The sequence below is a fragment of the Paroedura picta genome, chromosome 4 (genome assembly GCF_049243985.1).
Source record: "Paroedura picta isolate Pp20150507F chromosome 4, Ppicta_v3.0, whole genome shotgun sequence".
In the NCBI taxonomy this organism is placed as follows: domain Eukaryota; kingdom Metazoa; phylum Chordata; class Lepidosauria; order Squamata; family Gekkonidae; genus Paroedura; species Paroedura picta.
In genome coordinates, this window is record NC_135372.1 from 91329160 (window position 1) to 91473338 (window position 144179).

Consider the following 144179-nt stretch of genomic DNA (forward strand, 5'->3'; position numbering starts at 1 on the left):
TCTCCTGAGTACAGCTCATACTCAGCAGCAAATTGCTAAAAATTATAGCTTTTAGTTCCAACTAGCGTATTTACATAGAGCGTGCCAAACCATTAAATGCCAACCTCTAAGTCTCAATAGGTGGAGAAAAATTCTGTATTTGTACAGACTTCCTGAGTTTAAAAGGCTTTCAGGGTTACTGTGGGTGATCCCCTGCTGTCTGAGTTTTTGTATAACAAGTATTTCCTAGTTATAGTTGTACTGTTGTTTCCCAAGCAGCTGCTTTCGGGATTTTTGTCTGTCGGTCTGCCTGTCTGCCTTGGTTCAACTGTACCTCCCCTCACTCTCCTTATGCTGTGGGAATTGGACCAGAGAAAGTAGCAGCATTCGTATAGCTTCATAGCAAAGAAGCCCATCACGGAAAACCTGACACCTGTGCACATGGTACTTGTGGATGTTGCTATGTGAGAAGTTTCCTCCTTGCTCCCAGAGTAACATCTCTTCCAATTGTGTGACTCTTCCTTAAATACATAAAGCTGCCCTGTACCGACTTATTTCATTCATGGTTTAATGTGACAGCTCAAACTCAGATTCCAGTCTCAGCGGTGGGTCTCAGTCGCAGATGTGCAATCAGCAATAAAGTGTGCTGCTGAGCCTGTGCCAGAGTCCGCCCTCTGCACAAGCAACTGGAGTGGGGGGTCAACGCAATGGCACCCGATCAAGAAGCAGAGGCCCAGAAACCGTCGTCACGCCACACAGGCTGTTGGAACGCGGCGGGCGCAGCTGCCGCGGACACAAGAGGCGAGCCCCACAGTCCCCGGGCGCCGGGCGGCAGGAGATGCCTGCACCTGCGCCAGCAGTCGCGCACCTGCGGAGCGATGCGCTCCCCGAGCGGCCCATAAGCTCGGCCCTTGCAGCAGATGGCTTGGGCGAACCACCGTTTCCACGGGACAGCGCGGCGAGCAGGCTTCGAGGCGGCCGCGGCAGCTTTCCCGCGGCTCCTGCCCGTGCGCTTCCCAGCCGAACGCGGAGGCTCGATCGGAGCGGGGATTAAGCGCCAGCCCTCCGCGGAGCCTCGACGCCAGTAGGCGGGAAGGGCTCCGCCAGACGGCTCGCCTCCGGCACGGCTCCCGCCCAGCTCCCCGCTCCCTGCCCTGGCGCTCGGGAGGGGGCGACGCGTGCCGTCCGGGGTGCGCTTGAACCGAGCGGGCGAAGCCGGGCGCCCCCTGCCTGCCTGCTTCCAGAAGCGTCCGATCCCCTCGCCCTCCTCGCTGGCCGCGCTCTCGGGGGCGGGCGGGCGGGCGACGGCGGAGGCGGGGACGGCGCGGACTGAGTGGCGGGGGGCGGCTTGGCGGAGCCCTCGCCTCAGAGCGGCGGGAGCGGCGGGTGGAGCTGGTCGTCGGGCCCGTCCGGCTGTCCACCTGGGGGCTCCGCTGGTCGGCCGGGGAGACAGGCTCCCGTCGGCTTCCCCGCCGCCTTAATGGACGAGCACCTGAGCCTGCTGCGCTCCCCGGCCGCCCCGTCCTCCTGCAGGCCCCCGCGGGGCGGCAGCAGCGGCGGCGGCGGCGGCATCGGCATCCTGGGCAGCAGCCACCACAACCTGGGCTACAGCGAGCCGCTCTTCCCCGAGGGCGCGCTGGCTGGCCCTGCGGAAGGGCAGGAGGACGGCGAGGACGGGGAGCTGGAGGGGGGCATGACCGTGGTGGGAGGAGAAGACCCGCTGCTGGAAGAGTCCCAGCATCCCCACGCCCTGCTGGGAGGGGAGCGCTATGACCACCCCATGGCGCACACCTTGCCTCCCCCCACGCATCACCAGGTGGGCAGCGGTGGCGACGGAGAGCACGAGTGTTGCGAGCGAGTGGTGATCAACATCTCAGGGCTGCGCTTTGAGACCCAACTCAAGACACTCGCCCAGTTCCCTGAGACACTGCTGGGGGACCCCCGCAAGAGGATGCGATACTTTGACCCCCTTCGAAACGAATATTTCTTTGACCGCAATCGCCCCAGCTTTGATGCCATCCTCTACTACTACCAGTCTGGAGGCCGTATCCGGCGCCCTGTCAACGTACCCATTGACATCTTCTCGGAAGAGATTCGGTTCTATCAACTGGGAGAAGAAGCGATGGAAAAATTCCGAGAGGACGAAGGTTTCATCCGTGAGGAGCAGAGACCTCTACCTGAAAAGGAGTTCCAGCGCCAGGTGTGGCTCCTCTTTGAGTACCCAGAGAGTTCAGGACCAGCCCGGGGCATCGCCATTGTATCTGTTCTTGTTATCCTCATCTCCATTGTCATTTTCTGCCTTGAAACCTTGCCAGAGTTCAGAGATGACCGTGACTATGAACCTACCGTTGGGACATTTGGGACTGGTGGTGGTCCTTTTGTGGCTGATATCTTCACTAATTCTTCTTCCTCAACAGCCTCCATTGTGTCATCTTTCACTGACCCCTTTTTTGTGGTTGAGACTTTGTGTATTATCTGGTTCTCTTTTGAGTTGCTTGTCCGCTTCTTTGCCTGTCCCAGTAAGCCCACTTTCTCTAAGAACATTATGAACATAATTGACATTGTGGCTATTATACCTTATTTCATCACCCTGGGCACTGAGCTGGCGGAGAGGCAGGGGAACGGCCAACAGGCGATGTCCCTGGCCATTCTCAGAGTTATTCGACTTGTCAGAGTCTTCCGTATATTCAAGCTCTCTCGGCACTCCAAGGGATTACAGATCTTGGGGCAAACTCTCAAGGCCAGCATGAGGGAGCTGGGCTTGCTTATTTTCTTCCTCTTCATTGGAGTTATCCTGTTTTCGAGTGCGGTCTACTTTGCAGAAGCTGATGATCCCACCTCAAGTTTCAGCAGTATTCCTGATGCCTTTTGGTGGGCTGTAGTGACTATGACAACAGTGGGTTATGGGGACATGCACCCAGTCACTATTGGAGGCAAAATTGTTGGGTCTCTCTGTGCCATAGCTGGGGTGCTGACCATTGCGTTGCCAGTGCCCGTGATAGTATCCAACTTCAACTACTTTTACCACCGGGAAACAGAAGGGGAAGAACAAGCCCAATACATGCATGTAGGAAGCTGCCAGCACCTCTCCTCCACTGAGGAACTGAGGAAAGCTCGGAGCAATTCCACACTCAGCAAGTCAGAGTACATGGTGATAGAAGAGGGCGGCATCAGTAACAGTGCATTCAAACAGGCTGCTTTTAAAACAGGCAATTGTACAGCCCCAAACAATCCCAACTCTATGAATATTAAGAAGATTTTCACAGATGTTTAAAGACAGCCTTCACGGATACCTTAAACTATTACAGGAGGTCTGTATAATCAGTATTGTGAGGAACATGCACCATTGTTGATCTTTGTGCTCCTGTTTATTACATGTACTTTTCTGATCCTTCTTTCTGAAGAGCAAATGTGAAGATTTTTAAAAGGGGGGGGGGACCAAGCACAGTTTAAGAAGGATACAAAGAAGAACGGGCTGCTCCATCCCGAAACAGGCTTTTGTTCTGTGCTATGTTTGATGCAGGGCTTTTGGATTTTCTTGGGAAACATGCTTCTTGTCTGATTTTGCAGAGAGCAACTATGTTGCTGATTTTAAGTCTCCTTACATATATGCACTTACAAGTATGAAGTGAAAGGAAAAGTGAATGTAGCCATGTTACAAACAGCAAAATTATAGTCATTTAATTTCACAAAGCATCTCTACCACTACATTGCAAAATGATGTCTGGTACTAGAACATCTGCTTATGTCATCTAGGGGTACAGTCTTGATGACTTTATGGCAGGTTAGAGCCTGTGTGGAATTCGAATCTGTCCTAGATAAAGGAGTAGTCCTTTTGATATAATGAGAGAGAATTCTTCATTATGACTCAAGATTTCTTCAGTTCTCAGACCCATAGAATTGTTTACTTGAATCTGAAATCCTAGCTGCATGATGTAGTGGAATATATTTCTTATATTGCAAGGCTGAACTACTGACACACACAATAATGTCCCAAATACTTGTTGTTCTGCATATCTGGAATGCTGAGGCTTCTAATGAATCAGTGATGGGCTTTTTGCAGTGACTGAAGCCGTAATCAAAATCCATCAAAACCTTAGAAACAAAGGGGATATTGCCATCCATTTTGAATGCATTTAAGATAAGCGGCTGCATCTATCCCAAGAAGATTAAAGTGGCAAACACGCCTTGCAGCGGAAGTTACTAATTTGGACCTAGTGATGCAGTTTCCATAGCAACTTTGGTTTCCTGGGAAACTCCCAAAGGTTGTCATGGCATCCATCCCTTCTCTCCCCCATCCTTTGCTGTTGCTATAGTAACCATTCCAGATGGTTCCAACTTCTGTGATTCCACAGAAAAGCCGCTGCTCTGATAAAGCACACACATAGAATTAATCCCTGAGAGATTTAGGTGTGGAAACTAGGCATTATTCTTTATGCACTATTTTTAAGATATGCAAAATTCTCAGAGTTCTGGTGCCTACTGAATCAGGAAGAAAAGAGAGAACGTGGAACAGTTTCATTTGTTCTTCACATTGTGATAGTATCAAAATACCTACTCCATAAATGAAACAAGCTTCCAAGTCTCTTTTGCAGACAGTTTGACGCCCGATAGTTGAACGTGGAGAATTTTTTGTAAATGCTACCTACACAACTGTGCAGAAGACTGAAAAAAGACGAGCCCATGTCTGCTTCTTTCAGAATAAATGATTCATTAATTCATAGAGCATGACCCAGTTTTACCCAAAATATCCCTCCTGAAACAAATGGCACTCCCACTTCAAAATGCATATGGCAATGAAGAGCAAGACCAAGCATTTCTTACAAAATGATGCAAATTGGGGAAATAAGTACAGATGGACCATAAACAGTAAGAGTGAGAAATACTTCTGGAAAATGTATATCCATTTTCTCCAATCTCCCCATCCGGGGCTGTGGAATATCAGACAAACACAGGTGAGCTATTTCGTGCTGCAACAACAGTCAATCTTCTTAAATATTAAGATATCTTAATATTGTCAATAAGAAAGATTAATCATAATGTTGAAAGCAATTCCATTTTTGAGACATACTCTAAATTCATTTTAATTTCATATTTTAAAATCACTTGCTCTAGAAATAATTCTGTTTACTTCCATTTTAGATTGCAGTAGAACAAACTTTCCCCAAGCAATACTATTCTGTACAAGTGACTCTTCAAATACCTGTTTTTAGGATTACTGTATTTTGGGGAGGTAAATAACAGGGTGTGTGTATTAATGACAATCAGAATTATTTGCAATGTTTTTTACTAGTACTTTTGCTAAAATCCTTTTTTGTATGTAAATGAATATTAGATCTTATAACCTGTGGTGATGCAAGTTAGTGAATCTTGTCAACAGAGAGGCCCTAATTCAGCAAGGTATTTACCCTCCTCCTTAAATACACTTGAAGCACATCTGTCAGTATGGACAAAGAGACCCTGGAGGTTCAGTATTTTGATGGGTGGTTGTACTTCTGGTTTAAACAAAACAGTACTGATTGAGTGAGGAAAAGTTTCACTTGCTACTTCTGTATATTTCTTCTACCAAGAGTCAGAGCTTTCAGAGAAATCATAATTTTAACTCAAGGGACATAAAATAATATATGATCTGAGATTTTTCTAGATACAATTAAATATGCATATCTTTTTAAAGTATCAGTCAATAAATTCAGTACACAAATTATTTGGCCATTCCTTAGCTATTTTTGGTATTCTATGCAGCTGAAACTGAAACTTGTAATTTCCACCAGCAGGCTAATTAGCTAATAACTGTGTTTTTGGCATGGGTCATAGTAACTAGAACTGTGTTCTACAACTGCATCTTGTTATAAGAGCCTATGGATAAGAAGAGGGGAGAACCTTATAGGAATTCTATTTTCTTGCTTTAGTAGTCTATTAATATCATTAAAAAAATACATAGCATATTACTGCCTGGGATCCCAATCCATTTTAAGGGTGTGAGACTTTTGCAAGCTTGAATGTAAGGTTTTCTCTATAAGGAGTGGGACCAAGATACTTTGTGAGTGATTTGTTTCTAAAGAATGACTTCCCAGCGTTGGAGTATGATGTGTATTTAGGGAAGGTACAGATGGTCACTGTGTTTCATTTTCAGCTATAGTCCTTCCTCCCCCAACAGAAAATGATGTCATAGATTTTCAAAATAAGCATGATGGTGCTACTTAAATAGGTCCGTTCTCTTTTGTAACTTGTATACAAAATATGAAGGCAAAGACTTTCAAACTAATTGCTCTGTTACTGTTTTGTTTATGCTTATTATCAAATGTATACTCTGCAGACATTGCCCAAAAACTGTTACAGTAAATGACAAGTAGTAAATGGGGAACCATTCATTGAACATTTAAAATAATATATATCCTGATCAGAAGCCCAAAGGGTTTCTGCCAAATCTTCTTCCAGTTCAACACAGAGTAATCTAATCCCTGAGGGCCCAACTGAATATTATGGTGTCCATGAGTCAGAACCATGGACACTGATGCCATTTTAGAACTGAACTGAGCATTTAAGAATTTTGTAAGAGCCTGATCAGGCCCATATTGGGGTAGGACCAGTTGATCTTGTTTCCTGTCCACCCCCGTACACCAAAGAAGCAACCAGTATCCTTGGAGTTACCACCATTGCAAGAACATAGCAGAGGAAAAGTGGGTCAGAATCCTTTGCTGACTGAGGGATCAGTTTTATCCATGATGATGGTTTAATATTTTGTCTCCAAAGAGATGGTATGACCACTGAACAAAACGGAGAACTCAAGACAACTGTTCCCACCTTCTCTCTCTGTACTCTGGCAGCCATAGAGGAAGGCAGTCTTCTGCTGTAGCCTATTGGTGTACAATACAAGGGAGATAGAAAACGAAAATATACATTGAGCAGAATCTCCATGGCTGGATTTTCTGGTTTTATTTGTTAACTGAAATGGAGCTATAGCGGGGCTGCCAGTTTCTTTGGAGGGGTGATGTTTTATTGGTGGGGGGAGGGAGGGGGAAGCACAGGAGATGAATTATGACACCCAGAGGGCCACTCACAGTGGATGTGATAATTCATTTTCCATGCTTTTATTTCTGATAAAACCTCACCCCCCCAGCGGTTCCATTCATAACAATACTATTTATCTTTTGGAACAAGTAGCACTTTAGTGGCAGTTCTGATCAGAGGAATAGCACAGAGTGAGTGCATTACACAAATGTATCCCACCTCTGTTCCAAAGAAATTGGCAGTCTTTCCATGTAATATGTAGTTTACCTGCAAGACATATATCATCACATACATCACATATATCAAGTCATATGGCATGGAGCTCCTTCAATCTGGCCATGTTGAGAGAACTAGGAGCAGACAACTGGGAACTCAACAATGTGAGTTTTACATAAGGTGAGCACTTGCTTAAACTATAGAAATTTCCAAGGAGAATAAAATAAACAAAAGGTTGTTGAATGATGCTTGTTTTCTTACAGCATTACAGCATTAACAGTTATCCTGCCTCAGGAATCCAGACATAAGCACCTATCAGGGAATTCTGTCCCACACCTGCAACTGGGATGACAAGGACAAAACACCCGACATATAGGTAAGCAATGGTGTTGGGAGTGGGGCTCACCAGGGAAGAGAAAACTATGTCTTAAAGCAGTGGTTCCCAAATCTTTTTATGCCATGGTCCCCTTTGTTCCATAAACACAACTTCAGTGTTTCTTGCTCTACCCTATAAAAGCATTATTGAGAATAATAGTTTGCATGACCCACTAAGGAAGATAAGGATAATAAAATTCCAGACAGTAACAATGAATTGCACATTTATTCAAAATCTAATTAATATTTTTAAATTTAATGTATTCTACAAAATTGATGAACTTGATCCAGTCATTCCAGCTTTCCAAAGTCTGATAGTCATTTAGCAAGGATCTTAGACACCAAATTTAGTAACTGCTTCACTGTTCAGTAAATTCTTAATGTGATGGATAGACTTGATGTAGTGATACCAGATCCCAATGTCTGCTTTGAAGTCACTTAGCAGGAGGCTTAAATCGTCACATTTAATAATCTGGAGTTGTTGTTGTTTTGCTTGGAGAGAAGCTGAATGACTACACTTAAACTATATTTCTCCAAGACAATGGAAATGCAAACAAGAACTTCTTAACTGCTGTCCATGGTGCTGGACAGCCACCAGAAATTTCAGAAAAACATGGAAAATGGCAAAGAGATGAAAGCATGCATGGTAATGACATTTTATCAAAATGCAGTATACTGGTCTGACTGGTGTGATGCCTGTACATCTTCCCAACTGCCATGGAAGAAATTGAAAGGGTATGTAGAACATTAAACAGTCACAGCCACAGTGCACTTCCTCCTTTCTATAATAGGAAACTGTGTACTACCAGTTTGGGGTAGTGGTTTGGTGTAGCCAGTTTGGTGTAGTGGTTAGGAGTGCGGACTTCTAATCTGGCATGCCAGGTTCGATTCTGCACTCCTCTACATGCAACCAGCTGGGTGACCTTGGGCTCGCCACAGCACTGATAAAATTGTTCTGACCGAGCAGTGATATCAGGGCTCTCTCAGCCTCACCCACCCCACAGGGTGTTTGTTGTGGGGAGAGGAATGGGAAGGTGACTGTAAGCCACTTTGAGCCTCCTTCGGGTAGGGAAAAGCGGCATATAAGAACCAACTCTTCTTCTTCTTCTACCTTAAAACCCACCTCATATGCCATAGGTGATTGTGTCCTAAAAACAAGGGACACCAGATAAGTATGCACTGTCTCAAAAGGAACACTAGGTAAACACCTCTCCCAGTCCAAATTGGTGCCTAAGATGTATGAGTAAAGGCAATGCAGAGTACAGCCATCCTTTAGAAAAAGAAGAGTTGGTTTTTATATGCCACTTTTCTCTACCAGGAATCTCAAAGTGGCTTGCAATAACCTTCTCTTTCCTCTCCCCACAACAGACACCCTATGAGGTAGGTGAGGCTGAGAGAGCCCTAATATTACAGCTCAGTCAGAACAACTCTATCAGGGTTGTGGCACCCCAAGGTCATCCAGTTGGCTGCATGTGGAGGAGGAATCAAACCCAGCTCACCAGAGCAGAAGCCACCACTCTTAACCACTACACCATGTTGACTCTTGACAAACTAGACAAACTACTCTACCTATTGTTCCTTCTCACTGAACAGTTATGCAGCATTCTTCTTTGCTGAATAGGAGCATGTGGAGCAGAAACAAACAGAAACTATAGAAAATGTTCCTGGAAGGTTCCTTCATGGGATGGGTGAGCATTTTCACAAATGTCCTGACACGTCTTTCCCAGTAGGAGTAGCTCCAGCTGTAGACAGAGGGATTGCCAGTGGGAGGACAGGGAGTTAGGCTGAAAAGTACGGATGGAAGAGCTCTAGTCACTCAGCAATCTCTTATGAACACCTGGGCATCATACCTGTCAGTTCCAGCAGCTGCTCATTATTCATTACCACCCTTTCTCTTGTCTTTTCACAGGCATCCAGGGAGCCATTAAGTGCTCACAGATGCAAAGATGTTCTTCACCCCCAGTGCCCTGCAGAGCATGAACTGTGCCTCTAGTGGGTTATGCTTCCAGGGCTCTTGTGCCTTTCCAGAGTGTATGGCAAACAGTAACGTAATGGATGCAGCTCTGTTCAGCATGGAGATTCAATGAATGGGAAAGCTGGGTTTGTTATTCTTCTGTCCAAATGCACAAGATATATGACTTGCCAAAAAGGTTTCGTTGTGATGCTATCAGACCTCCTATTGAATAAAAGGTGTGACTGTTCCAGCTGTACCTTTGTTCTCATGGTGTTGGCACATAGGGAACCGTCATCTCTCCACTCCTTATTCCCCTCAGCTGTCTCCATAATAGTGTACACACAGTGGAAAAATGCAGCACTTCACAGAATCCCATTGAGGGTCTGTATCTTGTCTGTGGTATTGCCACTGGCATATGAAGAAGAGCTCAGCAGCAAAATGACCTCTTGAGTCCCCATGGGTTTTTTTGTTGTTGTGATAAACCAGTCAGTTGGGCTGCATGACATTCAAAATGTGAACAGGGGAAGGTCCATCGATTACAAAGGGCATTGGGACAATAACCTGTAGATACCAACACTTGTCCAAATTAATGTGGGCATGCGTGTATTTCTTGATAGGGTGAGAGGATTTGGTAAAATGAAAAGAATCCTAGAGCATGAACTATCCATATGTGTGAGTTGTAGTCAGGAACTAAATCTGGGACCTTTAAGTATACAAATCCTGATGTGTAGTGTATGAGGGCTGTGAATGTTCTAGGTTAGGTGACGTAGGGTCATTCAGCTTCACCCCATGTTGGCTGAGGCCTTCTATGCATAGGTAATGTGAGACTGTGAGCAGTGAATAGCACTCTGATTGTTAGGGATAACATAATTTCCAGAGATGTGGTGGGCATGTCTGCTGGTGTTCTTTCACTAAGGGTTTTGTTCTGCAGCTGTTTTCAGGGTGTTGATTTTGCTATTGGTTGAGCATAGAATTCCGACTGTATTATGCTTGCATTGTGCTGGTTTCTTTTTCCAGGCATGGAGCCAGTAAAATAAGCTCTCAACTGGATTTATTTTAAAAAGTACACCAATAAGAGAATAAGGAGATAGCTTTGTAGAAGTTTTTTATTCAAGGACAGATAATTTTTTAAAATTACTATTTCTTCCTGTTTGGATTCAGAGCAGGCTAGCCTAGCAGTGGAGTTAACTTTATAGACGAGTAGAATCACTTCCCAGTTACCTGTAAGGTATGTAGTATGTTTGTTTTCCTCCAAGAGGATACCAGAGATTATATATGCCAGAAATGTAAGTTGCTGCTGCTGCAGAAGGAGCTGACTGGTAGAGGAATCTATTGCCATCTTCCAACAAATTAGGAATGGGAAGATTTCCTCGATAAGACAAAGAGATGGAAAGGCTGGCCAGAAGGATAATAAATGTCAGACATCCCAGGGGGAGCCTTATTTGTGCTGCCATCATGCTAGGAGGTATGGAGCTAGCTAGCAGTCTCTATCACTTGAGCTGAACAGTCAGTTACAGAGTTTAAGAGAAGATTCAGTTGCAGTAGATTTGGCAGAAGGGGATGATCATGGGTCTGAATAAGGGAGTGAGGAGATGGAATTGAGAGGTACAACTCTTAGCAGAGTGAGAAAATGAAAGTGTTGGTTGTCAGTGATTCCCTACTTAGGGTGTGGGAATGTTATGTTTCAGAGCTAGACCCCTTGACTCAGCAGCTGTGTTGCTTGTCTGGGGCAAAGATTAAGGCATTATGGATAAGACAATAAAGTGCATTAATCCCACAGATTATTACCAATTTGTTATGATTCATTCTGATGAGCGGGTTAAAATGGATTATGAGGTTCTGAGTAGACCGTTAAATGATATGGGAGTTCAGGTGTTTTTTTCCCTTAATCCTCCAAGTTAAAGGAAGTGGAAGGAGAAGAAGATTTTGGAAGTAAATTGATGGTTGAGATGATGGGAGTTGTTTGGTTTTGGGAACATGGATTAGAATTCCTTGAGTATGGTTTGCTTGAAAGTGATTGGCTCAAATTTATAAAGATGCGGAAGATTACATCTGGTCAGAGTCTGGCTATATTAATCTGGAAGACTTCAAACTGATATTGAAGGAAAATGGGGGGGGGGGTTGTGGATTTAGATAAGATCATACGGGCACATTTGGGAAGCAGACAGATAATCCAAAATGATGAGATATTAAGTATGTGTTGCCTGGGGGTGAGAAGTGGGTGGTGTTGGTATACTAATGCAAAGTATGGGAAATAAACAGGAAAAGTTTGAATTTATAATCCAGACAAAGGGATATGATTTAAAAGGCATTACAGAGACTTGGTGGGATGATTCTCATTATCATAGTGTGGCAATGGAGGGATATGAGTTGTTTAAAAAGAACTGCAAGAGTCAAGGAGAAGGAGGTGTGGATTTGTACATTTAAAAAGTGTATGAGTGTCAGGAAATATTGGATGATGAATGTGATGTCCTATGGGAAGCATCTGAGTAGAATAAAAAATTAACAGGTCAGTGATATTGCAGCTGTGGTTTGTTTATACTCTCCTTTTGAGACCACTGACTAATGTGTCCAAAAAACAGGATCTAGTGACTATGGGTGATTTTAATTTCCCTGATGTGGCTTGGTGAGATTTAATCTACTGAGTGCCCAGATCATGTCCTTTATTGATTTATTTGCAAGATAACTTCCTCTTTCTACATGGTAGAATAGGTGAATAAGGAGTCAGCTTTTTAGATTGTAATAGGGAAGAGCTGGTAGATGAGGTGAGAGTGGTGGGCATGTTACAGGAAAGTGATCATATTAGAATTCTTTTTTATGGGAATCCACACATGTTGGATTTTAGAAGGGCTGATTTTTATAAATTTAGAAAAATTATGGGAATGATTTCATGGAAAAGAATGTTGGAGGGAAAGAGGCAAGTGAAGAGTGGGTTCTTTGTAAATATGCATTGTTGTGGGCTCAAGTTATTGTTGTTCTAACAAGACATAAACGTAGCAGGAGATTAAAGAATTCAGTGTAGATGAACACAGAGCTCTATGATGAACTGAAGAAAAGAGAAGTTTGGGAAGTGGAAGGAAGGACAACAAGTAATAATATCTACAAGTTGTTAAACACTGTATGGTGGTTGTTAGGGAGGGTAAAGTTCAAAAGGAGCTAAGACTGGTCAGGGGAAGTAAAATAATAAGTAGGATTTCTTTTAGTTATGTGAAAAGTAAACACAGGGACCATTTCCGCATGGAGGGGTAAAACACACATGGCCTCCTGTTTGCAAATGTGGAATGGTAAACCTCGTGTTTGCAGCCCTCCATATGGGAGACCTCTCCTGCACTTTCCCTCTGCCCCGTCATGGCTTTTGGCCTCCTGAAAAGGAAATCAAAACCAACTCCCCCCCCCAAGCTCCTTCGCTTGTCAATCACAGCAAGCTATCAATCATAGCACAGCAGGACTGAAACTTTCTTCCCCCCCAGCCCCCCATTTTTTTAAAGGCACTTCTATGTTGCTATGTGGTAATGCCACAACACATATGCATTATTAATAAAAAAGAAACACTTCTGCATTGCTATGGTGATTCGTGGGGTTTTGGACTCCATGTATGTCTGGGTGGATTTGTGAAATGTTGGAAATGGTAGCTGAAGCTCAAAGAGTGCTTGTGCGTGAACGGTAGGCTTTAAAACAAGGAGCATGCACACCTGGATGATTGGGAGAAGGCTGCCTCTTTCCCAGCCTATTCCTCACCTCCATAAAACAGAAACAGGACTGTGTTTTGCCTGCTTGAGTTGTGAGAAGGCTGGACATGGTAGCTGGAGCTCAAAGAGTGCTTGTGTGTGAACGGTAGGCTTTAAAACAAGCAGTATGCGCACCTAGATGATTGTGGGTATGCTGTGGATATTGCATGTTTGGATTTTAGTCAGGCATTTTATTAGGTTCTCATGATGTTTTGATCAGCAAGTTGGAGGAATGTGGATTAGATTTTAGGATGGCTAGGTAAATAATGAGTTAATTGAATAATTGGTCCCAAATAGTATGATTGGAGAGTAGTATCTAGTGGAGGGCCACAGGGCTCTATTTTGGGCCCAGCGCTTTTTCACATTTTTATCAAATTAGACTATTATGGAGCTACTCGTTAAATTTGCAAATGACACCAAAATTAATTGTGAATACTCCAGATGATAGAGATAAAATACAATCTGACATTAGGGAAATGGGCGTATGTGAACAAGATGCAGATAGGGGACATTCTTCTGGGTATTAGTGTGTGTGGATGTGATCTTGGGGTTTTTGTAGAATGCAAATAGAGTATGAATAGTCAGTGTGATATGGCAGCAAAGAAGGCAAATTCAATCTTAGGTCATATCAACAGATAGTGTCTAGGACATAAGATGTGATAATACCATTGTATACTGCACTGGTCAGATTCTATTTGGAGTCCTGTGTGCAGTTCTGGAGGCCTTTTTGCATAAAGGACATAGAAACTGGAGAGCGAATACAGAATAGAGTATTGAAGATTATTATGGGTTTGGAGACTATGCCTTATGAAGAGAGGGTGTGAGAGTTGGCAGTGTACAGTCTGGCAAAGAGTAGGCTAAGGGGTGATATTCTTGCTCTTTTAAAGTATTTGAAAGACTGTCATTTAGAACAGGGTTGGATACTATTTCAATTGGTAGTGGAAGACAGGACTCATAATAATTGTTTTAAATTATGGGTGGTGTGATAACGGTGGGGTATTAGGAAAAAACTTTTAAACAATAAGGGAAGTTCAGTAGTAGAACTGGTTGCCCAGGGATGTTATGGTTCTCCCTCCATGGAGGTGTTTAAATGGAGATTGGATGATTATTTGTAAGGGGTACTTTAGGTCATCCTTCATTGTGCAATGGGTTGGATTGGATAGTCTTTAGGTCTCTTCCAACTTTTAAATTCTATGGTTAATTCTATGAACTTTGAAGGTACTATGGCTTGTACTGCTGTGGTTGGCCATTTTGTGCCTCAGGAAGGAGGGCGCTTGTTAGTCCACTGCCTAAGGAGAGTAGAAAAACCGGGGCTGAGAGCATCCCCAAGCTTTGAATCTGCTTCTTTAGGCTAGAGATATGCTCATGCCAGAGGGTGTCACCCCAAGGGTTAGACATGGTGCTTGCACAGGGGATACCTTTACCTTTACCTTATCCTCACCCCAGTCTACAGCTGAATTTAATATTTAATCCTAAATCAACTGGCTACTCACCATCAACATCTCTTTCATATTTGGAATTAAAATGAGAATGCTATCAACCAGCTGGGTGACCTTGGGCTCGCCACAGCACTGATAAAATTGTTCTTCTTCTTGCACATAATGTTATTGAGATATGCATTTTAAAAGAAAGCAGAACTCAGGGGCAACAAAACTGGGATGTCAAGGAATTGCAGAAAAGAAAGGTCACTTTGAAATATTAGTACCTAGTGGTGCACATGTCTCTGGGTTGTACCACTTAAGATTGCAAGTGGGGTCTTATATGACTAAATGTTCTACAGGAAAAATATCTTCCACATATAGAACTGGAATGTCAGGGAGGAGTGTTCTACCCTGACTTGCTAGTCCTCTATGTATGGATATTTGTTTTGTGTATAGGAGCATTCAGTCATTTGTGCCACCACCTGCATTCCAGTGTGGTACATCCTAGACCCAGATTCATCTTAAAACTGCCCATGGCGCCGCGGGCGGCGCCATGGACTAAATAAAGCGCTAAGCAGTGGTGGGGAGGAGTTAGGGCAGTGGTGGGGAGGAGTTAGGGTGGGGAGGAGTTATGGCCGCCATTGCCTCCACTTCGATGCGGGGAGAGGAGCAGGGCCGCCGCGTCTTCGACGCGGCGGCCCTGCTCCTTTCCACCCACAGACCGGCCCAACTCTGACTTCTCCCGGCTGCTGGAGCGGCCGCGCCGCATCGCAGACGCGGCGAGGCCGCTCCAGCGGCTGGGAGAAACCTGCTAACTCCCTACCTTTGGCCGACCCTCGCCGCGCACTTCACCACCCCCACCTCCACAGACTTCCTTTGGACGGCGGCCTCACGCAGTGAGAGGCGCTTTGCGCCTCCCGCCACGTCAGTCCGCCACCAAGGGAGCCCCCGGTAGTCACGTGGAGCGCGGCTGCCGGGGGCTCCCTCTCCGGCGGCCTGATGTGGCGAGAGGCGCAAAGCGATATGCCTGCTAGCGCCCATTTCATTTTAAGGTGAAATGGGCTTTAAATCTAGTCATCTTAATAAAGCTTAACTTTAAGCATAAATTTAGGCCATTTATTGCACTCTGTATTCTGCAGTATATATTCATTAAGTTTTATTTCTGTTGTTTGGAGGTTTCTACCATTGATGTAGACGGGTGGCAAAAATGTTAGAGAGTTAATGTTCAAAGAACATGTTTCACTTATTTCTATGTAGGGGAGGGGAACCTGTGTGTTGAGCTTTAATAATGTATCTGGAATGACAGCTACTGCTTAAAATATTTAATTTATTTATTAATGTCCTGTAGACTTGGAATCAGTAATGTTAGATTCCCCCCTCCCCAAAGATATGTAGAAGCTGATTCCCAACTTTATACTGATTCAGATAAAATTTCTGGAAATATGGATTTATCTGCTAGAAAGAGGGATTCTTCAGCTGGAGGGAAATGACCTAGGAAGAACTGTGCTTATGGGATTTCCTTCTATCACTACATTATATTATCCAATTTGGCTTCTGTAGACTTTTTATCTAGTGCATCATCTAAATTAATCCCCATTAATATAATGACTACCATGTTTTCCCTCTGTTCTCAGCCTTTTAAGAGACCTGTGTTTCCTGTTTGGTGTTAGAGAGTAATTTGATAAACGGCTGGTTTTTATATTTTCAAGAGAACATTTTCATTTTTCCTTCTTTCTCAAAGAGCAGAGATGACATCTGAAACAGACAGTTTATTCAGTCTTTTGACCAATATAGAAATATCAATAGGACCATACAGAGTATTGGATGATTGAATTTAAAACACAGTAGCAGTTAAAATCAAATATGATAAGATATTTATGCCAACATTTAAAATGCTTCCCTTAAACACTTATAGCAGCTCACAATGTAGTGAAAATATCTTGAACTCTGCTATCCCTCAACTCTTAATTCTGATAGAGATGAACAATAATTTGGCTACCAATTTGAGAAAATATTTGGCTCTGTATCCCTTAGCAATAGTTTTACTATTTTACCACTGTTATCCCCGTCTCATGCCTTTTTCTGTATTTATTGGATTTGTTTATTTTTTATTCATTTTATTTTTCAATTTTTATGCCGCCGCTCTCCAAAGGTCTCGTGGTGGTTCACAAGATAATAAAATACAGTAATTTCCATAAAAACCCATAAAACGCCCCTTATCACAATTAAACAGATGATGATCACTTCCTAAAGAAAAGAGATCACCATCTGTGATCACCATCCCTCCTCGTTCAGCCTGAGGGCCAAGTTCTCTTCCAATGGGAATGGGGAACCAGATCTAATCCTGTATTACATTATATCAGGGCATCCTCTGATGGTAACACCGAGGGCCTTTTCGCACAGGGATCTTTGTTGCAAATTGTTTGCGGAATGAAAAATCGCCATTTAAAATAGTGGAATTCGTCATTATGCATACCTGCCTTTGTAGTGGAATCAGTTGCGTTTTTTAGCGTTTCCCACAGGCTTCCGGTCTCGGCAGAAATCGCTAGAAAGGAAGCGCTATTGCCAAGCTCGTCCCGCCCCTGGCCGTCAAGCAGCCAATGGGCAGCCGTTAGCATGCTCCCAAACAGCCCCTTTCCCTTTAAGAAAGGTTTAAAAAAAAAAAAAAACAACCCATAGCAACGAATCTAGGTAGATTCGTTGCTACGGAGAGACCCATCCAGCTGCCTAATGTGAGCTGTCGTTTGATTGTATGATCGTTTGCACGCTGCCTCGAGTGATAAAAAAAAAATCCCCCCCCCCCTCTCACGGGCCCGATTTTCGGCTGAATTTATTTGTAAAAAATAAAGGGACTTTATTTCAGCAAACGGGCTTTTCAGTGGTTTGTGCTTAGTGACTAAAGGTGAAGGACTGAAGCCAGGGAAGCCTCTAAACAGAAAGAGGCTCGCCGGTGCGTTTATCCCCGCTCGCTCGGAGAAAAAAAAATGGCGATCGCTTCGCCGGAAGTTTGGAGGAGAGAGCCAGGGGGAGGGACTTTGAAGAACCAGCAACAATGGTAACGCACAGGTCTTTAGCGCTACTGTTGCAGATTGGTTGCAGGAGTGTATCGCTATCCGGAGGGTGAATCCACTTTTCTGGATTCCCCTGAAAGCGCCACAACGAAGCGCTTTTTGCTGATTGGTTTCAGGATTGTTGCAGATTGTCTACGACGTCGTGGGTTATGGCAAATTAGTAGCGTTTCCAAATAGCAACCATTGTGCTACTTTGAAGCCATGCGAAATGGCCCTGAGACTCCACCCTAGTCTCAACCCTATTCCTGTCAGAAGAGCTCTGTCTTGCAGGCCCTGTGGAAAGCTGATAATTCCAGCAAAGCCCTCAGCTCTTCTGGGAGCTCGTTCTGTCAGGTTGGGGCCAGGACCAAAAAGGCCCTGGCCCTGGTTGAGGCCAGGCAGATGTCCCAGGGGCTCAGGAGAACCAATAGGTTCATACCCACAGAGTGAAGAGCCATGCGGGGGGCATAAGCAACTAAGTGGTCCCATAGATAAGTGGGACCCAGGCCACATATAGCCTTAATGGTCAGTATCAATACCTTGAACTTGACTTGGAAGCAGAATGGTAACCAGTGCAGTTGTCTGAGCACTGGCTAAATATGGGCCCTGCATGGTGTTCTAGTGAGGACCCTTGCAGCTGCATTTTGTACCAGCTGCGGTTTCCAGGTCAAAGCCAAGGGCAGGCCCGCATAGAGTGAGTTACAGTAGTCTAATATGGAAGTGACTGTTGCATGGATCACTGTGACCAAGTGGTCAGAGGACAGGCAGGGCACTAGTAGCCGCGCTTGGCACAGATGGAAAAACGCAGTTCTTTCCATGGAAAGGCCCATTATGCACGGCCGCCGAAATGGCGATTTCGGATCACATAGAAAACATAGAGGGGGAAGACGCGAAGCACACCGGTTATGCACGGGAGGGGGCGTGACGGCGGCAAAACCCAGAGTAACTGATTATGCACGCTGCAATCCCGGCGCCGCTTCTGGTTGCGCCCCGGTCACCTGGAAGTTGCGCTTTCTTCCGCGTTTCACTGACGTGGCTTTTTCGGCGGCATGCACTGCTGCAGCCGGTTGCAGCTGGCTCCGTGCGTTATCGGTGATTTTAGTCGCCACCATTCCACCCCGAATCTGCGTTATTCCCCCCGTGCATAATAGAATCATAGAATCATAGAATCATAGAGTTGGAAGGGGCCATACAGGCCATCTAGTCCAACCCCCTGCTCAACGCAGGATTAGCCCTAAGCATCCTAAAGCATCCAAGAAAAGTGTGTATCCAACCTTTGCTTGAAGACTTCCAGTGAGGGGGCACTCACCACCTCCTTAGGCAGCCTATTCCACTGCTGAACGACTCTGACTGAGAAAAACTTTTTCCTGATATCTAGCCTATATCGTTGTACTTGAAGTTTAAACCCATTACTGCGTGTCCTTTCCTTTGCAGCCAGCAGAAACAGCATCCTGCCCTCCTCCAAGTGACAACCTTTCAAATACTTAAAGAGGGCTATCATGTCCCCTCTCAACCTCCTTTTCTCCAGGCTGAACATTCCCAAGTCCCTCAACCTATCTTCATAGGGCTTGGTCCCTTGGCCCCAGATCATCTTCGTCGCTCTCCTCTGTACCCTTTCAATTTTATCGATGTCCTTCTTGAAGTGAGGCCTCCAGAACTGCACACAGTACTCCAGGTGTGGTCTGACCAGTGCCGTATACAATGGGACTATGACATCTTGTGATTTTGATGTGATGCCTCTGTTGATACAGCCCAAAATGGCATTTGCCTTTTTTACCGCTGCATCACACTGCCTGCTCATGTTTAGTTTACAATCCACAAGTACCCCAAGGTCTTGTTCACACACAGTGCTACCTAGAAGCGTATCCCCCATCCAGTAGGCATGCTTTGCATTTTTCTGACCCAGATGCAGAACTTTACACTTATCTTTATTAAATTGCATCTTGTTCTCATTTGCCCATTTTTCCATTGTGTTCAGATCTCGTTGAACTCTGTCTCTATCTTCCGGAGTATTTGCCAGTCCTCCCAATTTGGTGTCATCTGCAAACTTGATGAGTAGTCCCTCCACCCCCTCATCTAGATCATTAATAAATATGTTAAAAAGTACCGGGCCGAGCACCGAACCCTGAGGTACCCCGCTACTCACCTCTCTCCAGTCTGATGAAACACCAATGGGTCAAATAGAGGCATCAATAATGGGTCAAAGAGAGGCATCAAAGAGCATTCCCAAATTCCTGATGACTGGTGCAGAAGTTAACTGTATGCCATCCAGGCAGGGAAGTCATTAGATTACCCTCAATGCTATATCTCACTTGCAGCCTAGTATTTTTATGTAACACAATTATCAGATTTAGCAATATTTTGTCAATGGTTGTGTTGGCCAATTTAGTCCATAAGTGATTTCTTGATATCGTATCAAAGGCTGCTTTTAAGTTGAGAAAAGCTAAATACAAAGAGCCTTTGGCCATAGAAACATACTTGTAGATCAAAATAAGGAAATTATCCATAGGTGATCTTCCTGGTCCGAACCCAGATTATTCACCCTCTAAGAGATTTTCCTGGTCTAACCAGTTACAGAGTTTGAGATATAAATGTTAAAATATAGTTTGGAGATTACATTCAGCAGATTTATTGGCCTATAATTTGATGGATCAGTTCTGAGACCTTTCTTTAAAACAGTCATAATTATAGCAAGGCCCCAATTATAGCAAGGCCCAAGACCAAATTAATATCATTTGGTCAATATAGGTAAAAAGTGATGCTCTGTTTAGCACCATTTTATCTATTATGACTGACATTCTAAAGATAATGCAGGCAAAAGGCCATAAGAAGATTATTTGATTTAAAAAAATATATGATGAAGGGTTCTGGAAAGCTTAAAAGATTTCACACTCCTTTTTTGTTTTTGAATTATGCTATGTGGCACTGGAAGCTGCTGCAAGACCAGGGATTTAGCAAAAGGGGACTAGGTTTACTATTGTATGAATTGGCAAAAGCTTACACAAACAGAATTTGGGAGGGGACAGTACTTCAGCTGAATTTCTTTTCTTGCTTCATTCCTCTGTGCCACTTGACATAGTGTTTCTGTATAGGTTCTCAGTCTTTTATATCTTACATCCCATCAATCACTCTCTATCAAAGAATCTGTGTCTCACCATGATAGGACTGCACTTTTTAAAGGTTTACAAATACTGTACAAGCAGCTGAAAGACTGGAAACCAAGTGTCTTGGAGTATTTGTGGAAAAAACTGGAATAAAAGCCTCTCAACATCAAGATTTAAGTCACTTTGAGTAGCTTAAGAAACTCTCATTAGTCTGAAACATAAGAAATAAAGACTATGCCCATATTAATTTTACATCACACATTTCAACCCATGAGTTCACCTGACCTTTCCCCTCTATGTTAAATAAAATATTTTGTCATTTTTGAATTTCAAAATGCCTTGAGCATTATTTAAGTTGTTTAAATTTAAAGGGAACTCCTGATTCTTCCCTCAGGTTCCTGAGTTAAGCCAACAACCAAAATATTGTACTTTGGCAGGATGGGATGGCTAGAATTCTTCAGCAAAGAAGAAAACACATTACTAGGATGGCTCAGTCAGTAATGGGAAGAATAAATGGAGGGAAGATCTTGCCTCTGAGGGAGGGAAGTGGACAAGGTCATCATAAGGGCATTCATGTTTATGGATATTCTGCTAATAGTGATAGCATATCAGGAAGTTACAAATGGGTAATCCATGGCAGGTAGGATTGGCAGGAGATGGCACATCACTCTTGCAGGTGAACATGTAAGTTAAGGGAAGGTAAATTCTTAGGGCCATTTCGCACGGCTTCAAAATAGCACAATGGTTGCTAATTGGAAACGCTACTAATTTGCCATAACCCACGACGTCGTAGACAATCTGCAACAATCCTGAAACCGACCCGCAAAAAGCGCTTCGTTGTGGCGCTTTCAGGGGAATCCAGAAAAGTGGATTCATCCTCCGGATAGCGATACACTCCTGCAACCAATCTGCAACAGTAGCGCTAAAGACCTGTGCGTTACCATTGTTGCTGGTTCTTCAAAGTCCCTCCCCCTGGCTCTCTCCTCCAAACTTCCGGCGAAGCGATCGCCATTTTTTTTTCTCCGAGCGAGCGGGGATAAACGCACCAGCGAGCCTCTTTCTGTTTAGAGGCTTCCCTGGCTTCAGTCCTTCACCTTTAGTCACTAAGCACAAACCACATAAAAGCCCGTTTGCTGAAATAAAGTCCCTTTATTTTTTACACATAAATTCAGCCGAAAATCGGGCCCGTGAGAGGGGGGGGGATTTTTTTTTTATCACTCGAGGCAGCGTGCAAACGATCATACAATCAAACGACAGCTCACATTAGGCAGCTGGATGGGTCTCTCCGTAGCAACGAATCTACCTAGATTCGTTGCTATGGGTCGGGTTTTTTTTTTTTAAAAACCTTTCTTAAAGGGAAAGGGGCTGTTTGGGAGCATGCTAACGGCTGCCCATTGGCTGCTTGATGGCCAGGGGTAGGACGAGCTTGGCAATAGCGCTTCCTTTCTAGCGATTTCTGCCGAGACCGGAAGCCTGTGGGAAACGCTAAAAAACGCAACTGATTCCACTACAAAGGCAGGTATGCATAACGACTAATTCCACTATTTTAAATGGCGATTTTTCATTCCGCAAACAATTTGCAACAAAGATCCTCGTGCGAAAAGGCCCTTAGTAATTGTTATGAAAACTTTTCATTCCACCTAGACTGCCTTTGCATCCCACTTGGTACACCTGCCATAGTTTGAGAACCACTTTTGAATGGATTTGCCTGTAATAAAAAATGGATTTGCCTGTAATACATTTTTATCCCACCTTTCCTCTGAGGAAAGTATTTGAAATACTGTCATTTAGAACATAAACCAATTCTGATATAAAGAGCAACATCTTGTAAAGCTGTATTCTCTAACTAGTTTAGGTCATATGATCTTAGGGCAAGTTCTTAATCTGGCAGTTCCCTAACATGGTCAGGATATATGTTATACATTCTGTCTCTATACTGATCACATAGGGGAAATGACCAGGGAATGACCACCATTATTCTCTGGGATTTCTTTACAATGAACAAGTTGAACCAAGTCGAGAATTGTCTTATAAATGCTCAGTACATTTTGCAGTTACATCTTGAACACCTTGTGATCAGTGATATGAAAGCAGCAGAAAGAGCGAACAGAGAACAATTGCTGTCTGTAGGTGTACATTGCTGTCTAAGCTCAGAAAAAGTTCCTAAGCCAAAAAGTGAGGCATACTGTGGTACAGAAATCTGACTGCATCTAAGGAGAACTGAAGCAGTACTGGAACATTTACTCACTTGACAGCATTCCCCAAAATAGAATGTTGAGAATGGGATGTTAACTGACTGAGAACTATACAACTAGGTTTGGTTCATTGACCAGGGGACAAACAACCATAGGCCATCTGGCATCTTGCCCTTCCTTCCTGAAAGATGCATTAATAATTCTGGACAGCTTGTGCTGAAGCTTTTGCTAGCCAGGATGGGCATAGTACCTGCCTCCGTATGCTCTTAAACTTCTTCCACATCAGTGTGTGTGTGTGTGTCGGACCAACTGATAGTAATTCAGATCCCAAGGACTAAAGTGAGTTCCAGATACTGCAAACTTTTAAAATAGCGTAACATCAGCTGAGTGGCATAACACTACATATAATTGAGGGTCAGGCGCAGGCTACCAGTGAGAGTAGGGATGCTTTGGAGGGACTAGCAAGAGCAAGAGGGAGGGAGGCAGGGCATGAGTGTGTGTGTGAGAGAGTGTAAGTGCTTTATATCTAACTCCATGGACTGGCCCAAACTGGCAAAAAACAAATAGTCCTGCAGGCTTGGGAGACCTGCCTTAGTTTGCAGAAAAACCTGGGCCCAGCTCCACCGCTTCCCCTTCCCCTCCCTCCCTCCCTCCCTCCCTGGCTAGCTGGCTCAGGCGAGGTCTGCATGCACCTGCCAGAGGGGGCAAGGTCTGGGCACTGAGTGGCACCAGGAAGAGGAAGGAGGGAGGGAGGCTGCGCTCTCTGGGCTCTCCTGGTATCGGCTGTATGCTTGTCCATCTCTTCATTGCTCCAGGATGTTAGCCATTTTAAAAAAGACGTTCCCATCCCCAGGAGAGGGGGACGGGAGTGAGGGTGGGACAAGGCAGGCACCGTTCATTCATTTTAGCCTCCACCTCTACCCTCCTTTGCTGGCCTGGTGGTCACTTTCCATTAGGTAGCGCTACATAGGTTGGTGAATCCACTTTTTAGGATTCACCAACTAGCGCTTCAAAATGGAGGATGTAGCTGGCTGGTTACTGCCCAGACACTGCATGTTGGCAACATCATATGGAGGGGCAGGTATATAGCGACTACATTAGGTAAGTATTTCACTATTTTTAAAGGGTGTGGAAATCCCCTTACAGTTTGATCGTCATTTTACAGAATATTTTGAAGAGCAGTTTTTTGAAGAACAGGTGTAACATCTGTCATAAGGGAGGGATGTCTCAGTCTTCAGATGGAAGAAGCCTAAAGTTGCCAGGTAGTTCAGCTCCCAAAAGATGGATGGCAGATACAGAGGCATTTTCTATGCCAGGGAGCAAATCTATTAATTTTATTATTTATTACCTGCCATCCCTAGACTAGCTAGCTTCTGCTGGGTTACGATAAAAATCGCCAAAGTAAAACATAAAAACTCCAACCCCTCAAATTAATAACAATGGCAGCCATCCAGTCCCCAAGCCCCCCCCCCCGCAAACTCAACAAGCCCCTGCCATATCCTGTGACTTGAGCAGGGGGATTAAGCAAGGAGATATAATATTACAGCTATTGTGAGGAAAGCCCAAAGATCTTAGTCACTTTGGCCTTAACCAAAGACCTGGAGGAAAAGCTCTGTTTTGCGGGCTCTGCAGAACTGAGAGCCATTCCGCACAGCGCTAATGTTGCTGAAGTGTTACCATTGTGTAATGCTATTTATTTTACGTTACACATGACATCGTACGCAATCTGCAACACTCCTGCAACACTTCCACAAAAATCGCTTTGTTGTAGCACTTTTCCACAAAAGTGGATTCCCCCTATAAAAAACGCTAGACTCTTGAGAACAACCTGCAACACATCCGAAAAAGACATGTGCATTCTCAATGTAGCAGTAGCAAGCACGTCCCTCCCTAAGCTCTTGCACCCGAGCTTCCGGCATCGCGATCGCCATTTCCCCCCCCCCCTTAAACCGACAAAAGCAATGAATAAGTGATACTTCTTTGGCTGAAATCCCTCCACAAGCAATTGTCTGTAAAGTTTCCAAGCACAATACAGCCCCCTGTTCGATACTGCCTGTAATTTTCACCACAAATTGCAGGGGGGGGGGATTTTTAAAAAAACTTTAAGAGCATGCAAACGATTAAGTGCCAGCTCCCACGCCAGCGAAAAAGGACTTTCTGATACATCGAATGAACGAATATGCATTGCTACAGGTGTTTTCGGTTTTTTAAAAAACAGTTTTTAAAGGGAAGCACAAACATAACAGTTAATTGGCGGTTCTATTTGATTGACGGCCAGGGGCGAGAGGAAGCATGGAAAAATATCTCCTCCTTTGTTGCAATTTTGACAAGACCGGAAACTTGTGCGTTACGAGAACAGCGCTAGTGTGAGAGCCTTTTTTTCTATAGAAATGGCTGTGTGCGTTAACGAGATCTGCCGCTTTTGATTGCAGCGCTTTTCAATAGCGCACAGATTTAGCAACATTGCCTGTTGTGCGGAATGGCCCCGAGAAAACTCCTGCAGGGCCCTAAGCTCTTCTGAGGGCTCATTCCACCAGATTTGGGCCAGGACCAAAAACGTCCTGGCCCTGGTCAAGGCCAGACATACCTCTCTTGAGCTGGGAACCACCAATCGAGATGTTACAGTCTCCAAGGGAATCAGCATCCTTGTGACGGGTTTCCCTACTCCTCCAGATGTCACTTAGAATGACTTCATGCATCATTTACTATTATCATATCATGACCTTCCCAACCCCTAATGCATATCAACAGTACTTGTTGGAGGCAATCCTGAGCCACACCTGAGGTGTTGGTCCCAATTCACATAGAGAGTTGTTCTGAGCAATACTCCAGGAGGAAGGAAATTTGCCATTTAGTGAGGATAAGCATTTATTTGAAAGTGGGGCAGGGTGGAATTGGCCCACTACTTCTCCCCTCATAATCACTCACTGTAGGAATGCCTTGTCCTCTTCAAAAAGAGTTGTCAGGCTATAGTTACATGGGCTGCTTGTGTAAATGTGTTCCTGAGCTACAAATTAGCAGGTTTCTGGTTAGAATATTGGCTGTGCTATGAATTCCTAAGGCAAGCCTCTCTTTCGTCTAGGCACCCCATTAGCATTATGAAGATAATAATAGTAACCCTGTCTTACAGTATTATTGTAATTATGACTACAAGCAGATAATTCATGCAAAGTGCTTTGAGCTCTTGGGACTGCTGTATAAATGCACTTTTGGTTGCTGTTACTACTATTACTGTCATTCCCCTACAGAATTCTTGAATCCATTTGGTTGCAAAAGTCAGACTAACCATTTAAAAATATATGTGCATTATGTTTCTCACCTCCAAACAGTGTGAACTAAGTAAACTTTTTTTTTTTTAATGAGCACTTTGTGGGAAATAAAATGAGAGTTAGGTGTTCCTATTTTAAAAATATCATCTTACAAAAGAGACATATATACCAGTTTCTCATGGTAAAGCATTGAGACTACAGAAGAAATGTATAGGCCTTGTTTGGAAATGAATTGCTTGCCAGGTGGAAGCAACTGCCAGGATATAGTCTGGGCAGTGTAGTGTTGAAAACACATGCCAGTGAGAAGTAGACTGAAGCAAGTGGGACTTGGACCAGATATACACAAGGATCAGAATGATCTGTGTGGGTAGAATGAACCACTTCAGCCTCCTACATGGAATACCTTTTCATGTTTCTTTGTGCAGAAAACTCCCTGCAGCTCTAAAGTAATACAATAAAGGGTGGGCCAGTACCTTTTTGTCAGATGTCCATATATATATGGAGGAACATTAAAAATGTGACCTACACCATTGCAGCCCACTCTACCAACTCAGGATTCTGTAGGGTTGTCAGCCCTGACTGGCATCCAGTAGAAGGCCATGGAGAGTGGGGATTCATCTTTTTGGTGTTGTGCTAGAACCATGATATCACTGCCAGTGTGACCTGGCAGTAACATCATCATTCTGCCATTCACTCCAAACTATTGTTTGACCTGTTTGCTCTGGATGTGATGTTATAGCATCAACATTATGCTGATTCTTCCCTATCATCCCCCCCCCCACCTGTGTGAGTGGTGGCAAGTGGGAAGGGCTGAAGCAAGAGACCTGAACTGTTTCTGCTTTTAAGACATACCTTGTTTTAACCTCACTTTGGATTCCCTTTGGATGCTGTGAGTCGAGACTAGGGTTTCTGCAATAGGGCTTTCCTCCTCTCATTACCCAGGCTGAAATTCAAAACCAAAAAGGGAACTATAACCCAAGTTAGGAACCCAAAGGTTGAGCTACTAAAATAATTTTAAAATATGAATATTTATTACATAAAAATATAAATTCACCTTAGAAGTGATTCAGTTACAAAAAACCCTGAAGAAAGTCAAAACATAGGTGCATTGGATGTTATTAAAGTTGCTAACATCCCAGTAGCAGATGAAGATCTCCTGAAATTACAGCATAGATAGTTTTTTAAAAACAAGTTATTGTATGTTTTAAAAGTCAAAGTTTTGTCTTGAGCCCATAGTAATGATGAAAAATTCCAGTTTCTTAAAAAATTTCCCCACTTTCCAGGAACAAAAAGTGGGTGCCATGGAGAAAACTACTCAGAAGAGCCACAGGTGGCACGTCAAAGAACCAAATGTGACTGCTGAGCCTCAGGAAGTATCACTGCTTTATGCTTTCTTCTTAGCTGTGCATGCCCATTATGGTCAGGCAGTTGTTTTAGCTCTTGACTACAATGCCTGTTCATTTGGCTCCAGTTCAGATTCCATACTGGATCACTCCGTACTACTAAGGAGTGATTGACAAGGACTGCAAACAAGTAGGAACAATGTTAATGTAGGTTTTGTTGATCTCTATTAAGTCTGCATATTGATGGTAGTTTTCCATATTCCCAGTTGGATGCCACTAAAGCAGAGCTGCAGAAAGTAGGACAAAATAACTACTTTTTGGTGAGCTCAAAACATGCTTCTTTGTGGGCAGGCTGCACAGAATGGTTACAATTCAAGCAGACCTCAGGGCAGGGTGAACACTGAAAGTAAATCAGTATTATTTCTGAGGGGGTTTCAGCTGTAATAGAATCTGGACATTTAATGAACAGCATCAGGGATACTGAGGTTCATTCCACACAACTTAAATGTAGCCGAAGTCTTACCTTTTGTAAATGCCATTAATTTAACGTTCCGCATGACATCGTAAACAAACCGCAAAACTCCTGCCAAACACCAGCAAAAATCGGAATTTTATAGCACTTAGGGGGATATCCCCCTGGAAAAAACGCTACACTTCTGAGCACAAGCCGCAACACATCAGCGAAAGACATTTGCGTTCTCAAAATATCGGTAGAAAGAATGTCCCTCCCTAGCTCTCACCCCCGAGCTTCTGGAGACTCGATTGCCATCCCCCCCCAAAAAACTGGTGAAAGCAATGAATAAGCAAGGCTTCTCCTGCTGAAGTCCCTCCACAAGCAACTCAGAAGTGCTTAACAGTAAAACAAAGCTCCCTTCTGCAATTGTCTTTAAAGTTCCCGAGCACAATACAGCCCTCTGTTTGACACTGCCCGTAATTTCGGCCAGAAATTGCACCCATGGGGGGGGGGTTTACTTGAAGAGCATGTAAACGATTAAGCGCCAGCTCCTATGCCAGTGAAAAAGGTCTTGAGACATTGAATGAACAAATGCTCATTGCTATTGGTGTTTCGGGTTTTTAAAAAACAATTTTTAAAGGGAAAGGGGCTTTTCGGGAGCACGAACACAACAGTTCATTGGCTGTTCTGTTTGATTGACAGCCAGGGACGGGAAGAAGTGCAGAAAAATATCACCTCCTTTTTTGCGATTCCGGCGAGACCGGAAACCTGTGGAGAATGAATAGACCGCTACTGGGACTTCAATATTCCACTAGAATTGAAGGTATGCGGAATGACGAAATTCCACTATTAAATATAGTGTAAAGTACACACTGCAGACATTTAGCAACACTGGTCATTGTGCAGAATGGCCCTGAAGGTAAAATGGTGCTGATAGTTAACTAGCTCTTGTTCCTTAGCAAGACCCACAAGTTTGCTACTCCTTTTTATTAGCCAAATACACACAGTCCTTCAATGTTTGGTTCTCAGCAAGCGTCACAGAAAAACATGTCCACTATTCATGCATGGACATCCCTCCATGCCAGCTTGGTTTAGTGGTTAGGAGTGCGGACTTCTAATCTGGTGAGCCAGGTTTGAATCTGCTCTCCTCCACATGCAACCAGCTGGGTGACCTTGGGCTAGCCACAGCGCTGAGAAAACTGCTCTGACCGAGCAGTGATATCAGGGCTCTCTCAGCCTCACCTCCCTCACAGGGTGTCTGTTGTGGGGAGAGGAAAGGGAAGGCGATTGTAAGCCGCTTTGAGCCTCCTTTGGGTAGAAAAATGCGGCATATAAGAACTAACTCTTCTTCTTCTTCTTCTTCTTCTTCTTCTTCATCTCTGGTCCTCATAGTTTCATCTTTCTAAAAATGAATTTATACATCCTTAACAAAATGTACAGACTGAATTGTGAAATGCTTTTGCTTTTGGCTCATCATATGGATTCCATAGGATTAGATTTCTGGATTTATCATATGGCAGAGTTACACACAGGAAGCATGCAATAATATATATAACCAAGGTGATACAGTGAGTAAGCAATCTGACTGGGCAATCCTCCTAAATACTATTAGCTGTCTTACATAATTTCCATGGCGTCAAATCTTGTAGAACTCTTATTGGTGTTTATGAGGTTATGGATATTGGATGGAACTGATTGCATTCATGTTCGCAATCGTTCATTCCCTGGAATGAAATTCTATGATCGCAGGATTTGTGCATATTTTATCACTGGCTGTTGGGATCTTGGACTGGATAGGTATGACAGGTATGCTTCTGTTATAGTGGAACCACAGGTTCTCCATTGCTGTAGCCTTTAATCGCTGCATTTTCCCTTGTCTGCCAAAAGGATGGCGCTCCTGAGCCCTTGTGACACTAAACCTCAACTGCTGTGTGGAAGGGCCTCGGGTGTTCTCTCAAGGTTTCCTTTATCAAGTGCACAGTGGGAACATGGGGGTGATGTGGTTGGAGTGGCCATAGTTCCTTTTCTGCTCATGTACTTTGCAAAAGGAACACAGTTTCAGGGGGGACTGGGGGCCACCTATGTGAGGCTCCCAGGTGAGTATTTGTTACAGGATTCTTCCCACTTGTCCCACAATTCTCATTGCAAGCAGGTTTGCCTATGCACACCTTTCTGGACAGCAGCAGGCTGACATTAAGGGGTAATGACTGCATCACTGTGTATCCATTGGCTGCTACCCTGGTCATGGGGGCAGTGTCAGGCACATCATCCTGGAACACCAGTGCAGTTGCTGTGCCTTCTGTACCTTCTGTACCTTGCCATGAGCATTTTGTTGTGCATTTCTCTCTCTTCATTGTTGAGTGAGCATAAGATACTGACAATCAGCATTGGAAACTAAACAAATCTGAAAACTACCTTGGAGCCTGTTTGGGGGCCTGGAAATATTTTAAATGAATAAAAGAAATGCAAGGAAAGTGGCATAAAAAGGAATTTGGTATGTATTCTGAGCGTGAAAATAGCTTCCATAGATTCTCTGCTGAGCTATTTTGTTTATGTAAGGTGTGTTCCATCACTGTAATGCTTCTCCACCAATAACAGATTATTTGTGTCAATGTAGTGCACTGCCTTGTGGTGAGTAGTGTGGGAGGATACAACCCAATGCTTCATTCATTTGTTTGTTTGTTCGTTTATTCATTCAATGTATATACCACTCCTGACTATGAAGTCTCAGGCCGTTATATACATTGGATTATTTCTACTCCATCCATTTCCCAAGGAGTTCATGGCAACCAACTCTGTTCTCCCCATTTATAGATCTGAGCCCAATAGCATTTTAGAGACCAATGAGATTTTCAGGGGATGAGTTTTTTTAGGGTCAAAGATATCCTACAAAGCTCACCCCCCCCCCCCCCAATCTTGCTGGTCTCTGAAGTGTTCCTGGACTCAAGTCTAACTCTCTTACTGCAGAGCAGCATAGCTACCCTCTGAAACTTCTCCTCATTTATGTACACTGCATCCCTATGAAGTAGGTTAGGTTGAGGGAGAGTGTCTAGTCCAAGGTCACCCTGTAAATTTAATGCCTGTGGGGATTAGATCTCCTCATTCCAAAGTTTGGATTCAAACTTTGTTTTCTGTGTACTTCGACCAGCAAAGGAGGAGGTATCATTGTTGCCTATTGCTCTTTTCTGTTGCAGGTTTACACACAGGGCTGGAGTCAGCACACTCTGAGGTGGGGGGTAACTTCCAAGGCCCAGGGCTTCTGGTGAGGCTTGCTGCTGCTGACCCTTCCATCCCCACACCTCCATCATTATCTACCCTTCCCTCAACCATTTGTGAGTCTTCATGGAAGGTTCATCACTGGAAAAGAACACAGACAGGTGTGGCGGTGAACAGGTAGATAAGTAAAAATGGAGTCACAAATGAGTGACCTGGTAATAGGCCCAGTGCTCTCCTGGGATCCCTATGGATGGGCCCCCCCAAAAATGGAAATGGCCCTACTTTGCAATCACACCCGGAGTTTTCTGTGGAGGCTTTCTGACTTGTGGGTGTAGAGTTTTCTGAGAATGGCAAAGTCAACTACAGCAGGAACAAAGAAAGGTTCAAGTAATATAGCACAGTAAAGTCTAACAAGATTTCCAGGGTATAAGCTTTCAAGAGTCAAAACTGCCTTTGTTAGATATAGAAGGGAGTGTTGATGCTCAAAATCGTATACTTGGGAAACCTTGTTAGTGTCTAAAATGCTACTGGATTTGAATCTTGTTCTTTTACTGCAGACAAATAGACACTCTGTGAGGTAGGTGAGGCTGAGAGAGCCCTGATATTATTGCTCGGTCAGAACAGTTTTATCAGTGATCTGGCAAGCCCAAGGTCACCCAGCTGGCTGCATGTGCAGGAGCAGGGGAATCAAACCCGGCTCGCCAGATTAGGAGTCCACACTTCTAGCCACTACACCAAACATATACCCAGATTATCTCGCTGGTCTTTTAAGGTGCTACTTGCAAATCTAAATACTGTATTACTTGACTGAATACACTCTTTTGAATTCACATCCTATGAGTTAATGGAACACAGTGATCTCATTGTCAGTGACAAATATTTGTTTCACAGAACTGTAAGCCTTGATGGGTTTTCATCTCTAGAAGAACTTTTGGTTGACTTTTTTGGAATTGTGGACAGGTCGGTAATTAATCTATATTAGCCCAAACAAAAAATATGACTGTAAATTAACATATAGCATGATGAAAATGGTCATCAGATTCCAGATATAAATAGGAAGAAAACAGCAATTTGGATTCATTTGTAGTCACTTGAGATTGAATTGCATGGGAAACATTTTGTGTACAATACAGATGTCTACATGAATAGAATAAAGAACAAATATATAATCAATTGCTGACAGCAGTTAGCTGAGACTTTGCCCTTAGGCCCCCTGCCTCTCCTCTCAAGCATGGAAGCATGACATCGTATCTGAGGAACTGTGGGTGCACATGAAAGCTCATAACTTGCATAAAACTTTTGGGTCTTAAAGGTGCCACTGGACTCTGAATTTGTTCAGCTTCCCACTCAAATCTATTCTGAGTTGTTAGGCAGTTTTAAGTCCCAAAGTATCTGAATGGATTTGAAGGAGAAAGCATCACAAATTTTCTCTGTCTCAGACATGTCTGCACCCCCTCACCTCCTTCCCAGAGACTGTCAGTCTAACACTTCTCATCATCCTCAGGCATTTGGTAAAAATAGGCTACATTGATGGATGAGCAGGTGCTAGCAGTGTACTGTGCTAAGGAAGTAAATAGTATTTTATTCTCATCTCTATGTGCTCTTCTAAGTATAGTAGCAAACCTTTCAACATTAGGATCCCTTTCTGTTATGACTTTACAGGAATTGTAGCAGGTGTGGTCTGGGCTGGTGGATGGCAAGTTTGGAAAACCACACTAGCTGAAATAATCAGCTATTATTTGTGCACGTTGAAAATGCAGTCCATAAAGAAAAACATCTCTCTCCTCCTTATTGGACCGATGTTTTGTTTGTCATCTAACATTTATGCCTTGGCTTCATTCTTACAAGGCCCCGGGTTCATGTTACTTTATTTACCCAGCAAAAGAGAGCAGAGTTGTGTTGCATGAGAAGCCCAGGAATAAGATGCTGATTACTTCTGGTAGTTGAACTCCAGAGCAATTTGTTGATGTGACTGACACAGTTGCTGTGGATTTATGCTTATGCTGTGGTTGTAATTGGTATGGGGGGAGGGCAGGAAGAGGGCAACTAGAAATAAGTAGCAAACTATAAACATTTCTGAAAAACCAAATGTTCCTTGGATGGTTGTATGCATTGTACGTTTGACCATTATTTCCATTTGCCAGGGAATTAACATTAAAAGACAGTGTTATGACCCCAAAGTGAGGATTTCATCCTAAATCACTAGGTTAATTTCATCTCAAGTGATTAGGTTAAATTTAGTGGCTTTCAAACAAATGAGGTAGCCCTTCTGCTATAGATGTTGAAGCTAGGAGAGTACAAATGGCTAAACGTGAGGTTCACTCGAGACAACAGAAGAAGGAAAGGAGATAAAGGAGGCATGCCTTAGCAAACATTTGTTTGGCAGTTATGTTCTCTCTTTAAACTTTAAACGACCATTCTGGGCATGCCCTATACCTGGAAGCTGAATTATGATAAAAATGTGGCATTTGTTCCTATATACTTCTTCGTGTGCTAAGAATAAATATGCTTAGTATGGATTAAGCACAAACTGAAGAAATAATACTAGTGAGAAGGCAGTGGTTGAAATCATATGCATGGCCACTGCCAGAAACATCTTAATTGCAGAGAGGGCACTTCTGAGCTGTGGGTAAGAAAAGAAATGGTTTTCCACATTATTGTGCAACAGTCACATGGAATTTATTCATGCCTGCATTAGCTGCTTATAGGACAGTTCACTACTGGCTTGGAATGTTCCATGTTGCAGGGCAGAATGAGATACTGAGAAACTCATCTAGTCACAGTTATGGAATTCCTTAGAATTTCATAGGGGCTTTGAGTGGTGAACATGTGAATAAGACCAATGAAGGACGAATAACTATTTTGAAGTCAACACTATTGAGAATTAATACTTTACAGTGTGGGCATAAATTGTCTCTGTAGGCAAGTCAACTATAATTATGTAGAATGCTTTGTTTAGATATCCAAATTTCATTTTTCATTTTAGGACATGAAGATGCAGATGTTCCAGAATGCAATCGCTAGCTACAGGACTTGATTAGCCTCTTAAATATTGTAAAAGGAACATGAAATCAGGAAGTAACTAATTATACTAAAGCATCATGCACTGAACTGAAGGACGGACTGCCCTCTTGTGTCTCAGTAGTTTACTTGTAGCAGTATCAGCAGTTCTTGCTCTCTGTATTATCTGACAAGTGCATTATGTAGAAATGAAGTCCCTTGCATTGTAAGATAAAACCAAATGCAATAGTGTGAGAAAGATCAATGCAAGGGGAAAGGATGGATGTCATTTGGATGTTATTTCTGCCTTTATTAAATCTCTCATACAAACATCAGTAACAAGAAAAGAGACATAAATGAGCTGCTAATAAACATTCCAAATGTGTCAATTGTAAAATATTCATCTGTTTAGTTTTGTACAATTTTATTTTTTGCATTGTAATGAGAAATGAATCATCATCCTGTATTTTTAATGACTTTTTTCCTGTCAAGTGTTATTTATAAACTGATACCATTGTTACAAAAAGGCTTTCTTACTTATATGAGCCCTTTTATATGAGGAGTAATACTGACTTCAGTGATTCTTAAAAGGACTTTGAACAGCAAGCTAAAAAGTTGTGCCTTGTTTTGAACCACCTGTTTAAATGAGGAGACTGAAATACATTAGGTATTTTTGTTTAATAGCTTGATCTATCCAAGAATTACTGTTTCTTTAAACTACACATTTATTATGTATTGTTATTATTTATTTGATTTTTATACCATATATCATGGTAGGGCCAGCTTATATAGTGAGTTGTATTCCATTAATGGGAGGGAAGGCAGCATAGTAGAGCCTGATCACATCAGATCTCAGAAGCTAAGCAGGGGCAGGACTTGGAAGAGAGCCCACCAAGGAAGATTCTGTAGAGCAGTGGTTTCAAACTTTTTGGGGCTGCTGCCCAAACTTTTTTGGGGCTGCCATGACATATCCTGAGTGCCCCCCTCCCACCCAACATATGAACACACATGTCTTTCCTGGTGTTAAGTCTATTGCAAATTCAAAACACACTATATTGCCTACACTTCTGTTTGGGTTGTTGTAAAGCAGCCATATTTTAGTCTGGAAAAAAATACATCTTTGTAAAAGTTATTTGTAAAAGCCACTTTGAGTCTTAACTGGGGGAAAAGGCGGATGTGGAAAGAGAGAGACACAAGCAATAGGAAAATCCTATGTCTAGGAGCAAGCAGGAGAAGGCTTTCCAGCCTCCCAAAGATGGAGACTTTTGGGGAAGGGTTGCCAACCCTGGGTTAAGAAATTCTTGGAGATCTGAGGTGGATCCTGGGAAGGACAGAGTCTGAGGGAGGGAAGGAGCTCAGTTGGAATATGATCCCACCCAGCCAACCTTCTGAAACTGTAATTTTCTTCAGGAAGCTAAGCAGGGTTGGCCTAGATCAGCATTGAAATGGGGTATCACCAAGGAAGTACAGGGCCACTAATACCCAGAGGCAGGCAATGGGAAGCCATCTTGGAATGTTTCTCACTAGGAAAATGAAGCTACAGCAGGAAGAGTCAGACTGCTGCCCCCTACTGTCCCAAGATCCCTCACCGACTCCCCACTATCCCAAAATCCTCATCATCCCTTGGATCCTTCCACTGCCCACTTTGGGAACACCTACTGTAGGACTGTTTACGTACTGGAGATTTCATGCCAGGCTGCAGGCTGGAGTTTTAGTCATGGTAGTTTGCCCCACCGTTTCCTGCACCCACATGGGAGAGCATTTTGCCCGGTGCACCTCATCCACCCCCGATTTGTGCTCCTTCATGGGAGCTGGGGCAGCGAAGTTCCCAATGCGTAAACGGTCTAGCAGAAGGCAATAGTAAGCCACCTCTACATTCTTACTTGCCTTGAACACCTGTTGCTGGGGTTTCCATGAGTTGGCTGTGATTTGATGGTGCTTTACACACACACATTTAATGGCCTACTACAATATTCCCATATAATATGGTATTAAAAGAGAGCATTGTTAGACCTCTTATCATCCACAAACTTACAGACAACTAATAGGTCTCAAAAAAGACTTGGAGGATCTCAATAGTTGCAGTAATGATGGTGAACTCCACAGGCCATTTCTGAAGCTAATAAACCCATAAGGACATAGGAAGCTGCACTCTGCTGCAGTGGAAGCTCCCTTGAAATAAGCAGAAGTTGGTGTGTTGTGGTGGAGACGAGAAAAACAATGGCTTAGTCAGATTCCTCTGCAAATATTCAAACGGGGTAACAGACTAATTCTACATCATGTAGAATCTGTTACACTCACGGTTACATTGATAACCAAGAATAATATATTTTGAACAATGGAATAAGGGAAGTATGTATTTTACATCCAGGGCAATGGTCTTGTTCTCACTGTTCAGGAGAGGCTGTAGTGGTGAGGCTTAGAACATGTCCTTTGTTCCAGCTGTCTTCTTTATCTCTGGGCCTTTTGAGGTAAAGTTTTGTCCATGCAAGGTTGTGGTCTGCATTCCTTAGCAGAAGCCTCATCTAATGCTAGTGGCGCTATATTCTTATATAAGGAGAGGGTACATGGAAGCCATCTGAGGGCAGGGAGAGGGCAGCCATTGTTCTTTTTTTAACATTTAGGGAGAAAATATGAACTTTAGTGCTTCACAGTAGGGAGACACAGTCAGGGGGCCAGCCCAATGCATTAGGGGAAGAGAGGCTTGTACTACCAGTCACGGTGTTGTCACCGCATCATCCTAAGGAAAATTACATCAGTTCAGAGCATCATGGTGCAGAGCACACTTTTTAAAAATTTATTTAGGAAATTTATATGTCCTATCTCCATAAATCTGCTCAAGGTAACTTGCAGCTAAGATAATGTACAGCTATTAAAAGGCTACCATAAAAAGACAATTTTTTTGAATTCGCATTTTTGTATTGACAAGGGAATGATAAAAATGCCACAGTATAATTAGTAATAGGTTCAATATCTCCGAAGCAAACTCCTCATTTCCCCAGTCCAGTCACCTTTAGTGAAATATGACCAAAAAAAGAATGGAGATGACAATCTTGTGGAACAGGAAAATCCAGCTCCAGATCAGCATTTAGGGCATATGTCCAGAAATTATTGTCAAAGGGAATCAAAGTTCCCTGATCTAAGGAACAATTTGTTCTTTTAACAGACAAACATAAAAGGTCCATTCTAGTGTTCTGCTGCTGGCAAAGAATGATTTTGAAAACTGCAGCAAATTTGTTTTGCTGTTTTATCAAGCCAAAGATCAGCAGCTTTTGAAAATGCCCAAATTACTAGGATACAACTTCAAATAAGGAATTAAATCCAAGCTCTAATTTTAAAGAGGAGACCAATTACTATCTCCAAAATAAGGTTCTGGGGCAGGGCATTTCTAACATATGTGATTAAGGGGCCATAAAGGGATTCCTCCAGGATCTGCCCTATTGTAGCTCTGTTTGTATGAGGATTGCACTTCTTGAGAGATCCATAGTGCAGTTTGATTGCTGGGAATCATGTGACTTCTGAAGAGTGGGTGTTCTAGCTGGAAAAGGTTCACTTGGACCCCCACAACAGATGGGTAACAAATACTCATTCCATGTGTAAACACAGCAGCAAAAGGCCATTAATGAAAAGCAGATGGCTTTGGTGTCAGGGTCAAAAAATCTCCCCCTCATATAGCAGGTTCTACTTTAGATAGCCTCAAGTAAAATGTTTAGCCCTGAATTTGCTTGTCAAAGTTCAAGTCCAGTGTCTTGAAATGGATCCTCAAAACTCAGCTTTTCCCAGCTTTGTAACTACTGGTGAAACCTGCTTAGGGATAAAGCTTCAAATGCTGTACATTTGTTTTCCGATCACTTAATTCCTAAGAGTGACATAGGAAGATATAGGGCACCAGCCATAACATACACATGTCACATCTCTGAAGCTACATACCTTGCCTGAAGTATGAACATGGCCACAGATTGGAAATCATTGTTAAATTCTTACAATGTACTACATATATATCCCAGAAAACAGTAAGACCATAAACAACAATACAGTACATAAAGTGAGATAAGTGAATAGGAATATGACATGATATATGAGACTCCTTTCTAACATTATTAAACTCTTTTATCACAAGGCAATTCACACAGCTTCCTATAATCAATTTCAAGAAAATCCATGTAATTCTAATATAATTCAAAATTTCCTCTTTAGCAGTTTTATCTGGTTTGATACTATTCTAGAACAAAACAAAATCACCTTTTTAAACATAGCTACATGTATTCTAGCAGCTCTGACCGTAAACCATTTTAATAGAAATTCATAGATGTGTCAGTTTAATCAAAGTACATTTGATGTCTCTCAAAGTTTTTGCGTACATACCCCAAAAATGAATAAATTTGGAACACTTTGATTTTACTTAATAAATAAATTATGTGCTAAATAAATGATGTACTATTTATCAGCAGCTTGTCTCTGCATGGCTAATATCTGCATGGCTAATATTCTAGAACTCACAGTAAAACCCTTACAATTTATTGCCAAAATAGTTCTCTGATAAAACACTGTTTTAAATCAATAAAATAATAAACAGTATAGTGTTCATTGTAATAAATCAGCAAAGAACTTTTTAAAAGGTAGCTTGGCAAAAAGAAAATGACCTGCGCACTTCAGCACTCAAGCCTTTTAGGGGTGTGTGCTACAGCTCTGAGGCTACAAGCAATATAGATGAATGGACATCTTAAGTCTGATATAGGGTTGCCAGCCTCCAGGTGGGGCCTGCTGAACTCCTAGAACTTTCAACGGATCTCCAGTTTACATTGATCAGTTCTCCTGGAGAAAATTGCTGCTTTGGAAGGTGGACTCCATAGGCACTATATGCTACTGAGTTCCACCCCAAATCTCCAGGAACTTCTGAAATTAAGGTGACCAGATTTTAACATTGGTAAAGCGGGACACCATTGACCAGGGAGGGGTTCTTGATTAAAAATTTGGTCTATATGGAGCAACAAAATTTTTCATAGAATGCATAAATAGTATTGTAATATATATATATTTAATTTCAACATAAGTAAAATTTACCAGGTGCCCCCAGATGCCCCTCCAAAAGTGGGACAATCTGGTCACCTTATCTGAAATCCAAGTTGGCACCCCCTAGCACAAATAGATTATATTTGAAAATGAATTTGATTGACATTTATGGTGTATATTTTAAAGGTTTAGGGCTAGTGTGTTTAGTACCATGGAATGCAATTTTAAAAAGCTAGTACTTTAGTTTAATTCCAATGAATTAGCAATGCATCATCTTAAATCCAAATGTTCTGTCTTATGTGGTCTTTCAATAGCTTCCTAAAGGGACAATCCACTGGGAAGTTGTCTTGTGCAATCCCATGGAAAGGAATGGGAGCAATTTCAGTGGGGCCTGTGTAGGAGAACTGCCCATAGGCCTATGCCACAAGCCAGGATGAGGATTTTCCCCATTAATTAATTAATTGGCTTCTATACAACCACTCCCAAAGGCTTGTGGCAGTTTACAACAGAATATAACCCCATAAAACAATGCTAAAATCCCCAATGTTTGCATTTTGGTAGTTTGCTTTGCTCTTCTCTCCTCCTGAATTCTAATTGTTGGGGCCTTCCTCCCCCAGCTTCACATTCGAAAAACTATTTTGCTACTCAGTGGTGCTCAGGACTGACAGGTGGCAGAATGAGAGTGGCCCTTGCTCCTGAGGGTGCAAGAGCAGGAAAAGGCACGAGGGAGACAGATTGCCTCTTGTACGCCCATATTCTCTTTGGTGGTGTAGCTGTTAGAGTGTAACCTGCAGGACCCCAGTTTACATTTCTGCTCTGCCATGGAAGTTTGCTGGGAGACTTTAGACCAGTGGTCCCCAACCCCCGGTCTGGGGACCGGTACCGGTCCATGGATCAGTTAGTACTGGGCCATGGCTCCTCCTCGTCCTCCTCCCCAACTCCTGCCTCAGGGGCTGCCCTGCCACTCTACTGCCAGCTTACCTTTGGTGCTCTCCAGCGGCCACCATGGCTGGGGATCCCCCTTGGCATGGCACTGCACAGCTGCTGCTGGCAGCACCCCCCAGTGGGTGGTGGGAAGTCAGGTGCGCCAGCGGGAAAGCAAGTGGAGCAGGGGCTCAAGCATCGTCAACGTCTCTCGGCAAAAGACTACCCCACCGAGGCCTCAGTAAAATTGTCAAGTGTTGACCGGTCCCCAGTGATAAAAAGGTTGGGGACCGCTGCTTTAGACCATTTACACTTTTTCAGCCTAGCTAATCTCACAGGGTTGTTGTGAGAATAATATGGAGAATGAGAGAGGGATGTAAGCTGCCAAAGGTCCTCACTGCAGAGAAAGGCAGGGTATAAAAGAAACAAATACACACACACACAAACGTTTCTAACATTAATCCTGGAGATGCGGCTTGTGTAGTTTGTGGCAGTTTTGACAGTCCCCCCCAGCTAATATCGCACCCCAGTGTTGATGTAACTGTGTATAACACCGAGATTCTTTTACACTGTCATTTACTAATAAACGCATATGATCCTACTTATTGATAAAGCACAGCACATGAATGATTTTGATGAAATCAGAGACTTGATTACACCACTAGTTTTTTGAACTCAGCATGCCCGTTGGTAAAGCAGAGGCAAGGAAAAGACATTAATTAATTAAAGGCAGGAAGTCATGTGAAAAATTACAAGTGGTCACAGCACAGTACAAAATTCTGAAATTTAAAGAATGGAGAATTCCTTAATGCAAAGTTCCCCCGAAGAAACAAAAGCCAAGTAATTTTGAACTCCAAAATCTGGGGAGCATTTTGAATACAGAGAATTGTATTTTTGCTATTGTTTTCATGTAACGTTAGCCATGGTCGGTCTTTATGTAAGCATGATAAACCACTTGTGCAATTTTATCACCTATCTTCATATTTTATAAAATAAAATGTGAATGGATTTACCAAAATTATTCTTCAAGACTCTGACAATTTCTTTCTTCTGGAATTTCCAAGTTTCTATTGATAATTCTGCTGTTGTCCCCCCCCTCACATTGCACCCCAAATTTAGAGAGCACTAACATTCAGAGAGCACAGTTGACATCACCCTGCCAACTAAAGTGAGTCTAGTCAAGGCTATGGTATTCCCAGTTGCAATGTATGGCTGTGAAAGTTGGACCATAAGGAAGGCTGAGCACCAAAGAATTGAGGCTTTTGAACTCTGGTGCTGGAGAAGACTCTTGCGAGTCCCTTGGACAGCAAGGCGAACAAACTGGTCAGTCCTAGAGGAGATCAGCCCTAATTGGTCCTTAGAAGGCCAGATCCTGAAGATGAAACTCAGATACTTTGGCCATCTCATGAGAAGGAAGGACTCCTTGGAGAAGAGCCTAATGCTGGGAGCAATTGAGGGCAAAAGAAGAAGGGGATGACAGAGAATGAGGTGGCTGGATGGAGTCACTGAAGCAGTAGGTGCAAACTTAAATGGACTCCGGGGAATGGTAGAGGACAGGAAGGCCTGGGGGATCATTGTCTATGGGGTTATGATGGGTTGGACATGACTTCGCACCTAACAACAACAAAGCATTCAGAGAGAAAAGGCTACTCAGGACATTTTTGTCAATTCCTTGGCTGTATCAGCTTCATGTAGATAGGATTAAGCTGAATTTGATACAAAGTCATCCTGACCCTGCATTTTTTTGTGTGACCCTGAAGAGCTCAAAGCCCTTGACAGAATTTGCTCCAGTGCTCCAATGGCTTGCTTCCTCTTCCCTTCCCAGTTATCACTTAGGACTGTAGCTTGCTGCCCTTCAGGCAGGAACTTAGGGGTGGAGGAGGAGGAGGTGGAGGCAAAGTGGTGGCAATCTCTCTGATTGCCCAGGAGCTGTTAGGGCAAGCACTTGGCAATCCTTAAACCCCAGGACAGCAAATACTTCTTATTTGCAGAATAAAATTGTTTTTCTAATGATGGGAATCCTTCTTCCAGTCCTTATTTGCAAAAGAAAAAGTGAGCCACCAGGATTTTAAAAAATTGTTTTCTGGCCACAGCAAGCAGTGACAACTTAATGTGTCATCTTTTTCTCTATGGGGCACAAGGAAAAAGGCTAATCTGTCTTCTCCAGCATCATGCCCTCACTCTGTTTTTAGCCCGTTTTTAAATGCAGAAGATTCTAATCATATCAAAGTCTGGGACAGAAATCCTTACTAGGGTTCAAGAATGCCAGCTTGAGAGTCTGTGAGCTAGATTCCTGCGGTTTACATTAGAATGTCTCATTCTTTTCCATTCCACATTGGGCCATCCTGCCAAAACTAATCCCTGTTGGACAAAGGCCAAGTTGGCTTCAGCCAGATCACCTGTTTGTCATGGAGGTTCAGAGCCATTAACAACAGTTTGGGGTGGGAAGGAGGGGCTTTCATTTTAATAATATTCTGATTGGTAACGTCAGAGATGGGGTTTCACATGGGATTGGCTACAACAGCTTCTCATGCTTGGCTAGCTGAGATCAGATTCCATTGACTGAAAATATCTGGACATTTGGGATTCAGTCTTCTGCAGAGGGTTGGAAAGGGGTTAAAATGGCTGCATCTTGTTAGTGCAAGGAACTCTCCATATACACTTGAAGAATCTACTACAGCCTAGGTAAAATGTAACTAAGTTAGAAAGGCTTTATTGTTTTTGTTCATAAGTCTCTGTGCTGTAACTTTGGGTGCCTTTTCCTTGTATTTTGTCTTCTTGCTCCTTTTTGAATGCAACCACCCTTTCTCCCTTCTCTCTCTCTTTCATAATAAACTTTTAATTAAGCTTTGTTTAGTACAATTCATTTCTTTGGGATATTTCTCTTAATCTCTTCTAATGTAGCTTTCTCCATAACATGCTGGTTTCCTATATGCAAGGAGTTGAATATTGAGACTCCAGCCTATAGACTGAAATGTACAACCTGAAATCAGGTTGACTTTCTCATCTGCTGTTGATGAGATCTAAAAACTATAATTTGTAGATTACTGTCCAGTTATCTAGCATAATTCTTCCAAGTGGAATTCTTTGTAGTTTGAGGTCTTCTATGCACAGCAGTAAAAGCAAATGAATTGTATCCAGAATATGAGGTCTATTGCTGTGAACTCCAAAAGAATTATGCTTTCATAGATGTGTAGCTACTGATTTACACTGGCACAAATAAGATCAGGATCGGAATCATCTGGCTCTTAATTTGATGTAATTGACAGTCTCATTCTCAAATACCTATTCAAGTATGGGTGCCAAAACATTTGTTTATATTGCTTCCCTGCTGCTTAATGGGCTTATAAAGTTGGACCCCGGAGACTCAAATGAACTTACTAAAAGCTTTTGACAAATGAGAAATTAGCCTAAACCCACGCATATAGCAATTTCCAATTACTATAATATTGGATTAAAAATAGAAACCTGATCTTGCATCTTGGATACTCCTGCTGGTGATCTGTATGCATGGAAATGATCCTACTTCAGTGAACCTGGAGGCATTAATAAAGAAATGCAGACTAAATGCATGCGTTTGAATAATATGTTGGTGATAGTGGAATTTTCGAAAATCTATTGGGGATAATAATGTGAGCCCATTTATATGATTGCTGTAAGGATTGTGTTCAATCCAATTTCTATTCACAGAAGGCAGTTCTATCAACAACCAGAACTTTTTTTTACCTTTCTCTCCTTCTGTCATCTGCTGAGTTCGCAGAAATGGATTCTTTTCCTACTGGAGCAGGTTAGAAGGACATCAGGGGGGGTGCAGTGAGAGCTAAAAATATTTTTGTTCTGATGGAGGTTCTTTCCATTACCCAAGAATTTAGTCTGGATCCAACACAAATGCTTTGAACACTCGACAGTGTTGTTTGGATGCAAAGTATGATTAAATGAAATATTACTAATATTTGTTCATTCTAAAGAACTACATGAGTACTAAGAGGCAATCTTAAACTATAGAATGATTTTCTGTTGTTCTTGTACCCATAATACTGGTATTTATTTTCAGCAATGTTGTATATAATATCAGTTACTGGATGGAAATATATGTGACCAACAGAATGACCCTTTAGTCTCATTTGTTTGCAGTACCAGGTCCTTAAGTGGAAAAGCTTCTATCTATTATCTGTATGTAATTGAAGGGCAAAGTAACAGAAATAACTGTCTTTCTCAGGTTTCAGCCTGTCTGTCAGATTATTCAGCTGAAAATGAAAAGGTTGTGCTCCAAGACCAAAACTTAATCACATTATTACTTATCTTGTGACACAGAATTAAATACTTCTAGTATCATGAAATGAAATGGATATTAAAAATCAATAAAGTTTAGGTCATGATTCAGTCACGCTGTGATCCTGTTTTAGGTCCTATTCATATCTACTCAAAAGCAATGCCTGATTCATCATTGAAATCTAAAAATTCTGCCCAGATTAACATTTTACCAGTACAACTGATACAGACTAATGTTTTACGGTTGTTTTTATCTAAGTATTTTGATTTTCCAACCTGTCTATGCCATGAACTAAATCAAAATATATCTTCATAATTGTATCATGCTAGACAATGGGCATGAGCCTCTTGTGGCGCAGAGTGGTAAGGCAGCCGTCTGAAAGCTTTGCTCATGAGGCTGGGAGTTCAATCCCAGCAGCCGGCTCAAGGTTGACTCAGCCTTCCATCCTTCCGAGGTCGGTAAAATAAGTACCCAGCTTGTTGGGGGGTAAACGGTAATGACTGGGGAAGGCACTGGCAAACCACCCTGTATTGAGTCTGCCATGAAAACGCTAGAGGGCGTCACCCCAAGGGTCAGACATGACTCGGTGCTTGCACAGGGGATACCTTTACCTTTACCTTTAGACAATGGGCAAAATCTTTCCTCATGCAGGTACAGGTGTGGATGAGTACTACTGTAGTGCATGAGTACTACAGCTATGTAGGAAAAGATGTTCAAACAAACAGATAATATATAATTGTAACAAGATAACTCTACCATTTCTATGAAAGAAGCCAAATTATAAGCGACAGCCAACTGTTTTGTTAAAAAATTTAAATGGGACTAAAGTTTAGTATAACTAGAATAAACAAGATCTTATTATTTGCCTTCAAGAGTGTCATATTAGTATTATAAAAACACGAACAACATATTTAATCTCCATGGACACTTGAAAAGATAAATGACACCTACTAGGATAAATCAATATAAAAAAGGCAGCATGCACAAATGGAAGGAATCATTATGGCACCTATCATGTATCTCTATACATTTGCTGAGAACCTGCATAAGACCACCAAATTTAAGATTAATGATAGCATATTTCTCTTATCAATGTGCGAAATGTAATAATTTTAGGTAAAGGTAAAGGTATCCCCTGTGCAAGCACCGAGTCATGTCTGACCCTTGGGGTGACACCCTCTAGCGTTTTCATGGCAGACTCAATACGGGGTGGTTTGCCAGTGCCTTCCCCAGTCATTACCGTTTACCCCCCAGCAAGCTGGGTACTCATTTTACCGAACTCGGAAGGATGGAAGGCTGAGTCAACCTTGAGCCGGCTGCTGGGATTGAACTCCCAACCTCATAGGCAGACAGATTCAGACAGCATGTCGCTGCCTTACCACTCTGCGCCACAAGAGGCTCTTTTTACTGCCTGTCAAATGTGTCCCATAACATCTACCTTCATGCCAGTCTTCATAGCTCCTTCCTCATGTGTCTTTACAATAATTTTACACATCTAATAAGAGCACTAACATGACTAATAATGGCTAATATTTACATTTGTAATTGACATTTCCCTTCCATATCATTTACCTACCTCTCTTGTGTATTTATAACTCTAATGCTTTTTACACACTCACATACACATACAGGTTCACATAAAAGATATTACCTTGGCATAAGGTTATAGGGCTGCCAGCTCTGGGTTTGGAAATACCTGGAGACTCTGGGGGTGGAGCTGAGAGTGGGTGTGACTTAGGGAGGGAACTTTCTTCTTCTTCTTCTTCCCCCATGCAGGGCTTTTTCTGACCTGGCCCCGAGTTGGTGGAATAAGCTCCCAGGAGAGCTGAAGGCCCTAATAGAACTGTCAGTGTTCTGCAGGGCATGTAAAATGGAGCTCTTCTGTCAGGTTTTTGGTTGAGTCTGGGTTCTTAAGGTCACTGGACCACCTCAGGCTACATTATGTCATCGAGTGAAACCCCTCTGATGGTTTACTGTGGAGAGGGAAGAAGGACTTTCCTATCTTGATGCTTGATTGGGGTTATTAGTTTTAGGGGAGTGGTTTTATGTTACCCTCCTTGAGCTTCAGAATAAGGTGGATTATGAATTGAATAAATATTAATAATGACTCAGTGGAGTATAAAGCTATGGAGTCGATCCTTCATAGCAGCCCTTTTATCCAGTGGAACTGATCTCTTTAGTCTGCAGATGAGCTACAATTCAAGGGGATCTCTAGGTCCCACCTGGAGGCTGGAATCTCTAGAAGGTTGCCACCCTCTAGGCAGCACCTGGAAATCTCCTGCTATTACAATTGATTTCCAGATGACTCTCATCAGCTACCCTGGAGAACATTGCTGAAGGGTGAAGCCTATGGTATTTGCTGACATCCCTCCCCTCCCCTAACCCAGCACTCCCCAGGCTTCACCCACAAAATCTCCATGAAGTTCTCAACCCAGAACTGGCAACTCTGCTTTAGCTATTTTGTGTACAGTAGTCTATGCCAAGTTTTATAAGCTTATACAAGTGACCACTGGTTAAACTCCCTAGGATAAGGTTTCATAGGACAGGAATAGTCTGTGAGTGCTTTAGGGTATTTATTGTGACTAGATGTGGGCTCTAGTTCACAACCTTGTCAAATCTGAGATAAAAATAATCCTGGACTCTACTTCATGTTTTATTTGGATAAAAAATAATTAGAGCAAGCAGTCCAAATAGAAGTGAAAGATAGGTACCTCAGTCTAATCAGAGTCTGGAGACAAGGAAGGGAATGCTTCTGCCATAAAAGGAAGGCATCTATATTATTTCTCAAATTGTCAAAGCTACAGCTAGTAGTGATCAACAGAGATTGCCATAGGCCTGGAGGTCACAAAAGAAATCTGGATGTCATAAAAGCAGATTGTTTTAGTGGGCTTTATATGCTGCCTCGCACTTTGTCCTCTTGACAAATCTATCCATAATGCTGTGAGCTTTACTACATCTCCATTATTAGCTGTCACTTGCATGCAGGAGTAGTGAAGCCATGTCACAGGTTATGTGTTATTACATGCTGGGGGGGGGGGGAGTAATGAACAGATGCAGGGCTGCCATTTTTAGTGCCTGTCAAATGTGTCCCATAACATCTACCTTCATGCCAGTCTTCATAGCTCCTTCCTCATGTGTCTTTACAATAATATTTTGTAAAAGAAATGTGGGACAGGACATTATTGCATTCAATATTTATTAGCCCTGTTCCAGTTCATTCCAAGGACAATGGTTGTTCTAGGTGCCAGAGGACTGCTAAATGTGATAGAAACATGAACCTTTTTTTTCTTTCATCAAATGCTCCCAAGAAAACACACTGGGTAGGGTGAGGATATGTAGTAACCCCATAACCCTGTAATGTATAGTTATCTGGGATTTGAACCCAAGTCTTTTAACTATCAACTAGATTACCACTTTTTCATTCAATCTGTTTCAAAATGTTCCCAATTCCTCCTCCTTTCATAACTCACTTTTTGGGATATAGTAGAACAGTGATCTGGTGATAGATTCAAAACAATCAAATGACTCATTGAACATATAGATTCATCACACTCAAAATGAGCAAAAACAACTCTGTGAATCATCTCAGTATGATCTCGATCACACCTCTGAAACATCCTGGGACTGCTGCAAGTCACACCTGAGAACACAGGTTGAAATTAACATTGCCAATGATCTTTTATATTTGACAATATTTTTATAATTTTTCCAGACCTTTCATTCTATATCCCAAGAAAAATGTTTCACTGTGCTTTCGTGTGGTTATAACATTAATTGATGACATTTTACAATTTCTACCAGTTCTGTAATATACCTTGTGTAACATTACAACATTTCATTACAGTCTGATTAGAACACTAATAGAATATTAGAATAAACAAATAAATAAAACTATTTTCTCTTGAACAACTGCTTAAAAAATATGTTGCCAAGAAAGGAAGCTAACTAAGTAGTCCTTGGTTGGCTAATTGTTGGTTGGCTAATTGTTCATGGGAAAACACAGCCAGTACATTCTTGGAACATCAGAATTATGAATCAAAATATAATGCTGAACCATTTCCTGATGTGTATTCTTGTGTATTCTTGAATCAGCCTCCACTATTGACACTGTGGATTAAAATGGTCTTTGATATCAATGTAACATGTATACTGGACATAATAGTACCAATAGTTCCTGTAAATTCCATAGTATAGGCCTTGTGGTGTTACAATAAACACAAGTGAATCTTGTTGTGTGATTTTTAAAATATAACATTTAACTATTTTTTAAATGTTTTGCATTAGAATTTTAAATTGTAAGGTTTCATAAACAAAGCTCATTAAAAACTTAATATGCGTCTTCATTTATGTTCCACATTTTATCATCAACTTAAGGTTAGAGAGAAAAAAATCAGGATTCTGCTAGATAGTTGAAACATCAAGATTTGTCTTAGCTCCACCAGGTAATACTGGGATCAAAATACCTACAAAACAGACATTCAGTCTTAATATTGCAAACTCCCACTGTTACCAGGGGAGAAGAGAACATTCCCACAATGGACCACATAATCATGTTGCTGACCAGGGAAGCTGCTTCAAGTTGAACACACACATAAGTAAAGGTACTACTGTAGGAATGGCTGCCCTTGTTCTCTTCTGTGGAACTGTTGAGCTGGATCCCCCTCCCATTGGAACTGGTAGGTGCTTTTCACAGGAACTGCCATTCAATATACAACTGGAGCAGTCATAGATGGAAGCTTCCCTGACTTTGGAGAAAGAGCAGGATTATGTTTTCATCGTATATCAGTGAGCAACCCCAGTTTTCAATTATTATCATGCTATAATATCTGGATTTAGTCTTTTGGGTGAGTTGTAAATATGAAATCAAGCAAACTTTAAAAAATACCATTGTACATTTTAGAAGAACATCCTTTTCATATGCCTTTTGAATAGTAATTCCTTTGGTTTGCTAGGTCATGAATATGGCTGAAACAGATTCCCGTGACTCCTCCCTCCAATTCTGCAAAACCTCAAAGCCTGCAATTGAATTGGGGGGGGGGCAGTGTAACTAGTTCCCTTCTTGAATTTTTCTGCTCAGTTTTGCAGTTTTGAGCTGTCTTTTCACCCATAGTAGGGAATATCTTTTCCCTTGTAGAGGAAAAAAACAGCATGCACAGATGGGCTCATGTTACTTGGGCTTGGCTGTAAATCTATCCCATGTATGAAGTAGTTTTTATCAATACTGCTGGGTACTACTAGGGTGACAACCAAACCAAATGCAACAGAGGATATGGCTAGCATCATACCTATGCACTTTTCTTTGAGAACAGGAACATGAAATAATCTGGTTGACTAAGCAGTAACAGATATCCCTGCAGTGTAAATATTATTACCGTTATGTAATACAATGCTATCATGGCACTTGGGAAAGAAAATTATCATGGGAAGTGGTATGCCAGTTTGGTGTAGTGGTTAGGAGTGCGGACTTCTAATCTGGCATGCCAGGTTCGATTCTGTGCTTCCCCACATGCAACCAGCTGGGTGACCTTGGGCTAGCCACAGCACTGATAAAACTGTTCTGACTGGGCAGTGATATCAGGGCTCTCTCAGCCTCACCCACCCCACAGGGTGTCTGTTGCGGGGAGGAGAATGGGAAGGCGACTGTAAGCCACTCTGAGCCTCCTTCGGGTAGGGAAAAGCGGCATATAAGAAGCAACTCTTCTTCTTCTTCTTCTTCTTCTTCTTCTTCTTCTTCTTCTTCTTCTTCTTCTTCTTCTTCTTCTTCTTCTTCTTCTATGCTGTACAAAAAACCGAGAACCAGTAGACTTCTTATTCTGACTTCAGAAGTCAGGATGAATGACTTTAACTTTAAGCAGGACATGTCCCTCAGTAGGATGCTGCACCTTGAATTTGGCCTCTGTGGGTGATACACATTCCTATATAGTGGCTTGGAGCTTTTGTAGAGCCAGTATGGTTATAGTACTAGAGTACTAGATCTTAACCAGTCAACATTGGGTTAAAATCCTTGCTCAACTATGCAGTTCATTCTTTGAGTTAGTCCCTCTCAGCCTAGCCTACCACACAGGATGATTGTGAAAATAATATGAAGACAGAGCCTGCTGATTGTTCTGAGCTCTGTGCAGGAAGGGAAGAATGCAGATGCATTAGACAGATGTTATGCAGTTGTGACATTTTGGTGAAACCTAAAGAAGCCTAGTGAAGTATGGGATAATGGCGAAACAGAAGGGCAATTCCGCACATTGAAAAAAATAGTTACAGCAGCACAATGGTGTAATGCTAAAAAAGAACGCGCCTCCTGCCATTCCTCACCTTCTGGCTCTCTTGCTTCCCTCTGCTGCCTTCTCCTGCTTCTTGGCACTCTGCACACCTGCGTGTAATGGCAGAAGAGAGCTACACTATACACGCTCTTCTCCTCCACCTGTTAGTCACACAAGTCAGCCAATCACCTTTCTCCCTCTTTTAAAGGGGCCACAAGGCAAGCTAAATTTTTAAAAGTCAAACTTCTCTGTTTAGATGCCTATGCATATGATCAAAGATGCGTAATGCTTTTTTTTAATGCCACCCATTTTGTATTCATGAGCTTTGTAGCCGTTACAAATTTATCTTGTTCCTGAATCATGGGGGGGGGGGGGGTTAAAGAGGCATGCTTTGTGAATTAACTGGAGGGGGAATGTTTTTTTTTTCTTTACCTGGATGATTAAGCGCATACTCGTTGCTCCAGACACTTTGCTTAAAAAAAGAAAAGAAACCCTATCTGTGGGAGAAGGGAGAGGGAGGCAGGGGCGGGCATTGGAGGCAGAGATAGTGCTATGTTGGCTCCGCACAAGTTCCTTGGTATACTGTTTGCTCGGTGCTCTCATCCCAATCGTGCTACATGGCTGGGAAATCCACTTTATGCAATTCCCCAGCTAGAACTTTAAAACTGAGGATGTAGCTGCCGGTTTGCTGCTGGGACACATGTTGACAATGTCGTGCAAAACGCCTAAAATATGGCATCTGCAAAAGGTATTTCACTACATTTTTTGGGTGTGGAATTGCCCAGAAGATTTACTCAGGAAGAAGATAGATGCACCACTTAAAAGAGTATGTTCATAAAATCTTCATCTGCCATTTGAGATTGAATCATTCCTATAAATATTATGCCAAACATACCTAGCAGAAAGCCAAAAGCTGGATCAGCTATCACTATTACTTCCTTTTTGTGTTATGTGGACTACACGCCCATTAAAGTATGAGCCTATCCACATTCATATCTATGTGCATTTTTCATTAAAAATCAGAAACATTTAAAAATAAAGCTCCAAACCTTTCCTAGGATTACAGGGATAAGAGATGACATTACAGATGTTAGCTAGCTGGTACCTCCACAGCTGGATCATCTATTTTCAAATGCAGAAGCATTTTGGTCGGTTGAAGTGTTCTCCTTGGAATAGTGGCAGTTCATATGCTTGTATAACAGCAAAACTATCTCCGCCATTCTCAAAATGTTATGTGGTACCCACTGGCTGTTGCTTTAATGACTTGCATGCCATTGAACTCCAGGTGGATGGCCAGGGTAATAGCTAAGACCCAACTGTACCACATACAGAATTATATTATACTAGAAACTAAGCCCACTGTAAAAAAAATACAGCAGGCACTAGCGGGCAGTGGGGGGTGCAGGAGGGCCCCCCTGGGAGGGAGGGTGGGAGGGAAGGAAGGAAGGAAGGAGGGAAGGTAGGCAGGCAGGCAGGCAGGCAGGCAAAGAGAAAGGGAGAGACCCCCCCTGGGCTCCAGCTGTTCGCTGGAGGCCGTGCTGCCTAGGCAGCTGGGAAGGGCTTCTCCCCTGGGCCTCAGCCAATCCCCGGTGGCCAGGCAGCGTGGTCGCCGACTCTTCGAGCTGGCAGCCGAGCTGCCTGGGTGGCTTGGAAGGGCGCTCCCACCGAGTCCTCCCCCCTCACCCAAGGCTGGGGCTTTGGGGGTGGGAAAGCCGTGCCCCCCTCCCTGCCCAGGCTCTCCCCGCCACCTCCCGGGTCAGCTTCCTGGCTTTACGGCCGGGGAAGGAGCTGGGCAGGCATGTCTGCGATACACTGGGCCAGCTCCTTCCCTGGCCAAGAAGGCATCTCCCCACCTCCCCAGGCCAGCTTCCCGGGGGCTGTGGGCCTACTTCACCTCTTGGCGGCCAGCACAGTAATGGTCACCGTGGGGCGAAGGTGGGCCATGTGGGGGTGGGCGGGTTGGGAAGTGCTTTGTGCCTCCCAACTGGTCAGTCCTGGGGCAAGGAGTCAATCAGCAGCCGTGCTGCACGCGGCTGCTGATTGCCCCCCCCATCCCGAACAGTGCCAACCCCTCCAACCCTTATTGTTTTATTTATACCACTCCACGGAGCAGTTACAGATGAGAAAAATCCCTGTTTCTTGAAATTTGCAGTATAAATTTCAATGCTGTATGTGTGTGTGCATGCATATATGGAAGCAGCAATGGGAAAGTTTGGGGCAGAAAGAGGCACAGAATATTCTCCTGCTACTACTTACAGAGCAGCAGTCCTTTCTTTAGCGGATTTTGTTTTGAGAGGATTTCTAAGTGCTTTCCTCCTCCTGTTCACAAAAAGAAACCCAACAACAAAGTCAACTGTGGAGCAAGTTGATATTCTGATTTCCATGTTACAGTCAATGAAATTTAAATGGACTGATAACAGACTTACATGGTCAATAATAAATAACAGAAAGAAATGAAGATATTCATAAATCTAAGAAATGGTACACATTACAGTTCTCTGCACATGATAAAGGAAACAATTAAACAAACCAATTCTCTACTTGCTAATCCCCATCCAATAACAGATCCACCAAGTTCAACTGCACATTCAACATAAATTATCAGTTCTGGAAGGGAAGTATGAATTTAAGATGATTCCCATAAATAGGTTGCAAGTATAGCCTGTGAAGATGCCATTGACAAGAACAGTGGGGAAAACCTTTCAGTAGTTTAGTTTTATCAGCACTGCTGAAGTGGGTTAGGGGGAAGTGACACTGCTATAAATAGATAGTCCACAAAGAAATGTATGAAAACATCTGGGGGAAAGGAAAAAAAGAGACGTTACCATGACAACCAGAACATCTCCCACAGAGAGTGTGAGAGGGGGGAGGGGCAAGGATGAAACTGTAAACAAAACAAGAAAAATGTCAAGGAAAATAAAGCTGAACATGTACACAATGTTTCTCAAAGGTTCCTGTGCAGAACATCTTGTCAGCCGGTCAATAATGGAATCTAAGAAATTTATGACAGATAATAATAGAATGGTAAGCCTGCAGTTTCTCATTGTACCAGGCCCTAACACCTCTGATAAATTGGGCCATGACATCCTGGTATCAAAAGGAGCCGCATGCAAGCTGCAGAGATCTCTTGTCAGATATTAGAAGTTATATCATAACTGTGGAGCAGGACCTTTCTGTAATCCCCAAATCATTAGATGGCGGCAAGCAGTGTGGGAGGGGGTTATTCTTACTCCACAATGGTGATTTGCTACAAGTGCAACAATAAATTATTTATCAAGCTTCTTAACCTCCTTCAAAATTATTATTTTGATCTTGCTTCTTAAACAAGACAAACTTGGGCTTTGGTGGACAATCAGAGGAAGGAAACTGTGGGCCATTCCGCATGACTTAAATGTAGCAGAAGTCTTACCTTTGGTAAACGCTACTAATTCAACATTCTGCATGACGTCGCACACAATCTGCAACACTTCTGCAACACTCCCGCAAAAAGCGCTCTGTTGTAGCGCTTTTCGGGAAATCCAGAAAAGTGGATTCCCCCTGAGGAAACCGCTACAGTTCTGCGCACAAGCTGCAACACATCAATGAAAGGCATGTGTGTTCTCAATGTAGCGGTAGAAAGGAAGTCCCTCCCCTGCTCTCACCACCGAACGTCTGGCGAAGCGATCGCCATTTTTTTCCCTTAGACTGGGAAAGCAACGAACGAGCTAGGCTTCTCAGAGGCTTCTCCGGCTAAAGTCCCTCCACAGAAGTGATTAAAAGTTAAACAAAGCTCCCTACTGCAAGTGTCTTTAAAGTTCCCAAGCACAATACAGTCCCTTGTTCGACACTGCCCATAATTTTGGCTACAAATCTCGCCCATGGGGGGGGGGGGTTTGAGGAGCCTGTAAACAATGAAGCACCAGCTCCTACGCCTGCGGCAAAGGTCTTTCTGATACATGGAAGGAACGAATATGCATTGCTACAGGTGTTTTCAGGTTTTTAAAAAAGAGTTCTTAAAGGGAAACATGAACACAACACTTAATTGGCTGTTAAGGGGTGGGAGAAAGCATGGAAAAATATTGCCTCCCCTACTGCGATTTCGGTGAGACCGGAAACTTGTGCGTTATGAGAACAGTGCTAGTGGGAGAGCCTTTTTTCGCTAGAAACAGCTGTGTGCGTTACCAGGATCTGCCGCTTTTGCCTGCAGCGCTTTTCAATAGTGCACAGATTTAGCCACATTGCACTTTGTGCAGAATGGCCCTGTGAATTGCCAATAGCAAGAAGCCAATCTCAAGATTCTTCCCAGTGCCCTCAAGAACCAGTGTGGAATCACTGCACAGCACACATGGAAAGAAAAAGTCAGAAAAAAGAGAGAAAAATCCATAAAAACCTGCCACATCTAAAAGTTCCATCACCATGCTTGTGTCTATGCATTTGCAGCATCAATTACTCCAGCATGGAGAACCCGTGCCAAGTGGAAGGAACTTCAGATAGTAATTGTGACAACCATGGGATGTAGGAGTGAGGTACATGACAATGACGCATTGGGCAAATTGAACCCTGGATTCTAAATCTGCATCTCCCTGGTTCATATTTTAAGATCACTGATCTAACTTCCATGCCAAAAAGAATTCTCATATTGGTATCAGGTCCTAAACAACTACCCTTGATGTCACATCTTTTCCTGATCTTCCCAATGGATTTTGGTCCAAGTTATGTATTCATTTTGGGGACTAATTGATCCAAAATTTCAAGGGAGCAAATTTGTAAGAAAATTCAGCACCTACTTCACACCTGTGACTTGTCTGACCCAGCTTTAGGCTATCCAGTAAGTTTAACTCAATCTACTTTGCCCGATGAATTCAGTTGCCCTCTGAGATTCTCTTTTAACTTCTAGTGCACAATGTGCATATAGTAAAGGCACTCCTCCTTCCTTTTCCATCTCCATCTCTGCCCCTGCTGCCTAGTCCTGTAAGGTGAATGTCACAGCAGTCATGAGGTTTATCTTCATCTGTGATGGACCCATTTCACTACTGACCAGCAGGCTGAGCCTTACTCCTATAAAAATTCTGTGACAACCGGAAACTCAAACATTAACTGTAATGAGACTAGTATGTCTGTTCTTTGTGTGTGGGGGTAAAATGCACAATGCAGTAGAGCTATATGTTCCTTTTAGGTTGCAGTCAACTGCAATTAGTAAAAACGTTACAAAAGCACAGCCTTATACTATTTAGTTTTCTTCTTCTCCCATAAACAATCATATAAAGCAGCATCCAGAACACTCAACTGATTTTGTCATGTAGGTTTTTATCCAGATAATATGATTAGCAAACAATGTAACACATTGGGAATATTGGGGTGGAATAAATGATCCCATGAGCATACTCTAGAAAATACTACCCATACATTGTTTCACAAAAGAAGACTTTTATACCCCACTTTTCAGTACCCAAAGGAGTATCAAAGCAGCTTACAATCACCTTCCCTTCTTCACCCCAAAACAGACACCCTATGAGGTACGTGGGGCTGAGAGAGATTTAACACAAGAGCTCTGTGATATCAGCTCTATCAGGACTGTGACAAGCCCAAGGTCACCCAGGCAGGTGCATGTGGAGGAGTGGAGAAACAAACTGGCTTGCCAGTTTACAGGCCACTGCACTTCACCACCACACCATGCTGGCTCGATGACATTCTACAGAATTGCTGTGAAGTAACAAATTTTGTAATCGACTTTGAGTCTGAGTAAGAAAGGTAGACTGTAAAGAACTAAGTAAGTAAACGAATATGCATTAAAAGTCAGGGGAATCTAAATAAGAAAAGTCAATTTTATCTCAGGTGAAAATGTGTATCAAAGATTTGGGTCTTTGAAAAAATCTCTGTAGGTTGTGGAACACAGTAACTCCAGCCAGTCAGAACTTGTGTGTGTGTGTGTGATATTTCCATTCAAACACACTATAATTTGGCTCATGGTGATAAATACATCCCACATACAATTTATGTAACTTTGTTTCCTACTGTTGTTATATTAATTTGCCTAATACCATTTGTTACACACTTCTGGCTACTACCGATCTGCTTTATTCTGGGCTCAATCTTCCATCTGATTATTCTAATAAAATGCATAATTTGAATTTAAACAAGAATTTTATTTGACTCTTGCCCTTGAGCTTAGTTCATGGTTTAATTTCATGTGGCTTCTACACTGGCAGGTGTAGAGTTAAAAATTTCCAGCTAAAAATAGATGGGTTTTGCTATTCTTGTCATTTGTTTATATGACTGATGGGAGGAAATGAGAGGAAACTATCACATGAAGCCCATCTGCTATATGCTCAGATGAACAGGAATCCTAGGGCCACATGCACATAAATACAAACACTGAACAGCTACATTCTGTTAAACAAAAAACAGATGGATTTTCACATCATTTCTGATTACTGAATGCCTGGAACTTAACCAAGTTTTCATGCTATCAAGGCTACTGGTATGCTATTACCATGCAGTGGAGCTCAAAGGATGTGCTGACTGAAGTAATCTCAATTTCTACCCTCCCTCCTCAGTACTGCTGCCTCTGCCCCCTGCTGCTGGCAGAATAGGTAACCCTCCTACATCTTTGTTGCCCCTCCTCTCTTTACTTCTTCACAAGGGTTCAGGAAGCCTGATGTTGCAAGATAACAGACAACCAGAAATGGCAGCTAAATGGCTTGCTGTGTCACTTTTTGAAGGATATGGAGGTGGGAGAATTATTATCTGCCTCTCACGAGGACAGGAGAGTAAGTGGCTGAAAAGAGACGGCTGCAGGTCTGCAAAATCTGTTGCAGGTCACTTCATTACAGGGCCAAACCTGTTCCTGTGCTAGGTTCCTAGTTCAGAACAATGGCAGCCATAGAAATGAGCGGCTGGAAGATTTCCAAATAGGTAGCAAATCTTTTGCCCAAATAATTTATCTATCAGAAAGTGCACACCTACAAAACATATATTCCATTCAAGGAAGAGGGCAGTTGTGTGTTTGTGTGAAAAACAAAACTTGCAATTTGAAAAACTGGGAAACAGTCAAAACTGACAAAATACAGTGAAACCAGTGATTGTATCCTCTCTGTTTCTCAGGTGTTAATCTCATTCCCAAAGGGGTAAAATTTAGGATGGGGGAAATGGAAAGAGGGAGTTCTACCCATGTTGTTTTGCCAGTTGAAGATGCATCTCCATACTATAATTAGTGCAAAAAAAAAGAGAAGATAAAAACCTAATTAGATTCTATTTTGTCCATCTTTCCATTTTAAGAGCCTCTTGTGGCGCAGAGTGGTAAGGCAGCCGCCTGAAAGCTTTGCTCATGAGGTTGGGAGTTCAATCCCAGCAGCCGGCTCAAGGTTGACTCAGCCTTCCATCCTTCCGAGGTTGGTAAAATGAGTACCCAGCTTGCTGGGGGGTAAACGGTCATGACTGGGGAAGGCACTGGCAAACCACCCCGTATTGAGTCTGCCATGAAAATGCTAGAGGGCGTCACCCCAAGGGTCAGACATGACTCGGTGCTTGCACAGGGGATACCTTTACCTTTACCTTTACCATTTTAAGGCTAATCACAGCATGTGGGGTATGTTTCCATCACCAGAAATGCTGGGGAAGGGACTATTTATGTGACCTTCCAGGGTTTTCATTGAACTGGAGTTCCACAGGGGGAAATACTCTCCCCCACAGTTTTTAACATCTACATTCGCCCTCTAGCCCAGCTGGTCCGGAGCTATGGCTGGGATGCCATCAGTATGCAGATGACACCCGGCTCTACTTCCTAATGGACGGCCGACTGGACTCTCCCCCCCAGATACATTTGCCAGATGTTTGGAAGCAGTGGCTGGATGGCTCAGGCAGAGTCGCTTGAAACTCAACCCTTCCAAGACGGAGGTCCTGTGGCTAGGAAGAAGAGGACAGGATCAGGAAGTGCACCTCCCATGCCTGGACGGTGTGCAACTAACGCCTGCACCAGTTGCCAGGAATTTGGGGGGTGACATTTGATGCCTCCCTTTCTATGGAGGCTCAGGTTACCAAAGTAGCTTGGACGGCTTTTTTCCATCTTCGCCAGGCCCAGCTGCTAGCACCCTACCCTCAGAACACTTGGCCATAGTGATCCATGCAACGGTCATTTCCAGACTAGACTTCTGTCACTCGCTCTACGCCGGCCTACCCTTGTCTTTGATCCGGAAGTTACAGCTGGTACAAAATGCGGCTGCGAGGGTCCTCACTAGGACATCTTGGAGGGCCCATATTCAGCCGGTGCTTCGTCATCTGCACTGGTTACCAGTCTGTTTCCAGGTTAAGTTCAAGGTATTGGTTTTAACGTTTAAGGCCATATGCAGCCTGGGTCCTGCCTACCTGCAGGACCGCTTGGTTGCTTATGCCCTGTACAGAGCTCTTCACTCTATGGGTATGAATCTACTGGTTTTCCCAGGCCCCCGGGAAATTCGCCTAACCTTGACCCAGGCCAGGGCCTTTTTGGCCCTGCCGCCAACCTGGTGGAATGAGCTCCTGGAAGAGCTGAGGGCCCAGTGGGATTTGTCAGCTTTCTGCAGGGCCTGTAAGACGGAGCTCTTCCGCCAGGCGTATAGTTGAGGCCAGGGCAGAGTCCTGGCACTTTGATCAAGGACCCCCCTCAAAGCTTACTAGGTCTGCTCCCACTCTCACAGAATGACAACTCACCCACTAGGCTGAACAAGATGGGATGGGGCAAGATGTATGACCACTGCGGCCTTTGTTTTTGTTTCTGATAATTTGGGAAGGTTTTATTGGGGTTGTGTGTTTTTATTGTTTTACGATGTAAACCACCGCAAGCCCTCTTGGTCTATAAATCGAAGAATAAAAATAATAATAATGGTGGTGTAGTGGTTAAGAGCACTGGCCTCTAATCTGGAGCTCCCACTCCTCAGCATGCAGCCAGCTGGGTGACCTTGAGCTCATCACAGTTCTCTTAAGGCTGTTTTTTGGTGGTTGTAAGCCACTTTGAGACTCTTTTGGGTTGTGACAAATGGGTTATTAGAAAAAACCTTCTTTTCTCTCTCTCTACTAATTGTGGGAAGGGGTTTGGATTGGAGTCACAGAACTGTAGGAGCAAGGATTTAGCCTTTTCCTCTTGCATCTCAGGGAATCACCCCTCTTTCCACCTAAACTGCTATTAGCCATGGAATGGGGGGAAAGGTATAATATTGGCGCCTGATTTTCTCCCCTTTCAGTGGCTAATAGCAACTGGGGTGGGTGGGTGTTTGTGAATCCTATTGGGCAAATGTCACAGGGGGGAGAAGTGGTGGGGCTTTCAGACTTGGCTCAATCCTAAGTTTCTCCAGAAAATTAGAGCTGCAGAGTAACAGAGCATTTTGAAAGTATGCAGTTTTTAGTTACCTTTCTGGATGAGGCGCAGATCCAGACTCATAGCACTTTGAGGTTTAAAAGAGATAATCTTTACTGGAAAGATTATTTCCAGAAACATATCATATCGATCTGATTCAGTCTCTTTATTGAAGCAGAGTTACAAACACTTAAAATATAGCTACAGAGAAAACACATTGCAAGCCTCTATGGCTAGCTTCAGGCAGGACTGTATTCCACAAGTCGGCAAATGGAGAGGAAGTTGAGCTTAATGTAAGGTGACCAGATTGTCCCACTTTTGGAGGGACATTTGGGGGCACCTGGCAAATTGTACTTATGTTAAAAATATATATTACAATACTATTTTTGCATTCTATGCATTCTATGAAATTTTTGGTTGCTTCATATAGACAAACTTTTTAATCAAGAACCCCCCCCCCCCCCGCCCCGGTCAATGGTGTCCCGCTTTACCAATGTTAAAATCTGGTCACCTTAGCCTCCTTGCTTCTGAACACATACACATATTTTCTTCCGGAAGAAGCAAGAAGTAGGGGGGAGCCTACCCTAAACAAAGGAGTCTCACAGACCATGTGTTGGGTTTTTTCCATTGCAACCTCATCTGTGATCACTTGATGCACTAGTAAGCACACAGGTACAGTTTAGTTGCTTAAACAGCTTAACAACAGGCCTCCAAAGCTGACTTCACCAAATTACTTGTTGATTTTAATCCAACAAGATGATCAAATCTTCCTCCATGTTGTAAGCTCTAATCACAATTGTCAAGGTTCAGGATGCTTGGCTTTGCCCATGCCTACACTCTTCGCATAATGATGGAAATGTATATGCACTTTTTGTAGCATACCTCCTTGGCCTCAAAGAGAATTAACGGAACTCCTAATCTCTCAGAACATAGTCAGGTGCCAGTAGAATACTTATTTTGTAGAGCTTTTTGATTCCAAGACTTCATGAGTGCTTTTACAATATGGAATAAATGCTGAGAGGGTTGACCAAACACTCACCTTTATCAAATAGTGTCATGCATTCTTGTCTCTTACCTTCCAGATTTCATTCAAATGGCTAGTGCCACCACCAAAGGCATCATCTGATACAATGGCTGCTTCCAATGATTCCCATCAAGGCAAACATCGGGAAACAATTATGTCAGACTGGCCAGCCACATGAATTTTGCTGCAGCAGGAGCCAGCTACTTGTGGCCAACTGGTTTTTCTGGCAGGATTCTGCAACTTTATGAAAAATGAAGCAGGTGAAGCTTTTGCCAACAGATGCACAGATACAAATGTCAGCTACTGCACTGCTATTTAAAATGTAGTGGTTAAAGAACCAAAAGCCCTGCCAGACAAAAATGTGGGAACCCCAGAGCAGCAGAAAACAAACACCTTCTGCCACAAGATAACTTATGAGAACCATATGTCTGTCTATGCTACCCAATCTGGCATCTATTGACTCTCTCTGGATTATCTCCTTAAATTATTCTTTAGCTAAGAAATAGCTTATTTTTCTTTTCTCTTGCTCTCTGCCTTTCAAGGAACCCATGTGTTCTTCTTATATATACATACACATGCATTATCAAGCCACAACTATCTTATGGCAATCCCAGCAAGAGCTTTCAAGGTAATTGAGAAGCAGTTGTAGTTCTTTCTCTGCAGAGTCTTCCCATCCATGTAGTGACCCTGTTTTAGCCTTTGAGATCAGACAAGATCAGTCTATACCAAGCCACCTTCCCTCTCAATCCTCTGAGTTCCAAATTACTGTGTTTTTAAAGGATGAATAGCCAGTTCTTGACACATAATTTTTGATGCAAATTAGCTTTGTATCCAGCACAACAACACTTGTGCTGGGAGCTTCTCCAGCATGCCCTGAGATATTTTCTCTCTCCACTCCTTTTGTTTTTCCTAAGGAATTTGAAAGTTACACACAATTTTATAGCAGGTTTGGTCAGTCCTAATAACAATGCACCTGGCTCTGTGGACGTATGTGTAGGGGATACTTCTGACTGGTGGGCAATCTTTAACAACACTTTTCATCATGGAAAGAGGTTAAGCTTGAGCAGTCATCTAGAGATGATGATGTCTGCCAGGGCCTTCAATTGTGCAGCTGGAAGTACTGAGATGCAGAATATGATTAATACCTTTTCCGCACATGTGCAAAATGACTCATCAGCATTCTTAAATCATCAGTGTCTGTAAAACTTTCTGCACAATGTTTGGCTGCTCCAGGGGTAGTTCTGAATTTCCTACTCCAATATTTCACATGTTATGGATCCATTTTTTCTATGATTTTTTCTTTTGAGTATTAACTCATAGTTTTCAAGTATGGAATCTCCCAAAACAATTTTTCTTTTCTGCCACTGTTTTCTGATATCAATTTGGCATGTACAGCCTGACCCTGGCAGCCTATCACCCAAATCTCACAAATGACAGACTGGGTTTTTTTAAAGCATAGTTTTGATTGCATTACAACATGGAATTTTTTAAACTTAATAATATCACCATGTTATAATGCAGGAACAAAATCAGTGAAGTTTAATGTAGCTTTCTTCATGCTATTATTCATCCATGAAGTTCCTTTCCTTTCTTTTGTTGGTAGTTTTTGCTTCCTCATGCTTGTAGTGTTCTCCTCCTCCTTTTCTTCCTTATAGCTCCAAGTGTTTTTTGATGACAGTTCAGTCTTTCAAACATCTGAAAATAATGGAATTATATAATTGATTTGATAATTATGGAAACTCAACATGTACAGTAGTTCCATTTAGCGTGCTTCTTATTGAACAACACTGTTATGAATTTGTGCATCCAATTCAATAATCACAAATAGAATGCTTTTTTCATCATGATTTTGTGGAAATTATCACTGGCCATTTTCTTAGTTGGCAACTAAGGAGGGCACCTTTGAAATGGTGTCAACCAGGCTGTCCCTCACAATACATCTAACTTAAAAAAAACAATGTTATGATGTTATAACATTATTGCACACGTGCACACACACGCAAAATGTGCATGACGACTCAGCCACACAACCCCTTTTAAAGGAAGTGTGGAACACATGGGGACAGTCAGATCCAAATTTTAAAAAAAAACCCTCCCCCAAATAAATGCTGCTATGTGGAAGGGGTGCTGCAAAGTTGGAGCATCAGCTACGGGCGAATTCAACTTGCCAGGAAACAGTAGCAGCACTGAGGTACGGAAAAGGTCTGAGAACCGATTTATATGAACAAGACATTCCAGCAGAGGGCAGCAGTGCACATGAGCCAAGCCACTGCAGAGTCTTTCAAAATTACATGCATTATGTGGATAGGCTTATTATCATTTACTGGTAACAGGTGCATTTTTTTTCCAGTTAGCTGTTTTCCCATCATGATGCATGAAACACTCATGCAAGAAAATAACTCATATGAGGAGGGGAAAGAGGGGGGGAAATATAATCTCTTTTAGACTAAGGTTTAGAGAAGGGATTATTCCTAACAATGCAAAGGTAGGAGTGGAGGTTAAACAGTCTGGAGCACCTTCTGTTTTTCTCCACAATGCACCTGATTCACATAGGCAAACTGCATTGTGAAGGCTGCTTTAAATGCCACTGGGAGAGCAACGGCAGGTAAACATGCATGAAGAAGAAAGCAGCCCTTATGCAGCAGAGTTTGTCAAGTACATTAAGGGCACACTGCTAAGGCCTTTCAGTACACTGCTGAGGACAGTAATTAAGCTGCATGCCACCATCTCATGTAGAGTTGCCAACTCCAGATTGGAAATTCCTGGAGATATGGGAGTGGGGCCTGGGGGGGGGGTGAGGTGGGGTGGGAGGCTGGAACCATGGAGGGGGTATAATGCCACACAGCCCAACCTCCAAATCAGTAAATTGAGAAGAAGTAAATGTTCTCAAGGACCGTTACTGCATGCCACCTGGTGTTTTGGCCTTCTCCTGCACAGGGGAACATTTGGCCCACTGGACCCTGTCCACCCTGGATTTCCGCTCCTGTTTGGCAGCCAGGGCAGTGAGGTTCCACCGTGCTGTGGGACAGCGTGGGCCTTAAATTGTTTTTTTTTTAAAGATCATGCTAATGTGTACCAATTGATCTCTGTGGTATGAAGATCAGTTTCCATTATGGGACATCTCCAGGTTCCACCTGGAAGATGGAAGCCTTAGATACTAGCATAGTGCCCTGCTGATTCAAAGGAACGCCGGGCTGCAGCTGGCAATTTCCAGGAGCAGTTGGGGGCTGGATGAGTACACCACTGTCATGCTGAGGCACCAAATTTACTTCAGGTGACATCTGGAAGTGATATCATGGATTACTCTACGATGGGGGTGCCCAGCATTTTAAAGCATCTGGCCACCTTTGGGATTTTGACACGGGGGGGGGGGGGCACAACAATTAAACGGCTGCTACTGGAGGCAAAGCCGATCAACAAAATGTCAGGAAGTGAGTTTGTGTATTACTCCAATAATTGCCTTTTAATATGAACAGGTTGTTTTGGAATATTTTCTTGCACACACAGAGCTCACCTTCAGCCATGCAGTGAGTATCTTTATGCTGTGGTGGCAGCAGTTGCCAAAGCAGTTTTTCAGAAATACGTACAGCCAGTCAGCTCTTTAAAGGCGGATCAGGATCCCTGCTGAGCAAAATCCCCACCTGGCAGACCCCCGCATTAGGATTTCTAAAAACTGTATGGTGGAAACACAGAAACGGAAGAGACCTCAAGAGTCATCTAGTCCAGCCCCCTGCACCATGCAGGAAATTCATAGCTACCCTTCCCTACACACAGTCTCACAGGGACCCCTGTTTTATGCCCAGAGAAAGGCAAAATACTTTCAGGATTTCTAGGCCAAGCTGGCCTGGAGGAAAATTCCTTCCTGAGCCCAAAGGGGCAATGAGGGCATGTAAGAAGGACCCACAACAGCCAAATACTGGCTCACCGCTTCCTGCCTTCCCTCTCACAAGCTGCCTAAATCCATAGTGAATTGTAGAATCAGTATTGCTGTCAGATGGTCATCCAGCCTCTGTTCAAAATCCTTCAAGGGAGCAATTACCACTTCCCAAGGAAACCCATACTACTGAGGAATGGTTCTGTCAGGAAACTCTTTTTAATGTCTAGCTGAAACTTGTTTGATTTAATTTCACCTTATTTGTTCTGGTCTGACCTGGGGCAGCAGAACACAATTCCACTCCATCTTCTACATCAGGGGTAGTCAACCTGTGGTCCTCCAGATGTGCATGGACTATAATTCCCATGAGCCCCTGCCAGCAAATGCTGACAGCAAATGCTGACAGGAGCTCATGGGAATTGTAGTCCGTGCACATCTGGAGGACCACAGGTTGACTATCCCTGCTCTACACCCTCCACTTCCACTGGACACACTCCAATTTATTGACATTCTTCTTAAACTGTAGTGCTCAAAACTGAGCATATCTCCATTGAAATTTGTTTTGTTCAATTTTAGTCCAGTTTTCCAGCCTGTCAAGATCTTGGTTTTGTCTTTTAGTGTTCTGGATATGCCTCCTAATCTAGTATCCTCCACAGATTTGATGAGCATCCTCTCTTGTCCTTCATCCAAGTCATTTGTAAGGATGTTGAAACAGCACAAGGCCCAGGACAGCTTCCCAAGGCACTTCTCTCAAAAAAGATGAGGAACCATTAACAAGCACTCTTTGAGTGCAATCTGTTGTTGATGGATGCTGCAATTTTGAAATAAGAATGAGTCCAGGTTGAAGATTCTTTCAAGAAGGAAAACCTTAACTTTTAGACGTACAGAACAGATTAACAGGTATAGTGCAGGCCTCTCTCCTGGTCTGCAGCAGCTTCAGCAGCCACCAAAGGAGGGAACAAACAAAACAGAAATTAGAAAAAACTTCTAGCCCCCAATTAGTTACTAGGCAACATCACATCCCCATCTATTTAATAACTATGCAATTAAATTAACCCTTTAAATACCTCTCCTGTAGTATGTAACCTACTGTTATTGCTATCTTAATATAAACCATACAGTTTTTGTAAGTCCTTGAGTGTCCATGGTAGGGATACCAGCCTCCAGATGGGACCTGGGGATCCCCTGGGATTACAGCTCCTCCTCAGTCTACAATGATCAGCCCCCCCAGGGCAGCCACTATGGCGCAGTTCACTAAGGTCCCAGTCATCCCCAGTCTCCATCCCCAAATCTCTAGGTATTTCATAGCCTGGATCTGACAACCCAACTTCCCCATCCCCTGCCGGTATCCAGGGTGTGTGTGTGGGAATCTGCCCACCCTAGTCCATGGAGTAACTTCTGCTTCTCACCTGAAGTGATGTCAATGTGCCAACATGCTTGGTGTGTGTGTGTTTGTGTGTGTGTGTGTGTGCGCGCGCTATGCTGTTTTAAAGCAGTGAGGTCCCATCCTCAAACCAAGTCCTCCATTTTTATTCCAGGCCTGCCTCTGAGCATTATGCCTTTGATTTAAAGATTAGAAGCATTTGTGGGGGTGAATCATCCTTCCTTTTACCTCCCCTTATGTCTGGTTATAGAACTGAAACTCAAAACTTCTTAGAACAGCACTGAGGACCAAAATACATGATACATGTGACACGAGCAGGGAGTGGGACATGGCTGCCTGGTTCAACTTGATGTCATTCACAGATCAGTGTCATTCCTTCTGAATGCATTGTGTTACTTTGGGTGTCTCCAGATGCTGCAAGGGAGCAGGACGTGCTTCAGGCTTCTTTCCGGCATGGTTTTTGCCAGCAGAAGCAGCTATATGTGGCTCTTTGGCCCTTCCCTGGGTACTAGGGCATATGGAGCCTAAGAAAGGGTCAAAGAGGCCCTCCCCAAGGCCATTGGGAGCCACAAGGGGAAGGTGGGAGGGTAGGGATTGGAAGAAGTTCGGTTATTTTCTCATTTACATAGCTTGCACTGTGTGCAGAACTCTTCCCACTTGCTGAACATTACTCATTATTATCATTCTGTCTTGTCTGGCTCTTTCCAGGCAGCATTCCAACAGGGACAGTAGCAAGGATGGACCAAAGCAGTGCTTTGCTGTTTCTGACTCTTTTCTAGCCTGGCTTCTGCACTATTGCAAGCTACTTAACATAGAGGTGATGGGCACCTATTATGGGAAGCTGTCCCTGTGACTGTGTGACCTTTCAATGGTACTTTTAACGTGGCTGGAGCCTCACTTGGTTAAAAAACTAGGCAACTCTATTAACTGGACTTGCTTTCAGAATTCCATTCCTGCTGCTTTCAAATAAATGACCGGAATATCTTTGGTGCATCTCTATTATAGTAAGGTTTGGTGGATGCCTCTATGCCTATTTCCTATTTGTTAGTAAACCCAGCTGTCTTTAGCATGGAACATGCACTGGGAGGAGGTCTGAAGGTTGTTGACTCTTGTAGCAAAAGATTTCTGGAATCCTTTCCTCCCTCCACCCCCATTAGTGCTCTAGTCTTCCCTACAGCAGAACGTGTTTCCTTTATTTGTGGGGGAACATTCACTTGTAATGTTCTGTGGAGTTCAGTGATGTCAGGGGCCTGCATCTCCTGCATCTCCATCACAGCACCATTGCTAACTACTAGGTTTGCCAACCTTCAGGTGGTGGCTGGGATTGCAACTGATCTCCAGGTGACAAAGATCAGTTCTTCTGGAGAAACTGTTTTGGAAGGTGGACTCTATCTTGTCTTTCACAGACTTTACCCCCTCAAATCTCTAGGAATTTCCTAACCCAGAGCTGGCAACCCTAACTTCTGTGTTTGGGGCATTATCAGCATGCTGGTCTGTATTGCAGTTGGGGAATATGCACAGGGTGGCCACAGACTTCAGTGCGGCTGAGTCTTTTCTGCTATTCCCCTTCTTTACTAAGAGCATCGTATACCACTATCTAGATATGCCAGTGCAATTTGTCAGATGAATATTATATCCATCCTGCTAATGTTTTAATATCCCACCGTTATTTCCTCAAGGCCTATTTTTACATTTCATCCCTGTGGTACTCTTTCAGACATATACTGGGGTGGGGTCACCATGGTGAAAGAATTGTGGCAGCTAGGAAATGGAAATGATGATGTAATGTTACACTTGCAGGAACTGCATGCATTTTTGCAGAGGCTACAGTGGGCTGGTAGTGAGGATTAGGATGGTGGTCTCCATTCCTCTCATATTTCTGGGCACAATGGAAGAGAAAAATGACTGTTTGTGTCAGTCTCAGGAACTGAATTTTCCCTTTGCATGCCAGTTGCAAAAGAATTGCCTTTAGCTATTATTATTCATCTACCTCTTCTTAAGAAAATGCTTAGGAGCTCCAAAAATAGCAACTTCAGGTGGCTTCTCACAATGAAGACACCAGGTTAAGGCTGCTTGGAATGACCTGTGCATGGTAGCTCTTCTGTTTGGCAGGCTGTTTTACACATATGAGATTTCTACACAAATGACCCCTTTCCATTGGGATCCTCTTCTAGAGATAAATAGTAGAGACTAATCTGCACATAGTGAGTAGGCACACATGATTTAGCTTCCTGTATGGGACAGCCACCTTGTATCACAAGAGTTGCCCTACTTCTGACAGCCTCTAGTCTACACAGATCTCAATGCACAGCAATAGAAGAAGAAGATCAGTTGTTTCTTATATGCTGTGTTTAAGGATTTCATTGGACAAATGGACAACTAGGGCTGTCAGCTTTGGAAGCACTAGTCATCAGTTGCGAAGGAGTCACAGCCACCCAATAGGTAACTGGTGCCGACAAAGCGCTGTCCATTTGTGTGGTGGTGCCATTGTAATGTTGGAGGAACACATCTATATTCCTGGGTACTAAGTATAGGGCTAGTTTCTTTACTTCATGCCACAGATGGCATCTAAGGGTGCCAAGTACCCTGCTAGGCAAGAGACCATTCGTGTGAGATGGTCTCCCACACAGGTGTAGCCATTTTAACTACAGCAGCAAAACTGCTGATAAATAAGGGAGTCAGTGACTGATGAACCAGCTTACAGCTGTCTATATTGGTTTTCTGTTCCCATTAATCAATCAGTAAATTAATTATTCATTCTGCAGGCCACTTTTTCACCCTAGTAAAAACATGATGTATAATCAGGTAAAACTAACAGCAGCAATCTTCCACCCCAGAGCTAAATGCAGCAGTCAAGCAGAGGCCTCCTTCTCAAAGACTCTTATTAATTTCTTGCAGGAGATGATCGATTTTGCAGCTGGCATGAACTTTTTTTGCTGTTGCTTTCAGTTGAAAGGTCTTCATGGGCTTGTTTCTTGGTTATGTCCCATGGTGTTCCTTCCCATACCCTCTGCTCTTCCTCTTTGATCGCCTTTTATATATCCTTGAATTCTCCTCCCTTAAAACCAGCTCTGTTTTTTCCTCCCTTACTGCTTGTTACTCTCAAAACTTTCTGCATCATGACATTCACAATGCCTCCTCATATTCTGATGTCATAGCCTTTCCCATATATTCTTTTCTTCCAAGGTGATCTGGCCATTTTACTAACATTGTCACAAGTGCTTTCAATATCTGATTTGCTTTGTACTGATTTATCTCTGCTGTGATCCATGCAACGGTTACTTCTAGATTAGACTTCTGTAACTCGCTCTACGCGGGCCTACCCTTGTCTCTAACCCGGAAGTTACAGCTGGTACAGAATGCAGCTGCACGGGTCCTCACTAAATCATCTTGGAGGTCCCATGTTCAGCCTCTGCTGAAGCAGCTGCACTGGTTGCCAGTTTGTTTCCGGATTAGGTTCAAGGTTTTGGTATTAACCTTTAAGGCTATACGCGGCTTGGGTCCTGCATACTTGAGGGACCGCCTATCTCCTTATGCCCCCCGCAGGGTACTTCGCTCTGCGGGTAAGAATTTGCTGATGATCCCAGGACCCCGGGAGGCACGCCTGGCCTCGACAAGGGCCAGGGCCTTTTCGGTCCTGGCCCCTACCTGGTGCAACGAGCTCCCTGAAGAGCTGCGGGCCCTGTCGGAGCTCTCTGAGTTCCGCAGAGCCTGCAAAACGGAGCTCTTCCGCCAGGCATTTGTCTAAGGCCGGGTGATGGCCCGGGGCTAAGATCGGACCCCTCTCCCCGGAGGGGGGAGGCCAGTACTAGACTGACCTGGTTCCCCAGATTGTTCCACCCTACGCCCAATTATCCATCCGTTCCCTTCTGCTCATCCAGTGGGCCTGTACGGGAATAGTTTTTTAATCGCCATCATTGTGACTCAGTCATTATTTTAATGGGGTTTTAATGGGGAATTTTAATGGTTAATATATTGTATTGTATTAAAACATTGTGAACCGCCGCGAGCCGGTTTCCGAGAGCGGCGGTCATACAAATCAAATAAATAAATAAATAAATAAATAAATTCCACATATTTGGACATCTGTACATTGCAGACAATTTGCCATAATTTCAGGTTTAGTATATATTATTTCCTTAATATCAAGGAAAAGAAGGAGACAGCCAGGTAAGCAATCACAGGTGGAGGGGATGCTCCAGAAATGAGTATGCCAGAAGCTAGTATGGTGTAGTGGTTAAAACATCAAATTAAAATCAGGGAGATTAAGAGGGAAATCCTGAGTCTGCCGTGGAAGTTCGCTGGATGGTCTTTGGTCAGTCCTTTTCAGCCTAACCTCTTTCACAGGGCTGTTGTTGGGAAGGGGGGACTCAGAGCATCAGTATCTAAACTAACAAAATTAATGGTACAAGGCTGCAACCAAATATGGTTCAAAATCAGAGCTCCAGAATTTGGCCTGAAGGCTGAACTGTGGAGTGGGCCAGCAGAAATCCAAGAGATGCCAGTCCTCAAGCACTACCGCTTGAGAGCAAGTCACTGCATGAGCAGTCATCAAGTGATGGACGTACACATTTGTGTGTGTATGTATGAATCACCAAGGGCTATGTACCGGAGGCCCACCCAGGATTTACCCTGACTCTAAAGATGTCGTTGAGAAGGAAATTATCTCTAAGGAAAGACAATGATTTCCACAGGAGGAAGGAGGTAAAGCAGCGGCAACAAATGCGAAAAGGAATGTCCCATTTCTTGGGCACTGGTCTCTGGGCCACTGCTTTGGAAGGAAAACAAAAGCTTCCACCTCTTCGCGTTTATCAGTTCCCAGGAATCGCAGTGCTGGTTGCTTTATTCCATTCTGTCTTTATGCACTGTTCCCTTTAAGTCAGCCTCCTCTGTCCGCAGGTAAGGAGGAGCACCACAGTGCAGAAAGCTTGTTATGTATTCGCTGCATGCCTAACTGCAGAACCAATTGTAAGCCAGTGTTTCCCCCCACTAATTGAACAGAGGCTCACCACAAACTGTGAAAATGCTTTGCATTCTGATTGAAAAGGATAATCAACCATGGCCCTTAGCTCAGCGCATACAGTCCTATTATCTGAAACATTCTGTCATGTGTAGCATGCTCCATGCCTGACCCAAGAGGGATTTCATCCAGAGGACACCTTGCATGCCTTTCGCTGGAGTCGCTCGGCCCTACAAGAGTTCCAATAAAGCTTCACTAACTGAACCTGTTTGCCTGAGAGGGCGAGTGATTTTTCTTCCGCTGATTCCAGTTTAGGTAATACCCAGGCTGGGAAGGGGAGAGGCAGAATTAGGGAGGTGCTGGGAATGATGACCAGACAGTATTGTGTGAAAGACAGTGCTGGTATTGTTAGGTTATGGACATAAAACCAGAAAAGAGAAATCTTTATCATAGTCAAAATGAAAAACAGACCTGCTGGAATACCTTTTCCTTGTGAATGATTCACTTTGACTTTTTGGAGTATTACGGTATGTGTGTGTGCGTGTGTGTAAAAATCATGGTCGGATTTATTTTGTTCTATTTTGTTCACATAAGATTGATCATAATTGATCCAAGCAATCCTTGCCAGTTTGTGTTCCCAAACGGTCTCTTCAAAACACTCCATTCCAAAGGGTGATGGTCTGCCTTTGAAATTCAGAGGGAGGGGGGAAAGGAGCACATGATCACCATCCATGATTTTGCATTGGTACACAAGGGGTTAAGTACAGCAGTTGAAGGCTGCAAGCTTTGTCAGGGTTGTACTATTTTTCTAATGCATAAGGAGAAGGGAGGCTAGGAGGGAGGAGAAAGAGGTAAAATCCAATGAAAAGAGACCCTGAAGCAAAGCCTAGAGAGGTGAGGAGGATGGCAAGCATCAAGAAGCATAACCAGTCGGGTGTGCACAAAATTCTGTCCTAGGGAGTGAGTCTGAAAGGCGGTATTTCTCTTGCCTCCCCTCCCTTAGTTCTTGAATCCTGACTCTGAGTGGGTAAAGAAGGCTGCAGTCTACTGCTGAGGATGGGATGCCAGGGAGCCTCTCCTGGGGAGGGAGAAAACCTTTGACTGGGCTTAGCAACCAGCAGCAGAAGAAAAAAACCAGCATCCTGAGAAGAGCACTGAATGGCCCCCTGTGGCTATCGCTGAGCACCTACTCAGACCAAGGAGAGGTTGGACAGCTGGCAATGCAGCAGTGGGCTCAGGACGTGGATATCTCAGGAGGGATTTCTGGCTGACATCTGGAGGCCACATGGAGGAGTCTGCTGGTTCTTAGGACATGTCCTGCATGCAGAATGAACCTGGGTGCTTCTTTGATTTGGACCTGGCTGCAGCTGGGTGAGCTATGTGTATCAGAGAGCATGATGCTCTGTTTCATTTGCTAAGAAGAAAGACCAAGAGACCTCGCTGCAGAGGACCCTACGTGAGCAATACGGTTGCCAAATGGTGTGTTGATTGCCCTTTCTCTCTTCAGCAATATATAGCTTTCTGTGTTTGTGTGTGTGTGTGTGTGTAACAGAAAGAGATGCATTTTTGTTTTTCACAATGCCACAGTTGCTGTCTACATTTCATAGCTAGAGCCTGCAATACAGCTGAGTGAGGGAAGGGCTGCATTTGAAAACTGGGTCTTTGCAGATGCTGTTTGAAACACCTTCCAGGTCAATTTTACTGCTGGTTTTCCAGGCAACGTCACACCTCTTGAGGACACTGGGGACATCAGGTTTTTGCTGAGTGTGGCATCTTCCCATTATCATACAGAAGGTTTTCAATTCAGGCAGACATTTCTTTGAAGAAAAAAGCTGCATCTACCGCCAAGAAGCCCTTCTGCTGTTTGGTCTCACCTCGCTATCAGATCTAACATCCTCTTCTTTCTTTCTTTCTTTCTTTCTTTCTTTCTTTCTTTCTTTCTTTCTTTCTTTCTTTCTTTCTTTCTTTCTTTCTTTCTTTCTTTCTTTCTTTCTTTCTTTCTTTCTTTCTTTCTTTCCATATTGAAGGAAGAACTTCTGGGATCTTTGGAAGCCTTCCCCTGTAAGGTCAGATAGCTAGACCCCTCCCCCCCTTTCAGGTAATGCATTTTGTTTTTCATTTGCTATTATTCCTTAGGCAATTAAAGGAGAAGAGCCTCAGCACAGAAATGCAGAAGCGAGAGACAGCAGTGATAGCAAGTGCAGATACAGAATTAGGAAGGGGGAGACGATGGGGGAAAGAAAGTGGGGGACTGGGCTGCAAAACTTGTTGTTGTTATTGTTGTTATGTGCGAAGTCGTGTCCGACCCATCGCGACCCCATGGACAATGATCCTCCAGGCCTTCCTGTCCTCTACCATTCCCCGGAGTCCATTTAAGTTTGCACCTACTGCTTCAGTGACTCCATCCAGCCACCTCATTCTCTGTCGTCCCCTTCTTCTTTTGCCCTCGATCGCTCCCAGCATTAGGCTCTTCTCCAGGGAGTCCTTCCTTCTCATGAGGTGGCCAAAATATTTGAGTTTCATCTTCAGGATCTGGCCTTCTAAAGAGCAGTCAGGGCTGATCTCCTCTAGGACTGAGGAGCAAAACTTGAGGATAATGTATAAGGCAGCATGTTACAACAGGAGGTGTGATGTTTGAAGCAACAGACAGTAATGTTTAAATCTGAGCTAGCTACCAAGGTATTCCTAGAGGTGAATGCTGAATGCTCTGAAGATGCTAGGGTATATCTTAACTCTTAAGTGCCAAAATGAAGTCTGGCAGCCCAAGTTTTAAATACTATACTAGCTGTGATAAAAAGGTACAATTTTGTAATTGAGAAAACTTTCCTCATTGCTTTTTTGTGCCTTTAAAGATTCCCTATATGGCATAACATGGTGGAACCGGAATTTTCAGGCAAATGAAAAGCAATGTATGGATATACTGTTAAGAAAGAGAAGGAAAATACTCTCATAATTATTTCTGTCTTTCAGCAGGACAGGCTTTTATGATCTACTCTTCACGTTTTCATGAGCCACCTCCAAGCACATGTGCTCACCCTTGCAACAGATATTGGACTCACCTTGAACCTTGTCCCACCACCAGACATTCCAAAAAGTTTAGATTAAAGGCATAAATATGACAGTTGCTACTGGAGACCCAACAGATGAAGCAGCAGCTTTGCCTGGTCACCCTCAGGATACCTACAACCCAGAAACTGACCATGAATGTTGTGAAAGGGTGGTCATTAACATCTCAGGACTGCGGTTTGAAACCCAGCTGAAGACACTAGCTCAGTTTCCAGAGACATTGTTAGGAGACCCTAAAAAGAGGATGCGGTATTTTGATCCTCTCCGGAATGAGTATTTCTTTGACCGAAACCGACCCAGCTTTGATGCCATTTTGTACTATTACCAATCCGGCGGCAGGTTGAGGCGGCCTGTTAATGTGCCCTTAGACATTTTCTCAGAAGAGATAAGGTTTTATGAACTTGGGGAAGAAGCTATGGAGATGTTCCGGGAGGATGAAGGTTACATCAAAGAGGAAGAACGGCCTTTACCAGAGAATGAGTTTCAGAGACAAGTATGGCTGCTATTTGAATACCCAGAAAGCTCTGGACCAGCAAGGATTATAGCAATTGTTTCTGTCATGGTCATTTTGATCTCAATTGTAAGTTTCTGCCTGGAAACTTTGCCTGTGTTCCGGGATGAGAATGAAGACATGCCAGGTGGCAGTAGCAATCCAAGCCCTTATTCCAATAACACTTTTGGATCTCAGCACCAAACATCTTTTACAGACCCCTTCTTTATAGTAGAAACTCTCTGCATAATTTGGTTCTCTTTTGAATTTTTGGTGAGATTCTTTGCCTGCCCCAGCAAAGCTGGTTTTTTTACCAACATCATGAACATCATTGACATTGTCGCTATCATCCCTTACTTCATCACACTTGGAACAGAACTGGCTGAGAAACCAGAAGATGGCCAACAAGGTCAACAGGCAATGTCCCTAGCCATCCTCCGAGTGATCCGACTGGTGAGGGTGTTCAGGATCTTCAAACTCTCCAGACATTCCAAAGGATTGCAGATCCTGGGACAAACTCTTAAGGCCAGCATGAGGGAACTGGGCCTCTTGATATTTTTCCTCTTTATTGGTGTCATCCTGTTCTCCAGTGCTGTCTACTTTGCAGAGGCTGATGAGAGTGAATCTCAGTTTCCCAGCATTCCTGATGCTTTTTGGTGGGCAGTGGTTTCCATGACAACAGTTGGATATGGAGACATGGTTCCCACCACCATAGGTGGAAAAATAGTTGGTTCCTTGTGTGCCATTGCAGGTGTATTAACAATTGCCTTACCAGTGCCAGTTATAGTGTCCAATTTCAACTACTTCTATCACCGTGAGACAGAGGGAGAGGAGCAAGCTCAATACTTGCAAGTCACCAGCTGCCCAAAGATCCCTTCTTCCCCTGACCTAAAGAAAAGCAGAAGTGCCTCCACTATTAGTAAGTCTGATTATATGGAGATACAAGAAGGTGTGAATAATAGTAATGAGGACTTTAGAGAGGAGAACTTGAAAACTGCAAATTGCACCCTAGCTAACACAAACTATGTTAATATAACCAAAATGCTAACTGATGTCTAGTTAATAAAAAAGTCCTAATATCTAAAACTCAAGTGGAACAATTGCAGATGTTGCATAATACCTTGCATTGTAGTTAATACAATATGTTCTACAACGTGTATTGGTTCTGCATGGAAAGCAATAGTTGTGTAAGTGACTCTTTTTAACATTTGATGCTCAATAAGCTTTCATGCAATCTTTTTCCATCGCAGACTTCTGGGTTTCCAAGTATATGGAGCATTTAAGGTAAAAAAAAAAAAGTAACAATATCAAGTGAAAGGCATTTGAGAGAAGGAAAAAAACAACCACCTCCCTATATAAACAAAAACTAACAAATGCCAGCTAGGTACATAACATTTAATAGAATTCAGCCCATGCATAAATATATTCCAAGGAAATAGTATGCAAGTAGCTTCCAATCGTACAAAAGGTCATGTATAGTTTAACTGATGAAACATCCATCTAAATTACTTCAAGGCTCAAATTTCCAGACCAGAAATGCCAAAGGGAGAATATACCATGCAGGGTTGTGCTTCTGAACCAAAAATGCTGCATTGGATTCATCTACTGCAGCATGTCAGTGTGAGGCTTGCGGAAGGGGGGGGGGGGCTGTTTAGTAGGGCATTTTCTGTTGCTTTGGTAGAGATACATCAAGAGCCTAGAGACAATTCCCCCCCCCCTCAAAAATCAAATGTATTTTGCTTGGCAGAGGGTCACCCACATATTCAGAACTAAAAAGCATCCTGTTTCAAATGCTGGAGAAACTAAGCTGTGGCCTAGAATATATTTATACTGCAGTGAAATGTAACCAGTATTACAGTACAGCTGCATGGATATTTGTTGCATGGATCTTAATATTTAATACCCAAAATATATCTATTTTCTTAAGTAGACAATAGAGTATTCCTGTTTTTAGTGTTTCTAGATTATCTGGTGGTTTGAAGGAGGTTCATGCACAATAAAAGGGGGAAAAAGGCAAGGGGCTGAAGAAGGATGAGTGCCAAGCACAAATTTGATAAGCAAGACAGATTCCCCATGTGTTTGCTGGCATGTATATGCCAAGCCAGGGAAGGTGCTATGAAGAGAATGCACCTGTCTTCAACATGTAGGGAGCAACTGGTAATAAATTAATGTTGGTATCATATACAGAGATCTACAGCTGACTTCAAAGGCAGATCTATCAGACATAATTGTGTGAGGCAAAGGATCTCTAGATGGTACTGTTAAACAAATGTTAAGCAAACATTTGATATGCTATATATGGGACCAACAGAGAACAGTCATAGTGCTTGAAAGTGTAGGCAGCTCAAGAAGTATAGCTAATGTGTCAAGGTACAGAGTGCTATTGACAGTTTGATTCCCTGAACTATGTTGTCTTGCGCTGGGTCTACCTTGAATTCTTTAATGCATCTTCTGAGTGTGTATGGGTGCATGCAATAATGTCAGACCAAGGTTACTTGTTCAGGTACAGACAAATTTGTCCTCTGGAAGTGGAAATTAACAGAGCTGCAGCTGTTGGCTGCAGCAGCAGCTGAGGAGGTGGCTGTGTGAGGATACGTGCAATACATGACTTAGGGGTTAAGGTTTCCACTGGGGTGTTGTTATTATGCAAAGAAGTCAATGTTCTGCAGCTTAGAGTAAAAGAGTCCATTTTCTGCCTTAAGCCAATAAATCTGTTGAAAATGCTCAGTGGTAGCAAAATCTGACAATTATGACATTTCAGAATTGGTTTGGTTGCTTTGACTCAAGGAAGCAATAGTACTAGCCAAAAGACTTCTAAAAATCATGGACTGACAACCTGGCTTGCCACTTGGGGCATGATAGTACCTCAGTTCAGTCCCACTATGCTATCACCATCCCAGGAAAACAGCTTTTGACTATCAGAAGAAGGCAGGTTGCGAGTTAATCCCCCTTTTCTTATTCACTGCATTTAGCTGATGGTATGTTGATCCTTAGATTGTTAGGGTGGCTGCTTACCACTATACAGAACCCACTGCCTCTCAACAACATCAAGACATCCTTGGTATATATGTCTTTGACATTATCATTTAAAAACCTGCAGAACTATAGGCACTTTGAAATTGCTTCAAACCATTGCAAATGGCACATAATTGTAGTTCCCAAGAAGATCATTGGTTGTTGGGAGTATGACTCAGGTGTCTTGCTGATTGGTTCCCGTCTTGTATTAACAGAGGTGAATTCATTGCAAGGGCTTGTTGCAGATGTAAACTAAAGGAATCTGAACAGAGGTTGGTGTGTGGTAAAGTGATTGTGCAGTTGTTACACTACAGTTTGCAGCACCTCAATTATTGTAGATACTCACTTTCAGCTGTTTTGCAGTGATGCAGAATACCTAGATGGAACGATGAGCTAGTTGCCTGCTGAAGTATAACCCATATATTGCTTTATCTTAGGCTCCACTCTGTCCATGCTCCTTAAGATCCCAGTTTTATTGTGTGAATTGGCCCTAGATGAAGTATGTTTGTACAAAGGGGGCAATAAAGCACAACTCCATTTGAAATGGAATGTAAGAGATTCCTGCAGAGCCGGTTCTTGGTTCTTTGCATGGGGTTTGATTCTACGCACATTGCAGGAAAACCAGCTCTCACAATGCCAAGCATTCCCTAAAAAGCCTAATTATATTATAGTGATAAAAATTTAGGCTGCTCTGTGTCACTTTTTCATTCCATTTGAAAAAAGGCATTTACTAAACCTCTTTGTTATTTACTGCAATGTATATAGCAAAGGCCAGAAAACAATGATTTCTTCCAGAAGTAACAAAAGAAAATATCACAGTTGATCTGATTTGGGAGGCTTAACTATCACCTAATCAGCAGTACTGGAGTTTTTGCATTGCAGGATTAGGTCCACCTATGTCATAGTGCCTTGGACCATTATTGTAGAATGCTGACAAAGGAACAGCTTGGCATTACGTCTCTAATTACTTGCTCTCCAAGTATGCCATGAATTTAAATAGCTAATTTTGGAATATCTTTCATTGCAGTGAGCAGGGATGGAATAATCCGTCCTATTGCCTTAAGCCACTGCTAAAAATATTCTGTCTCTTCTCTCTCTCCCCCCCCCCCCCCCCAATGTATGTAAAGGAATAAATACACTTGGTTCATGATCTACATAGGACAGACTGCCTGTCCTGGAGATGAAGGAAATTGTCTATGCAAAAAAGCATGGGGGTGGGGGTTACTTCAGGGGCACAATTCTGGGCACAATTCTCATGTCATTATGGGTTAGAATCTGTACAGCTCCAGAGACCAAGTGGACCAGCATTAAACCAGCTGATTTCAGTAGTAGTTGTTGCTATTTATACTAGCTGAACTCACTTTAGGGATAATAATGACATTTAGCACTTTTGAGTGAGAAATTCTTGTGCAGGGGGTTTCCTTCACTCCCTGCCATTAGGTTGGGTGCCAAACCAGCATACATCCCATTTTATTTAATGTTACGCACTATTACGGTAGCTCATTATCTTATTTTCATGTATTTCCCTTTCTTCCTCTTGCAGTTTCAGATATTGGATCCCTCCCCCCAATCTAAAACATTGAAATATTTGCAATTGCAACAGTGCATGCATAATAATTGAGCTGCAGGATACCCAAAAATGTGCCTTCCAAAAAAGGAGCCTTAACAAGAAATTGGAAGAAGAAATTAAAGGATAGGTATACAAATGCAGTAGCTCAAAGCCACTATCAGATTTTTTTCCCCATGACTGAAACGGTCCCATAATATATAATTATAATAATAAAAAGTGGAGAAACATCTAAGGAGAGGGGCAGCATAAGATTTGCTTGTAGACCAGCAGCAGAAAAGTTTGCTCCCATTTTACAAAGCATTAGAGGAAGCTTTTATGTAGGAGTCTAAACAGAAATCAAGTGGTCAGGAACATCAGGTGGCAGGAGGTGTGGAGTAGGATCCTTACATCGCGGATCCTGTGAACAAGTGGGTTTGGAGTCCAACACCCTTACAGTTGATGTCTTCCTGCCTGTTCCATGCCTGGCAGCAATGAACTGAGGCTAGTTAGAGGGCTTTGAACTCTTAACTAGAGAGCACAAGCCAGTGTTCTGTTTCAGGGAGGCTCAGGCCCCATCCTAAGCCCTGTTTCAAAAGACTTTAGGATAGCAGCTAAACCCTATGCCAGAATATCTCAGAGATACACTCAGAGATAATCCTGCCAGCATTTTGTCTGTTGTAGCCCTGACGTGCCTGCTGAGTGGCTTCCCAAAAGCTTGGTCAGGGCAATACCTGTTCTGCCCCTGGAAGGGTTAAAAAGACAAAACCCAGAACTTGATGATAGTATCATGTAGTGGAAGGTTGAGATGCCCGACATGGAGCCTGTGTGTCTTCTGCTGTCACTTTTCAAACTTTGTACCAAAACAGACCTAAGTCCGAATGAGAACAAAGCAATCTCCTCCATGGGCCTTGTTGTTGTTATGTGCGAAGTCGTGTCCGACCCATCGCGACCCCATGGACAATGATCCTCCAGGCCTTCCTGTCCTCTACCATTCCCCGGAGTCCATTTAAGTTTGCATGGGCCTTAGCCCTGATTAACCAAGGCAAGCTGCAAAACAAACAAAGAAAGCTGGCAGCTTTACAACTATGAGGTTCCAACTGCCCAGTTTGGGTATAAGTTGTTGATTAATGACGAGATGCTGAAATATTGATCCTGCACAGTACAAGACTGTGATTAGACGTCTTGTACGGCTGGTGAGAGAGGAAGCCAGGAGAAACTGTAATAGGTATAGATTTCCCTCCAAGGTCAGATTTAAGATTTATGCAAGATTTGCATAAGGATCTTATTGGAACCTGGACACTGTCTAAGTGAGACTAACAGCTTCATAGCAGCAGGGAGTCGCCATCCTAACCTAGCACAGTCTAACTACTTGTACTTTGCCGGAGTGTTGTGGTGCAGAGCTGAAACTGCAGACCACAGCAGGTGGGAAGGAGCAGATGGTAATGTTGGAGCATTATGATGAATGCAGAACTACGGCTAAGGCAGGGCTTCCTTTCACCATAGGGTGGTTCGATTTGCCTGTGCAGTATCTGGATAGCAATCCAGCCATTGAGCTGCTAATGCTAAGTGCGACTGTGAGGGAGGTTATTCAGGGCTGGGGGTACATGGCAATATACTGTAGATAAACATAAAGCAACAACGTGCGAGGTATGTCCAATAAATAATGGCCTTAAGTTCATGTGTGGGAAGCTGCTTGCCTCTCCCTGGATGACATTCCAGAAAAATGGCGGCTTTGGCTATTTGAGCAACTGGTAGTGTGAAGATTGTATAAAAAAGAGGAAAATATGAACCCAGCAGGTCTTATGCAATCAAAAAGCTTGTCAGTTAAGAATGTTTAACTTGGACATGCTTTATTAGCAGATGTTGTTTGTGTTTGAGCCAAGAGGTCAGATCTTATATCTAGAACTCAAACATATTCCCTGATAATCCACTTAATATATGAATAAAATAAGGTGGGCTGAAATGGGAGGAAAAATGAAGAAGGACTTGGTTGGTGAATAGAATGTACCACAGACCCAGTCGTCTGAGTATCTAAGGCCATTATAAGATCTGCTTTTGAATTTGAAGTAAGGGCTTAGTATGCTCTTAATCATCTATGTTTCTTCAACCTGGGTCATGCCTTTTCTCTTGTGGTGTTGTGTACAGTGCTAAAACAGTTACAAAGTTCAAACTTACCTCAAAACCTGGATGTTTGAGGAAAGGTATTCTGAGGCACTGTTTCTTTATTCTTCATTCTCTACATTTCCCAAGGCTGAGTTTTGACTTTCAACAAAGGTTCTAGGGCTAAACCATGAATAGCTCTGAGTGTGGCTTTGTTGACAATTAAAACTAGCTGTTGGACTCATCCCCTTAGCTTTGTTTCAGCCACTGTACTTGCTGATACCGTAAGTTATCTGTCTCCTCCTCCAGGCTTCCTAAGATAGGAGGTCAAAATCACTGCTTCAGTTGACAAGCTAGGGGAAAGCCCTCCCCTGTCCTGCACATGCCAGGGTAAAGGACAGAAAGATTTTTCACTGGTTTCTTTACTTGCCAGTCAGATGATGGGTTTCCCTATTGCTGACAATAAAGAACCAAGAAAAGATAAGATTTTGTTAATAACTTTTGGTTTGATATCAGAAAACTTTAACATTTTCTGGCTGATCTGTCCAACAGACAATTTTAGAATCTTTAAAATAAATTAATGCTTAGAAAAGGGTTGAGGGACAGGAGACCTACCAAGCTGAGCACAGCCATGCAGGGCAGCTTGTTGGTCTTAGTCTCCTGTTTCTCCATCTTCCCGGGAGTGACAAAACAGGGTGTGGAATGGTGTCATCAGGCATCTGACAGACTGCAGGGCATAGCTGCTGGGCTGTTTGGTTTGATGCAGGTTTGTCTGTGTGTCAAGTAAAGTCTTATCCTATCCTTTTCTGCAGGGAGTGAACAAGGTGTGTCTTTACTTATTTTATATTCACTGTAACCCTGAACGATAGAGTATGCTGAGAGAGAATGATTGGAGCAAGGTCACCCAATAGGCTTCATGCAGTGTGTGGAGCTGCAGAATCTGGACCAGATAAATTGCTTGGACATCATGTGGAAAACCTGTAAATGGAACTTCTGTCCAGCACATAGGGACAATCGATGCCCTTTAGATTCTGATAGCTGTCACACCATAGAGCAGAACTGGCTATAGAACTAGATGAATACCATTCTAGACATTGATCACCTGAACATTAGGTTCTTTAATGTGGTTATTCCACACAATGTGGCAATAGTCTAGTCCTTCATTAAGGTCATCCAGTTTCAATCTTTTAGGTTTTAGAAACAGCAGCAACTATACTTTGCCAGCAGAACAGAGAGTCATTAAAACACATTTTCTTAGGCACCTACCAAAACTGTGTGACTTAGAGATCTTCAAGACATTCAACTTTTTGTTCAAGTTGTGTTCTTAGTGCTCTTTAGCATGCACAGGCCAGATGGGTTCCCACTGCTCAGATTAAGCTGCATGTAAGGGGATGCATTTTTCCAGCATTGGATTGGCTGCATTTTGTACCCAGGAAAAGGCAATTCTTCCACTAGAAAAATTCATTTATTTTGATTGAGGTTGGGTGTGGAATATGGACATATGAGCATCATGTATACCATTTAGATTGCCAGATATGAGCAGGATATTGTAGTGCTGCCTTTGCTTAGGGATATGCAAGACTGACATGAAGGTTAATTTGTATTGGGGCACAGATTCAGTAACCATCAAAATAAATGCTTAGCAGCTACTTTAAACTTTCAGAATTACCAGAGATGCCACAAAGTATGTGATGGAATTTTAAAAATCTGACTTTGTAATGTGATGGCACAGGATGTTTAGATAATTTAAAACTTAGGAAAAATAACCTGGCCACCCAAATGCACACAAGAGTCTATCTGACTAAAGGTAGGCACATGATGAACTGGTCACTTTTCACCAAATCATAATAGCTGTTAGAAATGTATATAGGTGTATCTCTGCAGGTATCTTCTGCATTGTATTCTATAACCTGCATAACACTGTGCTATACCTAGAATGGTGTTAAGAGCATGCAGCATGAGGATTTATATGTATGGGTGTATTTGTGACTAAACCCACATCAGAAAAGTAAATGATAGAATGGGAACTGTTTCAAGAAAGATCATGCTTTGTAATCAAATCATTAATGAATCAACAATTGAATTTACCGCTGAGATCTCCTACTCTTCTGGAGTTTGCAATACACTAGAGAAGGGCCCAAATCTCTCAACAGATCCAGTTGCTTTTACCAGGTCAAATGGACTGAAACATGACACTCGGCACTCTCAAACAATGAAGAAAATGTTCTGATATCCCTTCTCCCTTTTCTCAAATAAGTGAAACCAAATCCCCCTTGGGCCTTGTGTGAACTCTAAACTGGATCTGAAGTCTGCAGTTTGGTCCCATCACTAGTTTTTATGTTACTATGCAGATGAAGCCAAATTACGACCTAAGGCATTTGTTTGTTTGCAGTGCACCTTTCCCATTTAAAAGACTTGTCACTCTTCACTGGTCCATAAAAGTGGAAGCATCCTAGATTACTTTCCACTCTACTTGTAGAACTGGTAACAAAATGGCCTCTAAACTGGAGGCATAGGAAATAGTACTTTGCAGCTCAGTGCAATTTTACGGGGCAAGTGCCCGGTTGAAGTAAAAAGGAGCAGGAGAAAGGCAGTGGAGAGGGATGCATTTATTACAAGGCCATGGGAGTTTCTCAGGGGCCAGCAACACAATTACTCTGAGTACCATGCTAGCTTTCTTCATCCCACATCCTGCCAAGATAGAGGGGAAAGGCTTTTAGCACTATAGATTGGCAGCTGTAGGATGGTACCTGGCATTCCGCACAATTCCCGGAGCACTATAGGAGGAAGAGACAATTCCATTTTGATAATCAGCAGCACACCTCCTCTTGTTCTTTTCTCCTGTAGTTCATATACATTGATTCTCTTTTGCGGAAAGATGTTTACCAAATATATTATGACATAAGAATTTGTGAGCTGGAGCCCACTTTGTTACCCTCAAAAGCTTCTGCCACAATGACTCTGATAGTATTTAAAGTCTCACAAGACTCTTCGGTGTTTTTACTACAGTGGGCAAATACACCCTTCTAAATGTTATGGGTCCACAGGAAAAGGCCCTCTTTCAAGCACAAATTCCCCACAAAAAAAAACCCCTCCCCTAATGCTTGATGCTGCTCACAGTCCCATGCTGCAGGTTTTTCGAATAGGTTTTACAAAGCACACTTTTAAATGTTCAGGTGTCTCTAAAGCCTTCAGCCCATTTAAAGTGCAGAATTTTATTACCCCACTTGGCCACATTTTGTCATCACCATCTAATCGGGCTCTTTTCCTTTGATTTGTGTCCTCTTCTAGCCCTTATCACTCATAACCTATCAGAAGTCTTTGTGCTACTATAGGCAAAGCTGTATCTGTATACACACCTTCTTCTTGAATCCTATGCCTTTGCTGGAAAGAGGGAGGGGGAGGGAAAAGACTCCTTGCCATAACATCTGATACCTCCTAGCTTTTAATGTCTATTGTTGTTATGAGCTCTTTATTCCTTTGAATCTTAACATTCAATCCCTGCTGTTATATCATTTCTTTATTCTTCCTCCTCTATCCCAGGTGAATTTTAGACTAAGACACATTTCAAAAAGCTATTCTCTCTCAACCTCTTCCCCTAAATCGCTCCTGCTCATAATTTGCAAAGCCAAATTTTAGAACACAAAGGTTTGGCTTGGCTGCACCATCCCTATGGCAAACTAGTAACAGTTCATTATTTGGTCCAAGAAACATTTTAAGGTGGTAGCTGGCAAATGAATTCCTTAGTTCTTGTTTATCTTCTCGGGTATATTTTGGCTTCTATGAAATGTCCAATGTTGTGTTATTAAGAATTTAATTCCAAATTTATGTCTGTGTAAATATGTAATGGAACTGCGTATATTCTTTCAAGATTTGTAAGGCTGTTTTCTACTGAGTACAAAGAATGTAATTAGTCAACTGCACCTGCTTCCCTGTTACCTGAGATGTTGCAGATGTCCTACGAAGTCATTCTACTAATTATTGCTTGAAATGCAAAAGAAAGGATATTGGATCAAATAAGTGTGCATTCACCTAATTTGAGAGAATCAATAAGGGAAGGAAATCCAAGAAGGACTCATAATAAAGATGCTGTGGAACTGAATCTTTTGTTTCCATGACTACTGGAAGAACGGACCAATAATGGTGAGAGGACGCTAAAGAAACAAAACTCATGGGAATGTCGAGTCATTTAACCATGTGTTCGCTTGACAAAAATTTAGACACCAGCTGTGTTTAAATTGCACAATGTGTATAGTACTTTTCATTGTTAATTCATAGGAGTCCTCAGCACCGACTGGACCCTAGGAGCTGAGATATTCCCAGTTGATAAGATAAATTATTTGTATATAAGGATAGTTATCTGTGTATATGTATATATACATACATACATATATATATTATATATATATATATATATTCCTAAATGGACATTTGCTGTCTGGTTGATCATGTGTGTACATAATATATTCTTCATAGGGTACCACCAATTTTGTAAATATCAGCTCCAGTTAAAAATAAATAGGTATATTGCTGAGAATTCATTTTGGCGTACGTTGTATGTGGCAGCAAAAGAAGAAGAAACCTTTGACAGGCTGATGATTACGATGTATTTTAATATCCTCTAAGGAATCCCTATGATGATGTCTTCCCTAACCACTCTTATCTGCTCACTGGTATCCTAGGAATAATGAAATTGTTCTGCAGCTAATCACTGATGGGAAACAGAGAATGAAAATTATTGAATCATTCCATGATGGTTAAAAATGGATCCCTTCCTTTCTCTCAGTGCAGTTATGACTGTATAACTATCCATAATGGTACCATGATGACTGAATGGAATCTTCAAGCTCAGAGGCAGGATATCACTGAATACAAGGTCTTGGAGGAGTACATCATGGGGAGACTTTGGAAAACGTATCTTTCTTGTAAGCTTCCAGGTATTTCTGGTTGGTCACTGAGGGAAACAGGATGCTGGACTAGATGGCCCTTTTGTCTGATCAAGCAGGATTCTTAAGTTCTCATGGATGTTCTTAAGACAATTCATTTTAGAGGATTTCAATAACATTGGCAACCTCTAACCCAAATACATTTGCAGAAATACTTAGTGAATGGTGTCTAGCAAATTAGTACACTTTAGAGAAATCAATGACTTTCTTAAAATTAAAGATGCTTTGATTATGAAGGAGAATAACACTTCAATGGCCAAAGGCAGGGCATCATAAACATTTGCCCATGTCAAGATGAATACTTCTTTCACAAGGCACTAACACAAAGCAGCACAGCAGCACTTTTTCAGTGAAGTGTCAAATTTCTTCCTGTACTCTTTTACCCGCCAATTCACTGTATAGTGCTTTACACTGTTGATGAGAGACAGTCAAGAAACAAGAAATGAAGAATGTCATGCTAGGCCAGCCAGCATCAGCTCCTTGGAAAGGACAATGGGCATATGCCTCCAAAGATTGAAAACATGCCATGTTACCAGGGAAAGGTGTTCAAGCCCTGCTTACTTCCTCTTGACAAACGCTGATTGATTGATTTGATTTGATACACCCGGACCCAGCTGGCTCATGACCATTTACAATAAAACCCTCAGTAAAACTCCAATAACAGTATATAAAAACTATCACAACTTTTAGGCAGTACAAACCCCAGTTTCAACACCCCCTTCTAACAATACCAGTTCAAAATAGCTCCCCTCCAGACCACCTACAAGCCTTGGAGAAGGCTCATATATCTGGCCCTTGATGTTCTGGGCCTTTTGAGGAGGGTCCAAAGATCTTACAAACACACAAGTACTCTCACAGAGCTGCTGGAAGTTTTAATTTCCAGAAGCACCAAGTTTGGTTCACACCTATTTTGAACAATGATCAAAACACTTTTATTTTCCCTTCTTTACATTGCCTGTAAAAAAGATCTAGTATGATATAGCTTCACTTTTTCTTCTTAAGCTCTACTAAAATCTGACAGTTGTGTTAGTCTTGTTTGTAGATCATGAATGAAGCATACATTTTTAACATCCACAGCATCACCATCTCCTCCATTGCTTCTTTTTCTCTCTGTTTCCTGGGCCAAGCTATACCCATCAATAGTAATATTTCATCCTGAGTATTACCCTAACAAGTCTGCCATTCTCATTAAATTCCACTCTCACTGTCTATGTTCTGGCTTTGAATTCATCTTTCTTGCATCCAGTACTACTTGCATTCTATTAAAGTGTTTTCAATCACTGGTGCCCAGTACTTAATTTGAGTTATAGCATGCTGATGCTGTTTTGAAATAATAAAAGCTGAATCATTCCTCCTTTAAGAACCAACTCAGACCACTCTTCCGAGCTCATGCAGAGTGCTTTTTGTTCTTCAACAAGTCTTTGCAGCCAGTAGCCACATTGGGGAAGCCAAGGCAAATGTTTGGCTTAAGTCTTAAAAAGTTCTTCTTTCTGGAGTCACATCAGAGTTAATGAACCATTAACGGGTAATATCTTTTTAACTGGGCTACCTAGTGATGAATTCACAAAAGGGGGAAAATTGCTTCTAGGAGAATATTTCTAACAGACCATTAAATAAATGGATGTCTATATCCTACCACTCTGTTTAGCAAAGTTTGAAATTTTCCTCTAGCCTAAGAGGCTTTCTTCCAACTTAAGTGATAGTTCCACCAGAGAAAGCTATACTTAAGATGGCGGAAAGCTCTTCACGTTGGAGGAAGCCTTCAAATTTTGATGAGCAGAGTGATAGGATGCATGCCAATGTACTGTTCTTGCTGCTATACAAACAAATCAATATCAGTTCTATGACAAGCTACAATATGTTTCTGAAGAAAAGTGCCCAAGTGAGGGGCATGGAGGACCCATCATTTCCTTTCCCTAGCATGAAACAACTTCTTGCTTCAGTATTGCAGCATGGACTGATGCAGTTTTACAAATATGATGTTCTGGGATGGCTCCTGATGTCAGCTCAAAGCCAAAAGGCATGATGTTACAGTGATTCAGTAAACATGAAACAAACATGTGCTAGCACAATGGATCTGCCCTATACAACTATGTGACACAGACCAAGTTCTAAGAAACTGTTTCATCTTATTGAGAAGGGTCATGGCCCATGTGCTGAACTTTAAACAAACTCAATGGGAGATTGTCAGATTAGACAAGACTATTTGGAACAAGTGCTATATTATCTTGGTGGTTTCCACAGGGGAGAAGAATTGGACACCATGGCCTTCAAAATATGTGGTCTCTTTGTAGAGGGTGAGCACCATAATTTGTAGCTAAGAATCTTAGAAACATTTAAATAAACTAATTGTTTGCCTATTTGGGAGCTCTTGGAGATTAAAATTTCACTCAGAATTTTCTTTCCATTTTTCTTTTCTCTTGATCTAGAGGAAAAAAAACCCTCTGCTTTCCCGTATCTGAATAAGTCATATACATTTTTAATGCTATTAAAGATGCAATTTACAATTAAGAATCCTTGTTGCTCAATGTAATTTTAAAGACAAGACACTATTGGGAGTTAATGCATTTCATACTGGATTATAATGAATGCATCAATAAATAAGCAAGTTATTAATGTGCCTAGTCAATCCATGTAGATTTGGCTTATTAATTTTGACTATATCAGTCCATCTGGTTAACAGGCAGTTGTCTTGGGGTTTTGATGCTTCATATGTGCAATTGGCCAGGTCAAATAGAAATGTAACCTGTCACTACAGGAAAATACGTTCTGGTTAAACGCCAATATAACTTATGGAATCACTTGAAGGTTTCATTCTGAATACTGAAGTCTGAATAGGCCTTTGGAACAAACCCTTCTTATTGATTAACAAGCAAGCAAATAAATCGAAATATAAGGAAAAAAGAAGGAAGTGGAAGGGTGTGTAGAAAGTATATAAGAGAAACAGCAGTTTTAGAATAAAAATACAAGCTGACTCTAAAAGCTTGCCAGATCAGGTCAGTGATCTGCACTTGTATCGTTAGACAACCACAGCTTTCCTACACACTGCCTCCCTCCAGGTGTGCAGGTAGGGGAGTGGATGGGATCATGGGAGACAAATGAGAGAAAACACTGGATTTCTCAGATCTCTACCTGGTGACCTAGTGCTCCATCCAATGGTTAACACGGAAAGCTGAATCATAATAAAGGATCCATTGGCACGTGTACATAGCTTTCCAAAAATGCAAGATACTGTTTCTTTTCTTCTCTGCTTCATTTCCCAATCAGTAATATAATTACAAACAGTAACATTTCTTGTCTTCTGAGATTTCTTCTGTGCCTGTTTGATTTGGGGCCATGAACAGACAGCTTCTGTGCAAGTGAGACAGTGAGCACATACATCTCCTGAACACATACCTGACTGAAGAAGTGGAAGACATATACCTTCTATTTGGAAACGAACAAAGTGAAATAAATAAATTCTTTTCATTCATGTAAGCAAGGAACTGAATAGAAAAAGCAACAAATGAAGGGATGCCATTAATCTATCCATTCATTGCCTTGGAGCCTCTCTCCCCTACCTCTTTTTCCCATGTATAGTTATTGCATTGTGGGCCAGGTCTGCAGCAGTGGATGAGTGACAAAATCTTTCTCCCTTCACCAGCACTGGTGCTTATGATGCTTTATCTGCTGTTAACTAGCATGGTGTGGAATCCAGTCGATCTTGGGAATGGAGAATGTTAGGCAGATACTCTTCTTCAGGGTGTGCTGTGATGACAGGGCTTGCAAGTGGTGATGGTGGAGGACACAATCCCAGCTAGGCTGGCTGGCTACAAAGCACCCTCTGCCTGCTCCTTGTGGCCCTGTATGCAGTAGCAGACCTCACTGGTGCAGTAAGTGTGGACGATAAGCCAGTAGAGAAGAGGAGGAGGAGGTGGAGGAGGAAAAGGAAAAGGAAGGAGGGGGGAGCAGAGAAGAGGACATGGATGCGGTGCTGCCACTGAAAAAGCCACCCTCAGGTGGGCACAGAGAGCAGGTCTTGAGAAGATCTTAACTGGAAGGCTGGACAATACAAATGAAAAACAAATGCATGTCATAATGAATGATGAGAAAATGAAACATTTTAAAATTAAAATTAAACTTTTCCCCCAGAAAAAAATCATACATCTAAATGATATGATGACTCTACTGAAATGCTTCACAAAAAACAGGGACATGTTTATGTTCTGCACTGTGGGGTGCCCTTTTCCCTGTCATTGTTCTATAGGATTTCACAAACACTGGGTGTTCTAAAATAAGGGTAAGTTTCCAAATCTTTACTCATATTGAAGATATAACAAGAAAGAAGAGCTATGTGGTTTTGGGATTGGGAAATTCCGCACTCTTGAAATGCCCACATGGTTCCTGAACAGATTATGTAAGTAAAATACATTTTTGCATAACATCTTCATGGGAAGGGCTTTATTTTTTTTTGACACCAGGTTGTGTTCTGTGACTGTATTTTTATTGGGGTTTTAATGGGGTTTTTATGTCTTGTGGGGTTTTTTTGTAACCCACCACAGGCCAGCTTGCTGGGAGCAGTGGGTTAATACATCTAAATATATGATGATGATGCTCTATTAAACTTGGGGAGAATCAGGGACTAAATAGAGCTTTGAAGCCCTATCTGAAAATTATGTGCAGCCCCATTCACAGATTTCACTAGGAAATTTCACCATAGTATTGATAAACCATTATAGGGATCAAAGCATTTTTTGGGTGTTGAATGGTGGGCTAGATTCTAAATCCCAGACTAGTGCAACACAGGTTTCATGGAACAACTTGTCAAACTCAGCCTGACTAAGAGATAGAAAATGTTTTCTAATCCCTTTGCTGACAACCCCCCTCTCCAACAAAAACAAAGGTTGGCCAGCGACATTCCCTTTTATCCTGGGTGCTGAGAGGCAACGTGGACTCACGACACAGTTTCAGGAGCCATAGGTATAAGGCCTGCCTTCTGCCATCTAATTCATTTGAGGCATGCAGAAAACTTATTTTCTGTCAGAAGTAATCCTTTGGTTCAGGCATAGGACCCCATGGCTCACACTGAATCACAGGTCTCCTTGTGTTAACAAATGCTGGGTTGTTTGATACTTAGAAAATGAGAAATGATACACCTCAATTGCCAGGCTAAGTTATACATGATATTGCCATGCATTTTTTTTCTAAAACAGCAGCTTCACCTGTTACATTCTCTGAGCTTTGTTTCAAAAGTCTGCCATCCTGCTTTGGATGTATCTCCCCCTTCAGTCCCACTCACTACTCAGGAGAGAACCAGTCTGCAAAAAGGTTGTAATTTCTTCCCTATGAGCTGTTATACATGGTTTCTTCTGAAATTCAGAGCTCTCAACATTCCATTTCTTCCAAAGCATATTTAGTCCTTGTATTTAGTCATGGCTGCTTTGGTTTTTCTATTATAGTTTTTTAAATAAATAAACAGACCATAGGAACCCGCTCCCCCCATAACTTGTCTATCGGCAGCCTGGTTTGACAGCTTTCACTATCTGTCCAGGGGCCAGCCAGTTAAACTATTAGATGAGTCATTATGAAATAAATGTCATACCCCAATATTTGACATATGCCCCATTTTGAGAATGTTGTGGTAATCAGGATCTTGGGCTGTACATAAAATTTCTGTTGTGTGTCTTGGAAATAGATAAAGGTGTATAAACATTACAGTTTTGGAAATCTGTAATAGAGCATTGACTGTAATACAGTCACCAAATTTCAGTTTTCAAGGTGGTCTGGGAATCCTTTAATGCAGTATGAATCCTGCTTTGATATGGATGCAACAAATGCCCCATTTCCAAGTAATTGTGCTAATTTGCACTACATCTGTATTTACCAAACATCTGGCTCTTGGGAAAATACTGTGAGTGAGTGAACCTCAAGAGTTTTTTTTATCTAACTCTTTATTACTTTAATAGTAATAGAGTATAGTACTAGTAAGAACTATAGTTCTAGTACTAGTAATAGTAATAGAGTATAGCTATAGTACTTGTAAGCCTCAATCTTACCCATGCTTCTTTGAAAACAAATCTAATTGAAACCAGTTGGCTTTCAACATGATTAGAATCAGAAAATGTCAATGTGCAAATTGCACTGCTATCCTTCCCTTCCTAGTAGTTCTGCTAGTTAAGCCACTAATGTCCTATAAATAAGGAGAACTGAGAATGAAACCAACCAACCGCCCTGAGACACATGGAAGGGTGGTATAGAAATCAAATAAATAAATAGATAGATAAAATAAATTGGGATTTAAAAATAGGCAAGGACAATACTGTATTTTCCAATGGCTCTCATCTGCACCTACTATGCTGCTTCACAAGACCTGTGGCAATTTCTACCCTCATTGCCTACCTCCTAACATGGTTTGTCAGTATGCTCAAGCTGCAGCAAACATACCCTCTCCTGGACCAAGGCCAAGGCATGGGACTTCCTACAGACTGAAGCATTGATCAGTTGTATATACCACTTGCCATAGGCTATGGGAATATTGCCTTGGTTTCAGTACGTTACAAACCAGATGCAATCCTGATGGTGTAATGAGGATATCACACAGATTCAGGAGTTGTGAAAAGGACGCAATTGCATTACATTGTCTGCTCTTAATGCAAGCCTGTTCTTTGAAAAACATGACAGATATCTAAAGGTATTGCAATATTTTATAGACAGGGTTTCCAACTATGGCTTGGGAAATTCCTGGGGATGGGTAGGTAGAACCTGGGAAGGCCAGGGTTTAGGGAAGCAAAAGACCTTAGCAAGGTATAATGCCATGAAGTCCACCCTCCAAAGCAGCCATTTTCTCCAGTGGAGTTGATCTCTGTTGCCTAGCGATCAGATGGAGGTTGGCAGCACAACTAATAGAGGCAGGAGTATATTGAAACGTGTTTGGCTGATGTACATGGAAAAAGTGGGATAGATCGCATATAATAGGACTGGTTGACGAAGAATATATTCTCACTACTGTAACAGTGAATGAACCCAAAAATAGGGCTAGATGTTAAAGTCCAAAGGACTAGAACAGACATTTTCAACCCTGGGTTTCTTGATAGTCCTGTAAGAATTTACTGAATGGGTAAGAGTTAATTCTTTACCTTGACAGACTAAGACCTGGGCTGATTCTGCATTTACTTTGTTTATTCCGTTGTGGATCCTGCTGAATTCAGATCGATTTGAACTCAGGTCTTCCTCTACCCCCCCCCCCCATTGAAACAGAAAGTTTTCTGCACGGAAAAGCAGAGAGCTGCACCTTTACTCATGACGACTTTTCAAATATCGAGGTTATATCCACTACCGGATTTTGCGGGGGAGAGGTACGGTCGCTCCGGACTAATCATGCTTGTTGCAGATGAAAAATTTAAATTGCCAAAATAAAAATAAAAATTGCATTCAGTGTAGATGGCAGGGATTGAATTGACCTCGGATTGGAATAAAAGCTCCATGCAGATTCAGCTCTGGTCTAAACAAGCAGCAGAATGAATTTGCAGCTTCTGAAGTGGCAGAAAGGAACATACCGCCTCAGGCTGCAGGTGGATTATTCTGAATCAGTATTTATGTGATCATTTCTATCCCACTCTTCCTTAGAATTGTTTGCACAAGGCTGGCAACTGGCTGGAGACTCACTATTGGAGGGGGGCTTGCTTGTGTCATAATAACGATGCCAGAGGTACACGTCACTTCCGGCATGACCAGAAGTTATATCATTGGCAATGCACATTATGGTTTAACCATAGAGCTTTAATCAAATGCTAGCATATCATCAACATTGTAATTACATCACTATTGGTGACACCAGAAGTGACATGGGCATATTGGGCCACCGTCAATCCCCCCATCCCCAATATTTCTCGGCTTAGCAGTGATGGGAAGGATCCACTGGAAAAACATGGCATCTTACCCTTCCTCCAGGGAGCTCAGAAAGGTACATGTCATTCTTCCCTTCTCCACTTTATCCCCACAACAAATCTGTGAGATTGAAATCACCCAGCGAGGTTCAAGACAAAATGAGGATTTGAACTCGGCTTTCCTATATCCTGATCTGACACCTGAACAGCTACACTACCACCACACGGCAAGGAGCAGGCTGGCTAGAATGCATGCTGTTTTATCTTCTTCTAGCCTTTTTATGCAAGGAAGCATTCAAATTCACCTTTCTTCTCTATAGCCAGAAATAATACATTATAACATTTCAGGACTCTTGTTCTGCTTGAAAGTGTAGATAGACTGGGCTCTGAGCCCCTTAAGCCATTTCACATCATCCTGGGAGCCAGAATCAACAGGTTGCACTGTTCTGGAGGAGGATTACTGAAATCATTTTTTTTCAAATCAGTATTTTCTTTTTATTAATGGAAAAGTTCAGAGTTGATTTTTTCATGTATCCACAAGTGTTTTAGATTTTCTGTGTTTCTATTTAAATCTTAAAGAGTGTAGTGGTTAATGTCTACTAGCTAGGAGCTCAAATCTCCCTTCTGCCATCAAAGGTTGCTGGGCAACCTTGGGCTAATCATGCTTTCTCACCCTAAGCTACCTTAGAGGTTTGTTATGGTCATAAAACTGAGAAGGGGAGAATACTATAAGTTGCTTTGGGTCTTTACTGCAGAGGAAAATAGGCTGCCTAAGGAGGTGGGGTGAGCTCCCCCTCACTGGCAGTTTTCAAGCAAAGGTTGGATACACACTTTTCTTGGATGCTTTAGGATGCTTAGAGCTGATCCTGCGTTGAGCAGGGGGTTGGACTAGATGGCCTGTATGGCCCCTTCCAACTCTATGATTCTATGATTCTAAAATGGGGTATAAATAAATAGTAAAAATATATAAACACAATGCCTAGTTTGAAATATGTTTCATGAAACTGCAGATTCGTCAGTCTGAGGATTTTTGTCTAGATGGGCTGTCATTTGGGGGGGGTCTACAATATTCAAAGTCCTGCTTCTGGACATATTCAATATTAAACTGTCACCTCCCTCAACCCACTGTGTACTTTAAGAGCATGAGTTGTGGTGGCTTTTTAAATACTCTTGATATAATTAATATAGGTCAAAATATGCATAAGTAGTTTAATTGTTAATATTATCATTATTATCAATAATGATAACAATGACAATAGTAAATGTGCGGAGCAAAAATTATCCTGGGGAATAATCACAAGTGCTGTGAAACATGGGAGAAGTCCTCTCAAGGCATCCCTAAATGATGCCTTGCCATCATCAGCCAATGGACTGTGAGAATGGGCAGCCTGTTTGCTGTAGGCCAAGACAGAAGCTCAACAAACACAAGGCATTTGGCCAGCAGGAAAACATGGTCACTAGTTTTTATTTTGCCCTAGATTGATTCTGTCAGGAACACCCTGCCAAAGATGGAGAAACCTTGGGGCAGTGCCATCGCAAAGTGGTTATGAAGTCTTGGTAAGAGTCACAATTCCAGCATTTGTCAGGGCCTGTTAGCTTAATAGGATGGAACCTGCTGGTCAGCATTCCATACATTCACTGGGCAGCTTATAGATGACATTTCATGGCAAGGGCTGTGATGTATTAATGACCACCACCCTTGTGGTGTGTTCAGTCTAGGTGTATTACACAGCCAGCTTCTCAAAAATTCAACTTTGCTGTATTTTGCTTATACATTTTATTTATATGCCAGATTGCAGAGAGAGACAGAGAGAGACACACACAGAGAAACAGAGACAAAGACAGAGAGACCGAGAAACCAAGAGAAAGAAACCATGAATTCCAGCAATGACTAATGGCAGCCCTGAGAATATTATTTATGATTGTTGAGGTTGCTAATATATTTAAGTTATTATTATCAGCATCTAGATTGTTCAGAGACTTTCTGATGCCCAACACAGCAGAAATGTCAAGAAAGAGATGTAGAATCCTTCTTACCACAGAAGCTAATGTTACACACCAGTCAGAGGAAAAGGCAGAGCATGTAGAAAAGCTTGGCTTTAATTGCTTAAGAACACACAATATATGAACTCATACACTTTCAGAACCAAAACTGCTTCAGTGCTGAAGTCTCTCAACTGCCTTCTTCTCTATCCAGAATGTCACCCAGGTCAGTCTTAAAGAGGCAATAGCTTTGCGTGCCTCCCAATTGGCCACTTGGCCCTGGAGTGCCATTCGGAGGAGCGAATCAGGAGCCCGAGTTTTTATCCCGGACAGAGCCTGCCCTAACTCCTCCCCAACAGCCCTTACCCTTTTATTTAATCCGCTCCGCAGGAGCGGATTAAAGATATCTAACCTATCTAATATCTAAGCTATTTGCATCATTATAAGCAGGCTTCAACTACTTGAAAATGCAGTCAGTAATACATGTCCTACTGCTAGTAACGTGGTTTGGCATATTTACATAGTTTCAGGCAGGCAGCAATAATTGTAGACTAATTATTCTGGCAGGCAAACCAAAAGCTCTTGTAGTTTACACAAAAGGCCTCAGTACTATGATGTACAGAGGTTGCTCAAGGCCCACAAACTTGATTGCAGAGAACAGCTGATCTCTCTCTGAACATAGGTTGGCTGGTTATGTTTGGAGTGGGTGACCTGTTTTCTGGTGTTTCTTTATCTGATCATTTCCTCCTTGTTTCAGCCCAGTGACCAGGTAACTCAGCATCTTTCCTGCGGATTAATCACGGCTCATATCTAACATGTACTTTCAGACAACCTATGAAAGATCCTTCCCAGCAGGTGCCCTGCTTTGTGCTATATGAACATTTTGATATTCAGAAATCCTTGATATTCAGAAAAAGAATTATGCTAAATGTGTCCGGCCAAAGTATGACCACCTGAGTTTTTGATGGACAGGAATGGTGGAAAAAACATGCCTCATTGGGGTCCCCTCCATCATCTGTTGTCAGCCACAAACTCTTACTGGGTCAGTCGTTTCTTTAGGTGCCACTATGTGCAATTCAGCTGCCTTTTGCCCGAAATTCACTTCCAGTATCCTTAGAGTTACACTAGCTTGCATGACGCAAGAGAGTGCATCATATTTTCTGTTTAAACACATTCATTTGATTGGTTGATTTAAATGATTTCTAATCACAATGGGGTAGTTACTGACCTGGAGCCAGACATCCTGGAATGTGAAGTCAAATGGGCCTATGGAAGTCTGAGCAACAATAAATCTAGTGGTGGTGACAGCATTCTAGTTGAACTATTCAAAATCTTAAAAGATGATGCAGTAAAAGTGCTACACTCAATATGCCAGCAAATTTGGAAAATTCAACAATGGCCACAGGATTGGAAAAGGTCAGTTTACATTCCAATCCCAAAGAAGGGCAATGCCAAAGAATGTTCAAACTACCATACCATTGCACTCATTTCTCATGCTAGCAAAGTTATGCTCAAAATCCTACAAGCTAGGCTCCAGCAATATGTGGACCGAGAACTTCCAGAAGTACAGGCAGGATTTCGAAGAGGCAGAGGAACTAGAGATCAAATTGCCAACATACGCTGGATCATGGAGAAAGCTAGGGAGTTCCAGAAGAACATCTACTTTTGCTTCATTGACTATGCTAAAGCCTTTGATTGTGTGGAGCACAACAAATTGTGGCAAGTTCTTAAAGAGATGGGAATACCAGAGCATCTTATTTGTCTCTTGAGAAATTTATATGCAGGTCAAGAAGCAACAGTGAGAACTGAACATGGAATCACTGACTGGTTCAAAATTGAGAAAGGAGTTTGGCAAGGCTGTATACTGTCACCTTGTCTATTTAACTTGTATGCGGAGCACATCATGAGAAAGGCGGGATTAGAGGAATCACAAATTGGGATCAAGATTGCAGGGAGAAATATCAACAACCTCAGATATGCAGATGATACCACTCTAATGGCAGAAAGTGAAGAGGAATTAAAGAGCCTGTTGATGTGGGTGAAGGAGGAGAGTGCAAAAGTTGGCTTGAAACTCAACATCAAGAAAACAAAGATCATGGCATCCGGTCCTCTGAATGCCTGGCAAATAGATGGGGAAGAAATGGAGATAGTGACAGATTTTATTTTCCTGGGCTCCAAGATCACTGCAGATGGAGACTGCAGCAAAGAAATTAAAAGATGCTTGCTCCTGGGGAGGAAAGCTATGGCAAATCTAGACAGCATCCTAAAAAGCAGAGACATCACCCTGCCAACAAAAGTGCGTTTAGTCAAGGCTATTGTATTCCCAGTTGCAATGTATGGCTGCGAAAGTTGGACCATAAGGAAGGCCGAGCGTCAAAGAATTGAGGCTTTTGAACTCTGGTGTTGGAGAAGACTCTTGCGAGTCCCTTGGACTGCAAGGCAAACAAACCGGTCAGTCCTAGAGGAGATCAGCGCTGACTGCTCCTTAGAAGGCCAGATCCTGAAGATGAAACTCAAATACTTTGGCCACCTCATGAGAAGGAAGGACTCCCTGGAGAAGAGCCCAATGCTGGGAGTGATCAAGGGCAAAAGAAGAAGGGGACGACAGAGAATGAGGTGGCTGGATGGAGTCACTGAAGCAGTAGGTGCAAACTTAAATGGACTCCGGGGAATGGTAGAGGACAGGAAGGCCTGGAGGATTGTCCATGGGGTCGCGATGGGTCAGACACGACTTCACTCCTAACAACAACAAATCTATTTGCTTAGCCAAATGGTACACAAGGCAACTTTAAACAATATCAAAAGGAAAGACTTCAACTTCATTGTAGTTTGGCATGCCCCATCAAAGAGTTAGTGATTGTGATTAGTGATGGTCCTGAACTTTGTTAAACATTTTTATCCCCTCTCACAAATTTACCAGAGAAATTGCCTCTTAAACCAATTGAAGTTTGCAGTATACCTTGCCCCTACATACTAGTTAGTGCATTGTGAATGGGAGAAGAATTAGACAGGAGGACTCATCTGACACAGAGATTTTGTGCATTACACAAGCAACAAACAGTCAGAGGTCCTAGCAAAATAGACAGGACAATTGAAATACCACTGGCTACAGAGTGTCGTAACCTGAACAATACGATAGTGAACTCTCCTGCAGCTAGGAACAGAGGGTGCAGGAATAAAAGGAAGCTCTGTAGACCAATCATTTTTAGAAGCAAAGAAGCTCCCACATATACTGGAGAAGACAATGGGGAAGCATTCTGTGCTGACATGACCACCAACTACTTGTGTCATATTCTTCCTTGCCAGGTCAGAGCTAAAAGATACTTTCTTATTGAGGACATGGAATCCCTTGAAAAGTGTATCTACAAATGTAGACAGCAAGCTATACTATAGCTTGTGGCTTGGAAGAGCATCTAAACGGGAGGCCCAGAGACTGAATACTATAGGAATAGGACAGAAAGAATGATCAGAATTGTGTGATAGAAGTCCTTATGAATACACTTAATAAATGTTAGCCATCTTTTTTTTTACTGTGCCTTTGATCCTACCCTCCTATTCCTGCAATGCATGGTTTAGTGGTAGTTTTCCAGCACCAGGGATGCTAATGCATTTATTTAGGAACAATTACTTTTTAATCCTGTCTTTTAATTTCAAAGGTGGAAAAATTATACCCTTTTATAAACTTACTGCTTTGTCCATGAAAATATAAAATAAGCAAATGGTTGTCTTATATAATGTATGTTACACCAGAAAATAAACAGAATACAGCATGTCAACATCTATCTATCTATGACAATCATAAATATACAGTTCCCACTTTATGTTTTTTCTAGAAACTGTGCCTTTAATAATTACATTTCAGGCTAATTCCAACAGGTGCAGCTTTTCCTGTCACAAATAGAAGGGGCAATACCTGTTGAACATCTATTGAGCCTTCCATGATAGCTGAAAGCACTGGTAATGGCAATAACAATTACAAAATATGTTGGCACTACATTAATATTACACTAAACAAGAGCCTGATAACTCGGAGCCAATTGGGTTTACCAATTAACTGCTAAATGCATATAATTACATGCTTAATACCTCCCAGCATCAGAGTACCAGCTCTGAGCAGTGAAAACTGCAAGGAATACATAAACCAAGCAGATTGCTACTACTGGGAATGATATAATGTAATATAGTAAAGCCATTGTATGAAAGAAGAGGCATGAGTTTTTAAATCAAATATCTCCCAGACTAGTAGCAGACTGAGGATTACAAAGCTATTCTGCCCTTTGCCATGAATGAGGCTTTGCCATCTACAGGATCTTAGAATCATAGAATCATAGAGTTGGAAGGGGCCCTACAGGCCATCTAGTCCAACCCCCTGCTCTATGCAGGATCAGCCCTAAGCATCCTAAAGCATCCAAGAAAAGTGTGTATCCAACCTTTGCTTGAAGACTGCCAGTGAGGGGGAGCTCACCACCTCCTTAGGCAGCCTATTCCACTGCTGAACTACTCTGACTGTGAAAAATGTTTTCCTGATATCTAGCCTATATCGTTGTACTTGTAGTTTAAACCCATTACTACATGTCCTCTCCTCTGCAGCCAACGGAAACAGCATCCTGCCCTCCTCCAAGTGACAACCTTCCAAATACTTAAAGAGGGCTATCATGTCCCCTCTCAACCTCCTTTTCTCCAGGCTAAACATTCCCAAGTCCCTCAACCTATCTTCATAGGGCTTGGTCCCTTGGCCCCAGATCATCTTCGTCACTCTCCTCTGTACCCTTTCAATTTTATATATGTCCTTCTTGAAGTGAGGCCTCCAGAACTTCACACAGTACTCCAGGTGTGGTCTGACCAGTGCCGTATACAATGGGACTATGACATATTGTAATTTTGATGTGATGCCCCTATTGATACAGCCCAAAATGGCATTCACCTTTTTACCACTGCATCACACTGCCTGCTCATGTTTAGTTTACAATCCGCAAGTACCCCAAGGTCTTGTTCACACACAGTGTTACCTAGAAGCGTATCCCCCATCCAGTAGGCATGCTTTTCATTTTTTGGACCCAGATGCAGAACTTTACACTTATCTTTATTAAATTGCATCATGTTCTCATTTGCCCATTTTTCCATTGTGTTCAGATCTCGTTGAACTCTGTCTCTATCTTCCGGAGTATTTGCCAGTCCTCCCAATTTGGTGTCATCTGCAAACTTTATGATTAATCCATCCAGCCCCTCATCTAGATCATTATGTTAAAAAGTACCGGGCCAAGCACCGAGCCCCGAGGTACCCCGCTACTCACCTCTCTCCAGTCTGATGAAACACCGTTGACAACAACTCTTTGAGTGCGGTTCTCTAACCAATTCCCTATCCACCTAACTATCTGAAAATCCAAATTGCAGTCCTTCAATTTATCCATCAGAACATCATGGGGAACCTTATCAAAAGCTTTACCAAATCTCTCCTGCCGGCACCAACTATGCAGCCACTAATTAATCAGTGGCTGCCGTCAGGAGAGATTTGGTAAATCTTTTGATAAGGTTCTTAATTTGGGTCAAAGTAATAATGCTGTCTTGTAAACCCCTAATCCTTTCCCCCAAAAGTCTTACACAGCTTACACTTGGGGCAGATGTAGTCCATCTTGTCTTCTGGGAGGAAGGCAATCATGTCACACTCACTGCAGATAATGGGATGAGTGTCCTGGAGGTCCATTGTAACTTCTAGGCAGTGCAACTACTAGGGAAATATAATCTACTGATTCTAATTGCTAGGCCAAGAACCCCAGGCTAAGAGCCACAGGCCAAGAGTCCTTTGTCTCTCACGCCTCTGGCGAGGAGCAGCCCTTTTTAATCGTCCCAGCAATCACCCAGCAATCACCTCACTCAGTGCCACAATAGCCTCACCTGGTCAGCAGCAACATTCCCCAGTAGCTCTCTCCATGTGCTCTCAGTTGTCTTTGCCCTTGGCTTAGTTTTCCTTCCTGCACACCTTCATTTGTCATATGAGAAGTATACTCGCAAGGACATGCTTTACAAAGAAAAGTAGAATAAGCTTTATTCACCGAGCACCTGCTCCTTCCCTTTTAAAAATGCAGACTGTGGACTATTTGAAAGGAATCCTCTTTCCTTGGGATAGACTTCATTGCTTCAATTTTGTTGCCCTTTTCTCCTTAGTTAATTTAAAAAGCTTAAATGTCTCTGCAAATGTACTTCTAGGATTGCCAACTGCCTGTAGACCAAGCTTCTCTGTCCCTTTAACAGAAGTTTAAAGGGTGTTATTTAATAGGATGTGATTTCTCTCATCACAGAGAAAATCTGGGGGAAACTTGTGCAAGCCACTTGAGATTTCTGGGTTGCTGCCAACAACAAGATGTTGGATAACTAGTGTAGGATTGAAATGCCTATGTTTTATCAGGAAATTTGCCCCATAAGAACGAGGCAGACAGCAGATACCTGAAGAGTTCTTCCACCCCACCCCCAATCTAGCGCCTGTTGTATTTCTGAATACAACAGGCTTTGCCCCTAGTAAACTATAATCTTGGTTAGTAATTTGTTAATTGCTGTTCATTTTAAGGATGGGGAAATAGCATGGATATCCTCTATCAAAAGGAAGAATAAGAGTAGAAATGTGTCTAATAAAAAAACACATAAGAACCACTGGAGTAAATTATCATATGTCCAATATAAAGCAGGAAATCAGGAGTGATAAAGTGGATACCACTCTTGTTGTTAGTTGCGAAGTCATGTCCGACCCATCACAACCCCATGGACAATGATCTTCCAGGCCTTCCTGTTCTCTACCATCCCCTGGAGTCCATTTAAGTTTGCACCGACTGCTTCAGTGACTCCATCCAGCCACCTCATTCTCTGTCATCCCCTTCTTCTTTTGCCCTCAATCGCTCCCAGCATCCTCTTCTCCAGGGAGTCTTTCCTTCTCATGAGGTGGCCAAAGTATTTGAGTTTCATCTTCAGGAAATCACTCTAGGCTAGCCCAATCTTATCAGATCTCAGAAGCTAAGTGGGGTCAGCCTTAGCTACTTTTTGAATGGAAGACCACTAAGGAATGCCAAGGCTATGACATGAACGCATGACATGAACATCTCTTGCCATGAAAATCCTTACCAACAAAATTCAGTCAGAGGTATTTGATGGCCAGAACAATAAAGTAGATAGACTCTGATGGATCGTGGAATGAAATATGAGGAGAATTTAGGAGGACAAAGGGACATCAGAAATTTAAGAACCAAAAATATGCTATCCCTGGAGCTTCATCAGTGTGAAATCACATAGCAGAAAATAGATCTGAGGATATTCACAAAATGTTCTTGAACTACGTGATTTAGCATTGCCACTTGGCAGAAGCTTGGTGCCTTTAAAAGCTACATGACATGCTGAAACCTAATAGGTGAAGCTTTTCCAGTCACTCCATGCATAGATAGCATGCTGCAGTGTTCAGTTCTTATGCAAGTCATGCTGCTGTAAAAAGCATCCAAGCAATAAGGAGAAGATAGGACATAAAAACAAGGATTCCCCTCATAATTGTCAGATTCACCTCCATAGCATCTTTCATTGGTTTTCCTTGGGATAATCAGAGGTATAGGAACATTCTTGTCTTTCTCCTGTTACTCAAAGATATACATTTACTTTAATCACTGACAAGCCATTATTCTTTATTGCCATAGGAAGTATGCTGGTAAAATCTGAAACCTCCCTCCCTAATGTCACTAGGGTTGCTGTTGGCATTAATTACAGCTCATGCCATTCACATGCCTGTACAGTTTTAATTGTGTTTTCAATCAATTTTAAATCAATTGTGTTTTAAAATCAGTTTAAAAACCTATGTAAATAATAAGTGCTTATCTGCTCATATAGTTCTTCACATGAAACAGTGCTCTTCCAGTTCCAACACCATGCCCCAGAAACAGAACACATATCTTTTCCCCTGTTACAGAATCAGGGCCTGCTGTATGGGAAAACTGAGGGGTTAAGTCTGCAACCCTCAGAACACTTCCCTGGGAGTAAACCCCACAGAATAAAAAGAGATACTTCTGGGTAAATAAGCATGGGATTGCACTCCAATTACATCTCCCCTAAAGATCAACTGCATCAGCTCTTAATTTATTTTCATCCACACCATCTGTTATTATTAAATAGTGTTAAATTGTGTACTATATCATGTATCTTGGTAAAAACAAAGGATATCTCTGAAGGAAAGCTGATACGCCACACAAATGCATTCGTATTTGCTCACAGTTATCCTTCCTCTTTCCTTCTTCATTGCCACCTGTTTCCTCATCACAAGACTGAGATTCCTTGGGCAGGGACCCATCAGCTCTGGCACCATGCACATTTTATAATAATAAGTAATCTCATATGCACTTCTCTCCATACCTAACTACAGAATCTAGATTCACATCAATTCTGTAACTCCCTCTAATCCAACAGTCTCCTGATGATCTAGCAAGCATTTCTGCTAGCCAAGGGCACATACACCAAGGATTTATTTAAAGAGATATGTGTGCACACTGTTTCCTGAGTTTTCTAGTACTTCCAGTGATTCTCCCCCCCCCCCCCATATTTCTAAGTGTAGTTGGAATTCAAGGAAATGTACTCAGATTGCTTGAGACAAAATTCTTCATGGCAATTAATTCCCTGGCAATAATTCCTAAAACAGGCTGCATGTGCAGTCATGGGGAATTGCTGATAAGGATGAAGTTTTCCTAGGACACCAATGAGCTGTCCACAGTGCTGATCTGCAAAATTGTTAACTGATGAGACCTTTTGACACATGGAATTCTAACTATATTATGAACAGTGATAATATACTTGCCCCCTTTTTTCTAAATTGTCCCCTATGCCAGTGTTTGGATTAATTCTGACGGGGCTAAATTTGTCAGATGCCAAAGTATCCCTAGATATAACAAGTTTGGCAGACAATGGCAGCTAATTATGGGGGGCAGTGCTACAATCAGTGAAAAAGCTATTTATCTATATCCTATTTTTATGTGATCAACACATCTAATGAAGAAAAAACTGATTCTTTAGGATGGATGAACATACCACTAGTACATGCTACCATGATCCTTTGAAATTTTGGGATTTGAAAACAGGATACAGCTGCTCCTTCATCTTCAAGGAAAGGGGAGCAGTATGCAGAGGGGGAGACTGTTCTGAGAGCACAGTTTTACGTGGGTCTTTAACCTCCCTTCTCACTCCATTTTTGACACTGATGGGGGAAACCTCCCCCTAATTCCCCCCCTCCCACATTCAGGGCCCAGAGCAGCTTGAGGAATATAATTTTTAAGTAGTTAAATAGCCAGTCTGCACCGTGCTGGTCTTCCCTTCAAGCCACAGTCGTAGTGGGCTCATCATGTTAAAGAGAAAGCATCTGATAAAAAGGACAATGAAAATACATAGAACAGCAAATTTTATGGCTGGGCAGGCTTTTGGTGAGTTGATGTTGCAACATATGGTGAAAATTCAGCTTTTCCCAGTCTCAGTTTCACTATTTCATTATGATGACTGGTATTTCATTATGAGGACTATGTAATGCACTAAAGATAAACAGTCTCTTTGCAATTATAAAAAGAAAGAAAGAAAGAAGAAGCTCTGATTAAACTTAGTGGCATATGGTTCTGTGTCCTCTCTTTTAGCTCATCAGAGCCCTTTGTCAGGAATGATGTTACAAAGCATAAAAAGAGAGAAGGTTAGCAGGCGGATTCCTCAGGCCATGGTTTTAAGGTCTGATCTTACAGGCAATTAGCTTCTTCACTTAGTCGCTGAGGTGTAATGTTACAGCATGCTCTTTGAGAGGCTTTGTTCCCTCAGTGAAATACAGAAACACCGAAGTTCAACTGCAAATTGCCTTCGATGCCAATTGAGAATCACAGTTCTCTTATAGTCTGAGAACCAAAGGAAATATGTATTATCAATGTTTAATGCAAGGTGTCACACAAGGTAACAAAGACAATAAAAGACAAATTGTTCTGAGAGCACAGTTTTATTTGGGTCTGCTTTCATTCCACTGATAATTCCTTTTCTATTCTGGCTGAATTTAGGTATCCTTGAAGTAGAAAAAGTTGCTCAACAGTATTTGGTCCATCCAATCATCCAAAACATAACCACATGAACAACATCTGTGTAATACCTGTTGTCACACCAACCAAATTAGCATAAAAATCTGTGCAAGCTTCCAAGATGTCAGCCTTCATATAGAACACCAAATTTATTTCAGTTATATTGGCTGCTTGAAGTGATAGTATTTAAAGCCCTTCATGAGCTGGGGCTCACATAGTAGAAGACCCTACAGAGATAATTCAGATAATTCAACTCAGTTAATTCCATGATTTCCTTGCAGAGAGGCCTTCCTTTCAGAAGATTCACCTGGCCTGTGACAGAGCCATCTTGGTGTACTGGTTAGGAGCATGGATTTCTAATCTGGCGAGCTGGGTTTGATTACCCTCTCTTCCACTTGCAGCCAGCTGGGTGACCTTGGGCTTGCCACAGCATTGATAAAGCTGTTCTGACCAAGCAGTAATATCCGAGCTCTCTCAACCTCACTGAGTGTCTGTTGTGGGGAGAGGAAAGGGAAGGCGATTGTAAGCTGCTTTGAGACTCTTCTTCTTCTTCTTCTAAAGCTACCTTCAGCTGCTTCTGGGGTAGCTGCCATCACAGACCTTCCTTTGCTGAACTTCCCTCAGCTATCAGCTTCCCTTCTGTATTGGAGGTTCACCTCTGCACACTGAGCTAAGTCACAAGGGGGTCTGTTTAAAAACAAAACAACCTCTTTCCCACCCCCCTGTTTTCTAAGGCTATTGTTGGGTAGCTGCAACCATCAGAGGACTTTTGGGGATCTGCAAGGACCCATACTAAATGTGAACTGCCTCCATTTCCCCATAAGTTTTACTGCTGTATCTTTTGATAATTTTTATAAGGTACTTTGATCATTGTAGATGGAATATAGATTTTTTAAAAAATGACAATAAGGAATCCAAATTCCTTTTCAGATAAGCAGCTATGGTGAGGTTTTCTGGGTGTGTGTTTACATCAATGCAACTGTGAAATGTTGATTACTATGTGAGTTCAGGGAATATGTTATTGAGGTAATCCTGTTGAGGTAATCAGGGTCTTGTTGAAAGTCTCACATTACAGTTTCTAAAGCTGATTGCAGACGTGAGTAGTATGGCTCAAACTTAGCTGTTGAGCCATGACTATGAAAAAAGAAATCAAGCAAGAAATGCATCTTTTCTCCTGAACTACCTGTTTCTACCACACACACACACACACACACACAGAGAGAGAGAGAGAGAGAGAGAGAGAGAGAGAGAGAGAGATGCACAAATATTTTTCTTTTTTACCCAAGCCTTTTAAATCCGTCCAGTAGATTCACACAAGTTCTAGACAGCTGACATTTCAGTGTTTCTGGTTTCTCTGTGCCTTTATTATTTCCAGAAGTGTTTATGTATGTTGCTCTGCACTGCAGCAGCCACTGCAGTTTGTGAGGTTCAGGGATTCTCCTCCCTTTGCTGTCATCAATACTGACATTGCTGCCTGCTCTGCATAAAATGCAAAGTCATGGCTGAAAAACTAGAAAGTCCCCACCAAGGGAGAAGCTCAATAAATGAGATTGGAAGATGCCACTGTAGTGAGCTAACAACCACAAGATTGTTCACAGCATTCACTCTCAATGCTTTCTTCTTTAACCAACAGGTGCTTGCTTGTTAGGTCTTGTCTACTGAGGAGCTTAATCCTCAGGGGTGATTGGTTCCACTGATGCAGACCTAGAACCCAAAGCATACAATGGGCTAGTGTTTATTGCACTCTTTCAGCGCCATCTGAAGCAGAATTGCACCTTTCCAGGTCCATTGATGGCACTGTTAGTGGCTTAGCACTGTGTTTACAAATCCCATTAGATATATGAATTGGTAACAAAATCGAGGATTGCCTAGCCAAGTTACTGAAAGACTCCCTTTTAAAAAAGAGTTACATAGAAATGGAAATTGCATTGTAGTGCAGTGCATACTGTATTGTGTGTGTGTGTAGGGGTGGATCCCTAGCAGAATTCTCCTTTCCAGGAAACTCTTAAAGTTACAGTAACTGATAACGAGCTCTACTTCCTTCTTGTAGGGTTGTCTCTTACTGGATTAGAAACTGAGCACTCATTCTTTCCAAAACCACGAAAGATTAGCAATGTCTCTTTTAGCATCAATAATCTGCACAGCACAAGCAGGATTCAAGAATGTTATTTCCCCCTGACATGTGCTTCTAAAGATTTTTTTTTGCTTTGCACAATTCAACATCTGTAACAGAAAGTGTTTGCTCTGGTGACCAGCCACTGTAAGGATGTCAGCACCATGTGCAATAAATATTTTCACTCTGGTGGGTGTGCTCTCTATTTGATTACAACATAACAGATTATTTTGGATGTTCTCTTTGGGATTCATGCCCTTAGTGCACACATTACGCATTGGCACATTGCTTTTTGGCTTTCTGCATTTCCAATCATCTGTTAAAATGGCAATGTGCCCAGTAACACTTTTGAAAGTTGCAATGGAAACTCTCACCAAACATTCAGACAGGCAACACACAGGAGGCTCTGCGTAGATTAAAAGATGGCATATGGAGGACAGAACTTTTGCTACAGGAAATAAGACATGTTTTGCGTGAGCTAAAAACACACACATATACCCCACACACAGTTTTGCTCGTATTTCCAGAGCGCTGCAGTGATACTTCCAGATATGGACTTGCATTGCAATATTTTACAAAGCAGCACTGTGTTTTCTATATTTTCCATCCCATGATGCTGTCACTTATTTTTTTTTTCTTCATTGCCTGTTGCATTAATGTTTTCAGAAAGCCACCCACAATGATTTTGGGAGCTTCACAATTTTTCTACAAGTTTTCCCAAGCCGCCTTCAGAATCAGTGACCACAATAATTCTTCATTCTGTTTTTAAAGCCCCATATAACAAAACCACAGATCCTAATATAAGTTGTGGGGAAAGTTTGTGGTTTAGAACAGTATCATATGTCAGAGATACCAATCTCTCCTAAGATCGGCACATGATTCCGCTTGGTTCCCTGGAATTTGTCCACTGCATGCTTAGAGGCACGCACTTCCTTTTCATGCTTTAGTATTCATACTGTAGCTAACACTGCTGTATGTATTAGATATTTGCTACATAAAGAGGAAATCTGCTCTTTATCTTTTACATTTTTATCCCAGTGTTTCTTCAAGGTGCTCAGGGGTAATCACAGTTTCTCTCTCCACAACAAGTCTGAGAGCAGATTAGGCTGATGGAAAATGTGTGGCTCAAGGTTCTGTGAGTTTCGTCATGAGCTTGGGCTTCATCAAGTGGACCATCCCGTTTTGTAAGAACTGAGCAGCTTTTGTCTGTGTTCCTTTTGCTATTTATTCAGTACCTTTTAAAAATCCCACCCTTCCTGCTCTCCCATCCTTCATTTTTTCTCACAACATCCCTGTGAGGTAGGTTAAACCAGCAGTGATTGACCCACCCACTAAACTTCACAGGAAGAGGATCCCCAAATCCCTAGTCTGACACTTTCACCCCCTACATCAACCAGCTGTAAATTGATAGAGTTCCCCATTTACCTAATTGCTACAAAAGAGGGCAGAGTCCCTTGTCAAGGACAATTTGAATTCCAAAGTGCATTAAATATCCTGATAAATATGATATTGGCAACATCCTGTGTTTCTGTAATACTATAGCTTAATAGCCTCTTTTTTTCTGTGTGGACAATGCAGTGTGGATTATGGATTATACGAACAATGCCATGTATGTGATGGGGCCTGGAAATACCATTGTGGAAATAATTGAGTCCCAAAGGAATCCAATCTGCAGCAAGCAACATATAGATGCAATCCAATCTCTCTCTCTCTCTCTCTCTCTCTCTCTCTCTCTCTCTCTCTCTCTCTCTCTCTCTCTCTCTCTCTCTCTCTCTCTCTCTCTCTCTCTCTCTCTCTCTCTCTCTCTCTCTCTCTCTGTCTGTGTCGCTCTGAGATGAATACCTGCTGGAAGAGGCAGAGCAGATCTGATTGTCTGCAATGCAGTTTTCAGTCTCTGCTGCGGAGTAAAGGATAACAACAAATTCAGGGGGGAGGGAATTGCACAGAGCCCTTTCCCACCCATGCTAATGGAATAGATCTTCCCATATTTTCAACTATTACTTCCTATAGCTTCTGAAAATGATAACGCACAACTAATTTTTGCTTTTTAAAATGTTTAAAAAGAATTTTCTACGTTGACGAGATAAAAAAATGACATGTTGACACTTGCAATTTTAATATTTTTGTTTCTGGTGACTTGGCTTTTTGTACCTCTCCATTTTGAGTCACTGAAGTGAAGACAAATGTAACATAAAAAGAGAACTCTCAGTATATCGATCACCCCCAATGTGAGCTAATTTTCCACCTGGTTTTGTAACTCAAATAAAAGAACTGCATATCAGCAAACTAATCAGTGGCTTATCTACCAGTCCATCCCCTCCTTGTATATTTTAAGCAAACTATCCCATCTTCTTTTTTTAGGCATTACATTTATCTTTATGCATTTAGGTTTTTGCCTGGTGTGTCATTAATACATATTTTAAAAGAAATTGTCCTTTTTTATAAACGTAAAACTGCTCTGGGGCTAGGTGGGATCTGTGGACAAGGTTCCTAGATGACAACCTAAGCACCAACCAATTAGTGCTATACACGGAAAACATTTGCTGCAAATTAATAGAATAATTTTCATCAGAACTCAAAAAAGATACTTTTGAGATTAAGCATTGCAACAACACTTCCAGATCTGTCTCGTTAAATGTCACACTCAAATGTTCCAAGCCATGGGAATGTATACCAGCTGATGAACTCTGAAGGGCATAACCTGCCCAAGGTCAAAATCAGGCCTTATGTTTTTGTTCTTTGCACTTCTAGATTCACTGTGCTAATCTTTTTTTCCAAGTAAGCCAGACTGGGAGGTCCCAGTCTTGCCTATACATAAGTGCTCTGCTTCAGGTATAAGGTCCCATGTTTTTGGCCTTATTCAGGGCAGGTGTGCTGTGGTGTTTGTGGGAGCCTCAAAGATTCACTTAGTTATGAACACACTAAGCAACTTTCAACAAATCTCTTTCTTACCGTCTAAGCATTTTATCTGTAATATATAGAGATAAAAATACAGTTTCACCTGACCCTAAGCATGTCATTACTTGCATCAACACTTTTCTTTCGCACCTAACTGCAGGGATAGAGTGGGAGGTGGGGGTGGACTGGAAATGTCCCTAGCCCCACCCTTTGATGGAGGGGGGAAGAAAAATGGGCCATCTCCACTCTTCCACGGAGGGGAGGCAAGCAGAAATCTTGTCATGGTTTCTACCCAGCTTGCACTTGCTTACTTTTTGAGGCAATGGAGGCTGTGAGTTAGTGATGGAAGAAGATCCATGCTCTCTTGTGGGGAATGCCAGGTTCTGCCCACTTTGCCTGCCTTGTGCGGGGACTAGGGTAAAAGCTGCTGGTTGCTGCAAGGTGGAGGCTACTAGGCTACAGAGGCAGAAGCTTCCACCCTCCTCACAGGGGCTGTGGGTTTGTAGTGGTGGGGGCTTCAGGTGGAGCCTGGAGTTCTCCCAGAATTACAACTGATCTCTTAATGACAGACATGAGTTCTTTTGGAGACAATGGCAGGTTTGGAGGATGGACTATGTGACATTATACCCTGCTGAGGTTCCCTCTTCTTCCCAAACCCCGTCCTTTACAGAATCCACTTCCAAATCTCTTTCCCAGTGTGGAGCTGGCAACTAAAGGGGCTGCTCTGGCCTCAAGCGGAAGACTGGAGTTGTCAGCTTACCAGAACTTTCCCAAGTGCAAAAGGAAACGTGGTCGCCAAAAGTTCCACTGGCTCGACATGATCAAAGCCAATACAGGGATGACCATGAACCAACTTAAAGAAGCAGTCAGAGTTAGGGACTATGTCAACGACTTTCCTCTAGAACCGCTGAGGGTCGGACATGACTGAACGGATGACATGATCATCATCATGGGATGAATGCATAAAAATGCCTTTAAGTAACTGAAAAAGAACCTGCGGTGCAGTGCAGAACACTTTCCTCTGGATTTGAAAGCTAAACTTCTTGAGCACCAATCATTCCGCCATCTCATCTCAGCCTAAATCAATGATGACTGATTTGGTTTATGCCAAATTTATTGTTTGTAAACATTCTGCATTAACACATAAAAGAAGAAAAGTCCTGATTGAAGATGTTATGACCCTCCAGAGCCCTTTTCTCATTGATCCAAGAGAAAACAAATATATTTTTTAAAGTGCACCGTCATCCAAAAGCTATTGTTGGCCTCCTCCCTTGATCTGTTACACTGGGGCTGAAATACAGTTTGCACAAACAAAAATACTGCCACAATAAATTGTAGTCTCTAAAAGAAACCTTTTTTGCTTCTGCCAGAGCACTGCTTTGAGCAATAATGCAACCAAGCAAGAGGTCATAGATTGAAATGGGAGGAGGGAATTGCCTGTAATCAATTCTGATATTGTTTATTTATAAGAACAGTGACTGAAATAGGATCCAGATTGCAAATGGCAGTGCCTCCCCCCTTTCTTCTTTCAGAGGAAAGATTTTCTCTCAATTTCTCTTTCTCTTTACTGACAGAGCCATCCTAGTAATAGGTTTTCTTCTTTGCTGAAGAACTTTGGCTGTCCCACCATGTCACAGTACAATATTTTGGCATTTGGCTCAGCCCAGAAATATGAGGAAAGGATTGGGAGCACCCTTTAACTTAAGCTACTTTAATGGTACTTCAGGCATTTCAAAATTCCAAAATAACAAAATAGTATATTTAACATAGAGGGTAAGGGTTGAAAATTTCTGAGGTAACTCAATATAGATAATTCTGAGGTAAAATCAATACATTCACAGACTAGGTTATATGTTTCAGACAAATGAGAGTTTCTTAAGCTAATCACAGTTGGTTAAATCTTTAGGTTGAGAGCCTGTTGTTCTAGTGTTTTCCTAAACACTCTACTACACTTCCTTTGAATAATCACTTTTGGTTTCCAGAAGGGTGGCACACTCTTTCCAGTGCCCAACTTGAAAACCCCAATACCCACCTTGAGTTTTTAACTGCCTCTAAGATCTCTAAAGGCAGTTTCTAACCACACCACATCAGGGATCACTGCAGTCTTCAGAGTTAACTCTCACTAGAAGATCTAGCCCCTTTCTCTGGCTCAAATGGGATTCTTTGTCTAACTACCCACTTGTCCTTGCCAACTTTCCCCAGTTCTTCTGTCTGTGTTAAACTGCTCCAGTCAGGTCTGAATTCCTCCTCCACATCCAGCTACAAAATCTTTCTCTGCTCAGCCAGTGCTAACCAATCAGATTGCTTGGAGCAGCCTGCCACTCAAGGTCCTCTGTTTCAGTAAAGAATTAACCCTTTACAATTCTTCAGGTATTTGTACAGCATTTGTAAGCTTTTAAAAGTGCAATCCATCACACTCATTATATAGGTAAGGAAGGGCTAGACTAGATGCTAAGCTCCAGGTATGGGGGATATTTGCCCATTTCTTGAAGTCATTGGAGGTTTGAATCTGCATTGATGTCTGGAGGAAAATATCTTGACAGAGAATGACTTGGATCATGGGAATAGGGCTCAAATGCTCTTTGTCAAGCTGCTCCCCAACAAAGTGTGCAATTCTTTTCCCCATGTCACCCATATAAAGTCTAGTTTGGTCTTTTCTTTCCTGTATAATATACAATAGCCATCAACAACCTGAATTGTGTTTCAATCACTGTTCTTATAAATAAACCACATCACAGCTGATTATAGGCCATTGTCTCCATGCCAATCCTGTCTGATTACATTATTCATCTATGCTGGTCCTGACTGGTTGCATTATTGCTCAAGACAGTGCTTCGGGATAAAGTGAGATGTCTCTTTCTGAGGCAGGTATTGCAATGTATTGTAATGGTCTTTTTGTTTGTTCAAAACAGGGTAGATTTAGACTGTCAATTTCCCACATACATACACCCTGAACTGATCCCTGGAACTTCACAAACCAAATGAAGATGTCCAATGTATGGATTTCAAGACCTCTTCTCTACAAGTGTGACCTGGCTAATGGGCAGTCCCTATGAGGTTCTGCAGACATCAGAGTTCCACTGGATTCCTAGTGGTCACTGCTCATCATTAAAAACAGGTTGTTAGAATTTATGCCACTGGCTATTTTGTACTGAATTTGGGCCAAATTCTGAAGCACCATCTAAATCTACTTATCTGGCTGACAAAATACTAACTTTTCATTGTAGTTAGCAAGCACTTTAGATTACATAGTTTTGACATTCTGGAAATGGAAACACTTAGAAGTTAAACACTTAGAAGTTTATTTGCATTGTCTTAGAGTAAGAATATGTACAGTCTAGAATCTGCAAAAGTTTTAAGATTCTTCTGTGGATTACCTTATATATACGAGGTTCAAAATATTTTAGCACACAATAAGGTAGTCTCACTCACAGTGTTGCCATAATGCTTTTCTTTCTGCCAACTTATTCTCCCTATTCTCTCTTGGACAGTATATGGATGAGGAGAACTGAATAGCAGCGGTTTGATTTGATGCATGATGTTGATTTGGGATGTAGATTGAGGTTAATTTGAAGAAGAAGAAAAGTTGGTTCTTGTATGCCACCTTTCTCTATCTGAAGGAGGCTCAAAGCGGCTTACAATTGCCTTCCCTTTCCTCTCTCCACAACAGACACCTGTGAGGTGGGTGAGGCTGAGAGAGCCCTGATATCACTGCTCGGTCAGAACAGTTTCATCAGTGCTGTGGCAAGCCCAAGGTCACCCAGCTGGCTGCATATGGGGGAGTGCAGAATCGAACCCGGCAAGCCAGATTAGAAGTCTGCACTCTTAACCACTACACCAAACTGGCTCTCTTGATGCTAACGTTCCCTGCCTCTTTGCTTTCTTCTGTATCCCATAATACAGCATCTGGCACCAACAGTACATTTATAATTTTTATAAATTTTTAAAACATTTATAAAATTATTAGAAAGATGCCATACTTTTCAACACTCTTTCTGAAATAAGAGCTGCCCTATTTCTGAGAATGGAGCCAAATGGAGAGTCATATAAGATCCCCTTTGAAAGCCAGCATCAAGGCAGGAAAGCCTTTGTTTAGGGCACCCGCAGTGCAAATAACAGCGGAGAGTCTTCTCTCACATGGGCAAAGCAGGACAAAGGCTGCCTGTCCTCCCTTGTGTGTCACGACTTGCCAGGCGAGCACATGGCATGAGATGTAAATGGCACATAATGATGGAGGGACGAGGCAGCCGCTTCCTCCAAGGAAGGAAGAGTAGCTGACAGCTGGGACTCAGCCCTGAGTCAAGGCACTGCCATGAGAGCTCTGGATGAAAGGAGAAGGCACAGCTGCAGCTTCTCCCCTGCCTCCCTTTGGCACCCAGAGGGATCTCTCAAGAAGATTTCATAGCAGCAGACCCACAGTGAATTGGGAGCAGAGATGATGGGAAGGGGGCTGGGAGAAGTAACGCTGGTTCTTTTGGTTGGCAGAGCTCAAGTATGCAAAGGAGTCGAGCATCAGCTGCTTAAAGAATAAATACCTTTATTGCGAAGAGAAACAACTTTGTAAAAAAGGAGGAGAGAGAAAGAGAGAGTCCTAACAGTCTAACTGACTAATTGTGTTCTTCTGGAGGCAGTGTGCTAAAAGGAGTAGGATATCTCCAACAAAGCCAATCAGGACACAGGAGGAGATTATTTGAAAAATACCAAGAAGTTTCTGTCTAAATATGCTAACTACAAATTTCCAATGCCCATTGTAGGATATGCTGTTGAATCATGCACACTGAAGATCATGCATATTCCAACACTATCACCCTACCAATGTGCCAGTTCATGTATTTACAGCTCCTGTCCAAAAAATCTTTACTATGGACAAGACATGTTCAGTGTGTGTATGTGTGTGGGGGAGACAATAAAGAGATGGCAACTGAGGATGAATATGTGAAAATCCCACATCACAATATAGGACAGTTAGGGACAAGATCTAGGCTTCCAAGAGACAAAGGCAGCAGTATGCAGGTGTTCTGGAGGAGAATTCCAGGCACAGAGGGCAGCCTGGCTAGAGTTACTGGGGAGGACTGGAGAGGAGCCACATTTGATAGGTTCAGAGCTACCTCTTCAAGCAAAACCCATTTCACACAAGAAAATTGAAATCACAGCCACTAGAGGACAGGCCTGTTCCTGCAGGAGGTTCCTTTGGCCCCAGGATGGGTTTTTAGCACCAGGCTAGGATGCAGTCTTTCCAAAGATGGGACTCAAAGGATTTGTAAAAAGGCACGTTAGTCACCATCTTTTTTTTTTTCTGACAGAGATCCTGTACACGAGTGGAAGAAATCCAGCACATGAAGCTGTTTCCCATCACTGCATTTCCCTGTTATGAACAATTCTATTGTTGGTTTTCTTGCTTGTTGTACAAGAACCCTACTCAAAAATAAGCTGGTAATCCAAAGTCAACCCAGGCTTCTGATATACCAGGTGCATTTTGCTAATTTTCCCAGACTTTGAGAGTTGAGCTGGGTTCGGTGTACAACCCATCTGGGTAGGGATCTGGCACTTAACAATTGCCAGGGTGTCTTGTGCCATTCTAGAAAAACTATAAACTGCTTGCTGGGAAGTTAATGCAGTGCTTTTCCAGTTAGTGGGCTGCACTCTCCATGATAGGAATCTAAGCAGTCAAGCCTAGAGTTCCCTCTTAGTGAAGCAGGCCCTGTGCTAACCCTCCCCATTAAATGCAGGGATCTCATTGCCCTATGAATGAGACACTACAGGACAACAACAAGCATCCTTAGAAAATTGATAATAGATTCCCCCTTCCTTTCCTTGCCATTTTCTCTTTTTAAAGTCGTCTTGCTGCCTATAAAGATTCCTGCTAATCTAGAAGAACAACTAATGTAACAACATAATGAAACAGAATTCCAGAACAGCCTTAAGTGCTTGGAGGAGTTGCCCAAGGTAATGGGTCTAATTCATCTTCTCTTTTTCTTTTTAACTGAGTACAGCATTTTATGATGTGACAACCAACTCCATAAATATTCTGTCTGATCTATATCTCATAGAGAAAATAATGTATTCGGTATTAATATTTGGTCTTATGTAGTAATAATAATAATGTTTTATTATAGCTGCACTGGACATTTGTGAATGCAAATGTATCTGTGCTGATGTCTACAGGAGGGTTTCCCCAATGCAGCAAACAGCAAAGCCCTAGGAAGCAGTGCAGGAGGGGAGGCTTAAGACCCCCTCTCTCATTTATGTATAAGTGAAAGACCCCCTTATGCGGATAGAAGCCAGGACTCCTTTAAGGAGACCTAGGCTATGATGGTCTTTGGATTTCTATGTGCAGAGACTGGTTCATAAAATACAGCTGAGAAACAGCTGGTTGTTTCAAGTGTCAAACCTGCAACACTCATGACACCACCATCAAGGTGTCCAAGTTTGGCATGGCAAAAGGTGGATGGGGCTGAAGTTAACAGCCTTTTTTTTTTTTTTGCACTGTATTTATTTTCTGCCCAGAATTATTCCAATAGGAGTTGGATACCAGTAACACCTTCCTATGCCATTCCAGTGGCTAGGTTTTGGCTAAATGTTACCTGGCTCCATAGGCAAACACAGGCTAAGCAATATTATATAAGCAAATACTATAAATGAATTTTAATCTTTATGATAGTTTCAGTTTTTAAGAGATTTGCATTTAAATATGTATTAGCTATTATTAAAATGCTTTACATTATTAGCCATGTAAGTCTTTTATGGAACAGTTTTCTCTCCAGATGTCTCATTTCCCCTTATGAGGCAATGAAGTCCTTTCCCCCCATCTTCATTTAAACTGGTATGTCTCTGCTTACAATATTAGGCTAGTTATCAAAATGCTTTATGTTTCTCAGACTCTTGGAAACATCAGGTCTATTATTATTTATTATTACTGGCTCAATGACAACCTCATAAAGAAAATACCCCCATAAAAAGTCTGCAATTTCACAAGGGCCATTTTGCTAAGCTGAAGGATGTGATGGCAGGGCACCTGCTTTGCATGAGGAAGGTTACAGGTTCAATTCCTGGTGAGACACTAGTTTAAAAGGTTGTTTAAAAGGATGTTGAGATGAACTACCTGGGAACATTTGGATAGCTAGGTTGGCATTCTCAAAAAGCTTGTCAGTGATCATAGAATCATAGAATCCTAGAGTTGGAAGGGGCCATACAGGCCATCTAGTCCAACCCCCTGCTCAACGCAGGATCAGCCCTAAGCATCCTAAAGCATAACACCCCACAGTTTGCCTACATAGCACACCACATCTAGCCCAAACTTTCCACAGTCAAATAGACTTAGAAAGGCCTGTTCAGATTGTTAAAAGCTTGATGAAAAAATCTTTTGATGGTGGTGGTGACTTACATAAATGTATGTATTATTTCAGTTTATACACCATCTTGCACCCACAAAGAGGGGCTCAGAGCAGTTCACAAAGTATAAAACAGATATAATATAGTTAAAACAGTATAAAAATATGAAGTATGAAAACCAAACTCACAATTGTTAACAATGTATGCAACATTAAGGCTCAAAACGCAACTCAATTGGGAAAAGCCTGACAGAAAAGTAAAGCTTAGCATTACAGGCCCTGAGGAGCTTTTGATTTACAGAAGTACTCCTTTAGAAACTGGTTGGTCCCCTGCTCAGCTTTTAATGGGAAAACAATTGCTTTACCCATAGCTGATAATTTTTTGCAACCTACTAATAACGACTTCTGGAAAATGTCAAAAACATTCAGAAGTTAAAATAGAAGCTATATTTTGACCAGAGAGCTTGTTACCTTTCCAAAGAGGAACAGTTGTGAAACAACCATAACCCAGATCTTACATGATCCAGACTGCCAATGGTAACTTACTGTGTTATAATTGCTGTGACATCAAACCAATTTGGTATTGTTCAGAACTTTCAGAAGGTAGTAGCTCTACCCACACACCAGGGGAATGAGAAGGCAGTAACTCCAGTGATGGCTAAATGACATGTGCTACAGATTAATATCAAATGAATGTCATCAACAGACAGGAGATGATAAACTATCGATGAGGCATTCATTGAGGGCCATAAAATCTCCAGAATAACGTATAGAGATCTGCTGTAAATATGTTTAATTTGCCTCCAATCCAGGAGCCGTATTCTTGAACTATTCTTCTATTTTGGAACCCAGAAGCATTACAGGCTCTACTTTTAATTCATCTTGACATTACAGAGCACAGCCATCACACCAGGTTAGAAATGAAAGGTGTCCCTCACATGATAATATACTTGAGCATATGCACTATGTACTATCCAGGGTATGAAGCAGAGTTCCTTCCTAGGCCTGCTACTTAAAATTTTGTAACCAGAGATGCCAGGAATCAAACCCAGAAGCAGGACTTGCAAACCCTGTGCTTTACCCAAAACTCTACTGCTAGCTGGACCTAAACATCTGTGACCTGGCACTGGAGTCTACTCTATTGGTCTACAGTTTCTTGTCATCTTATAAGCCTTCATGTGTGATTGATGCACAGTTGTATGAATTCTGCATAAATAGTAATTAAAGTTATTATCTGGTGCCATCCTCTATGTGCTACTTGTGCTTTGTATGACCTGACATCTTTTTGCAGATGATTCCTTCTCTTTTCCAAGAAAACAGGTTCTCATTTCTAGATGGGCCTAGTCATAACCATGACTTTGTCTAGTGATTCTGTTGAGCAAGATTACCCAGGATCCTATCATAGGAGTTCTCCATGCCTAATAAAATCACCATTGCTAAGATAAAAGGAAAGTAATAAATAATTCAAGGCTTGGTCTTTTTTCTCCGGCCTTGCTGTAAATATTTTAATAGTTCTGTGCTAAGGCATGATTAGTTCTGTGCTAAGGCACAGATACACAACCAGTACAGTGAATGAAGAGGGAAACTATTCCATGTGGCAGAAAGAAGTCACACAGCCCCTTTCATCTGCCATAGCCCTAACTTTTTTGGGGGAGGGGGGGATTCAAGAGTCAGTTCTCTTAGGACATTCATCCAAGTGTTATCCAGTGCTCCTTTTATTTCTCCATAGCAAGATGAAAGAAATAACAGGAAATGAAAGTGCAGCTGGAAGTTCAAGGTTCTAAATCAGCACTTTGGCTTGACATATAGGTGTATAGGACCATTGATACCTCATTGGCACCATAGCCTGACTTTTTTTTACGGTACCTGGCATTATGGGGCAGTTGGTGAATGAACACAGTCTAAGTGAGGTTTTAAGAATTAGTAAATTTATGTTGGTGGGAAAGACACCAGCCCACATCCCTTCTTGCTGTTGCTTTCACCCATCAAAAGAAAATCCAAGTATTTTAGGTTCCTGTCTCAGTAAACAGAAAATATGAAAATTGTTATCTGGGTTAAATGGTCTTGGTTTGATATAAAAGACATCATTATACATATAAATACTTTCATATACATCTGCAAGTTCCCCATGCATCTGTTCCTTCAAATTTCTACTACTTGATATCTTTGGTATTGTATGACACACATTTCTCCTTATGATCAAAGTGACTATATCCTTTCTTTACAAAATCTGGAAAATAAAATTAAGGTTTGCAAACATTACTGTTCACATGTTCACTCAGCTCTCCAAAATCAACACCAACATTCCAAAGCAATGTACAAAAAACTTAGGCTGTTCTGAAGCTCAGAAAAGGCAAAGTATTATTTCAGAAATTTCTTTTCCTGAAATGCAGGATTGTAAAGGAGCCATTGCTACACTTACTGCACATTACTGCAGTTACTGGAGCTTGAAGTAGGTATGCATTTGAAATACATGCTAAGATAACTAATATAATTCATCTACAGAATGCATGTAATTAGAAAATATAGGACCATATATATATTTGTATGACTGAGAAGTACAAAGAGGACATTTATTAATTTTAGATATTTATGTTCCATCTTTCCATGTATGTCCACAGTGATTTAGTTAAATAAGCAATTAAAAACATCAACATATTGTAAACATCTGCATAAAACTGATCCACAAGCACGGTGCCACCACAGAGAAATCCCTGTTGTGAGCTGCCCCGAGACCTTTGGAGAGGGGTGGCATGCAAAGCAAAATATAAATTAAAAACATCTAGTGAGAGTCCGACTATCACAGGGTATGTGGAACACATATCTGCTGTGGAACTCCATGGTCCTGGTCCCATTCCTCTCTGACACACACTCACACCCCTTCCCTCGTACCCCACCTACCTCTCCTTCTTGGTCCCTCCCCCCTAAACCCCTCCCTCCCTCTCACACCTTCACCCCATTCCCCCTTATCTCTCCCACCTACATCTCCTTCTTGGTCCCTCCCTCTCAATCCCTCCCTCCCCCACATATTTCCCCTCACTCCCCCCTTGCCTCTCCCCCTCAGATACACGCACACACAAACTCCTCCCTTCCCCTTCCCACTCCCTGTCGCAGCAGGAGTTCTGTGGCCCTCTGCCAGCGACTGTGGCATCTCCTCACTTCCCAGGCCTGCCCTGCTCTGTGGAGGGTAGGGCCAGCCTGGGAAGCGGGGTATGGCTGCAGCAGAGATCTGAGGCCCAATTCTGCCGCTGTAGCTGCCAACTACTGGTGTGCTCCCTAAGGCAGGACAATGGACATCATGTCCATTATCATTTCCATTTTAGGGAACGTGCTAGTAGATCAATATATGTGTTCCAGATCAATATATGGGAGGCAATCCCAACAGTTGAATAGGACTTCCTCCCATTCTGCTGTGGCCTGAAACGATTCCCAAAGAGACCCTCGGGATGAGCATAAGAATTTGAGGTTTGCAGTAAAAGCCAGAAAATTTCATCTTCCATTTGCAGAAATGTAATGTGGGATCCAAAGCAACAGTGCCTTTCTGTAGTGTTCTTCTCTTTACACAAAATAGTCAGGCCAGCTCCTAGATAAAAGAATAAGCAAACACAAGTCATAATATCTAGAAACCAGTGGGAGAGCATTTAAGGTTACCAAGGAATTCTGTTTATGGCCTGTCATCATCCTTAAAAAAAAAGAACTTCAAAGAGAGTTTCCAGTGTGAAACTGTAGAACGGCAATTCATTCACATCACCATTCACGAGCAAAACTTTTAAAATCTCATTCTACTTCGGTTTTTACCAAAGTTTAGCATAACTAGTAAATAGTATCTCCATTTTTCTTGCTTAAATTTGTGTTTTATATGATTACTATATTTAAAGCCCATTGTATTTTTAAATTCAACAGGTGCTAGAAAGCGGGGAGGGGGGAAGGAGGCCTTTTGGGCCTGGGGGGAAGGCCTGCTTCCCACCCTCTTCCTCCCCGGCGAAATCCCCAGCCTCAAAGAGGCCCCAGGTATGCTTCTAGACCCAGGGGAAGGCCCCCTCTCCCCTATCCCAACTCCCTCCTGTGGTGGCCCGGCCTTCCCCCCGGGCCTAGAAGCACACCTGGGGCCTCAAAGAGGCCTCGGGTGTGCTTCTAGGCCCAGGGGGAAGGCCTCCTCCTCCCCTCTCCCCTGGTAGTGGCTCTGCCTTCCCCCGGGCCTAGAAGCACACGCAGGACCTCTTTGAGACCCCGGGTGTGCTTCTGGGCCCAGGGGGGAAGGCTTCCGTCTGTACTCACGCCATGGTGCTGCTTCCCCGTCACTTTCTGGACTGTCTTGGTGAGGGCCCAATAGGATGGGGCTTTGTGCCTTCCGATTGGGCCCTCACCTGGACCAGCCTCGCCCACTCTCTGCCCACTTAGGCCTTAGCCTTTTATTTAACAGTGACCCGCTGTTAAACATTCCTTCCTATATTTCATAACCCTTTGACCGTGCTCATTGTTTTTTCCCCCACATTACATAAAATACAGTTTATGTCTCCAGTTGTAAAAACAGTAATTGAGAAGTAAGTGCTACATAAAATGACAGCATAGTAAGTATCCACTCACTGCATTTGAAGAAGTGAGTCCTGATCATTGAAAGCTTCTACTGGAATAAACTACTTTAGGCTGCCACAAGATTCCTACGTATTTTTCTGAATAAACAGGGTTACCTCTCTGGACTTACATCTTCTTCCTGCATCTTTGCAGTAATATCTAATCAAAGAGGGCATATTATGCGACCATCATCATACTCACAATTTCTCCACTTCCCTGACTAAATTGGTTGTTACTTAGGATGTATGTCTGCATTCTGAGCATGTCTTCTCTCAATAGATTGTACTGAGGCAGCTTTCAACAGGTCTCTAGTAATGACAAGATTGATCCTTCCGTTTGTTTACTAACATGAAACTTCTTCAGATGATAATCCAATCTGAATTTATGTCACAAAGCTGGTCATCTGGCTCCCCCTTCAGATGTATCTCAACTGTCTCTATAGGATTCTTTTTCATTTTCATTGGGCTAAAGGCACTTTGAAAGAGTAAACTGCTGCCTCTTGTTCACACTTACCTACTCTCACCTCTGAAAAAGGGTTTTAGAATGTGCAAGATATGTTTAGGCCAGAATTGTTGGTGGAACTGCATACAAATGTATATATCACAGGAAGAAAAAACATTCTCATACCACTTCACAAGCTGTTTTATGTGGGGAGCACTCAGGGGTTTTTTCTTCCCAGAAAAAAATCCCTGCACTAGAAAAGTAGCATATCAAAGAGCTGTTTTTTGTACCCTGCTTTTTACTACCTGAAGGGGTCTCAAAGCATCATACAATTCATGTGTTATCTAATATTTCCAGACCTGCACTCTGAGGATGATACCCAGTGAGAATCTGGGAAATGTGCTTATGTAGCTGCCAAGGATTGTTGCTTTCTAAGAAGCAGTTGTGTGAGGCTGAGATCTGGATTAGCACCATAGTGTGTGTGTGTTAATCCTTTCCATTGATGCTTTTTGCCCAACAACAAACAGAAACTCTGTATCCTTGGCCCAATAAGGAAAGTTGCTCTTACTGCAGTAGACTCAGCTAAGTATGTGTAATAAGAAGAGGGCTACCCCACCCCCACCCAATGATACAGCTTTGATGCTGTGACCAGATTTTAACATTGGTAAAGCGGAACACCATTGACCCGGGGGGGGGGGGGTTCTTGATTAAAAATTTGGTCTATATGGAGCAACAAAAAATTTCATAGAACGCATAGAACCCATAAATAGTATTGTAATATATATATATTTTTAAATTTCAACATAAGTACAATTTGCCAGGTACTCCCAGATGTCCCTCCAAAAGCGGAGCCATCTGGTCACCTTAGCAGAGAAAAACACCTGAGAACCCAGAATGCAAAACTTTTCTCAGGTTGGTTATGAGGCAGAATGATCCAGAGACAGGTTCACACCCTCGGCTGTTTGTGAGAAGACAACCTACAATCTTAACATTTGCTGGATGTTACGAACTCATAGATCAAGGTTTTTAAAAGGTTAATATGTTGATTGTTTAGTTTTTCCCTGTCCCAATTGGCCTCTCTCATCAAAAGGAGGTTAAGAGAGGACATGATAGCCCTCTTTAAGTACTTGAAAGGTTGTCATTTGGAGGAGGGCAGGATGCTGTTCCCACTGGCTGCAGAGGAAAGGACACACAGTAATGGGTTTAAACTACAAGTACAACGATATAGGCTAGATACCAGGAAATTTTTTTCACAGAGTAGTTCAGCAGTGGAATAGGCTGCCTGAGGAGGTGGTGAGCTCCCCCTCACTGGCAGTCTTCAAGCAAAGGTTGGATACACACTTTTCTTGGAAGCTTTAGGATGCTTTGGGCTGATCCTGCGTTGAGCAGGGGGTTGGACTAGATGGCCTCTATGGCCCCTTCCAACTCTATGATTCTATGATTCTATGATTCTATTTTGCCAGTGTGATAGAATAAGCTATGCCCAATCTAAAGCCAGCCAAATTGATATAAATTTGTATCAAAGGAGGATCAGGCCCTGCTTTTGAAAACAGACATCTACCCATTTAGTCTTCTCAATGGAAGCTCAGGAAGAGAGAAGGAAGCCAAATGAATCAGATAAAATGAACCAAAACACTTTCCTGATATTCAGACTGAGGTCCCAATTGTTCCCAATTGTCATCATTAGTCATGCTGCCTGTAACAAACCAGAACATCACTGACAGATCAGGTTGTGATGGGTCATAACAATGATTCACCACAGTAGGAGAATTCACAGGAGATCTGGTATTATTTTGAGAATTGAAGTTGGGGGTGAAATATTTATTCAGTGCAATTTTTTAAAATGTCACATCATGAGGATTGCCTGAGATCACACTCTGAGGGTATGCTGCTCATAGAATAGCAGTGACATAACTAGTTGAGGAAATTAGGTTAGATATCTCAGGTATTGACAATGATGTTAATGCATATAGCTCTTGGTCAACATTATTCTTGGACTGTTTGTTATCATTCCACAGATCTCCCGGTGATCTTGGCATCTTTGTATTGCAGCAAAGATACTTGTCACATACTTATCAGAATCTTATTAACCTACCATTCTGGAGTGGGTGAACAATAGTACAATCCTCATTTGTTACACCCTCCTAAACCCATTGACTTCTGTGGACACAAAAGGTTATTCAACTCTGCTCAGCATGGCAAAACAAGTCTTAGTCAAAATGGGTGAACCCCATTTTGGAGGGAGGTGAGTAGTGGGGTACCTCAGGGCTTGGGGCTCGGTTTGGTACTTTTTAACATATTTATTAATGATCTAGATGAGGGGGTGGAGGAACTACTCATCAAGCTTGCAGATGACACCAAATTGGGAGGACTGGCAAATACTCCGGAAGATAGAGACAGAGTTCAACGAGATCTGAACACAATGGGAAAATGGGCAAATGAGAACATGATGCAATTTAATAAAAATAAGTGTAAAGTTCTGCATTTGGGTCAGAAAAATGAAAAGCATGCCTACTGGATGGGGGATACGCTTCTAGTTCACACTGTGTGTGAACGAGACCTTGGGGGTACTTGTGGATTGTAAACTAAACATGAGCAGGCAGTGTGATGCAGCGGTAAAAAAGGCAAATGCCATTTTGGGCTGTATCAACAGAGGTATCACATCAAAATCACAAGATGTCATAGTCCCATTGTATACGGCACTGGTCAGACCACACCTGGAGTACTGTGTGCAGTTCTGGAGGCCTCACTTCAAAAAGGACGTAGATAAAATTGAAAGGGTACAGAGGAGAGCGACGAGGATGATCTGGGGCCAAGGGACCAAGCCCTATGAAGATAGGTTGAGGGGTCTGGAGAAAAGGAGGTTGAGAGGGGACATGATAGCCCTCTTTAAGTATTTGAAAGGTTGTCACTTGGAGGAGGGCAGGATGCTGTTTCTGTTGGCTTCAGAGGAAAGGACGGGCAGTAATTATTATTATTATTATTATTATTATTATTATTATTATTATTAGATTTATAGCCCGCCACTCCCTTGCGGCTTTAATTTAAACTACACGTACAACGATATAGGCTAGATATCAAGAAAAAAATGTTCACAGTCAAAAGTAGTTCAGCAGTGGAATAGGCTGCCTAAGGAGGTGGTGAGCTCCCCCTCACTGGCAGTCTTCAAGCAAAGGTTGGATACACACTTTTCTTGGATGCTTTAGGATGCTTTGGGCTGATCCTGCGTTGAGCAGGGGGTTGGACTAGATGGCCTGTATGGCCCCTTCCAACTCTATGATCTTGTGATTCTGTGATTCTGTGATCATTTTAATGTAGAACCCATGGTTTTAATGGTGGAGACGCTGCAGAATGCCTTCAGCAGGTGTGGCACCCATTCATAAATTTAATAAACATACATTTCAGTAGAGATATAAATTCTTTAAGATCATCTTTGTATGTGTGATCTTATAAAGCATGTTTATGCTTGGAATCGTTTACAACTGTATTAGTTAAAGGTAAAAGTATCCCCTGTGCAAGCACCGAGTCATGTCTGACACTTGGGGTGATACCCTCTGGCGTTTTCTTGGCAGACTCAATATGGGGTAGTTTGCCAGTGCCTTCCCCAGTCATTACCGTTTTACCCTCCAGCAAGCTGGGTACTCATTTTACCAACTTTGGAAGGATGGAAGGCTGAGTCAACCTTGAGCCGGCTGCTGGGATCGAACTCCCAGCCTCATGGTCAGAGTTTCAGACAGCATGTTGGCTGCCTTACCATCCTGCGCCACAAGAGGCTTCTTACAACTGTATATATTTAACCAAAAGGGAGAGGGGAGGAAGCGATACTCATCTACCAGCATCACAGAACAGACAGAAATGTATGTTAGTGTGTATGGGGGAGCTTTGCCACCTCTTTGTGTCTGTGTGCGTCTGTGTGTTGGGGGGGGGTGAATCATAGAATCATGGAGTTGGAAGAGACCTCCAGGCTCACCTAATCCAACCCCCTGTACAATACAGCAACTCACAACTACCTGCCCACCCACACTGACCCTAGTTTCATGCCCAAATGATCCCTCCACCAAAAATCTCCAGGATCCAGCCTGGCCTGGAGGAAATTCACCTGGGTATGTTCCCTGGGTATGCAAGGAAGGACCACAAGAGACAACAACTGGTACATCCCTTCCTGCCCACCCAATCTGCCTGAATTAATAAAAATCAGCATTTCTGTCAGATGAAGATCTAGCCTCTGCTTAAAAACGTCCAAAGGAGGAGAACCCATCATCCCCCAAGGCGACCTGTTCCACTGAGGAACCTCTCTAACTGTTAGGAACTTCTTCCAGATGTTTAGTTGAAATTCTTTTGAATTAATTGAAACCCATTGGCTCTGGTCCCTGCCTGCCAGGAATACAGGAACAATAGATTCCTGTTAGACATGGTGCAATGGCCTATTATTTCTATATTATGTGTGCTTGCTGTGCTATACCCTTTGATTCACTGGGTTGCCATATGCCACATTCTATGTATTCTGTCTGAAAAAGGGGACCCTTTCTCCTGTCTGAAATTTAGTGGATAAATTTCCCTTGGAAAAGAGTTACAGCCTGTGAATTTCATCCCAATGACAGCAAATAGTTACAATCAGAAATGTGATCTATCTTTAATTACCCACCAAATTGGTGTGCTTTCTCCCATCTCTCTGAAACTTGTCAGGGAGACTGTCCTTTGGGTGAGAATGGAACAAACCCTGAGAATTTAATTACAGCTGGAAACATGGATTGCCTCCAGTGGCTTTCCCTATTTGTCTGAAATTTGTCACACATGAGTCCAATGGTGAGAGATGCAAAGACCAAGAAGGACATCCCAGATGAATGGAAATGTTTTTCCCATTCAAACTGTTGAACTAAATAAGGAACATAATAATGAAAAGAAGCAACAAACAAATAAAAACAAAGTTTTAGAAAATGAAAACAGCATTTTTATACACCTCTAGAGCATAACTCTCAACTGGGAAAAGAACTATATAGACTGTGTCTGAATTTAAACCATGATAGCTGCTGAACAGAGTTTGAACCCAGTGGCACCATTAAGACCAACCAGGTTTTTATCCTGGGTATAAGCTTTTTGATCTGAAGAAGTGTGCCTGCACACAAAAGCTCATACCTTGAATAACACTTTGTTGATCTTAAAGGTGCCGCTGGACTTAAGCTTTGCTCTAATGCTTCAGACCAACCGGGCTACTCACCTGAATGTATCTTCATGAGAGTTGTTACTTCTCTTGTATCAACACATTTCCCACTAGAGGTCACTACACACCCATCAATATCTAGGGGAAGAAACCTACAAAGTTTTAAAAGAGGGGGACTGAATACTTTGAAAGAATCCAGCTATTTGGAATTCATTCATTGCATTAGTCTGTACAACTGAGCAAGGGCCTTTAAAACATCCCCAATAATATCAACACTTGTGAACCTGGGGAAACTGGTAACTTGTATCACTTCTACAATGGATTAACTGTTCCTATGACTGAGGAGACATTCACCCTCTGTCTTGCTTTACTATCCACTGTAGAAAGGGGGCAGGGATGGTGTGAACTTAGGTTTGCTAGTTGTGGGTTGAGAAATTCTTGGAGATTTGGCAGAGGGGGTGAAGCATGGGGAGGGTGGGGTGTGGGAAGGAGAGGGACTTCAGTTGGGTATAATACCAAAGACCAACTTCCAAAGCAGCCATATTCTTTAGGGGAACTAATCTCTCAGTGTTTGTAATTCCAGGGAACCTCCAGCTACCTATGGGGATGTCTGAAGCTCCACAATTCTGTTCTACTGCTGTGGGGCTCTCCATGATTTGGTGACTTCTGCTTCTGACTATGGGCCGAACTCCATAACTTTTAGGGTTAAACAACACAAAACAACTTGCACACTTTCTTTTCTGCAGCACTCCAGGCTGAACAATTTAATCCAAAAATCATAAACTGGTGAAGAATCTCTGTGAATATTTTGTTTCTAGACTTAAAGACTGCCCCTCTCCAAAGTTTATAATATTAAGCAGTAGTCATTGATGAAATATAAATACTGACATCATCTAATACAGCTGTACCTCCACAGTTTACATTTGAAGACCACAGGCTTAAAATGTAAACTCCTTAAAGTTTCCATTCGGCTTCACGGTGCTGCGGAGCTGAATGGGGCATCTTTACCCCCTCACAATGGTGGGATAGCAACATGCCGCTCTCTCACCATTGTGCGGTGGGACCCCCATGCTGGCCACCCACTCTGCCCCTGCCATGAGGCACAGTGGAACACACCCACCCTTAGTTGTGCATGCACTGGAGCGGACCGTGTGCACTGGGGGATTCCTAGTGGCTGGGGAATTTCTTCCCCTCTGCATACATGGGGAGTGGCAGGGCATGCTTCCCCTGCCACTAGGAATTGGTGGCAGCCTGGTGTGGCTGCCACCATGCATAATCGGTCTATGAGCTAACCAAAGGAAACAGAATCCCAGCTTCAGTTTACCATTTGGCTGTTAAGTAGTATGACAGATCATAACTAATTTCCCCCTTGGTGCCTTAATCTCCATTATTCAGACTTTTTGAAATGATTCTCTAAAAACAGGCTTGAAGGAAAACTTCCTAGGTCATTAGTATGGAATGGAGTTGTGTTGTCCAGACAGGAGTCCAGATTTGTGTCAAGAATCTGATATCATGGACAGGTACTGTTGATAGGCAACCTTGCAAGCTACCTTCCAGGCTAACTTCTAACTTTAATTTTAGCTGGTTTCAGCTACTGTATAAAAGGCTACTGTTGTTGTAAAGAAGGATGTGGTAATGGGGGAAGGGGGAAGGGGAAGAATGCCTAGCAGGCTGTCTGGAAATGTAGCTGAATAAACGATACTGATGATGTATGCAGTAATTGAAAGACATCTTTGCATGTCTAAACCGTTGTTTATCACATCATATAGAAGGTAACTAATGGAATTATTGAGTCTTTGTCACCAAGTTCCTCTTTACTGCAATAACGCTCTGTCTAGTTCTGGAATCTTCCTGCTGTGTCCTAAATTGGGCATAGGCATACCGAGCAAACATTTGGGTAACATTGGCAGATGGAGACAAAATGCTTGGTCTTGGGCCCACTCCAAGGAGGAGAATGTTGACACTCTTTGTAATAGAGAAGGCAAGACACCTCTGTGGGGGGCATAAACAGACAAGTGGTCCCTCTGATAGGCTGGGACCAAGCCGCAAACAGCCCTAAAGGTCAGAACCAAGACCTTGACCTTGATACAGGCCAAAACTGGCAGGACTCAACAGGGACAAAGGTTTTTATCTCACTATTCATGCTAACTTTGTTCAACTTGTGTATCCATATTGCTCATTATTTATTTTATTTGTGATAGTGTGACTGTAAGATATGGCAATGTAATAGAATGTTGAGTTTGACTCCCTGGCTTTGGGATAGATAGTTACCAGCAATTCCCTGGGAGGAATGTTTCACAGTAGTATGGAGACAGATGGAGCAAGCAACATATGGGGAGGTGGGAAACTTTGATCACTGATAACAGGCAGTTTGGTCTCTCCCTGTGTTTTTGTAAAGTACACTGAATTCTAGGAGACTGATTGGCTGTTTTAACAAAGGATTATCATTGGCTGTATTTGGTTGTGACACAATCTACTGATATAACAAAATTGATTTTTGCTATATATTCCCTGTCATGTAAGAATATCATAGTCTGACGAAGAGTGCTTGCACTCGAAAGCTCACACCCTGAATAAATCTTTGGTGGTCTTAAAGGTGCTACCAGACTCTGATTTTATTGTGACCAGACAGTTAGGAAGTAGGTTGGGAAATACCTGGAGGGGTGGAATTAGGAATGGGCAGGATTTGGGGTGGGAGGGGCCTCAATGGAGTATGATGCTACGGAGTCCACCCTCCAAAGCAGCCATTTTCTCCAGGGGAACTTTTTTTCCCAACTGGATGTAAAAGGTAAATGTATCCCCTGTGCAAGCACGGGGTCATGTCTGACCCTTGGGGTGACGCCCTCCAGCATTTTCATGGCAGACTCAATATGGGGTGGTTTGCCAGTGCCTTCCCCAGTCATTACCGTTTACCCCCCAGCAAGCTGGGTACTCATTTTACCGACCTCGGAAGGATGGAAGGCTGAGTCAACCTTGAGCCGGCTTCTGGGATTGAACTCCCAGCCTCATGGGCAGACAGCTTCAGGCAACATTTCTGGTGCCTTACCACCCTGCGCCACAAGTGGGTCTTTCAATTGGATAATGAGCTGTAAAACAAGTAAATCCCAGGTCCTACCTGGGGACTGGCATCTCTATTAGGAAGCAGCCAAATATTCCCCCCACCAGCTTGTGGCAAAGTTTGGAACAAGTTGGGTATGAACTAAGAGAGTGGTTATAACAAAATTAGGGATGCCAGCCTCCAGGTGGGACCTGGGGATCCTCTGGAATTACAGCTCATCTGTAGAATACAGAGATCAGTTTCCTGATATCAAACATTAAATAAGAGATGCCAGTTGTTGTTTTCTGCATTTCCAAAATGATGCGTTCTGCTAGTGAGCTATGGCCCTTCCTCAAATCTTCAGAAGGGGCGAGCCAGTAGCAAATATGTTGCAGTTCCCGAGAAGAGCCAGGATTTAGGCAATTACAATGCCCACTGTCTGTTTCTCTTCAGTTGGGGCCAAAGCAGAATAAGAGATGGCCGAGATTGAAAGAATTCTATAAATAAGTTGTTACTGTAAAGTTAAAGTTTTAATATACAACTAGAAATGGCACACCCTGAAATGGAGCTCATCTCACTCAAACTTTGGCCATACTAATAAGGCAATTAAGAAATGCCACAGAAGCTTGATCCTTATTAGGCCACAGAGCAGCAATCTCAGTCCCATGCCCTTCCTTGTCAAATGCTGAAGCAGCCACGGGTGAGGGGGTGACTGCCTCTGCTGCACTTGAGGAGGGACAGGTAGGGGAAACAAGAGCATCTCAGCCTGCTGTGCTGTGGGCCTGATCAGGACTGAATCTGGCAGCATTTTAAAATGACTTTACAATGGCAACAGTATCCATGGGTTGGACCCATGTGCACCATCGTGTTTGGCCCTTACAGGGCATTGAATCAAAGCAGCAAACTCCCGGCACAGTCCCACCACAGCAGTTTAAAATCACATGGTGTAGTGGTTAAAATAGTGAAGTAGCTATGTAGCTACAAGGCTTACTGGGGGCCATTCTGCACCGATTCTTTGTAGCAGGAGTGTGGCAAATTGAAATGGCTACTAATTTGCAGTTATGCACAACGTCGTTGACAATCTGCTACACTCCTGAAACCGATCCGCAAAAAGCGCTTTGTTGTAGCGCTTTCAGGGAAATCCCAAAAAGTGGATTCACCCTCCGGAAAGCGCTACACTCTTGCAACCAATCTGCAACAATAGCGGGAAAGTTCTGTGCACCACCATTGTTGTGGTTTCTGCAAAGTCCCTCCCCCTGGCTCTCTCCTCTGATTTTCCGGTGAAGCAATTGCCATTTTTTTTTCTCGGAGCGAGCGGAGATCAATGCACTGGCGAGCCTTTGTTTACCCAGCAAGGCTTCCCCGGCTGCAGTCCCTCCCCAGAGCTGTTTTAAGTCACCAAGCACCAAGCACCACACAGCCCCGTTTGCTGGTTTATTTTCCCTTAATTTTTTCCTTTATTTTCGGCCGAAAATCATGCCTGTGGGGGGGGGGGGTATTTTTTTTTCACTCGGGGGGAGCGTGGCAACGATGAAATGGCAGCTCAAACACCACCTGCTAGCTAGATGGGTCTCTCCGTTGCAACAAATCAACACAGATTTGTTGCAACGTGTGTGTGTATGTGTGTGTGTGTGTGTGTGTGTGTGTGTGTGTGTGTTAAACCTGCCTTAAAGGGAAAGGGGCTTTTCGGGAGCATGATAACGGCCGCCCATTGGCTGCTCGTTTGATTGACAGCCAGGGGCGGGACAAAGCTCGGCAATATCACTTCCTGGCTAGCGATTTTTGCTGAGACCGGAAACCTGTGGGAAACGATAGAAACGCAACTGGATTCCACTACAAAGGCAGGTATGCATAACGACAAATTCCACTATTTAAAATGGTGTTTTTTCGTTCCACAACCAATTTGCAACATAGATCCTGGTGTGGAATGGCCCTGGGTGTCTCTAGTCCAGGAAATCTCAGTCAGTCACACTTAAGCTGCAGGATTGTTATCAGGACAAAACATGAAGTATTCCATGCTGATCAAATTGGGCTGAAAGTGGGTAGATGAATTCATTTTAAATTATTGGCTTTCCTCCTTTAACCTTGTTTAAATTGTTGATGCTATTTTGATTGCCTTATGGGCTTCTCACTATAGGAATTTTCTTCTTAGCTGATTAATTGGTTATAATTGGTTATAATTATAATTGGTTATAATTTTTATTAATGTGATTTTAGTTATTTTTATTCATATTATCTGTCCCATGAGGTAAGTTTTTATTTTGTTATTATGGAGAGGTAGGATATAAAAGTTTAAAACAAATACCCCTATTTACACCAGCTGCTACAGTTTTACCAAATCTTCCATAACCTCCCTAAGCAGGTAAAGTTGCTGGATGCTAATCAAATTAGAATTAAACTGGAGTCCAGAAGGTCCTTAAAGTCTAACAAACATTATTGTAGAGTGAGGTTTTGTGAATCAGAGCTGACTTCATCAGATTTTGCTAGTCATCAAAGTGCCAATGGCCTCTTTTAAAAAAAAATTATAATCTAATCAGAACCACTTTAAGATTGGGATGCAAACTGCATTTTGAGAGTTCTCAAAAGATTTCTATTCCATTGACCATCAACAGTTCTTTTGAACAGGGTAAGTGGATTGGGGATGCAGGTTGTCTTTCTACTTCTGACTCAGAGAACAGTATTAGAAGATAGTATTGGGGAAACTCCATGAATTAGAACAAAAATACTGGAGGATTTGGATATAGTAAGTAGCCATGTGGTATCTGGACAAAGCTCTCCCATACCTGCAAGCTGAAGGCCGGCATTATATGCATAGAATTTTGATTACAACTTTGAGTTGGTTGAAATATTGAAAACTTTTAGGATAAGTTTCAAAATCATAGGAGGAAACAATCGCCGATGAAAGGTCTACTTTGAAAACTGAACAAAATCTAGAGTCCGTTCTGGTTGTTTCATTTATCATTAAAATAGAGACTGTATAAATATTTTGTTAACTGATTTTGATAGCCTGGGACAGGTTCTCTCCTTTTCTGTTAGGATTTGGATATAGAGCAGGTTACTCACCTGAAAATCTCAGGCTGCAAGTTTCCCCATTTCCTCTTTGGCCATTCTGCTAAAGGAAATATGTAAGCAGGACAAGAGACTTTCTCCTTGCTGATACAGGACAATTTGATGTAAGTCAGACAACTCTATGTGATGTTCATATGCAGGAACCAGCAGGGTCACACAGCAAGATCATGAGAAGGTGACAAGGTGGAACTTCAACAAGAACCTTGTAATTATTAATGGCACCGTATCAATTTGGGGAGATAAGGGGGAGAGATGGTTTCTCTTCAGGGTCAATGCTAGGTCCAGTATTAATTACTATATTTTGAAATGAATCAGGGGATGGAAAAGAGGAGAGAAGGTTTAGTTACCCTGGTGATACCAGTCCAGGAAGGATAACATAGCCGATCTTCGAGAGTGAGAAGGAAGACTGAAACGAAGCTTGAGGACAGAGTGATTGGTTGTCACTAATAATCTGAGGCCCAACAGGGATAAAGGTCAAGGCAAAGGGGAAGTGGAGGTAGCCGCTCCCCGCAGTATCATCAATAAGTAATTAGTTATTGGGTGTATTTCATGGGCATTAAGCAACGTGAGTTAGTCTTTAAAGTGTCTCCAGACATTTGTTTGTTTATTTTATTTATTGTTACTTTTATTTGCCACCCTCTCTCTGGAGACTCAGGGCAACTCACAACAATGCAAATTATATAATAAATAAAATACAGTTTAGAAATTTAAATAAATCTATATTTCAAAATATTAAAAGCAAGACACTCAATTGCCTGATTCTTTTAGCCCTGGAATTAGTTTAGGCATGGTTATTCTACATGTCTATCTTCCCTCTGCATTTTGCACAGTTATGGAGCAGGCTATTTTCTTCTGCACACGCCGTAAATAATCTGGGTGTTCAAGGGAGGGTGCTGTCATCATCAGTAGTATTGTTATTTTTACTATTATTATTATTACTAGTAAAAAAGCCCATTGTATCCCAAATACAATGGGCGCTAGCAGGGGGGGGAGCGAGGGACTGGCCAGGGCAGGGAGAGGAAAGGTGGCTTACCGGAGAGAGGGCTGCAGCGACGGCAGGTGGCTCCTTCGCGGCGTCTTCTGAGAGGCGGCCATCTTCTTGTGGCGGTGGTGTGTTCCTCGAGACCGGGGGCTCCCTGCCCGGCGGCTTGACGCGGCGAGAGGTGCAAAGCAGGGCAGGGAGCCCCTGGGCAGCGGCCATCTTCTCGTCGGGGCTCCGTTTTGCTGTGGCTTCCCTTCAGCAGTGGCCTGATGCGCTGCTCCTGGGGCTTGGGGACTGTTTTAAAGACAGCGTGCTGGACTTAAAGCAGTGGAGCCGTGGAGCGCCTTCCTCAGGGCTTGGGGACCTTTTTAAGGTGCCGTGCTGGACTTAAAGCGGTCCCCAAGCTCCAGGGAAGGTGCTCCGCGGCTCGGAGCACCTTCCCTGGGGCTTGGGGACCTTTTAAAGGCGGGGGGCAGGATTGAAAGCAGTCCCCAAGCCCCGGGAGCAGCGCAGCCTACCTGGAGCTGGCGGCAGCCATTTTCTTCCTCGGTAGGCAAGGGAGCCCCCGGCAGCCATGCTCCACGTGACTGCCGGGGGCTCCCTCGGGGGGCGGCCTGATGCGTCAGGCCGGCAGCAAAGAAGCAACTGCGAGCCGCGCGCAGCGCGGCTCGCAATTGCTGGGGCTGGGAATCGGAGGGACCAATCGGCAGGCGCTCCGCGCCTGCCGATTGGTCCCTCCGATTGTCTGTCTGGAGGAAGGGTCCAATCCGGACCCTTCCTCATCCCGGACACATCCCGCCCCAGAACCCCTTACCCTTTTATTTAGTCCATGGTGCCTGCGGTGCCACGGGCGGTGTTAAGATTATTATTTATTAAGTAAATTTATAGCCCACCTTCCTCCTAAGATTCAAGGTGGGTCATTCTATCTTGCAAGATATATCGATATCATGGTTGAATTTTTAAATGGCACTAAAATATCAATATATTAATTTACTGCTATAATAATAGGTCAAGCAGGTTCTGTGAATTCCCAGGATAGCCCAAGCAAGCATGATCTGTCAGATCTAGGAGGCTAAACAGGGTGGACCCTGGCTAGTATTTGGATGGGAGACCTCCAAGGATTTGGGTGGTAGTTTCTCCAAGGAATACTAGGGGTCATCCCGCAGGGCCAGTAAATGGCAAACCACCTCTGAATGTCCCTTGCCTGGCTGTCAGACAATTCTTGGGTCTCCTGGTCAAACAATCAATCAATAGATCTGAATTCCCAGCTTAATTTTAAACAGGTAATTCCATAGCTTCCTCCCTTGCCAAGATATGACTTTATCTCTTATATCTGTGTGAGGGGAACAGTTGAAGACTTAAAAAAATTAAAGCTGGGAATTCAGAGAACCTGCTTGCCCTTTCATTACGTAAGTATATTGATATATCAATATTTTAGCATTTTTTTAGGAAATATTTTAGCATTTTTTTAGGAAGGAATGGTTGGATGATAACAGTCTGCTCATCAAAAGATGGGCTGGAGGTACCTGGGAATGGTCAGGGCAAAGAAAAAAAGCAGAAACGCTACACATGAGGGGAGAAAGGTGACTCAAAATTGGCTTCCAGAAAAAGATTGCGGTAAAGGTGATCTCAAAACAAATGGAAAAAACCCTGGCGGGTAGGTATTGGCACTGAAATGAAAACTGAAGGCACAAATATGCATGTGGAACTAAAGCAGTATGGGGCAGAACCACAGGGGGAGGGGGATACAGGAAAGCCCTGAACCTCTATAAAAGCTCTTGCAAAAATGGTCCTCTCTGTGGAGGAGCTGGGCACCTGACAACCTGATGTACAACAGCTGCACAGCTTTGGCTCTTTTTCTTTATTAATAAAATGTTTTATTTTAAAAAGAGAAATAAAATATAGTGAAATATAGGATGGGTACAGAAAAGAAAAATGGTTTATTCATATAATTACTCAACATTTGATTTACATGATATATTATACTAGCTTCAAAGCCTGTTCCTGAGAACGGGCCTTGAAAGGGCCCCTTCCCCTGGCCCCTGGCTAGGCAGTTTAAGGAGGCTTTGGGCTGCAGCTTGTAGCCGGATCAAGTGGGGTGGGCGGGGACTGGCAAGCTTGTTAGCAGGCCCAGGACAGATCTCCTTAGCAGGCCAGGAGGCCCTTGTTAGCAGGCCCAGCCTAGCAGGCCGGGAAACCCTCGTTAACAAGCCCTCCACCAGGATCCTTTGCCCAGGACCCTCTCCCCTTACTTGCTGCTGGCTCCAGGCACTGAGGCATGTCTGAGAGCAAAGAGGCTAGAGTCCAGGGTGGGAGCTGCAGGGTTGGTCCTATTCAAACTTGGACAGCCAGACACATCCCACCCCCCAGGCTGTTTCACAAATATATAGAGGAACCATGGTTAAGGATTAAACAAACAAGTATGTGTAGGGAGAGTTCTCCCCATCATACTTCTCCTAATAAAGTTTGCAATACTTTTTACTTCAGTTATTATAACCAATCTATTTTCACTTCTGCTGTTTTTCTACTGATACTGAACCATCCCATCATACTTCACCGCTTCATGCTGAAGCAAAATGAAATTTTGGGGACTACTGCACCATGTATGAAGGACAAGCAGGGAACGAAAGAAACAACTAGGTCCAAACAAAGAACCAGATTGAATAGTAATGGTAATGGTAATGGTAATGGTAATGGTAATGGTGCCGCCGTGCTTTAGTAGATTGTATTTTTAACTATTGGTTTTAGGGGGATTTTTAGGGGATTGTACTTGTCTTTTTATCTTCTTTTTATCTCGTAACATGCCACGAGCCGGCTTTGCCAAGAGTGGCAGGCAATAAATCCCAATAATAATAATAATAATAATAATAATAATAATAATAATAATAATAATAATAATAATAATAATAATAATAATAATAATAATAATAATGGTCTCCTAGTTACAAGGAATAATGCTCATGCGTGGCTGGAAGTCTTCTGCCTAGGAGGCAATGTTAATGGTTGTAATCACTCTCAGCCATGAGGGAAACATGTGTCTCATTTTTTTTGCTTCAGAGAATTAGTGGGCTGGACTCTGGCAAAAAAAAAAAAATGGTTCCGGGGCTGAGCGTTAGCTAAAATTTAACTTTGGTAACTCTTCCAGGAAAGATGAAACAATTAGCTAAGTGAACTTTGGAAATCAATCCTCAATAGCACAGGGGGGTTGACCTCCCCTGACCATTCTTCTCCCATGATCAGTTTGCATCGCTGACCCCAGTCCATGGTCAAGTAACAGATTTTGTTTTCTTGCACTGATAGCATGATGCTCACAAGCATAATAAAAGAAAGATGAAAAAGGAAGGCTGTAAGACTGACTTTCCTTCGCTACCACTTCAGACCCGTCCCTAGACAGCTGTTGCACGTCAGGCTGCCTTGGCTCCCTTCTGGCAAGAGCTCTTATAGAGCTACAACCCAGTGGGCTAGCCTATTACAATCTAGCACTCTGCAGCAAGAAGGTAGAGACTGAGTAAGTTAACCAAGCCAGGGAGCGTAAAAGAGCACTGTTGGTTCTGTGATTTTTAGTGCAAAAGGGAGCATCACTGTTAGTGCCTGGGAATGACAACTGATCACCAGACTGTAGACATTGGCTCTCCTAGAGAAAATGGCAGCTTTGGAGGGCAGACTCTGTGGCATCACATCCCTGCTAAGCTCCCTCCACTTCTTTTTCCAGCCTCTGCCCTATATCTCCAGGAATTTCCTAACCCAAAGTTGGCAACCACAGTGATTGTGTTGGTCCATTGATCCAAGAACAGCAATTTGAGGTACACAGTAGGCTGAACTGGGAAGGTGGAAGAAGGAATGTAAGTCCAAATTTAAACCAGTACATTTAGAACTACAGTGACTGCTAAAAAAATCCTTTGATTGGTTAAAAAAACCATTAGCTCCCTACCGGTCCCCAGAGTGCCTGACAATGATAATCCATGTGATGGTCACCTCCAGAATTGACTTCTGTAACTCACTCTACACTAACCTACCCTTATCCCTGACCTGGAAATTGCAGCTGGTACAAAATGCAGCTGCTAGAGCCTCACAGGAATATCTTGGAGGGCTCATATCCAGCCGGTGCTGAGGCAGCTGCATTAGATAGTGGCCTGGATCAGGTTTAAGGTTTTGGTTTTGACCTTTAAGGCCTTTTGTGGTCTGGGACTCACATATCTGATGGCTTGCCTGCTGCCTTATACCCCCCCCCCCCGCAAGGTGTTATGCTCTGTGGGTTACAGCTTACTGGTCGTTCCCGGTCCCAGGGAGGTGTACCTAGCCTCGACCAGTTCCAGGGCCTTTTCTGTCCTGGCCCCGACCTGGTGGAATGAGCTCCCGGAAGAGCTGAGGAACCTGCAAGAACTTTCTGTGTTCCACAGGGCCTGTAAGACGGAGCTTCCACCAGGTCTTTGGGTGAGGTCAGGGTGAGGGAGGTCAGATGGGCCCTTCTAGACTAGACCATTGGCAGCGGAGGTGCATAAGTTGTCCCTTGAGATACAGGGAGAGGAAATTGTTGCTTGAGAGGGAGGGGTTAGTTTGCCACCAGTGTATTGTCTTCATGGCGGATTAAAGGTTTTTAATGTATTGTTGGGTATTATTTTAAGTAACCTGCTGCGAGATGGCTTGACTGATAGTGGCGGGTAATAAATCAAAGTAGTAGTAGTAGTAGTAGTAGTAGTAGTAGTAGTAGTAGTAGTAGTAGTAGTAGTAGTAGTAGTAGTAGTAGTAAAACTTGGTTAGCATTTTTTAAAAATGCATGTAAGAGGCATCCTCTCAGAAGAAGGTCTCCTCCTCCTTCTGTCTTGCATAGGAAGATGCTGCTTCTGCTCCTTGTGCACTCATCATTTCAAGAAAGAGTGTCTTTCCCCTTCAATGCTCTAGTTTTATTCATATGCAGATTGGTGCAGCTTTAACTGACAAAAAAAAATGAATCTCAGGAATTACTCAGCTAAGGTTTTTTTAAGTTGGGCCTCAACCGTGAACTGTTTAATTTGGTGACAAGCAGCGGGACATGATGGCCATCTGGCAACACCTTCTAAATATGAACTGAAATCTTGTGCATGACTCATGGCATCATTAGATGTGCTTCACTTTTAGTGCTGCAGTGAAGGAGGACAGCAGAACCCATAGCCAACTCTGCACGTAATTGCCAGGTTGGGAAACAGGGATGCCAGCCTCCAGGTGAGGCCTGGGGGGTCCCCTGGAATTACAGCTCATCTCCAGACTTAGACTGTTTCTGCACAGGAGGCTCCATGCTGGGCTGCAGGCTGGAGTTTGAGCTGGGGCAGATTGCCCTGCTTTTTCCTGCTCCCACACAGGGAAGCATTTGGCCTGCTGCACCTCGTCCACCCCAGATTTGTGCTCCTGCATGGCAGCCAGAGCAGCAAAGTTCCCAGTGCAGAAACAGTCCTGGTTTCTGCCCTTCCCAAGCTCCATCTCCAAATCTCAGGAGTTTCTCAGCCTAGATCTGACATCCCCCACTAGTGGCAACCCTATTGGGACAGGAGCTGCGAGGGAGAAATACTGGCACTGAACATTGCTTGAAAAATTCCTCTTGCCTGGGGGATGGCATCCCACTAACGTGCATCACACTTGTTCAGGAATCAATGTTTTCATCCTCTCAGAAATATGCCCCCCTCGCACAATTTTCCAAGAGAACCACTCAGATTCACATGGCTGCTTTACAGCAAAAACTGGGCAGGGAGAGTGCCTGCCTGAGCATTCAAATCCAGTTGCAATGTTGTTAGAAACTGCCAGTGAATGAAAACCTTTAGAAGCAACTTATTCAGAATTTAAGTAGGTGATATTTCCTTGGCATGGGAAAAAAGGAATGTGGAAAAGCTTAACCAGCCTAGTTTCTTTGTGTTTGGGCACAAGAAGACAAGTCTCGATAGCATCTGTAAGTCCAGAATTTGATCCGCATCATAGACATTGCATGTGGAGGTTGGTAGTGGTGATAACACTTTCCTTCTGCGTGGTCACTCTGGTAGCAGCTCCCAGGGGAAATTCACATAGGGAAATGGCATAGGGCAAATTGTTCTCCACCCAGTGCTTGACACTTGGACTGGATCAAATCTGTTCCTCTGTTATTACCATAAATGGAAAGACCTGAGAGACACATCTCTAACTGGTCATCTCATTTCTCCGTAGACAAAAGGCAAAGGAACTAAAGTGACAACCCTCAAAAGAGCAAAAGGAACAGTACGAAAGAACAATCACATGGATGTGCTGGAGTAAAGGCATTGACTATATCACTGTGAAAGACAGGTTGACAGAAGTTTTATCCAGTCAACGATGGGAGGGACAAATTCAGGCCTGCCATTTTATCTGCATGTCCAGCTGATTTTCTGTACAGAGTCTTTATGCATACAAATCATAACCATGGACGCTCTTTCACTGTGATCTTCACCCTGAATTTTGCAAGTTGAAAACAAGTAGGTGCTGTGCTGAGCACAATATGGGCAGTGAACACATTCCCAATTTTTAATGGGCTAGCGAAGAACATACAAACATCATTTCCAGTTGCTTTTAAAACTAGAAAATACATTTAAAATTCTACATTTGGAATGGCTTCCTCTTCACCCAGCATGGTGTGTTGGGAATCAAATCTGGTAAGCTTCTGTGATAGTGTTAAATAAACCAGGCACAGAGATGATCAAGAGATTCTCACTCCAAATTACTGCTAGCCATCCTTGAAAGCAGTCCGGCATGAAGACAAGCAGGTGCCTTTTTTCCTTTTGGATTTTTGATAAACATGCTGGGAGATGTTTCATGCCTTTGCATTAGGCGTCTCTAGAATGTGCAGGATCTGGGCCAAAAAAGCCGGCTGGCAATGTGACTCTGCTGACCTAACAACAAACAAGCTGGCACCTTCCTACTAGAGGACTGCTTCCTTCACCTCACCTTTGAGGTCAGCTGCCTCTCTGGCTGAGAAGCACAATGTGACTGGATGCCACATCCATACAACATCTACAGGCTGCTATCTTTGCCAGATGGCAGGCAGGAAAAGGTTGCAGCCAGGAAGCAGGAAGAATATTATTCTGGGAAGCTTTTGTTTCCTTTCAAAGACTCTTCTTTCAAATTCTTGCTTCTCAGGAAGTTTTCCCCTCCTCTCTGATGCAAAGTAGTTATGTGATACTGGAGAGTGACCCTCTCCTACTTGGAGAACTGTTAAGAGAGGTTCAGGGCTGAGTACCATTGAATTCAATGGCCATTTAACTTTCCTGAGATTATGCCAATTTTCTTTAGGTTGCACTATGTACTAGAAAGTAATACTTTGCATGCACACCTAGGGCCATTCCGCACAGTGTTAATGTTGCTGAAGTCTTACCATTGTGCAACACTCCTGCAAAAATCGCTTTGTTGTAGCACTTTTTGGGGAATCCACAAAAGTGGATTCCCCCCCCAAAAAAATGCTAGACTCTTGAGAACAACCTGCAACACATCCGAAAAAGACATGTGCATTCTCAATATAGCGGTAGCAAGCATGTCCCTCCCTAAGCTCTCGCACCCGAGCTTCTGGTGTTGTGATCGCCATTCCCCCCCCCCCTTAAATTGGCAAAAGCAATGAGTAAGCGATGCTTGTTTGGCTGAAATGCCTCCACAAGCAATTGTCAGTAAAGTTTCCAAGCACAATACAGCCCCCTGTTCGACACTGCCCATAATTTCGGGGAGGGGGGTTAACTTTAAGAGGGTGTAAACGATTAAGCGCCAGCTGCTACGCCAGTGAAAAACATTTTTCTGATACATCGAATGAACAAATATGCGTTGCTTCCGGTGTTTGTGGGTTTTTTTAAAAACAGTTTTTAAAGGGAAGCAGGAACGCAACAGTTAATTGCCTGTTCTGTTTGATTGACAGTCAGGGGTGGGAGGAAGCACGGAAAAATATTGCCTCCTTTGTTGCAATTTCAGGGAGACCGGAAACTTTTGCTTTACGAGAACAGCGCTAGTGGGAGAGCCTTTTTTCGATAGAAATGGCTGTGTGCGTTAACGAGACCTGCCGCTTTTGATTGCAGCGCTTTTCTATAGCGCTATCAGATTTAGCATCATTGCCCATTGTGCGGAATGGCCCCTAGAAGCAGATTCACCCATTAAAGAGTACCCAGGCTGGGTCTGAGATTAGGGTTGCCAACCCCG

At 42.6% G+C, this 144179-nt stretch overlaps 2 protein-coding genes across 11 annotated transcripts; both read left to right on the top strand.

The window, feature by feature from the left end:
* The first annotated feature begins 708 nt into the window (after positions 1-708).
* On the top strand, positions 709-74368 carry LOC143835829 (potassium voltage-gated channel subfamily A member 3-like). 10 transcript variants are annotated; one of them, XM_077334147.1, is made up of 6 exons: positions 709-3290; positions 7470-7582; positions 9491-9681; positions 28802-28922; positions 31294-31492; positions 34302-43027. In XM_077334147.1, exon 1 carries the CDS (start codon positions 1460-1462, stop codon positions 3251-3253), a length of 1794 nt encoding a protein of 597 aa, XP_077190262.1. In that variant the 5' UTR covers positions 709-1459; the 3' UTR covers positions 3254-3290; positions 7470-7582; positions 9491-9681; positions 28802-28922; positions 31294-31492; positions 34302-43027. The 10 variants fall into 10 exon arrangements, with proteins under 10 accessions (XP_077190262.1, XP_077190257.1, XP_077190259.1 ...); XM_077334142.1 differs by having other exon boundaries at positions 709-4934; positions 34302-43025; XM_077334144.1 differs by lacking the exon at positions 31294-31492 and having other exon boundaries at positions 709-4934; positions 34302-43025.
* Positions 74369-74449: 81 nt separating this feature from the next.
* Positions 74450-86807, top strand: LOC143835830 (potassium voltage-gated channel subfamily A member 2). The gene has a single exon (XM_077334153.1). It carries the CDS (start codon positions 74450-74452, stop codon positions 75947-75949), a length of 1500 nt encoding a protein of 499 aa, XP_077190268.1. The 3' UTR covers positions 75950-86807.
* Positions 86808-144179: the final 57372 nt, after the last annotated feature.

Excerpts from the sequence above, each read along its gene's own strand:
- LOC143835830 (XM_077334153.1), top strand. The coding sequence starts at position 74,450 with ATGACAGTTGCTACTGGAGACCCAACAGATGAAGCAGCAGCTTTGCCT.
- LOC143835829 (XM_077334152.1), top strand. The coding sequence starts at position 1,460 with ATGGACGAGCACCTGAGCCTGCTGCGCTCCCCGGCCGCCCCGTCCTCC.